This window comes from Pithys albifrons, chromosome 8 (genome assembly GCF_047495875.1).
Source record: "Pithys albifrons albifrons isolate INPA30051 chromosome 8, PitAlb_v1, whole genome shotgun sequence".
Lineage (NCBI taxonomy): Eukaryota > Metazoa > Chordata > Aves > Passeriformes > Thamnophilidae > Pithys > Pithys albifrons.
The window spans coordinates 26,820,300-26,952,009 of NC_092465.1; the positions used below are offsets into that span (position 1 = coordinate 26,820,300).

Genomic DNA, 131,710 nt, shown 5'->3' on the forward strand with positions numbered 1-131,710 from the left:
TTGGTTTTAATTGCATTTTATTTTAAATCAGGATTGAGAAAGGCTCTAAGGAAAAACTTGGGGGTTTCCTGCTTTACAGACACCTCCTGATGGTCAGTTCACAGGGAGAGAAGGATTCATTTAGAAAGGGGAAGCTGTGATTGAAAATAAATGAGGCTGTAGGATCAATGTTTAAAAGGAGCTGCAATTAAAGGGAAGAGAAGAGCGGAGCTGTAGAGTGCCAGGGAAAACCCCAGGTACGCACGCCCTCAGGTCAGCAGCAGGGAACTAGGCAGTGTTTGAGGCAGCAAAGACTTTCTGCTGGAGGGGAGGAGACATGGGGGAAATTTCACTGCATCACAGCTCTGACTAATGCTTGGGCTGCAAAATTCCTTCAACCAAATTTAATGCAGATGGTATGTTAAATATTATAGTACCATTAAATTACATATTGTCTCAGTTTCAGTGAGGTTTTCTGGCTGTTTCTGACATACAGACATGGAAAAATGCTGCAGTTCCCGATGCATTTGGTGAGCACTTACTTGTGGGTTTTAAATACCCACACAAGGACTGAACAGTGACCAGAGCCCTGAGCCCCTTGGCAGAAGCAGGATTTCCAGGCATAAAGAGTTGATGAGGTCCAGCCTTGCTTGGGGCACAGAGCAATGACCCCAGCAGCAGCAGCAGCTGTCCCTGGCACCAGGCAGAGGTAAGTTCAAGGTACATAGTATCACCTTGTGCTCAGTGCCTTCAAACCTGAGAGAGGATCTGTCTTAAATGTTCCCAAAAGAAGTATTTTTGACACTTGTGCATCTGAACTGGACTAGTAGGTGTCACCAGCTTTCCTATCATCCTGGCCTGAACACCTTCTGTGGTAGAAACTGCAGTAGCACTGCTCCATACTTTAGTTGTGCCTTTCCTTTCCTGACAGAGGCATGTTGGGGAGAGGAGATGTGAGATCTGACACTAAAACACAGGGCTGGATTTGTGGAGAGCTATTGAAAGGCAGCTGAGAGAAACCTCTGTAGAGCAGCAAGTAACTTTTTTTTCCCATCACCATTTTCTTTCGTAGGATTATCTTCTCTTCACTCAGTAGCAGATCAGAGCTATTACCAGTTCAAGGTTGTGTTTGCACTCTTCTGTTGACCTTAACCAGGGGAAACTGAACATAATGGGAGAAATATTGCCCCTGTGCTGTGCTGTGCTGTACTTTACGTGAGATGGGGCCATCTCTGATTAGGGCCTGGTAACCTCTTCCTTTTCCATGCATGTCTGAAGAGAGGAATGATTCATGCTGTGGGTTTATATTACGCTCTGATATCTCTGTTATGGTTTGCAAAGGCTATTTATACACACGAAAAATCACACTTTGCTAGCTTGATAGTAGTCTAACTATAAGTGAGTAGTAAATAATTGTTGCATAATTCCACATCAAAATACAATAAATGCAGCAGTAGACTCTATTGCCACTGGCTTTGCATTGACTTTGCAGGTTTTGGAGTACATTTGAGCCACAGAAGATGCAAAATCAGGTATCAAAACACACAGAAGGAAGAGAGATGCTACAGCCCTCAGGGTAATGGCTGAAATATCAGATCTGTCTGTCAGGCCAAATCTGTTGCTGTCAATGAACTTCCACTGGCCTCAGAGGAACTCGATGCATTTATGTCGTGTGAATTTGCTTAAACAGGTTGGCATCGTGATTTCATTGACGTGAGCTGGTGATGCTACCCATAACTGATAGACAGCAGAGTACAAAATAATTAGTCTCATCACCCTAAATGAATACCAGTGAAACGTTCTTACTTTCCCTCTCACCCACACAATGATATATCTCATTTCTGCCACATGCCAGTATTTCTTCACTAATTACCAACTTAAAAAAAATCAGAGATAATGTAGCTTTAATCCTTTTGTCTACTGTTTATTTGGAAGTTGGAATCTATAATCTGGGGACTGATTAACAACATAAAGAATTTGGTTTTGAATAGCTGTTTGGTGCTGGGTTTTAGGGCTCATTTTACTTCTACGCTTTGAAATTTCACCTCTCAAATAGGTGTGAGTTAGCCCTAGCTTGTCAGGTACCATTAAGCCTGTTGCGGTCTGTGAATTTAAGCGAGGAGGAATCGCAAGGTACCGGCGGCTCCAGCCCGGGCAGAGGCTCTTCACCTTCTCAGGTCAAAGGCGAACAAACGTCTTGAGCGCTGTTAGGGTGACTATGTGAACGCTGCTCTCGGTTTGTACTTTTAAAAAACATCTTGGAGAAAACATGTTTGCAGCGTGGAAACCAACTGTGGTGCAGTCCCGAAGCGGGTGTGCATTTGTCCGTTTTAGCAGCCTTTGCACCGCAACGCGGGTGCCAGGAGCGAGGTAGCGTGTGCTTCCCGCTCCCCGCTCTGGCAGACGGCTCTGGCCAAGGCTCGACGCTCCTGGGTCTCGGCCGGCAGCGGCGGAAGCCCGCGAGCAGGGACAATCCTTGTCCTGATGCTCCCCCATCCGACAATTTCTGGGTGTCTCCCTTCGCACAGCCGGCTCTTTCGCCGTTATTTCCATCGGGTTTGGTTCCTGCCTGCGCCGCGGGGCCGTCAGCGAGCGGGGAGAGGATGGCGGCACCGGCGGCACCAGCGGCACCGGCGGCACCCGCGGAACGGCAGCGCAGCCGGGACGAGCCCGGCACGGCGGGCCCGCTCCGCACACCGCGCGGCCCCCGCGCTGCCGCGGGCGGGTGGGGCGGGTGGGGCGGGGCCGTGCGGGGCGCGGGGCGGGGCGCGGGCGGGCGGAGGGGCGCGGGGGGCGGTGCCGGCGCTCGGCGCTGACAGCCACATGCCGCCCTGCCTGAAAAGGCTGCGAGGCGCCGGCGGGGAGGGAGAAGAGGCACAGACGGCGCCCCAGCCCGCAACGTCGCCGCCGCGCCCCGGGGGATGCCGAGGCGCCGGCCCCGCGGGTCGCCCTAGGGGAGAGGCGCTCCGCCGGCACCGCCCGCCCCGCAGCCCCGGCCCGGGCAGCGCCGCCGCCCCTCGCTGAGCCCCGCCGGAGTCGCTCGCGAGTGGGGCGCCCACGCGGGGCGCGGCGCGGCGCGCCCGGGGTAGGGAGGCGAAGCCCGGCCCCGCAACCTCGGGTCTTGTGTTGGGGTTTTTTATTTTTTTATAATTTGTTCCGAAGGATGGATACGTTTCTACTCGCGTGGGGATTTCTAGGGCTGTGCTTGCCTGGCACCGGAGGCACGGCAGAGACAGGTAAGGCGCCCGCCGGGGCGAGGGATGTCCCCAGCTGCGGGTGGGCGAGGGAACCCTCGCCGTCCGCCCAACTTTCGGGTGCCCGGGTGCGGTCCGGACGCACGCATAGAGGCTTTGCGTGGGAATAAATTTAGGGAATACATGAGGGATTGGCCGCACTACGCATCTTTCGCAGCAGGGTTTTTTGGGGGGATCTTGCGTGTGGAGGGGCGGGGGTGGCGCAGCCCCTGGCAAGGCACGCAGCGGTTGTAGCCGTAAGAGGCGAGGGAACGGAGCCGCACTGGAAAGTTGCGTGGTGTTTTTTTGAGGGGTTGCGGGGAATGGAGGGGAAGCGGTAGGGACCAGCGGCATCCCGGACACCCGCATCCGGATGCTCGCGGCCCCGTGCCCGGCCGCAGCCTCGGGAAACTTTAGGTGAGAAATCAAAATCATCTGGTAGGCAGCCGACCTCCGGAGCTGTGTAGGGCTGCGCTGGAAGCGGGCGAAGCTTAGCGGCCGTGGTGGCACCCTTCGGGCAACCCCCGGGAACGGCTGCCCGCGGTACGTGCAGGACCTGCACTTTGTAAACGCCGGCCTGTCCCGGGACGAGGCCGATTCGTGGCAGGTTTTGGGGCACGAGTGTATTTTTTCTGGTCTTCCCCAAAGAGCTAGGCTGGCCTGTCAGGAAGCGCTGGGATGAAGCCCAAGTCTTTGTATTGCTTCGGCGTGGGGACAGGAGAGGAGGGGGTTGAGGCTGGGCCTTGTGCTCCCCGGCCACTGGCTTTGGGTCTGGCTAAGGGGGGCAACAGGGTAGCGACCTGAAGTAGTCCCTGGAGGAAAACTATATGCCGTCCACTGCTCTCTCGGGGCTCCTTCTGCACTCAGCAGCCCAAGAGCTTCCTGGCAGGACAGTAGTGCCAAGCCAGCAGCTGCTGAGCTGTGGCTTTGCCTTCCCGTTAGTCGGGGCCTCGGGACATGGCTTAGGGCCCTAAACCGCAGTCTCACCCGGGCAGTGTTAGATGATGGCAGAGTGTGGTGTGCCTTCTCCTGCCTTTCTGCCTTCTGCCCCGAAGCTGCGTGGCCAGCAGCTCCCCCTTGAAAAGGGAAGTGGGAGAGTCTCTGCTGCCTGCGAAAATCCCTCTCTTCTGCAGCAGCAAAGCACAGACGTTCCCAACATACATTTGGTTGTCGGTTGGCATCACCTCGTTCCTGGTTATAAAGGAAAGAAAAAAAAAATTCCATCTTTTGTTCAAGTAGGAAAACGAATAGGCACGCGATGGGATGAAGAGAAGGGGCAGTGTCCTCGGCAGTGTCCTTACTGAGTGGAACAGTCTGGTGGTGCCTGTTGCAGAAGCAGTGTCTGGTCTATTGGAATGGGGTTTGTGCTGTGGCAGATCAGGCTGCAACCTGAAGCTGGTTCCTGAGGGTGCACTGGCCAGCCTGGCTGTGATCTCTTTGGCTACCGAGCTCGAGTGTGTGCCTGTGTCCATGCACGCACCTCCTTCTATCGTGGAGTGAGTCAGGCATCAGGACTTCTAACTGGAAGGGTTTTATGAGCCAACCATGTCTCTGAGGCCATTCAGTCGGTGTAAGAAGTGTTTATTTGAACGCGGGGTTTTCCCGGCTAAGCAGAGCATCACATGGTGTTGGAGCCAGCAAGGAAGTTGTCTCCCTGCGGCTGACACCAGCGGTTGTTTGGAGATGCTGTTCTGTGGCTGCAAACCCAGCCAAATGACTGTATTGCCAGCCCAGCTAGCAAAGGTACGGGGTAATGGGACACAAACCTCGATCAGGCTACACTCAGCTCCAGTAAATTAGCCAGCCTAGTAAGGAAAACATGCCAGAGGTGGATGGATTTATGTTTCAGTCTGGTGTATCTGAAAGCCTTCTCCCATTATGAAAGTCCCTCTTTAGGTTCCCTAAGGGAGGTTAGTAGAGAGGGGAGACGTTTTTAATAGACAATAATATGATAATCCACACGGAAAAAAACCTCATGCAATATTTCTACAGTAAGAGATAAACAGGGCAGCTGCCAATTTGTATGTAGCCAAGCAAACCCTGAGATAACCATGGAGGAGAGTGGGTGGGAGACCCGGGGAGATAAATCTGAAGGCTGGATGGCTGTGTGTTTTTCATTTTTCCCGTAAAAAGCAATGAAGTAAGAAAGTAGCAGATTTGAGTGACCCAAGTACTGAGCCGTTCAGATGATGTTTATGCAGCTTCGAGCAAAGCTCACTCTGAAGCCTTCCAAATAGTTTACTTAAAAGCTGGTATTTTTAGTAATGACTTAGGAGATGTAGCAAGGTGGGAAGAGGGACCAAAACAAATTGCTGCCAAGCAGGCGCACGGCCACACATACAAACATGCACACACACACCCCCACGCAAGCACTGAGTGTAGTGCCTTATGCCCGTGTGCTGTTTAACTCCGCTCTTACTGGGAACAAAAGCTTTTTTAGACTAGGAATCAGATAGTTGTTAGGAACATCACTGAAAACGACTGATACAAGCTCAGTGGGGGGCTCTGACCCAGGTTAGGCTGCTGCATTTTGTTTTCTTAATTTTACTGCTGCTGAAAATCGTGGTGTGTGGTGTCGGGAGTGTCAGGCATGCATACTGGTCCCGGGGGGCTCCAGACAAGTGATTCCCATCTCCTTGCCCGCCTCCTTCTTTGTATGTACTTTGTGTTTGGTACCTCGTGCGTGGCTTAGGTTAAAATGAGGAAGCAACCTGCATTGCTGGGCCGGAGAAGGCAGCGCTTCCCGTCCCAGCATCAAGCCGCTCCAGGCAGGCGGGTGGGTTGGTTTCCTAGCAGAAACCTCCCGAGCTGCCAGGCTCCAGGACATGGTGGCCTTGTACTGCAGATAGCCTGAGAGGAGAAAGCATCCTTCATGGGGTTTAGGAAGCTGTCAGGTTCAGATAAGGCTGGGATCCTATCCTGTGGGACCCCCAGTTGTATTAATAAGGAAAAATTAATTTTTAAGCACTGGGATTGCTGCCAAATTATATGACCTCTGACAGACCAGCTGTGCTAGGAAAATAAATCGCCTGCATCTGAGACCTGTGATCCTATCTGACACAGAAAAAAAGTTGTCATTTAGCCACAATGGTTGGGGCAGATTGCAGCAGTCTGAGAGCAAACTGGAAGCTGCTAAACTTGCTCTCTATTGTGTGGTGAAGTCACCATCACTGTGTCCCCATGGGGGTCTCAGGAATACAGTTGTCTAATCCGGGAAGTGTGGAGAGCTGATCTGCCTGCACACACCCAAGCTGGGACTGATGGTGTCAGCACGGAGGTGGGGGCAGAAGTGGGGTGTGAACATTTCCAGCTCTATCCTCACTTTGTAACAGCCCTTTGACACATTTCTAATTATAATACACACACAGACAAAGAGGTAGCTGGGCTATTTTCGAAATCCCTGTCTACACCCTGGTGGAAACCGCAATACTAGCAACAACATAAATCAGGGCTGTTGCTAACAGTGTTGCACATGGCTTAGCACTACAGTAGCATGGCTTTAATCACACTCAGAATCAAAGGGTCAGCCTGCTCCCTGCCTGAGCCAAATCGCAATCTCAGAAGGCCAGATCCTGAGCCAGGCTTGATGCCTGTGCAGTGAAAAGACACAAGCGTAGACACGGAGAGGTTTGTCAGCACGAGGTCTGCAGGCACAGGGCCAAACACTTGAAATCACAACTTGTATCTGTAACTCTTTCTATGTGCAGGTGTTGTCTGTGAAACGCATTGGGGGGCACAGCTAGGATAATTCTGGGGGGCCTGGGGCTCCAACCACAGCCCTGGTGGGGCTTCTTCCCAAACAGGTTGGGAATGGGGTACAAGTTGGCATGCAGAATGGCCTGAAGTATTACTTGCAGGGCTGGATGGCTCTAGGGACTTTGTCTGAATACTTTTCCCCCTTTCTTCATACTTGACAAGTCTAAGAGAATGGGCTCCAGAGATGAAGTGCTGGGCTCCAGGTCTTTGAAACCTGCCCTCATTTCTCCCCGTACATTTGAGACAAAGGCAGAACATCTGCCCAGCTGTTCTGGTGGGTCATCCCTAGCTGTGAAGTGCTGCCTGTGTGGGGCTCAAACATCTGCCTTTCTCTATGTCCCTCCTAGGGACATGGTGAAGCCAAAAGGACGCTATCCTTTTACTCTGCTTATGTTTTATTGAACGGCTCCTTTGGGCCCTGGTTTTAAGAGGATGCATGTGAGAAGAGGAGGCAGGAAAACCCGAGCCTCTTCTGCATGTGCACACACACACACACACACACACACACACACACACACACACAGTCTCCCTGGTTCCTCCTCTGCCTTCATGGACACACAGATCTCTCCCTTTCCTCTTACACATAGAGGCCCTCCAGTTACTTGCTGCCTGCCACATACACATCTCTGCATCCTTTCTTTCCCTGTGCTCTCTCTGACACACCCAGAGCCCCTCGGCAACTTTCTTCCTCACGCACACCCCCAAACTTGTTCCTGCTTTCCTCTCTTTCTGTTTGACTGCTGATTATGTGCTCAGCAGACAACAATGTGTTTAAGACACTAGCCAGAATGTGCAACAAGTTCGCTGCTAGCAGCGAGGCTCAGCAGTAGCTGAGTTTGAGCAGGCTGTCAAAGGCCGAAGCCTCTGCTGCTCAGCAGTGTGTGTGGAGGGAGCTGCTGTGGGCTCTCCACGGGTGGCTCTAGAGGTGCTGCTTCCCCTCCCATCCCATCCATGGGGCTGACTGCAGGCAGGGCACTGCATTTTGCTCTGGGGCTCCAACAGGGCCCCTGGGAGGGAGGGCCAAGGCAGGGGTGTTGTGAGATTCAGAGAGGCTCCTACAGAAGCTTTGGGAAGAGGCAGGAGTAAACTACCACTGCCTGGTGGGGAAAAGCAGGATTCGGTTTTAGAGCGGATGAGTGTCAGGACCCTGGCAGGTGACTCAAAAAGTGTGAGGAAGCTCGGAGGGTGTGGGGGTGATGAGAGATGAGATAAGTTTGTTTTCTTCTTGGAATTTTTGTAATAATAATACTAATTGGTATCTCAGGGACATTGAACAACTATCATTGAGCCTGAAGCTCTTTAGAGAGGAATCCTCAGTGAATTGTTTTTCTTGTCTTTTTGCCTCCATGGCCCTCAAACCAGTCTGTTATTGGCAGCATTCACAGAGGTGGCTCAGCAAATTGTTTCATCCTCATATTTTTTTCCTAACGTGTCCTGTAGGTAGGGTGGCACACTGCCGTGCAGGAAGCCTCCAGGCTTCCCTGAATCTGTTTCCCTGCCTGCAGTTTCCTCAGAAACTGGCTGACCTGTGGCTTGAAAGTCTCATGAAGCTGCCATCTCTTCCTGGGAGATGGCAGTGTGTTTCCATGAGAGTGCAAAGCCTTGGGAGCCTAACACAGAGGCAGGAAAGATTCCTCCAGGTTCAAAATACAGTTATCCACCTTCCTTGCATGTGCACGCACACACTTGCATGCTCTCTGGAATGATTACTAGAGTAGCCAGGAATTGTAATTCCAGACCCACCGATTACATTTGCAGGCAAGCTGGGAGAATTGTGCACACATGTATCTATATAAAGACTAACACTATTAAGCTGGTTGCCCTATTGGAATTGCATTTGCCTGTGATATGACAAATAATAAAGTTGGTGAAGGTGGCACCATGTGAAAACAGGATATAAAATCTCATCAAAGATACAAGAGAAAGGGTGGACAGGATGGACATTTAAAGGTCAATGTTGTTACTGGCTCAAGTGGTACAAAGCGATGTCAGCCCCTGAAAGGCTACCCAGAACTCTAGGGGTGGAAATCAGCTGAACTCCAGTAATTTCAAAGTGAATTACCTGGATTTGCATGCAGGATTTGGCCCTCTCATTTTCCACAGTGAAGCTTAAGTAGGTCTCTATTTCAGGTTTCCATTTAATTCTTTTGTGGATTAACACGGCAAAAAAAAAAAGTGCAGGTATCAGAAGTCTCCAAATCTCCTTCTCTCTCTTCCTTACTCCAACACTCCCTCTTATTTAAAAATAATTTAAAATAATCTCTTTTCACAAATGCTCACAGCTAAAATGTTCCATTTGCTGAGCTTTCTGGCGTTCCCCTCTTGCTGCTGTCCAGCGCTATAAAATGAATGTGCTGCATCCCTTCCCAGTTGCCTTAGGAAGCGGTCAAATGGCTACATTCCTCAACTGATGGATTGGCATGTTCCTTTCTTGCTTAAGCCCAGTCAGTGTTTTTATGAGCTTGTCTCCTGACAGGCTGGAGATGCTTTGAGTTGAACAAAATCCTAGTTCACATCACAAAAGCAGTCTTTCAATTCTGCTTTGCTGTGCCTCTACTTTTAAGTGAAAGTTTAGTTAAACTGGGAAATGTACTCAGTGAAATGTTCAGGGGACTTTCCCTGGTTGCGTGAAATCCCAAGGTGGTTGTGGGTAGTGCTCTGGAATGAAATGTGCATGTAAGTGCTTTGTGTTGTTTGGGTGTGTTTGTCCATTAATTTGTTCAGGAAGCCTTTGAAGCTTTATCACACAATCCAAAGCAAACACACTTCTGCTAAAATGATCTGTGCTACTGGGGATAAAATATCTAATCTTATTAGCTTCCTCTGCACTATGTCTCTCTCCTTGGCCAATGGCTAAGTTGTACCATTTATATCTGAGAGTTCATATTTGTGTTCCTGCCTCATGCAAAAGTTGTGCTGTGTGGTTTGGGATGAGAGTCCCTGCCACATGAACTGTGCCCAGCCAGGGTCAAAGCTCAGGGACTGAGGCAGGATAAACATTAACGGTAATGAATCCATGGCAGAAGAGGTCTGTTTGTCTCCTCCATACTGGGATTTGACAAAGTGCTTGGAGACATGTGGACCTTGAAAAACTCTGCTTCTTGAGGAGCTGTTTGAGTCTAACAGCCCTGGTTCCCTGCACTAGGGCTCCAGTGAAGTTCAGCAGCCCTGAGAGCAGTGGGTCGTGCATGCCAGGACCCGTATTTTGCTGTGGTCTCGGAGGGCTGGCAGGGCAAATCTCCTCTGCCCGGTGTTAAATCCTGGGGCATGGAGATCTTCTGCAGTCGTCAAATGTGAGTGTGGAGCTGAGCTGGGGGGCCTCATGTGAGGAAGAGAAGTGACAAGGCTAGGCGGTGCATCCACCTGCTGTGGAACTCCTAAAATCTCTCCTTTGCTCCTTTGCTGTCCTTGTAGGCCACTCTTTTCAAACAGTGCAGACAGCAATGTGGCTGCTTGCTTCTAAGGTATCCAGAACACCTTAAATTCTGTGTGCAGCCCAATTACATCCCACAAAGTAAACTGAACTCAGCAGATTAAAACACGTGTTAGTTTTGTGCTGGACACTGCAAGCTCTGAGAGGCTGTGGTATGTGTTTGTTGTGAAACGGACCTCTCTGGTGATGATTATTTTTGTTATAGGCAGAGTTGGCTTTAGTTTCTGTGTGGAAGGTCCAGCAATAACAGCGAGCCCTGCTCTCCTGGGGTGAGGGAAATCCAAAGGGGTTTAATCAGCAGGAAATTCAAGTAGGAGAATGACCTGCTCCTGGCCTAAGGTTTCAGCGTGCGCCTGATGAGCTGCAGAGCTGAAAAAACCCAAGTGTGGGTGAAGGTTCCTGGTCCCTGGCTGTTATTTTTTGCATCCCCTGGGTGCTGATTGCTTGTTTCGGCTTTTAGGAGACTGGAGGAGACTTAATCAGCCTGAACGTCTCCAGCAGTTTAGGGCAGAGAAGGAAGTGTCTGTCCATTGCAAAAGGTGAGGAACTCATCTGCTGATACTCTTCTCCATGGGAAACTTTGGAGTTGTCCCTGTACATTGCAGCATTTGCAGGAGTCCACCCCTTGTGTACTTCTCCAGGTCTTCCTTTCCTATCCCTATGACTTGGTTGTCATCGGATGTGTAGTTACCACATTGGGGTGGTCCTGCAAGGAGAGAGTTGCAGGGATAATGTAAGTTATGTGGTGAGTCTTGAGGAAAAAGAGCATCTGCAGATTTTCCGTCCTGAACATAGACTGCTGCAATACTGCTTGGGAGTGTTGACCTCCATAGCCTCAGCTGAGAAGCCCTGCTGCTCTCCTATGGCCTTGCGATTGGCATGGCACTCCGCTGGACCCTCCACCACATGGACTGGCAGGAGCCCCAGCAGTTTGCTTTCAGTGTCTGCATTTTGCTTACTGAGCAGTGGGATGTTCCATGCACCTGGCAGACTTGGCTTGTACTTCAGAATTTCATTTTAATTCTATTAAGTGAATTCTGGACTGGCAAAAGCTGCCAGAGCCCATTAGCAATGGAGCACGTCTTGCTTCCAGAGCGTAAAGCCGGAGCAGTAGCCATGCCACTCACCCTTTACTGGGTACAAAACAGGCTGTATTTTATAAAGAAAGACAGTGGTTTGGTATTACTGCTGAGGCAAGCTCTTTGCCTTTCAGTGGGCATGGTGATAGATTTTGTTGTGTTGTTGCAAGAATTCATCTGCTAGATATCAGTGAGTCAAAAGAGAAAAAGCCCACCAGAGCAGTTGCAGAGATACTAAAGTCATTTTGCATCTTCAGGGAACTCTGAGAAGCCCCAGCTTCTCTGGTATGCTATTGCCCACCACATGGACCAGGCAGCACTGTACTGAAGTAGCTCCCTTCATTTCTCGGGACCGTCTTGGAGAGGATGACTGAGAGGACAAAATCTGTTCTTCTGAGAGACACAGCTTTCTTGCTGGTAGGAGACTTTCCCTGCTGCAGAAGGATGGTGATGTTTTCCTGATGGTATCTGAACACCCGAGGCTGGTGCTCCTGTTCACTCTGTGGTTTCACTGCTTGTCCCATTTTGCTGAAAAGACCGCAGCTGCACAGAGCTGAACTCCAGCACTTCTCGCTCAGGTTGCCCTCACTGGCCCCAACAGCTTAATTTGGGCACCAAGCTAATCTGGAATTAGGATCAAGCCTAGGGTTTTCCTTAGCTTGGTCCCACTGAACTGCAATGGCCTTGCATGGCAAAGGAGAAGTTTCAAGGTCAGGGTAAATCTGTGTTTCCGCTCCTGAGTTCATTTTTTGGGGAAGACCTGGAGCAAGCTGGAGCCTGACACTTCTGTTGACCTGGCAGTTCCTCTCCAACTGGTTGAGTTGCAAGGGCTCACAGGGTATTCAGGTGTGCAGTGTGAGTAAGGGGCTAACAGCTTCTGAGTGGTGGGTGATGTTGGTGGTATCAGCCTTGCGGGTAGCACGTGTGTGAAAGCTGGAGAGACTGGAGGGGATGATGAGGTGTGGAAGGATTGACTGTATTTTCATTGTTTCGAGACTTTGCCCTTTCCAAGAAAAATAATCTGCAGCTTGAATATTTTTGTTTGCTGGAGGGGGTGGACATGTGTGCAAACGAGGTGTGAATTTTTATGAGAAGGTGTGAAAGTGCGCACGTGAGCGAAGTGTGAATTACACGTCTATTTGTACATTGATGTCAACAAGTCCATGAATCTCTTCTTTCCACGAGAATGTAGTTTTCTCTCCCTCCAAACCCACATAGACACGTGTGGGCAAATATGCCTTGCTGAGAGAAGAGATTTGTGCAAGAACGTAGGTTTGTAAATGTTTGTGTGTTGAGCAAGCTCTGCTGTGGAACAAACCAGATGTTTTTTGGTATTCTCAGCTCTTCGTGGCAGTGTTGCGATTTTTTTTCTTATTTTTCAGGATACTTGCAGGATTATTTTAAGAAAAAAGGGAAGACTGCAGAGCTGCCTTTGGGTGTGTGAGAAGAAAGTTATTTTGAAGAATGAATGTGTTAGAGGGCATGAAAAACATGGGGGAAACTGAGACAGTGCTTTTTCATGTCAAAGGAAGCCCTGCTGCCACATGAAGGGCCCTCCTGTTGCCCTTGTTTTTGCACAGGACACGTGCATTTTCTGCAGGCAGCAGGTTGTTTATTCAAAGGGTTTTTTTTCCAGGAAGCATTACAGCTGAGGGGTCCTGCCTCACTCCTTCTGCTTGCCTTGGCTCTGGCAAGAAGGCAGTTTGAAGGCAGGCTGGGATGTCCCTACTGAGAGCGGGTGGACTTGACAGCCTGCTAGGGAACACCCCTGGGGCCTGCCAGACCCCAGAGTGAGGTTGAGCCCATATGAGTCTGCACTGCTTTGCTTTTCCCAGGTTCTCCTGGGGCTTTGCAGTGAGTGCTGCTGTGAAGGGACAGAAACATCCCAGAGGACCAAGGCAGAGCACTGTGGAGACCCTCAGTTCACAAAGCTGATGGAGTGTGGGTTGTCTGGTTACTGTCCTACGCCAAGGGTGATGCTCCTCTGTGTCTTTACTCCCCTGAGGGTATGGGCAGTGCCTCAGACTCCATCTCAAGGTGTGCATGCGTGGGCCTTGGGAAGACCCACTTGCACCCTTCTACACATCCTGAGTCGTCCAGGACTGTGGGGAAGCTACGGGGAAAGCCTCACAGTAGGGACAACCCACAAGGGTTTGCATCCCATGTTGTAATCCATATCTTATGGTCAGGGAGGGAAAAGTCTTTCCACAACATGGGACCAGGTTCACCCTGTATGCCTGCCAGCCTGCCCTATGGAGGGGCTTAGGGTTGTGGTGGGGTTTGCCTGTCTTGCTGTGTTTGATGAGGCAATGGTGTCTCCTGTGATACACTGTTGCAACCTACAGAGCCATGGTGCTGGGACAGGGTAGTGGCAGGGGACAGGGGCCAACAGGACACATGCAATGGAGACCCCATGGAGAAAGGGACTTTGCTGGGATTTGTAGTGTGTTATCAACTGACACCATGATGCAGATTTTCCTCTCTGCAAGTAATGCAATAATAAATTTGATTTGCAGCATTCATGAGATTAAATGTTTTTTTGATTATGAAATCGTCCTCTAGGGCCTGTTCTAGCCCCAAGCTGAGAGAGCTTCCTCTGTTCACCACGCAGCTCTTGCCAGCCATTTGTGGGCTAGTCCCACAAAACCACCACTGCTGATTATCTGTTTGTTCCAGTGGCTGGGTTTCCTTGCAAGGTTTCAGGAGGCCAGTCTGCTGAGATGGGTGTGTTGGGGCAGGCGAGTTGAGGGGGCAGAGCACAGCAAGTGGAGAGGGGTGGTTGTGGGGCTGCAGGCTGGGGCCAGGAGGGATGGATGCTGTCCTTAGCTGTGCCATATAGTGTAGGTGGGCCTGGGTCAGCATGGCCCCTGATGTGCCTCAGTTTGCTTCCCTGGGAACAGCAAAGCTTTCTGATCTCCTGCAGTTGGATCAAATTTGTAGCGTCCTAATTCTGGTGTCTCCTGAGACAGCTGTGGGAGACTGCTACAGAGCAGCTTGCAAAGGAGGCAAAAGAAGGGATAAAATGAGGCAGCTCCAGATGATCTGATATCAATCTGCCTCGTACTTTATGGCTCTGTAATTGCCTTGGCAAGAGCATTCATTTCTCTTTTCTGGTCTGTGTGAAATGTGGTATGTAAGTGTGGCAGGAGGTGGAGGAGAAAGGAATATATGTGTTCTGTAGAATAATTGTTCTTGCCCAGAGATTAATATCAAATATTAGAGTACCAAAGGGATGTCAATGGTCTGTAGAATGGTCTTTATCAGACCACCCCTATCAGTGGCCTGGAGGGACCTGCTGTGCGCAGCTGATGCCCAGAACCTGTTTCAATGCCTTATCTTCTTCTGTGTCTCTGCAGCTCAGCCGTGTGGGGGTCGCCTGAACTCCAAGGATGCTGGATACATCACCTCCCCAGGGTACCCCAATGACTACCCCTCCCACCAGAACTGTGAGTGGGTCATCTATGCTCCTGAATCCAACCAGAAGATAATTCTCAACTTCAACCCTCACTTTGAAATTGAAAAACATGACTGCAAGTAAGAGTCTTCCTCTTCCTCTCTAGTACATAGTCACCTGCTCTTCCTGCTTTTGCCTAGTGCTATGGGTCTTGTGCTTCCTTGCACTTGAAATCAAGCATCTTCCTGAGCCCTCATCGCACTGCATTTCCGTGCCTTTCAGGAGCAAGAGTTGCCTCTGCTGACTGTGAGGTTGTAAGGTGCTGCTTCAGATACATAGGGTAACACTCTGCATTGAACTAGTGGTTCTTAATTTAGCCTGATACAGCCTGAAAGCAAGAGTCAACTGGCTTTCAACTTAAGCTTGACTTTGGTTAAAAGCCTGCTTGTTTTGTTGTGTCAAGGTGGCCTCACTGTCCTTTTAAACCATGCTGAGAGAGCAGAGCAATTGCCTGGTGTTTAACTAGGCAGAGCTATGGCAGAGAGAGCCCAGCTGGAGACTCAGGTTTGGGCCATGTGAGGCTGGAAGCTTGGGGGTATGAGCTGTTTGGGCTAGATCTGACTTCCCATAGTGCTTTTTCTGTTATGTTTGGCAAACTGGGAAGTTGGTTTTGTTTGCTTTTTCTCCTTTTTCTTCTAAGAAGTGATTCAGAAACTAGATGTCCAGGAAAAACAATTAACAACTAGTAAAGAATAATTAATGGCATCAAAGGGCACTGTAAAAGGCTGAGTTAATAACATGGTCTCAGCAGACGTATAAACTTGTGTGTTTAATCTGGAATCCACAGACAGCTACAGGGATGCCTGAGCATGAGAGAGCTTGGGATCTCCTAAAACAGGCCTGACACCACAGTCTTGCTAGGCACACCGGTCCTGTTGATTAAAAAGGGGTTATATATGGAGAGGAAAACTCTGTTTGGAAAAAAGGACAGAGGGACAGAGGAAGTATTTATGGGGCTGCAGAATCAGTCCTGTGGAGAACAAGAATTCAACAATGATGATGTATTGAAGGTTATGAAGTGCAGAGTTGAATCCTCAGCTACTAAAAAATTAGCATAGCTCCTTGAACTCTAATTAAGGTATGGTGTTTGATGTCATTGAGGATCTCGTCACCTCCTAGAGATAGAGCCTGGGCTACTATGGCTTTGAACTCCATGAACTCTCCCTGAAGTTACTGTGTATGCCAAACGTTAAGCACTTTGCAGGATCAGGCCTATGTATAAGGAAGGGAGAAGGTAGAGAAAGACTTAATGTGTGCATAGATAAACACAACAAGGCCTCACAGTGCATGTAGGAATGATGGTTGCTATCAGATTTTGTTATTGTTTGCACAGGGTGGACTGCATAGCCTTCTCATAGCTAATGCAATTGCCCCAAATTCACAGTAATAAAAACTTCATAGGTGCATATTTGCATTCTGCAGAGCATACCATATGTATTGGCCAGGACAATGTTGTGTGCTGGGCAGGGGTTGAGCTGGGCAGGAGGGGCTCTACCTTCTGCCTCTTCAAGGCCTTAGGCAGGCAAAGCCAGGTTAGTCAGACAGATGGAAACCCCCATGGGCACCTGGCTTTTCCTCTACCTGTAGGAAGCTGTCAGTTTTAGCTCTGAGCATTGTGAACAAGTTTTGCCCTGTTTTGCTGCCTGTGAGAGAGCAGTGTCTGGTCCCAAGCTGCAGGTGGTGTATGCTGGAGGACTGCCCGAGCACTGGAGATGTTGTCTCTTTGCTGCTTTCTACTTTACCGTGGCAATCTTCGGAGTGGCTGCTATGTGGTCTCATCCTTTTCCTTTCTATGTGTACATGTACAAGGAAGCTGTTAGTGAAACAGGATTCATCCACCATGCACTTGAGCTTCTGCTGGTCACAGCTGAGAGCCAAGCGGTCTTAGGGTGCCTCCTCCCTCAACCCAGCATTGCATAGGAGTGGATTTTAAAGAGCTTCATGGAGAGTGCTTGATAGGAAGCATAGCAAAACAGTGAAAACAGTGCACAATAAGCACTGCCTGAAAGAAATGGATAGGAGGGAGATTTTTAAGTGGCCTACAAGAAGGAGACAAATACTAACACTGTGTAATGCTTGAGCATTAAGCAGTACTAATAGGTGAACATCTAGTTATAAATCTCATCCGAGTGTCAGAGAGCTTTTTATGAAGAATCCAAGACCTCATTGCAGCTGCAGGTGGGAACCTTACCAGGAACCTTACCAGCTACCTGGCAGCTATTGGAGCAACAGTGGGGCCAGTGTGTGCTTCCAGCTGCCAGAGGTAAACACCATAACCCTTCCCTCTGTTGCTTCTTCTTTCAACATTTCATTTTACCTTATTAGGCTAAAGTTTCTCCCTCATAAAGCATAACATTTACATTCCTAAAACCCATTCAAAAGCCTACAAAAATATCTGCAGAAGTCTTTTTAGTTTTACAGTGTCCCTTCTGGCTTTCCTTGTGTCTGCTTTAGATTTCCCTTTGGGATGGGAGGCATTTCCTCCTGTGTTTTGTACAGTGCCAGGCACCCTAGGGACCTCTGTGGAAAGGTCAGTGATTTCCCTTTGGCCAGCAGCTGTCCGGAAGGGGCCTGTGTACCTGGTGCTATGCAGATGCCAGAGCATGAGCTGACTGCAGAGAGCAGCTTCAGCAGCCTGGAGGGTGGGAGCAGCAGCTAGAGGTGGGTGCCCGAGCTGGCTGCTGGGGGTGGCTGCTCTGTGTGGCTTGTTACTGTTATTTTCTGGAGGCACATCTGGGCTTTTATTTTTCAGCTGTGTCCAGATGCATTAAGAAGTAACTGCACTCCACCACCACCATCATGAAAGAAGTAATTTGGTGTAATTGAGGCCTCAGAACATCTCTCTGTGTACTTTATCTGTGCTCTGAGGAACCGTCTTGCTTTGGGAGCTCGCTAGAATTGGCCTCCTCCTGCTGTTGTGGCAGTTGTGTACCAGCAGGGATCCCTGTTGCAGGGAAGGTGGACATGCTGATAGCGAGTATGGGACCCAGGCCATTGTTTGTGCTGTCCTGCAGCTGTGAGGCTACAGCAGTAATGACAGAGCCAAAAGGGAAGTTTAATGCTCCGATAAAAGATCTGCCGAACTATTCGGAAATAATTGTACTAGCCTTGCTCGCTGTTTCTTCCTCTCTGTGCTGTGAGTGCAGCTGTTGCTTGGGCAGTACAGCCCCGTGTCATCAGTATGTGTTCCCTGACAGGAAAGTGGCATCCAGTGGAAAAGAGCACACTGCTGCTGTGGTGAAATGTTTCCACTTCCCATGTGTATGGTGGGCGCTAGGCAGCCTTGTGCATACCAGGGTATATTTGTGATCCCAGGAGTGACCTGGACCATTTACAATAGGTGTGCAACAGGGGTGGCTGGCCCCCACGTTATGCAGTCAGGCATCTGAACTGTCTGCTCTTTCTTAATTGCCATTTTGCGGTTCTGTCTGCGCAGCTTGGTTGGAAAATCCAAGTCAGAAACCTCAGCTATGAGTGAATCATTTCATTGCATTTATGACCAACCACCTTTTCCATTTGTGCCACCCTTCTACTGATGGTCTTCTCTTTTTGGCCACTGAAACCTCCCTCCTGACGCTGGTTACTGACTCTGCCACTCCCAGCCACACTCGGTTGGCTCTGCCAGAGTTTTACGCTGGGCCGTGCTGCTGTTGAGTGCCGGGACATTGCTGTTCACACGCAGCAGAGCCACGCTCCCTCCAGGCTGCAGTGGATGTGCTTGTGCTTCCTCTCCAAGCAGAAGACCTATTGGCTGAGTCATAACATCTGCTCCAGAGGAGCGCTGTTGTTTTAAAAAGCCTGACTGATAATCAGACCATGCCAGCGGATTTTTCTGTAGCCATTTCCAACACGTGCAGCAGCTGGGTTGCAGTCGGTGGGATCCCTGCCTGAGAAGGATGTGGGGGACCGCTGCCATGGCTCGCAGCCCCCTCTGGTGGCACATGCCAAATGCTGGCAAAGGTTTCTGGAGGCGGGGGCCAGGGACTCCCAAAACAGGCTGAGATGGCAAATTGGAAACAGTCCAGAACTGCAGTCAGGCTCTTCCTCTTGACTTTGGCTCCCACTGTCAAACCCTGAGGGTTTCCAGAAACAGGAACTGTGGCCACTGTAGTGAGGAAATTTATGCAGTTGTCACTGTGACCTTGTAAGTGCCACAATGGTGCCAAGAGAGTTGAACCAAGTTCAGAATGCTGGTGGTGTGCTGGATACAGGGCAGGCATGGCAGGAGATACCTCTGCTCCCAGCCTGAAGGGCAGGGGGAACCAAGATCTGGCATGGGGAAGCACTATGCTCCTAGTGCCCATCTCACAGAGCACTGCCTGCCAGGGGACACTGGCAGCAACATGCTGGTGTTCCCATGCTGCAGTACAGAGGGTGAGACGTGGCTCTGCTAGCCAGGGAAGGCCTCTTACAGCAGCATGGTCATCTCCTGAGCTTCCAGAAAGCTGGGTACTGCAACAAAACAGCTCTGCCTTCTTCCTAGAGAAGGCTCAAATTCCTTGCTCAGGTGATGGGGACAGTTGCATCCAGACCCAGTGCCCACAGACAGGCAAGCAGCTGGTTGCTGCAGCATTCAGTCTGCCTCTCTTGCCATCTCCTTCAAACAAGAGCGTAATATTGCAAGAAGTCATCCTTCCATCAGTGAAGGTTGAGAGTAGGCAAGGCAGCAATTATGGACAGCTAATTAGTAAATGCTTTGAAAAGTATGCATAATTAGCTCATTAGTAAACGTTTTAGAAACAATGCAGTTCATATTGAGATTGGGAAAATGCTTAAAAAAAGAGAAATATGTTTGGAGCACTACAGAATGCCAGGGCTTGGGGGTGTTCTTTGCTAGGATGTAAGGGGAAGTGACTGCATCTCCTGCAGCACTGGGGGAGTCAAGCTTTAACTTTGCAGAGAAAGGAAGTCAAAGATGAGATGCTAAGGAAGGCATTTGCTTGCTCATACATTTGTGGCATGGGTAGCCAGAAGCAACATTTCTAACGTACAGGAAATAATTCAGTCTGGGTAACATGACACTGCAGCTCAACTTGTCTTCAAATGAGCTTCTGCTGTTTTTTAACTCCACCCAGCATCCGCTGTATGGTTCATAATTCCCATCAAGCCCAAGTCATTTTCCAAAATGGAACATCAATGAATAGGTTAGCTGTGATGGCACTGGACCAGCTGCATGAGTTAACAGTTCAAAGTTGTTCACATCTCTCTTCTCTGGTGTGCATCTCTGCATGCTCTGTGTCTGTGCTTCTCTGTGCCCCAGAGCCTCTCCCTGAAGACAGACCAAGTCCAGGCTCTGCAGAAGGTGGTGGCCCCAAATGCACTCTCGTGGGGTCTCCTGTGTCCCGCCAGTTCACTAACATCCGGTGTGTAGGAGTCAGATCTTGTTTTGCACCTTGTTTCCTATTGGCATGATGACAAATTGAGGGCCAGCTGGTGACACTGGGAACAATAGCACTAGAGATAGAGACCTCTTCCCCTACTTCCTGCTCTCCGGGGGAGAGGAGGTGGTGGCGGCATATTCACTTCTTAGCCTCTCTACACAGCAAGGGAGGGAACAGGACCCCACAGCACCTGGAGAGGTAACAAGCACAGGACTGGTTGTGGTGATTCCTCACTAAGTGGGTTTAGAATCTGGCTAAAGTCTCAGAAACATGTCTTTTTTGAGTGAACACTGTAAGCCACACTCCAGCCCTAAGCCCCTCGCATCTTTACTGATCCCACTCAGCGCAGATACCATAGGGTAGCAGTAGGGCAATCCCACTGAAATGGCACGATAGCCACAGAGCCTGAGGCCCTTGACTATCTTTGCAACAGTGCTCCAGGCTGTAACAGGGGAGTGGCAGACTCACCAGCAAATACCAGGTTTGGGACTTGTGAGATTTGGGCTCTTCCCCTTCCCTGGTATTGATTTACTGTTCCTGCATTGGAGAATCACTTTAAATTCCCTGCATTACAAAGAAGACCTGGGCATCTGAAGGCATAAACCTCAGTCTAGGTAGCAACAGTGCAGTGCACACTACTCTCCAAAGGCTGCTGCAACATCACACAGGAGCAGGTTAGAGTGCTGCAATGAATGGTTTGCTCCCGGCCTTTTCTGGCGGGATGGGAATTCTACAATTAAATGTGAATGCAAAATAAAAAGAACAGACTGCAAAGAGCAGACTGAAAACCAGAAGAAATTTCTGTTTGCTTTTAGCCAGAGCTCAGCAGACAGCATGTTTGAAGGAACTGGCTGAGTTTAGTTTTTGGTCTGAAGCTAGTTCTCAGTTTTCTTTAACTCAAGCAGCTGCACGCCACCATTGAATGGCAAGGTAATAATATGTTGCAAACCACAGTCTGGTGATCCTGGAATTCCTTATAAGTTAATAGCAGTCATGGTCCACTAATCACAGCTAGGATGTTTTACGCAACTGTCTTTGATATATCAGTTCAAACACACCATAGAAAGCCTTCCTTATGCTGGCTTAGTGAGTAGATCATTAGAAAGATTGAAAAACCTATGAGGGTTCTGTTGGGGCTTTTTTTCTGCCACCTCTGAATCCCAAGGACTCCTTGAGATCTACGTACAGCATTGCTGAGCAATCACAGTAGAGTTGCACGGTGTGGTTTTAAAGTAACACTGGGTCAAGCACAGAGATAATATTGCTAATGAATTGCTAGAAGCAGAGCCTGAAACAGTGGGGTCTGACAGCAGAAATCCTAAGCCAAAGACTTTATCCCGTTACAAATGGCATGGAAACTGGCAGGGTAGCTGCTCCGTGTTTGTTCTGTAACTGCCCCAAATGTCACTTCTTGTAGCAGTACAGAAGATGCTGTGGTCAGTGTGAGGAAGAGCATGCCTCTCATTCCTGAGGTGGAATTGCCCTTTCCTGAGAAAGGCAGCACTCACCCACTGGTGGTGGGAGAGCCCCTGTGCTCAGCCCCAAGCCTGCTGAGACTGGACAGCATGCAGGGTGTTTGCATGGGAAGTGCTCAACACATTAGAAACCTCCAGGGAACCCTCAGAGCTAGGGTTGTTGATGGATGTCCAACAGGGAGTTGGGTCCTCCCCCCTCCACCCGCAGCATGAGAGTTTGAGGCATGTGCTCAGCTTCCTTCCTCTTTTGTGAGTGTTGATGTGAGGTTTCATTTACATTGTTATTTTGCAGTGAAAAGGGAAGGTGTAATGATTGTCATGTTGGTAATACTGATATTTGGCTGATAATCATAGGCAGGAACAAGGTCTGGGATCTCCATCAGGAGAGAGGACTGACTCACCATTGATGTATGTTCACTGCATCTTGTTGAAGTTTTTCAACCCATTTGTTTTCTTAGGTTTTCTTTTGTGAAAACCCTCTGATTCTGCTGCCGTTCAGGAGCAAAACATCTCTCTGTGTCTTTAAATATGGCAGATGGGGATTTCTTCAGATGTCCAACAACTCAATTGAAGGAGACCTCAGGAGACCTCTCCCCTTCCCTGTCCCCCTTCTCAGCCTGTCTTTTCATCTGCAATCTGGAGATGTAAGGGCTATAGTAATGGAGTGTCAGAGGAAGTAATTGATTCATCACACGCCGAGAGAGGAGTCTGTTGCCTTTGGTGTCAATGGAGCTGAACCACAGCTTGGAAGGGTGAGGGAGGCTTGTAAACACTCCATGGCTGAGCTGGCAGGACAAAGCAGACACACTGCCACGCTGAACGGGAGGGTGACACAAAGGGTTGCTTGAAAGAAAATCTTTCTGAACAAAGCAGTGGCAGGGCCCTTGTTTATGGGAGAAACAGGGTTGGGCCCATCCCCCTGTTCTCAGAGCACATTAAGGAGAAAAGGTACCAAACGCTTTGTGCAGCATCCCACTCCCTTGTCTGTCTCTCTTTTCCGTGTTGATGTGGCTGCCTCTCTGGAACCTGCTGTCCCAGGCAGGGCAGAGCTCACCTCAGGGGTACCAATCAGCCCATGCCAGTGGGTATTTCCTCCCACACCCCTAGATAGGTATTGCTGCTTCTGAGAAATGTGTGGGTGGTCACTGCTGGTGCAACCATGCAGCAAGGTGTGGCATGTGCATGGCACAGTGCTTGCCTTTGTCCAGGCATTGATTGTGCTCAGACTCTTAGCACTGCTCAGTTCAGATGGGCGTTGAGCTGCAAGTGCCCATATTTTGAGGGGAGAAGGGGATAGGAGGTACTGTGTTAGCTATACAGTATTCAAGGAGGGGTCAGCAGATTTGATGTGCTGTTTGCCCCGGAAACTGCTCTTACTGCAAGCTGGAACAGTCAAGTTCTGGAAATGCCTGAATAGTGGAGACTGAAGGTCAGTCTTGGCAGCAAAGCTTTGCTTACTTGTGCATCAGCTAAGGCAGAAGCCGGGCTATGAACAGGCTCTGTCTGAGAAAATGTGGGGTCAGAGAGCCACCCCTTGGTGGGTCAGTCCCAGGGTGACCATCTATCACTAACGAGGCATGTAGGCAGCCAGGAGAGTGAGGGTGGGCTGGTCAGGGCTCTGTTCTTACAACATCCTTTATACAACTGGTGCGTAATGAGGTGTTTATTTCAGTTTTGTGCTGAAAAAAGCCAGTGAAAATGAGCGATAGTGGAAAGCCCAGCTACAGAGCTCCTATCTGATCCCAGTTTTTACCATCTCTTTTGTTTGGTTCTTCAATGCATGTTGTATCTAAGGCCATGACTGACGCTACACCAGAGAGATGTGATGGGATATCACTTGCTCCTCTGGGAACACAGCTGGCACAACAGACCATGTGAGCGTTTCCTAATCCTCATTAGCATGCCAGACCTTCAGCCATCAGGGCCAGCCTGGCCTAAACTCATCTCTGTCCATTACCTGGGCTGTTGGGCACTAGTTCCCATTGCCAAGGGCACAAAGTGAGTATTTGCCCCTGCCCTCGCGAGCTCCAATGCTTTTTGGCAGTAAATTTTCCTTTTGCAGTTGTTACTATTAAATACAATTTTTAAATTTCTCTTAGTGATCAAGTATGTCTGAGTGATGACAGTAAGATCACATAGAAACCAAAGTCTTAATTTTTTTCACAGATGGATTGTAGCAGAAGGAGAAAAGTGCAGATTCATTTTCTCACGTGTCCTGCATTTTGGGGTATGAAAGGGTTGTGAGTTGCTTCAGTTCCATTTGAGCAGCAACAGAAGGCACAGTGCCATGCAAAGGAGGCTTATTCTTAACATGCTTTATATATTTTATTCCTGATTTCACCATGATTTTTCCCTCCAAAGAATACCAAAGACATCTTGCGACAAAAGGCCCCTGCAGCTAAAGATAGACGGGTGAGGAATTTATAGAGGTGGTTTTGGAGACAGAAATAAAATTAAACAGCCTTGTGTGACTCCTGAACAACAGCCTGCAGAAAACCCCCAAAGTGCACATTAGCACATCTCTTTCTCTTACATAACGAAAGGTTTTCCAGACGTGCCCCAGATGAGAGCACTTCTCTACCCCAAGGCACCTTCCGCAACGATCTGGCAACACATCTCCAAGAAGGCAGCCCAGGCATGAACGGCAAAGCCCGGGGGAGCCTTTGCTCTCCTGTCTCGGGGGAGGGCAGCAGCATGCTAGGAGCTGTAATTCCCTCCTGAATCAGAACTTGCCGCAGGAGCAGTTTACAGCTATGTTTTATTCCTCCCTTTGCAAGATGTGGTTTGGCTACCTTTTTCCCCTCCTGCTTAAGTTAGTAGTAACTGCTGAAAGACTCTTCCCATGAGCAGTGCTTGTAAGGGTGTGAAAACAACAACCCAAGGAGTATAGAGACTTTTTGTAGTTTCCATTTTTTTGTCTTCAGGGCATTTTTTAAGTTTTCCAATCTGATAGGGTTATTTCCTCTCCCTCTCTCTATTTTTCTTCTCCTTTTTCCTTCTACTTTTTTTTTTCTTCCTTTCTCTTTGACTGGATAACTGGATTTTTTCTTTTCCCAGAAATTCTGGTCAGATTGTTTGAGGAGATAAGAAAATAATCCAAAGCACAGCATAATTATTACAATCCCCCCCAATACTATGGTTACACAAGATATAACTGGATGCAACAAATTCACAACAAACTTCAGAGAAATCCTAAACAATTATGCCTGTGCCATTGCCCCCACCCCCCCCCCAGCCTGGCTCTCCCCCTGCTGCCATTGGATTCTTGTCATTTTAGTCACCAAAATCCAGTGAAATCCCTTAAGATTCAGAGAATTATAGCCTATTTCTTTGTGTTTCCCAGTGCCAGTTAATTCCATCAGGACAAAACAAGGGCAAGCTCTGTGAGCGTCTTTTGCCTCAGCATGGGCAAAAACGGCCCCAAAAGCTGCAGACTGAGACCCAATTCATCTCTCCAATGTTCAGCCACCCAAAGTCCAGGTCCAGTCACCGAGAGTGATTTAAAGTACCTCTGTTGTCAGTGCAGAAGAACGATTAATCCCATCTCAAGCTGGGTGTGAGAAGTCTGCTTCCACTGAGAGAGCAGAGAACGTTTAGTTGGCTAAAGCTAAATGTGATACAGGCTTTGTAGGTCTGTGCACAAATCTATGTCAGGATCTCTGTCTATGAGGACTGATTCTCTTCTCACTGGATAAATTAGGAGTGATTACCCTTAAAATGATGAGTTACACATGTGTAAAACCAGTTCAAGTCAAAGGAGAATCCAATTCATCTGCTGTATTTATAATTAATTACCCTGATTAAGGGCTGGCAGCTAAGATCAAACTTCATTGCTCTTGTTTCATCAGACAACTGTGGTGCTTGTTTCTGCTATCATGGCTGTAAGAAAGAATATAATTTAAAACTCAATAGCTTCTGGACCAATTTAACCTTTGAAGGGTATATCCTGCAGTTGCTCAAGATTGTGTAAACATCACAGAAAAGTTTTCTTGTCTTTTGCAATGTAACCACCCATGAAATAAGGATTTAGTTTGAAGAGCATGAAGATGGGTGGTGACACAGAAAAATCAACTAAGCCAGCTAACATGTAATGGACATTAATTCTAGCTGCCCCTTGATTGCAAAACAAGCAGAGATGCTGGTTCACCATTTTTAACTATCTCTATACTGCAATTATTATTTAATTTTTAAGAAACCACTTCTTAGAGGACGTTTAAAACCCCTTATGCTTTTTTATAACAATTTCTGAGAAATAAACCACCCACCATCTTTTCAAAGGGGAAACAATTACATTTACTAGCTGCCCTTGTGACTAACCGTAGGCCTTGCCCAGCTACCTGTAGAGTATTAACACCTGCCCATTTTCTCCACAACTGCAGTTTCTCTTCTTCTCCTTAGCAGATGCATTCAAGACAGTGACATGTGACTCAAGCAGATCAGGGGTCTTGAAGGGTCAAGTCAGCAATTCCCAAATTTGGGGTTGTTGGCATGCAGTCAGTACCTATTTGTCTCCCTGTCTATCTAGGCCAGACTTCTCCAATATAATATAATCTGTCCAATCAAGTCTGGCTTCTATTCCTGGTTGTGCTGCAAACTTCCTGTGTGACCTTGGGCCAGGCACTGCTCCTGTCTGCCTTCCTACCTCCCAGGGTCTCATGAGAATCCCACACTTCTGTTTGCCAGCTGCAGTCATGAGCCCCATGGAAACGCCTATAAATAATAGCTCCAAATTAAACATTGGGGAAATTCAGGTTAGAGCCTTGCGACTCTCTCCAGCCCTGGCGAGCACTGAAAACCAGACTTTGCTGAGTGCAGGTCCTCACCTACTTCAAATCAGAACTCTAGGAACCTAGAGACTAAGAAAGCTGCCAGCTAGGTCAGAGCTTGGGCTGGGGTGCCAGCCTTCCTCAGGCTTTGAAGCAAGGCTTGCACAAGTTTGTGTATCAGAAGGACTCGTGGTAGGACAGTGAGCATGTAAATAATTTGTTGCTTGTATTTCTCCCCATCCTAAGCTAATGTCCCCTATAATGCCCTTGAAGCACGTTTCAGTGGGGAAGGACTCAGCATCTCTTAGGACCTGGGGCTAAGGGGCAACAGGTTTGTTGATGATGTGTAGAAGCACTATGAGTCACAGAACTGCTTTGTGCTGGGTCGTGTCCCTCAGACGGGGAGCACCCAGGGAAATGGCACACACTTTCTGGTGCTGTTCCCCAGGTGGGTTGTAGTGCTTCTGGAGCACAGCAGTGCCTGGGTGGGCATCTAGGAGGTCCGTGCTGGCCTGGCCCCAGGGGATCATGAAGCAAAGCTCAATGCCTAGAGAGCAGATTAGCTATTTCACAACAGAAGGGGACTGAAAAGGTGAAGGTCTTCTCATAATCCCTAGGACTGAGGCTTGTTTGCCTTTGTCGCACCTCATTTGCAGAGCTAGCAGCAAAGTGACTTAGGGAAAATAGAAGGGAAAAACAGGGAAGCAGAGAGGTTGGCTGAGGGGCAAGCAAACAAGCATGAGTAATACAGGTATTAGAAGTGCTTTATAATTAGTTTATAAAAGCTCTGTTAACATCAGCAAAGCACTTTCTACTAAAAATCTGTAATAAAAATGCAGCAATATTTGTAAGCATTGTACATTTTCTGTTTAATTCTGTTAAACAGCTCCAAGAAGAGCATCTAAGCAATGTATTTCCCTTCTTTCTCAGCCCCCATTGTCTGGGCAGTTAAAAGCACTTCAGCTTTGCCTCCCTGTCTCAAAATTCCCTTGTGGAAAGCTCTTTGAGGTGGTTTCAAACCAACTCACTGGCCTTCCCACTCAAACAGCAGCTGAGAATATCCTTCTACTGGAGGAGCAGCCAACTGTGGTCACCTTTCCCTGCAAAAGAGGAGTTGGTTAATCCACTGACTACACTTGTGGGCTACAGAGGCTGCACCCTGCCCTCACATGTTTATTCTTGGCTCATAGGAGCAATGCCTAGGTGGGGAGAAGTGGCCATGAAATGCCATGAAATGTGCTTGGAGGTGGCAGCTTGCCCAGTGGAGGTAATGCCTGAAAGGTCAGGCCACAAGGATGTTGGTGCATGTTGACTGAAACAATGGATTTGGTTATGTGAGTGAAATGCAAATTGCTGGGCACTATATGAGACAGTCTGGATGCCATTGCAGCATAAATGTGTCCCACCCAGCTGTGGCCTAATCTGTAATTATCTGAAAATGAAATGGTTAGAGTAGAAAGCACCCCCAGGGCTGGGCTTTCTTCCTTTCAGTTTTTTTTTGTTTTTTTCACGTGGGAAGAATGAAGTCTGGAAATTATGTTTAAGCTTAATAGTTGCAAGGGTTTGGCCAAATTATATTGTAACATGTCCGGTGAACCAGCATGAGGAGAGTGGGGTTTATCAGTTTGTTTGGTTGAGGGCTAAGTCGTGGATATGTCTGAAGCACATAACTCCAAAAGAATCTGTGGTGGGGTTTAGCTGGCATTCTTGCTGAAGTTTGGAAGTTTAACAATTTTGACTGGATGTCTCCAGTGTTTCATTTTGAAAGCCTAAAGCTTATTTTCTGTGATAGAAAGGAAATAGGTGCTCCTGCTCATCTGGGCAGACACTATCTCCCAAGTGTAATACTTCCCCAATGCACACTTCGTTTATTGAGAAGAAAGAGTTTTGCCTTATCAGGAGCAGAGAACTTGGGCCAAGGTCTTTTAACTAGGGAAAAAACTCTTATGCATTTATATTCATTTTACATTTGGCAAAAATGATTGCCTGACCTTCTCTTAAGGGCTTGTTTTTCATTGTTTTTAACATTTGATTTATTAAGGATTAGCTGCAGTATGAGAAAGCTCAGTTAGATGCTTGAATGAAGCCAAAGAGGGTTTAGCTCAGAGAGGCAAATATTTCCTGATGATTTATTTAGTAGATTTATTCTTTCAATTTTCCATTTGCAGATTGCCCATGAGCAGATTGCAATATTCCCAAATCGTATGTATTATTGGAAGTCATTCACCCATTCAATAAGCAAATATTTCTTGGTCCAGAACTTGCTTCTTAAACTGCAATGTTCCTATAGCACTGGGTGTCTTGAATAGCCATGTGGACAATGCTAGGATGTTTGGTGTGCTGGCTGTGGCAGAAGCTGTGATCATTACAGTCAAGTAGTTGAAGCCATGTACTGTGTTGGCAAGTTACAACCCCACAAGGACACAGATGTGATTCCCTGGGATGCAGCTCATCTCTGCCTGTGCCATGCAAATGGCAGCTTTTACAATCCACTCCATTAACTGTATTTTGCCAACATTCATGTTTTTGCCAAATTATTTTTTTGCCACATATTCACAATTTCACTAGTAGCCAGTAGTCCTGTGGTGCAGATGTGTGCTTCGGATGTGGAAGGGCTGCAAGCATGCTGAAAGCAAGTAGTTAGTTAAAAAACAAAATGTCCCTGCTGTTTGCTCAGTCCTACTTTAAACAAACAGACAAACAAGGAGGAAAAAAATCTACTTAGAAGAGGCCCTAACACTGCCCTCTATGTTCCTCCTCCCTTGGGAGATGGTAGAATCAAGCTGAACGTGGTGGACATTAGTCGGGTCGCGCAGGGTGCTGCTCAATAGTGCCAGGGTAATAAGGGGTCACAAGATGATAGGAAGCTGGGCAAAGCTGAGGAGAGGGCAGAGGGAGCAGACCTGCATTTGTATCGCTGTGTGTCCACACACCAGCTAAGCCAAATACTCTTCCTGTTCAAGGGCCACTTCTCAAACTGCTTGGATTTCACCTTGGCCAAGCCAATTGAGTCTGTAATGTAGTTAAAGACTGAGTATTGCAGCTAGTTGAGAGCTCGGTCCAGCATAGACAGGATTTTATCTGCAGGAATTTTGCTTCTGGCTCTCAGCCTGATTTAGTCCGAGAAAGGAGTGAAACCAAAGCTGTCCAGGCCATCTTTCTTTGTGGAGGAGCACACTAAGTCCCTGTAAGTTTGTTTTGAGGTTGTTGCTTGCCGATATGTGCTTTGCAGAACAGGAATGAGTCACATGAGGATCATTCTGTATCCAGCAAGCTACTTCTCCTTTCAACTCTCTATTCACAAACAGAAGATCTTGTGACAAAGAAGAAAGGCAGATTCCTGGCATCCTGGAAATGGTTTTTTGCTCCCTGGCCCTATGAGAAGGGCTTTAGCATGTTGTTCCAACAGATTGATAAAAAGCAAATAAACAGTCAAAGAGAGATGGGCAGTTTCTGTAAATAGCAGCATGCTGGCCAGAGAGGAGGAAAGGAGCAGGAGAACGTGGGTGTTAGAAAGCAGCTGAAGAACAAGATGTACACGTAAAAGCTGTTTGTTTCTTCACAGCACACAAAGCCTGATACCACTACCTTGCCTTGTCATGGCTCAGAAAATATGAAGGAATCTGTTTCACCTTCCAGCCAGACTTAGCAACAAGCTTTTATCTCTTCACCAAGAGGCAATTCTTCTAATCCTACACATTCCTCCCCCAGACCAGTCAGATACCCAGGAACCATGCCAATGGGCAGGTGGAACATCTCCAAGTAGGGTTTAGCAGTAGTGAGTGTAGTTACCCAGCTCTTACACAGCACTTCTCATCCACAGAAAATCTTTGTTAGCTCTTAATGGAAGAGGATTAATATTATTATCCAAGTGCTGAGTGTACTGGCCATGCTTGTTAAAGGACCAATGTGGTGTCAGCGCACAGAATAGCTCCCTGTTCACATGGATTGAACATGAACAGTTTAACACTTGGTATGTGCTTGGCCAAATCCCACATGGATACTGACATAAAGTGAGCTGTGCTAAATAGCACAATGGCAGTTCAGGAGAGAGAACAGAGGAGGAGAGTAGCCCCAGGAGAGTTGTAGCTGAGCTTCTCTCATGCCAAAGGGAGGTAAATTGTATCCTAAATTTTGCGTGTTGGCTCTGAAGTTTAAGTTGATGTATGTGCAATAAATGATGTGATTTTTAACAGAGGAAGGGACCAGAAAAAAGAGAAAAAGTGTACTGGGGGGCTGTGTTGTGGTGTCAATGAAGAGTCCCAGGTGCCCATCTGGAAGATGTTCTGTGAAATATGCAGATATCAAGAAACAGTTTTGTTTGTTCCCGGCATCCTGAAGCATCTCCCTGACAGATGGTTTCACTGCCTTTTCACCTGCCTCCGCAGGTATGACTACATCGAGATTCGAGACGGGGACAGTGAAGCGGCAGACCTGCTGGGCAAGCACTGTGGGAACATAGCACCTCCTACCATCATCTCTTCTGGCCCCTCTCTCTATATCAAGTTCACCTCAGACTATGCACGGCAAGGTGCTGGCTTCTCTCTGCGCTATGAGATCTACAAGACAGGTAAGTGTCTGAGTCAGTGCCCCTCTCCCAAGCTGTTAGTCACCATTATCTTCACAAGGAGATGTCTTTAACCACCTTTTCAAAGTGATTTCTAGCATGTTTTCCAGAGATAAAGGACTTTTTTTTTTAATTTTAAGCAAACCTGTGCATCACATTTCCAAGAAGGTAAAGATGTTAGTGGCACATGACAGTGCATTTTTGGATCACAGTGTGGCAATAAAAGCAGAGCTCTTCCTTAAATGCTCTCTTGTATTCAAGGGCTAGAAACGTATATCTTTTCTCCCTGGCACGTGAGGAGCTTGTTAGGGCTAGGGGATTGTCCCTCTGTTAGAAGTGCATGGAGCTCCCCCTCCTGTGGAGTTGCAATTCAAGGCTGATCAATGTGTTTTCTCTCCCTGGAAGTGGGGTTTGTAACTGGGGAGCTCTGTTTTTTGAGTGACTGCTGTCAGCAGTGCTGTCAAGGTCTAAGGCAGTGCCTTTCCAGTCTGATGTAAGAGGAACTATTCATAATTCTGTTTAATACTAAACTATTACTGAGGAAAGGAAAAGCTGCTCAAAGGCATTTTAATAGTGCTTCTGTCTAAATATTTGTCAGATTTTTTGTGTCTGGCAAGAAGGAGGCTTGAGAATACAAAACCGTGTGCATGAGAGGGGAGTGCCTGTGTGCTGAGGGAACAGGAGTGTGTTTTGCATGACGATACGGGCGCCTGCCCTGTGTCTGCATTCCTTTGGTGGTGTGTTGGAAGAAAATACACATGCAGATTCCATGTCATTGCATCCACAAGAAAAAAAATGTCCGTGCTTGGTGAAGAATCAGAAAGGAGCACAACATGGTTACTTATCCAGCCTCTTCAAAGAAGACAGGAGCACAGGCAGAGGGCCCAGGGGTGCTAGCCCAGCTGTGCAGCAGGCAGTTGTGCACAGACAGCCCACAACCTGGCAGATGTGAATGTGGAGTCTTTGTTGCAAGAGAATGAGACTCTCTAAAGTCATTGTGAAATGGTCAGCAGGGAAGATATGTGAAGGTTCAGATGGATGAGAAAAGTGCTGTTGCTGGTGGTTGCCTGGACTGCATAACATTGGCCACTGAGCTGTTGTGCGGCCAGCTCTCAGCTGCTGTTAGTCCTGAAAGAGTTTGGTGTTTCACCTGGCTATTGGCGTTTCCTAAAGCCAGTTGCCAGCACAGAGAATGGCAAAGAATGCCTGTGTACAGGTGGGAAGACTGCTGACCCACCTCAGCCCCCCTTGCCTCTCACTCCTGTACATGCCCACAATGAGCCCAGCAGAATGCACTGAGTTGTGCCTGGCATGATTCGGGACACAGGACAGTGTGGGGTGGTCCAGCTAGCTGAGGTGGTCAGGCTATGCTGTGGGAAGGAATTGCAGACAGGAATCCTGTCTGTCTAGGTGGGAGCCAGCAAGGGACTAAATGCATGGGGAAAGAAGATGTTGTTGCTGGTGGGAAGGGAGAGGAAGCAAGGACTGATCTGGAAATGAGCAGGTATTGGATAGCGGCTTGAGCTGAGTTTTTGTGCCTCACTGCAGATCTCTGCAATATTGCCCTCAGGTCTGAAGTGATGTTGGGGCTTCTTTTGCCTCCCCCAAATCCCTGGAGACAGCCATCCTCTCCAGAAATAGCCATGCTTTCTTCCAGCCACAGCCTATGAAATCCAGCCTGGCAAGACGGGTTTTGGCGGAGGTGCGTGGATGAGCTTGTGAGCAGGGAGCACTCCCAGCCCATATCTGCCCAGCTTCTGTCCCTGCCAGGGCTCCCAGAGAGGGCAGTGGACAGTGCTGGCTGTGGGGCTACTGCATTACAAACAAACCCTGCCTTTTGTTGGTAGGCAGGCAGACACGGGCCAAGTTTCTGTCTGTGCTGTCAAGGAAACCAGCAAGGGTGTCACCAGCTTTAAAGGTCATCAGATTGTCATTGTCCACATCAGTAAAGGCAGCAGTCCCTGTGGATTCCTTCTTTCTTAAAAGGTGACCTAAAAAACCAGCTCTTTTCAATCAAGCATCTATTTCCACACCTTGTGCTAAATTTCCCTTATCACAGTGTGAGAGAGGAGCAATCTGCATACAAACAACCCATACCAGTCTTCGAATTCCCTGATGGGTATCAGTCAGTGGTCTGTGGGCTGACAAAAGAGCTGCCTGCCCTGACTGGTCCAGCCTCCCTGCTCCTCCCTTTGTGAGTCAGTTTGGCAGGGCTGGCCGGAGCTCTCCAGCTCTGGGCATCAAAGTCTCCTCTCAGGCTGGCCCTGCTGCCGAAGCCAGCATGAATCCTGTTGATTATCTGCAGCTTCCTTATAAAAAGCTGATCATTGTGTTTGCTGCTATCAGCCAAAATGTAGACAAAGATGCCAAATGCGATAAGAGCCCCACATGAGAAAACTGTTGTCTGTTGCGGTGACATAGGAACATCTCCTGTCTCTAGAGGACTGTCCCTGACTCTTGGTTTAGCCTTTGATTTTCTCCCTAGCTCGGAGCTTGAGTTATTTTCCATATTTATCTGTTTGTCTTTTAAGTTGTTTGGAACGAAGTACACCCTTATCCCTGTTCACGGGCATTATGCTGTGATTTGTGTTTGGCCTTATTTTTTGCTTCTGCATTTTACCCCACAGGTTCACACCAGAAAAGCTGGCTGCTTCATTAGGTAGTCAATTAAGAGCCTCTCCTGAGTAGCTCTCCAGCCAGGCACTGCATAATGCAGTGTGAGATCCTGCTATTACTGCGGGCTGCTGGCCTGACTCCTGTAGGTTAATGCTGAATTGAATAACAAGTCTCCCATTAGTCCCGGGAAAGCTTGTGCTGCCTGGAAGAGCTGGAGCAGAAAGGTTTGTAGAGGAGAAGGAGAGTGTCCCAGTAAAAGTGAAGCAGAAACCTTTGCAAATGTTAGTGCTGGGTTGCAGCAGTGGCCAGTAGCCTCTGTAGCATCCCCTTTTCCCTCTGATAGCTCCAGGCTGCCGATTTCTGTTGTCTATTGTCCACAGCTAAAGGGTTTGAAAGTCACGGTGGTATGAATACGGCACAAATTCCCCTTTCCCCAGCCACCCCGAGGCACCTTGGCTCTGTGAGAGGGGGCACTGAGCTGGCCTGGCTGCAGCCGAGGCCACTGTTGAGGTCAGCAATAAATAAGAGGCAACATTGTCTGCCCTCCTCACCATGCAAAAGTCTTCCTTAAGGATAGAAATAACTTGCATTTCTGGTGTGGATGGCTCATTCTGTAAAAAAGAGGGCTCTGTTCCCACTCTCAGCTGAGACACTCCCCACCCCTGCCACAGCCCCTGTTACCCCCACTCTTGCTGTGGCCACGTTGTGGGGATGTATGCAGGAGCTGGCCCCTGTCCCTTGCTTGGGTCTTGGGGCGGCAGGCTAACTGCACTTCCTGAGGGTTTTACAGCTAACAGTGGAGACATTGGCACCCTGCCCCAGCCCTTTCACTGGGTAAATATTTGTGCTTTCTGATTTTCTCAAGAGGAAACTGAGGCTCAGACATGGGTGTAGGAAGAGGGGAGTTTGCAGGAGACTTGCCCCTGGGGACAGCTTTTCCAGAAAGAATACATCCTGTTCTCCCTCTCTGCCTCATCCCAACATTCCTCTCCCCAAACAGGGGGTCGTCCGTCAGACCTGGAACAGCTGCAGGTGGCATCTGTGTCAGTGAGGACTACATGTGTCAGCTTCTTGCATGCTGGGTGGTATCTCCACAGACTCTGGAGCACCTGACACAGGTCTACCAGCAGCTCCCTGTTTGGGGGCCGGGTTACAGTGGAGAGTGCCAGCTGGGGAAACCAGGCCAGCTCAGTGTGACCTCCCTTGCCACCCCTAGCAGTGTGGAGGATGTGGCAGGGTGCTGGCCATGGCTTTGGATGGGGTCACTCTTCTTGTCCTGGTTTTGAGGTAATTGTCAGGAGGATCAGTGGTGGTGTACAGGCCATGTTTGCAAAGCTGTCTGAGTGATTTAGGACCATGCTGTCCACTACAGTGACCTCATGGACCTTGTGTCTCCATCTGTGGAAAGCTTTGAAAATCACCCTCTCACTTCTTTCAACAATTCATATAGTTCTCGAGCTACAGGACATTTGGAGAAGTGAATATACACCCCTGCTAAGCTCAAAATGGGGTTTCCAGAGTGTCAAGTTGTTGGCATTAAGCTGCATTTTGCTAAGGCTCTGGGTTTTTCCCTGCTACTACAGGCTCTGAGGACTGCTCCAGAAACTTCACTGCCTTCAACGGCACTATTGAGTCTCCAGGTTTCCCTGACAAGTATCCGCACAACCTGGACTGTGTCTTCACCATCATAGCCAAGCCAAAGACAGAAATCCTGCTCCACTTTCTGCTTTTCGACCTAGAGCATGACCCACTGCAGGCGGGAGAAGGAGACTGCAAGTACGACTGGCTGGACATCTGGGATGGCATCCCTAATGGTAAGCCATGAGGTGCTGTCCTCAGCCCTTCCTAGTGTTTCACAAAGATCCAAAACTGTGCGGTCTGTGTCTGAACACCCAAGCTGTCTGACCACGGTGGCTGCAGCATGCAACCTGCCATCAGGGCACTCTGTGGTCAGCCTAGGGACAGTGTGCTTGCAGAAAACTGCATTCATTAAACCCCCAACTACTGCTCTGTTGTAACCACTGATCTGAAAAGCCCCATGGGACACTCCAGCATACCAGTGGTCCTCCCTCAGGGAAGGGCAGTGGGTTCATGCAATGGTGAGAAAACCTCCCTACCCTGTACCACTGAGAAACAGAATTTTCTGGAGCATTTCTCAGCAACTGCAGAGCAGTGCCTCCTGCAGTGGGTATTTCTGCATGGTACAGGCCAAGGGATATAAAAAATAGCCCATTCCCAGAGGTGTCCTTTCATCCTGATCGCTCCTGCTAAGGCATCCCTGCTTGAGCGATGCCCATCTGCTGGTGACCCGTGAGGCCAGTGGACAGGCAGGTATTACCTTTGCTGCTCTTTCTTTTGCAGTTGGCCCTTTGATAGGCAGGTATTGTGGCACTAAAATGCCATCAGACATCCGCTCAACCACTGGCGTCCTCTCTCTCACCTTCCACACCGACCTGGCAGTGGCTAAGGATGGTTTCTCTGCTCAGTACTACTTGATCCATCAGGAAGAGCCAGAAAGTAAGTTGCAAATGTGTGTGTATGACTTTTGTCACCTGTTTTTCTTATCATTCATTTGGCACATGAAGGCAACAGTGTGTCCAGGGGCTGGTTCCCAACCAGCAATGCATTTCACTTAAGTGTGTGCACTGTTCCTGATAGAAGTGAGATTTCAGTAAGAGTCTCACTTTCTGACCCTTTTTTTGGCTTTTCACTTGCTTGTGGAGTCTTTTCAATATCTTTTGGGCTAGAATCCTTCATGTATGTGCTCAGTCCAAAGGCTTTAGAGGAAGACTTCAGCCCAGTGTGTGCAGCAGATTCATTAAAGCATGGGGGGAAATAACACTCTCCCTCTCTCCAGTTTTCCAAAGATTCTCAGCCCCAAACCACAAATTGGAGTTTCTTGGCTGTATAATTAAAAAATGCTTAAAACTCTAAGAATTTCAAGCCAAATTTTGTTTTATAACCCTTAATAATGGAGGTAAATTGATGTGGAGTGAGGAAGTAAGTTGTATGTTTGAGAATGAAGAGCATTTTGATTCTTCGTGATAACACTTGCAGGAAAGGAAACATTCCATTTGTTTTCCCATGGTATTTTTGCATCAGAGCTACTGTTCTCGACCTCTGTTCACAGTGAACCTGTGATACAACAGAAGAAGCCTTCAGGACACCCCTCAATCCCAGAGACAGAAAAAGAGTCCCTGACCTGCCACTGAAAGCCTGTGATAGAGAGCAGGGTAGAGTAGGGGTTGTGCAGAACTAGGGCAGTAGGGTTACAAGCTCTTGCTCTGTGATTGAGTAAGATATATTCTGCTGAGGCAGTGAGAGTTAGAGAGAAGCATGAGCTCTTCATGATTACCTATTGCCATACTCAGTTGATCTGTTCTTTAATCCCTTTTCTATTTAGTTCTTTAAAAGGATTTGGGAATAAGATGTTAAACACAAAGCTTGGGAAATCAAGCACAGGAGCTGTTAAAGGACCAAGCCTGTTTTCATTTATGATGGTGTAAACTGAAATTTTAATAATACCACTGGTGTTATTAACTTGGTCCATCCTTTCCACCCGAGGTTGACTTGGCAACATTAAGAACACAGGCAGTTCAGTGGAGCCCCAGTGGTTTACAGCAGCAGCATGCTTGGGCCCATGCAGTATTTTCAATCACTGTTTCCTTTGCTATTGTTTTTACAGGACAGCTGCCATAAAATATATGAGATGTGCCATAAAACTGAGCTAATTTTGACTTTTAAAGCCTTAGAAGTCAGGAGATCCAAATGAAAGCATACCAGAGTCTTTCATAGTCTTGTCTGGTTAATTCCTATAGGCCTGATACCACATCCAGCACATGGACACAGACACAGACACGTGCACGCACTCATCCATAGTCTCGCATGCATGCAAAACCTTTAGACCTGCCCATTCCAGTCCTCGATGTTGCTGCCAGCAGCACAGTAGTAAGCAGCCTCCTGTTGTGTCTGCCTGTACTCCTTACCTTGTCTGTGCTTAAGTTTCACCTACAGCCTTCAAGAAGATGGGAACTTTGTGACACGGGAACTTGGGATGGCTTGGTGGGGATGGAGGGAGGAAAGGGACAGAATTGTGTCAAAACTGAGCAAAGGAGATAGAGAAAGAGAGAAAGATCTAGGCTGCATTAATGTTCAGAGCGCCATGCAAACATAAAGCTGCCCTTTCTAATTTTTCAGTGCCATCTGTGAGCACTCACAACCTGCAAGATGGTGCAGTTATGTTCATCTTTCCAGACAGGCAGCTTTGCTAAGGGTTAGCTGTGGAGATTAGTTCAGGGCTGCCTTCCACTTGGAGGTGAAGTGCTGAGACTGTAAACTGATCTCTGTGTATGTGTGTCTGCTCTAGACTTCCAGTGCAATGTGCCTCTGGGGATGGAGTCTGGCAGGATCTCCAACATGCAGATCAGTGCCTCCTCCACCTACTCAGATGGGCGATGGACCCCTCAGCAGAGCCGGCTCAATAGTGATGACAATGGCTGGACCCCCAATGTAGACAGCAACAAAGAGTACCTCCAGGTAACACATGCTTTCCAGCCCCCTCACCTCTTCCCCCACCAAATGGAGTGTCACGCTCTTAAACTGACCCTTGACCATAAGGCTTGTTGAATTTTTTATTGCTTCTGTGGCTCATGGGGAGCACACAGCAGGGGAGCTGCAGTGCCTCCATGAAATATGAGGGGCTGGCTCTCCCATTAGCTTGCCTGCTGGAGGACTGACTCAATTTGCTGTCCCTCTCCCACCCCCTCCTTCCTGTTCCAAACCTTGATGGACTTTCCAGCAGACTGATAGAGACCTCCACCACTTACAAGGGCCACTGACTCCACCACTGGCTTGAGGACCAAAGTCTCCAGGGGGTGCATGGAAAAACAACTAGAATAATATTTATCTCATCAGTGATGCAGGAAGCATGGGCAGGCTAATGTCAGGTGGGGGCTGACAGAGCAAAGGCTTTCCCTGAGAGCTGGTTAGAGCCACAGTCTGTCCGCACAGTGCTTCTGACTGTGTCACATTGCTGGGAGACACTGCTTGCTAAAGGGCACTAAGAGCGGGAGGTGGTGAATGTCATTGCCTCTAGCAGACATCTCATTCTTCATTCATTGCAGGGCTACTAAGCCAGCTCTGCTGACCTTTCTCAACCCATGTTGTAAAAAAAGGAAACAAAACAACAAGGGAAAACCACGAACTGCAGCACTTGCTAATTGGATATCATGCTTTTATTTTACGTGGAAAAAGTCAATCTCTGTCCTGCTTTAATGGACATGAGCTGCTGTGCAGATCCTGTTGCTTGGTCTGAGGCAGTAAGAAGGCGTGGTGGTCCCATACGAACAGACTTCGAGATCCTTAGTTACTCACATGGTTCCTATCCTGCTGAAGACAGCCTAGGGGAAGTTGTGCCTGTCGAACTGTGCACCCATAGATAGAGTGAGACAGGCTGAATTGGCACCTTTTCATTTTTAAGAGGCAGAGGGAGGAACTAACTAGCCACCCTGAGCTTTCAGGTGGTCACAACTCTCTCTCTTGTCCCTTTCTCCTCTGGAAAGGTGGATCTCCAGTTCCTGACTGTACTCACAGCCATTGCCACACAGGGTGCCATCTCAAGAGAAACCCAGAAGGGCTACTATGTCCGTACCTACAAGCTGGAGGTCAGCACCAATGGGGAGGACTGGATGATGTACCGACATGGGAAAAACCACAAGGTAAAGGCCTTTTCGTCTCTTTTGCCTGCATCTTGGGGAATCTTGGAGCCAACAGGAGGGAAGAGAACTGAGAAATTTTACAGGTCTGTAGGGTTTAATCTTGAGGGTTTAATCTGTGAGGAACCCTTTTTCTGATGACAGCTAAAAGACTGATGATGCTCTGAGCAGAAATAGTGCTTTCTCCTCTGCACAGCAATGAGGAAACACTATTCCTTGGAAAACCTGGCTGCTGCTGCATCTTTCGTGGTGAGAGTATGTTCTTTGACTGCAAATGAAGGAGAAAATGCTTTCACAGCCTGTGTTTTGCCATACAAGATTCATTGAGCTTTTATGGTCGTACACCCGTCTGCATGCTGGGTTAACAATCACAAAACCACATGAAACTGTAGTTCAGGAGTTCCTGAGGCCTGGAATGAAAGGGCACAAATCCCAAGAGGTGATCGCACCATCCCAAAGAACAAAATGAACAATAAATAATGAGAGGCAATTCAGGCTGTCATAGCTGTGGGATCTGTGCTAGCAGGCATGGTCAGCAAGGGTGCACTGAGCCCTGGGAGCTGCGCACGCTCTTGCTGTTTCTGGGACATGTGCAGAGGAGGGAGCAAGGGGGAGGGAGGGTAAATATGGGTGTTCAGCCATTTCAAGCCTTGTGGGTGCTGGTATGTGGCCAGGAAAGATAAACTTGGTGTGGTCTGCATGGAAGCTTTGGTGTACAGGGAAGGGTTTTAAGGCAGCCATGGTGCCAGGTGGGTCCTTCTCTGTCAGTTGCCTTTGTCATGTGGTTGTCCCCTGGGCAAGGGCACTTCAAAGAAGTGTTTCCCTGTTCCTCTGTGGTTCCCACCAGCACTGCTGCCATGTTCAGGTCTTCCTTGTTGTTGTGCCGTAGTCTGTCTGTGTGAATTCTGTGCCTGGGGTCACACACACCTCCCCCCACATGCACTTCCCAGTAATTTCTGATTGCTCAGCACTTTTATTAAATTAGCTGTCCCTTCCATTTTCTGGCACAGATGCTGCTGGCATGCCTGCCTTGTCCAGGATTCATCCAGACATTTCCTTCCCTTCCGGGCTGTGTGATTTCCCCTTCTCCACAAGTGCATCTCAGGTTCAAATTCCCTCTGCTTCCCAGAATGAGTCCTTGCTGTGCAGAGGTCCTTATTGGGGTCTCATACCTCCAATATTTGGAGTATTTAAGCTCCTGACATGCCAGTGAGGTGGCGTTAGTCCTATCCTAGAGATAGCGAAAGGGAGGCACAGGGCAGCCCAGCACCACTGAGGAGGGTCAGCAGCCGGGTACCCCGAGATCTCGGGTGGGCTGGCTCCAGGGCAGCAGCTCATGGCAGAGCTCAAGTATAACCCTAACACAGTAGCCATGAAGTGGTGTGGAGGCTCTGCCAGGACCCCACTGGTTACGGCAGACCTTTCTGTGAACCAGGGCCATCTCTCCCCACCTGGGCACCTTGTGCTGATGGGTGAGTTTGAGGTCTCATTGGAACCTTTTCTGTAAGCTGAGACAGGCAGGAGATTGGCATCATGCTGGGCAGAGAGATGGGCTAAATACACAGCTCGGTGTTTCAAATAACAACTGGCAATAAGTATTTACCTTTTGGAGTCTAACTGGAGCAGAAATCTGGCCTGGAGGGTGCTTTTAGTTGCAGAGGAGCATAAATACCCAATCCTTGCAGTCTTGGGCATTGGACAGTGAATCCTCAGCCAGGGTGGAGCAGGACAGCATGGCTGATTTCAGTGCTGCTGAGCCAATTTTCATTGCTCCAGCAAGACTCTAAACCCTAGTTGCTGTCAATCCAAAGCAATCCCTTAGCCACATGAAATGCCACCATTTCAGGATTTGGCCCTTGAATCCTGGCAGCTTTTTTCTGCTCTGTTTTCTCTTTTCAGAAGAAAACGGGAAAAAATCAACCTCTTCTTTTTTACTCCTTTATTCCAGTCTCAATTCGTTCCTGTGTTCTGACCTCAATTTAACAGGCACCTCCCAAGGCTAGAGGATAAATAATTGCTTTTTTGGTGGCTCACCTACTCCTTGCATCTGGGTGGCTGCTTTCCCTCTGCACCGAACTGGCTGCCCGCCACTGAGCCACAGTGAGGCCAGGGCAAAGCCACTTGCTCACAGGCTTGGTGCCAGGGGTTCTGGCCCCACATTCCCTTCTTGCATTAATCCCCACGGTTCCTGCATTAAACAAGCTCCCAGATGTCTGTATTCAAGGTGCAGATTCCTCCCTGTGTCAGTGCAGCGCTCCACACAGTTCACGCTGCAACGATGGAGCGCACCATGTCAAATAGATTTGTCAAGTCTGCCGCAACTTGATTTGGTGCCATGAGGAGCAGGGAGGGAGGGGAAGGTGTGGACAGAGGGACTCTCTACTCCTCTATATACATTCAGATACATACATATATATATATATACACACATACATATATACACACACATATCAGCACATACACACATATATATGCACATGCACACATAGGCATATGGGGTGTATCAAACACTGCTCTGAATTTCTGCCAGCTCTGTGGGCCAAAAGCAAAGCTTGTCATGTGTAGGTGGGTCAGCTAACATTCACATCTTATCAGGAAGCTAAAGCAAGAGAAAACCAGCAAGTGCAGGAGGGGTGGTGAGGGGATGATGCTCTCTGAAGAGGATGGGGAGCTCTGACCTCCTCTCTTATGCCGCGCCCCGCCCCCCCCCCCCCCCCATCCCCTGCCCCTTCCCCTCCCTCTGGTTTTTCAGATGAGAGTTGGGCCAGGGGGTTTTCCTGCAAAATCTGATGGCTCACCTTTGAGTCCTCAGCCTCTGGCACACAACAGCAAGGGAAATGGGAAAGGCAGGATGGAGGAGAGGAAAACATGATTAATATATGCTTGCAGCAGACATGGCTGGCTGGGCTGTTTCCATGCCAAGTGCTGCTGTGTTCTGGGATGGGGAAGCAGTGGGAAGGCAGCTGGCAGGAGTGGAGCCCCACTCTCTTACCCAGCCCTTCCCATCACACCCCTTCGCTGCCAGGCTTTCCCCCTACCTGGCAGCCTGCTCCTCACAAAGCCCAGCCCAGCACACCTCAGACATCCCCCTGTCCAGGAGTTGATGCTCTGCCCTTCCCTCGGGGTGTGGGACCAAGGGGAGAGGCCAACCCAGTGACCTGGACAAAGATGCCGAGTTGTCTTCCTGTGTATCTTCTGAGAGAGGAGACAGAGATGGGACTGGCCACCAGCACACGTTGCATACTTGCCCCTTATTACTCACCAGCATGACCCCATGGGATAGGGCCAAACAAACCCTGCTGCGGAAAGACTGGTCTGGCTCTTGCCGTCCCTGTTGCATCCACTTCCATGTTACCCAGGACCAGTGGCCTCAGAGCTTATCTTACAGGCAGCAGTCCTGGTGTGCGTGCTGAGATCTTATCTAGTGGTTTGCAAATGTCTTTAGAAAACAGCTCTTCTTGACCCAAGGAAGGAAAAGAGCACCTGGCAGGATTTGACCTTTTGTTTTTGGCCATTTTCTTCACCTGGCAGGATTTGACCTTTTATTATTGTCCATTTTCTTTGGACACATTCAACTATGAGGATTTTATCAGAAAACAAAGTGCTCATCCCCTCTGATCTGCTTCCATCTTCGTAGGTCTCAGGTTCCAGCTCCTGTGTGGTCTGAGCTGCTCTGTCTCAGTAACTGTGGAGATCGGTTCACAGGCATCATCTAGTGTGGTGAGGGACTGGGGGGAGAGATGGATTTCAGGATTTGGGGTGGGTTGGGACCACTATGAGTTCTCTTGATGTCTCCATTGCTCTGTGTGTAAAATGGGAGGATGCAACTGAAACATTTACTTTCAAAACCTGTAGAAGTCAATGGATAAGAAATGGCAGCAAGATTCAGCTGTGCAGCTTTCATTTCCTACTCATTTTGACAACTTTGTGCTTGTTACCATCTAACCTTCCTGGGTGGTAGTTTGGGTGGTGGGTGCACAAAGCTTGAATTGCTGGAAAGAGCCAACTATCTCAGCTATACCTGGAGCTGGGGACATCACAGGTGTTTTGTGCCAGCAGGCAATATTGAGGATGACTCTTTGGAGACCCTTGTGCCTTCTCTTAGGAGTGTTTCTCTGTCTTTTCAGTTCTTAATTGGATCTGCTGTATTCATTCACTTGGGAAGGGAGAGGTAATCTTTCAGTCCTGTGGTGTTTTTATCTGGAAAATTCAGGAAAAGCTTGCATGATCAACCAGAAGGCCAGAAGTGCTCTGCACAGAGACATCATGGTGCAGAGGATTTATCCACAAGCATCCAGGTCCCAGCCTACTGCTGCTGCTTTTGCAGGCAGGACAAAGACATCAGGCTTTGGGAAAGGCAGCCTTGCGCATTCACCCTTGGTGCAGTACCAGGGGAGAATTACAGCCCTGGCTTTCCTAGCAAGGCCGAAGCTTTGTGTTTCTGCTATCTTCTTTGCAGGCTAACACAGTGCCACTCCTCCTGTCCCTGATGACTCCCAAATCTGAGTGGAGCCTCTCAAAGACATGGAGTTGGCAAGCCCAGCCCAGCACACTGTGCCTTGCCCAGACACTGTGCTTTGTTGAGTGTTGCCAAGTATCATTTTTCTTTTAACTCCTTGTTCCTGGATTTAATAAATCCAGAACTATCCACTCTCCACTTGAGCCAGAATTCTCCTACCATCAAACATGCTCCATTTTATGCCTTCCCTATCTGACAAGGAAAATAATCTCCCCTACTTTTCTCCTTCATGCTTCTCTGTCTAAATCCTGAAGCCCTAATCCTGTTAGCATGCTCTGTTCCAGGACTCTGTCTCCACAGGAGTAACATAATCCTGCAGTAAATCTAGTGGGTCCAAAGAGACCCATACGTACAGAGGAAGGCAGGGCTGCTGCCATCCTTGTCCTTCTCCTCTGCCTCCCTCAGCCTTCTTTAACTTCCCAAGAAACTGCAGTGGCCAAGCAGCATAATAAACAGAGCAGGAGAGAGGTTACCTCTTACCTCCTCCCTCACTCACTGCCTCTCCAACTTCATGGCACTTTTTGTCTCCCTGTCCTTCACTCCCTTCACTCCAAACTGCCAATGGCATAATTCCCATGTCCACTGGAATTCTTGCAGCTTCAAAAAGCCCTCCATCACCCTATGGCAGTTCCAACATATCAAAAATACAGCTTTTAAGTGTTGGTGTGAATCCTGTATGTGTATGTACACAGAAAACTTTTACAGTCCTCCTCTAGCCTAGACATCATCTTCCGCCACTTGCTTTCTGCAGCAAATTAATTAAGTAGGTCAGCTCTCATTGATTATCAGTTTGATTTCACATGTAGACCTGCTGTCTGGACTAAAATGGAAGTAAACATATAGTGTATTGGAAGGAGATGGGCAGCTTTCTGATGCAGCAGTGGAAATGAGTTCCCTTGACTGTTTCTTGGAAGGTGCTTTTAATTTGTTAATGGTTTTCCAATCTATCTTCTGGCTCAGTCACCCTTTAGTGTGTGTTCATGTGCATATGCATGTGTGCTCTCTGGTGAGTGTGTATCTATTTATCTATCTATCTCCCTAGATCTCAGCCAGGTATTTTTTTTCTGCTGGTGTAAATTACTGTGACTTCTTATACTTTGATGGTGATATGTTGATTTACACCGTTTGAAGACTTGGCTCAAAATATGTGCTGAGTGGGATGGGAAGCAGATAGGATGGAAGGAATAGCAATGTTCTATTTTGGTAAGAGGGAAGAAATCTTTTCTTTCTTGGCACTCCCAGTTTCACACATTTTCCTGCTAGTTCTTCCTATGCTGTGAGTGCTAATTTGAGTCAGGATGTAGAGCCTGTTCAAGTCAATGGGACTCTCTCCACAGTTTGCTGGGCCTCTGGGATTGGCATTTTTAGTGCAGAGAAACCACATGCTTAGTGTCAGACCCTGGTCAGCAGCAGCAGGACCTGCAGACTCGCAATGCATTTCCACTTGGGAAGGAGGCTGAAAGATAAGGCACATGGGAGAACCCCAGGTCTCTTACAGCAGTAAGCACTTGCCCTCTGAAAATGTCCACTTTCTGTTATGCTGAAGGAGATGTGAAGCGATGACTTGCTATGAGAGTTGGGGCTTTTCAGAAGGAAGGTTCGGTAGAGCAGATCCCACCAGTGCAGCTGATACAGAGCTGGAAGTCAGGTGCCGATTCTGCCCTCACAAACTGGCAATCTGGAATGTCATGGCCTGGATTCAGAGTTCAAAGGTTGTTGCGTGTGATCTAGCCTGAGTAAATTATTGATTTCTGAATCTAAAGCAGTTAGATTTCCTTGGTTACTCTCCTTGGAAGCAGGTGGTTTGGGACTAAGGTTGTCTAAGAGGTGCTTTCAGCAATGCATGTGGTAGTCGTAAAAGTTTTTGGGTTCAGTCCTGCTTGTGCTTTCTGTCAAGCTCAACTGTGCAGAAGTCAGCAACAAATTATGCTGGTGTAAATTTGGTTTCTGGCCCCTGATGCTTGTATGTGCAAAGTGAACTAAAAAAGAACAAAACGTGAAATATGTTAAATCAAAAAGAGCAACAAACCTTGTCAGTGTCTGTTAAACATACTGGTCCATATGCAACCATTGGCTCATGGAGTCTTCACACTGCTGATTGTAGGAAGTTAATAAAGGTTGCCAGGGGAAGAGTCCACTGGACTTTCTGCCCTTGGGCATCTGCTGGGGCCACCATCAGGAGCCACCCTCTGGGACAGAAGGACCTTTGGGCTGACCTGACATGCTGGTCCTTGTGCTAAAATAGTTGCACCAGCTCAGATAGATATTTCCTGTCCTCCGGTGTTAGGTTCAGAGGTAAGGTGTTGTGTGTCAGCTTCTGTGTTGGCATAAAGCTGGAGGCTTTGCTGTGGTGTGTAAATATATACTTTCAGACTCTGTATATGTGTGTTCCCACAGGTTTACAAGACACACACACACAGACACACACACACACGCATGCCTCGAAAGTGATTCACAGTAACCACTCTTCTTATAGCCCTCCTGCTGGAAAAAAAAAGAGTAGTTGGTGTCTGCTGAGAAAGGAAAAGGATGGGAAGTGGGGTCAGACAGGATAAAACAGGATATTAAAAGCATATAAACCATGCTGTGTTGCTAAACGGTAGCAGCATGGTACATATTCTCTAGATTAGCATTTCTGCTCAAGTTCACATCAAGCCCAAATCCCAATTACCAGCCGGATTTGCAACCAAGTCCCTCTGTGGGGTGGCTGTTCCTTGGCTTGAAGGAGTGCTGTTGTCCTGGGCTGGGCAGTGATGCACAGGGGCAGCCCAGAGCTTACTGTGGTGGTGCAAACAGCTGCTGTCCCTCCCTGTAAACACCCTCTGCATGTCCTGGCGTGCTGAATCCTGGGAGAAGAGCAGTAACATGTGCCATCTACAAGCCTAAAGCCAGAGGAGGCTTATAAAATACCTTAACTGCTATTCAAGGCAAGAGGTCAGGATAGTGCCTCACCCCCTTTTCTGTCCTGGATAATAGGGATCTGCAGTTGAATTGTTTGATTCTTGCCTCCAACAGGAGATTGGTGCCAAAGATTACACTCTCCTGCTTTTTTCTGAGATAAACTTAGTGGGAGCTCCTGTGTTTAGCACACACATATGTGTGGTGGGAGCCTGCAGAAGAACTGAGCCAATATCTCAGTGTGGATGTGGCTCCTGGCTGAGACTGGTGGATATTCTAGCCCTGTCCTGAAGAGCCTGTGTGCTTGGAGGGAAAGCAGGCAATGCCTGCAGCCTTGGTCTGTGAGCTCCAGAGCTTTATGCTGGGACAGAGAAAGGGTTGAAAATTACCCTCAGGTTCAGTATGTCCTCTTTCTCTCCCTTTTCTTCCTGCTATGGCTTTGCAGCCTGAAACAGAAACACAAGTATTCAGTCCTTGTCCGGCCTATTAAAAAAATAGGCAGAAGGGGCGGATCTAACATCCATCTGGTAGTTATTGATTATGGCCATCTGGTAAAGCAGCAGCCTTTTCATACCGTGTGGGATCATAAACTCTCCCGAAAAGCTGTCTCCATGTGGCAGACTGTCTCTACGTGGCAGGTTGCATGTGCACAGGACAGGCAGAGGTGAGGGTCTGGATGAGGCAGCAGCTTGTCACCCCAGGCAGAGGAGGCATCCTCCCTGCTCACACCACTGCTTGCACATGATGTTTGGTGGTGCAGCTCAGTGTAAGGATGCATCAGGATGTCAGTCAGCCTCTTTACTGGTGGAGGGGAGGCAAGATCTCACTCAGCGTTTGGGGACATCTCATCATTTGTGTTGAAGCAGTCCTAGGTTTAGGAGCAAGCTCAAGGCAGCTGAGGACTTACAGTCTGAGGGGCCTCAGGGTGCAGTAAGAGGCAGTGGGGCAGCAAGCTCCTGGGTCTCCTGCCTGATAGGTTAGTCCATCCATCATGCTGTCCTGCCAGTGGATGATCTCCCTTCCAGCCCCTATAGGTACTTGCGCTGGTTGGAGTCATCCCTGACTGGAAAGGCTCTCCTTGGTTTTCGCTACTGTGATTGTTTTGACTGCTGAGCTGGTGAAGATGTAATGGTATTTGTGCCTCCTGTCCTTTACAGACATTTCAGGCCAATGAGGATGCCACAGAGGTGGTTCTCAACAAGATCTACAGCCCGGTGCTCACACGCTTTGTGCGCATCCGTCCCCAGACCTGGCACAATGGCATCGCCCTGAGGCTGGAGCTGTATGGCTGCCGCATCACTGGTGAGGGTCTCCTCCCCTACTTGGCCTCAGCCTTCCTCTCTGTCCCTCCAACAGCCCGTCCTGGGGTGCTGTCCATTGCTGCTTGGGGTGGGAATGGTGACACTATGAGCATCATGGAGGCACCCATAGCAAGGGATGCGCTTGGAGGGACAGGTATCCGGGTCCCAGATGGAAAGGGGAATATGCCCAGTGTTGGTGTTGGTTTAGTGTCCAGAGCTTAAAGTTGTGAGGAGAACCGTAAGCACACCCCTTCAGCTTCCCTGACTGTTCATGCCCTTTCCTTCCCCACAGATTCACCCTGCTCCAACTTGCTGGGAATGCTTTCTGGCCTCATTCCTGACTCGCAGATCTCTGCCTCTTCCATCAGAGGCTACGACTGGTCTCCCAGCATGGCCCGCCTGGTGAGCAGCCGCTCGGGCTGGTTTCCCCGTGTCCCTCAAGCCCAGCCTGGGGAGGAGTGGCTGCAGGTGGACCTTGGTGTCCCAAAGAGTATCAGAGGCGTCATTATTCAGGGGGCTCGTGGAGGGGACAGTGTGACCACAACTGAGTCCCGCTCCTTTGTGAAGAAGTTTAAGGTGGCCTACAGCATGAACGGAAAGGACTGGGACTTCATCCAGGACCCCAAAACAATGCAAGCCAAGGTAGGCACTGCCTGGAGCAGCTGCAAAATGGGTTATGTTTCTGACTAGCTTCAGTCTGCCTGATGGGATATTGGGAAATTGGCTGTCCTCCCACAGAGACCTTGGGAGTTTGGGTTGTCACCATGAAATCCCAGGCTGTGTCCCCAGGTACTGCTCCCCATCTGTACTAGAGACTGTAGGTTCCACCTTGCCCCAGGAATGGCAATTTCTCTTCATTTCCTATTGTGGACCAGGCCTGGGGATCTGGACATCACCTTCTGGTTCTCCCAGCTCCTGCAGGTCAGAGATCACAAGATGATATGTTCAATTATGTTTGACACAAACTAATTATGTATTTTAAGAGGAAAGTGTGGCTGTCATGATTTGCACCTCAGAAAGAGGAAGATGAATCACAACTTCTCTTTGGGAAATTTGCTATATCTGAAGCCCTTTGCCACACTGGTGTGACCCTGGAGTTCCCCATATTTTTCCCAGATTGTTGGAGTTCCCCATAATCTTTCTGTTTAGTGGTATGGGAGTGGCAGGGGGCTTGAGCAATAAATGAATTCTCTGCTACTGCCTGTTTTTGTTTTATGCAAAGTCAATTGCTTAAAATTTGGGTAACTTTTAGTTTTTCCTGATCCTACAAATGAGAGCTGATGCTATCTATAGCACTCTGTTTATTCCCCACAGACTTTAGTTCGTGCATGTGAGCTGAAAACCAGCAGTACTTGGACTGTGAGGAAAACCAAGCATTTGCACTATCCTAGAACATGCAGTAGCTTCTTTATTTACCAAAGGACAAATCTGATCTCATTTATGTGCGACGTTAGTGGATATTCCCCAGACTTCCCTTGCATGGCTTGGATCAGAATCTGCTCCCTGGATTCTGAGCAGAGGCCAGGAGAGATTGTGCAAGTTTCTTAGAAATAGCGTATCTGGTCCTTTTGAAACTGAGAAGGAACAGCCCAATTTCTGCTCAGCTGGCCTCAATGGCCTGGATTCGGACAGCCAAATTATTTCAAACTCTGACTACATCCTGCTAGACCCAAATATCAAGTCTAGTTGAGAGCATGTCAGCTGCACATATCTCTTGCCTTTTCTCTCTCTGCAGCTTTTTGAAGGCAACATCCACTATGATATCCCTGAAGTCCGGAGGTTTGACCCTGTTCCTGCCCAGTACATCCGAGTGCATCCAGAGAGGTGGTCCCCAGCGGGAATAGGAATGCGTTTGGAGGTGCTGGGCTGTGACTGGACAGGTAGGAACCCCTACACCTCTGCCCACTGGCTGCATTGGGGCCATGTCAGACACTAAACCAGCAAGGTGTAAACTGAAGGTTATTTCTCTTTCTGCTGTCCTACCTCACTGCCATACCATGGCAGAGACAAGCCATGAAGGCAAGACCTGCAGGATGGCTTGCCCCCATCTTTTTATTTCCACTTTAAAAAGAACTGGCCTTGAAACAGGATGTAGCAGCAATATTTGGACCCCAACCCAAGCTTTCACACAGAGCCCCTTGGAGAATTTGTCCCCAACTCTCTTCACACTCCTTTCAGATCTTTTATCTGGATGTTGTGCAGCCTTTCCCAGTCTCTATGTTGAAGAACATTTGGGCTTTCTAGTCCAAATAAGTAAGACAAAAGGTAAGAAGAGAAGAAGTGCAGAAGAGGGGTACAGTGACTAGTACAGGTATCTTGAGCTGCCACAACAAGGCTTTGCTGTAAAAACAGCAGTTCTTTTGTCACTGAACCCAGTCTGGAAACCCTTCTGCAGACGAGGCTGGGAACTTAACTCTGACATCCCTACAAACATCCCTAAGACCAGGGAACTTTGTTCACTTTCACCCACCTGTATTTCACACATGGTATGTCTTGCAGCCACCATTGTTTTTAATACAGACATGAAAACTGTCTCACACACTCACTGGGATCAGTAGAGATTGTGCCTCAGAAGCTCAGTAGTGATTGATTGCTCCATAGTTCCATGCCTAAAAGCAAAAAATGCACCCAATGGATCATTTGGTCTGATGCTAACTTTTAATGCCAGGGGCTAGTTCTCCCCTTTTTTTAATCTATTTTATTTTTTAATAATCTGCTTAAATCTGAATCTGGTGTCCAGATGTCAGTGATAAAGAGGTATGATTTCCATTTTATAAACACATCTGTAGAAGGCATTTTCTTGTAAGAATTCTCATCCTAGGAAGCTTAAAAGACACAAGAGGTTTTTTTACCCTTTGTAGGGTCCTTAGTACCTTTTCCTCCTTGACGTGCTGTGAGTTGCATTGCAAACAACAGCAAATCACATAACACATGTACACCCTATTAATATTAATTTGTCACTTTTGAAATCAGTGGTAAATATCCCCCTAGACTGGGAATCCATTGTGAATTATCTAAACTTTAAATTAAGATTGTATCCTAATTTAAATCTTACAACGTCTTGGGATGTTGTGGGAGAAGTAGGTGCCATGATTTTCATGTAAGCAATGGGAGCTGACGCTCTGTGAAGAAGGGGTTGGGCAGCTCCCACATTGCTTCCTGGAGTCTCCAGCTGCCAGATCTCTGCCAGCCATTGCTGGCTGGTGCATCACAGTGCTGCATTGCTGCCATCAAGGGAGGCAGTCACACAAGACCTCCAGCCAGGTGCATGTCAGTCCTTCCACTGCACTCCTCCACTTTAGAGAATAAGAGAGCTTTGTCGTCCTCAGCTTCTTGTGCTGTTTTTGGTCCAGATTTTCTTTTACATCTGTGTCCATGCTCAGTTTCAATATCAGTAGCAACAGCTCGTTTTTTCCAGGCAGGGTGCTTTATGGTCATTTCCCAGTTTGGGTAATAATTTGCACATTGTAATGTTTAGAACTCAACTGCCAAATCATAAATATCCATAGCTTTATTAATCTACAGGCATTCAGCTTTGTAATCAGAGTAGGGCTTGTAATCTTGTGGATTCACCATGTTATAAAAAGCATTTATATCCCTGGTGCAACCTGGGGAGCAAAGATAGCCCATGGCATTATCTGCATGCTTAATCCAGGCTGACTACATGCAGCAGTCCTTGACAGCACCAAGATACAGCCCTCCTTTGCTAGGAAGACCCAGGCATGCTACAGAACTGGCTGCAAAAACTCAGGCAATTGCAGTTGCTTCGGAACAAGATTAAGAGATGGATTAAAACAAGCTGATTAAAAATATTTTCACGTAAGGGTCTAAGACCATGTGCAGCCCTGCCCAGCTGTTTCTAGTTCTTATCAGCAATAAACATCTTAATTACTGAGTTAAACAGGTAACAGCCACAACTGGGCTCACAAACCAGTTGGCTAGTAACTCAAAAATTGGGAAGCAAGCAGTCGGCAATTGGCTTCTTTCAAAGACCTGCCAAAATTTTTCCTCTGAAGAGTGGCGAATGATGAATGTTCACTTGCAGCTGGGTTTCTCTCCTTTGAAGTTCCAAACATCTGGTTTCAATTGCTCAGTGACTTTGCATTTTGATTAGCAGTTACCAGCAGTCACACAGACACTTACAGGGCCAGGGAGGGAAAGTGAAAGCGAGCAAGCGAGACCTCTCTTTTTCACTTTCCATTTCACACATGACGCTGTCCTGCCTGCTATTTTCATTATCTCTTGTAACCATCGTGTTGCAGCTCTGCCATGGTAACTGATTTTTCAAGATATATTTCTGTGGCTTGTCCAGGGCAATGCAACACTGTTGATTTACATCCGCTCAGCATCTGTGTCCCATATGGGACTTGGCTTTCAAGGTCCTTCCACATTGTCACATTTCAGCCATAAATCTCGATATACAGGAACAACAACCTAAAAAAATGTACCAGCTCTAAATAACTTGCAGCTTTTGATATGTTGCCTTCACCTGCTGCTTTTTTTTTTCTTTTCTCTTTTTATGACATTTTTCTGTGCCTGGCTGCTAGCAATTTGCTTCTTGGTTGCATTTGGAGTTTTATTGGGTTGTAACAAATTTGAACTTACAAATTAAAAGACTTTGAGGTTATTTCGTATTTTATCCTGAACAAAAGACAGCCACTGGAAAAAAAAAAAAAAGAAAAAAGGAAAAAAAAAGCCCTGAGAGTTTATGTACAAGCTGTTTAATAACAGGAAAATAAAAGGGCAGAAAGGAGCCTATGGAAAATATTCAATGTATTTAGCTATTTCCTCCTGCTTCTGGCTTTATTAAATGATATCCTGAAGGGTGCCGACAAAGAAACATAATCACACATAACTGAGCAAAGCTGCCTCTTTTTAAAAGTGGAAAGAATCAAGCCTGCTGTACTCCACTTAATGCACCCATAAAAGGAGAGTTTGCTGGAACGTAATGTCATTTACTGTTGATCTTAATATCCTTCCCTTTCTTGCTTAAATTTCCCCTGACACCTGCTTGGAGGTTATTTCACATGGGCCACGTTGGAGAAAGGGAAATTGGACAGAGACCCTTTGAAAGCATAGTCAGGAGCCTGGAGTGTGAAACCAGATGCTTTCTGCAGTGAGCTGGAGCACACTGGGGGATCCTCTGGGTCCGTTTGTGGTTACATCATTGTGGGTTTGAGTGACTTGTTTAATAAATTGGCACAATTGGTGGGAATGTTGTGTGTGTTTTTTTAACGTGTCATATGCCTTTATGAAAGAAAAAGATGTTCTGCCTGTGATCTCGCTTATTCAGTAATGACAGCTAAGTGGATTGCCAACACCATTGTAGATTGTAGATTAAAAAACCAAGAGAAAAAGTAGTGTATATGTCTAGAGGAGAGCTTTGTCCAAGAGGAACTCTAAATCTGTAGAACTCCCATATGGAAACAGACAGTTCACTTGAAGTTCAAACCATGCTGACATTTGTAACATGTGGAAATTTCATGACATTCTTGCTCTATCTCTTCCTGCCATTTTAAGAACATGAGAAAGACTTTTTTTCCTTGTTTTGTACTACCTGGACTTCTTGTACTGTCTGTTGCAAACATCATCTCTATTTCATTTTTTTTCAGATGTAAAACCCACTGCAGAGACACTGGTGCCCACTTTGAAAAGCGAAGAGACCACCACCCCATACCCAACTGATGAAGAAGCAATTGAGTGTGGTGATAGCTGTGGAGATGAGGAGGGTATGTATCAGAGCAGCACATCTATATCTCTGTAAGTGATGGGTTAAGAGCTAAGCAAATACTCTTATCTTCCAATTAGCTCTTTTACATGGGGCTGATTCCTGGAAAGCTTCGAGTAATATTATTAGGGATAGACCAGAATAAAAAAAAATTCCAAACCAACCCATAAACAAAACCTGCCAAAATCTGATAAGTTATATCAAGGACGGATGGAAGAGCAGGAGATAGCAACTAATTTGGTCCCTACGGTACAAGACATGAAGAGCTGCTCTCCCAGCCCTTACATGACCTGAAGAAACTCACTTAGTGCCCTGTTTAGAGCCATCTCCATTCCAGATCCCCTTGGCTGGATGTTATAATTCAGAAGGTGATTCAGACTGCCTGGTATGCAAGGCTCCTTTTGCAGAAGTCTCAACTGTGGGAGTAAATCACAACACATTTTGAAGACTGATGTCATGAACACTTTCCGGCTTAAGGATCATTTTCCCTAATATTCGTGGCTTAAAATTTAGGAGGAAGGTCTGGGCTCCTTGTGAAGTCAGCAGAGAAAGGAACCCTAACTCCAGGCAGAATTTCACCTACATAGTCTTAGGAGATGTATAGGAAATACTTTGGTGTCTGTGGCACTTGCCTGCATCTTTTGACTATGGAAGAGGCCTGTGCTTGTTAAGAGCCAGTGCTGGGAGAGGTTAATTTCTGCCTCAGATCCCTACCTGTAAAAGCAGACATCGTATTCTTCTGATCCTTGCAAGGAGGACATGAGTATCTAAAGCTTGTGAAATATCCAAATGAAGAGAAGAGGGCTTGGCAGAGCTGTGCAAGGTTAGTTGGACAGTGCAGTGTACAGGAGATGCATTCTCCTGGGCTCAACAGCAGAGCCTGGACCTCAGCACTGAAGCATTTACACAAAGACTTCAACAAGACTCTCATGAGCTATTATTTGAGATAGCTCCTAGGACTTCTGTCACTTCAGCTTTCAGTCCCAGATAAAAAATAAATGGATTTTAAAATAAATAAATTTTAAAAAGAGCATTAATTGGCTTTTTCACACCTCCCATAGGGATTATGCTGTAGTTTAGTTCTGGAAATGCAAGTTGTAGAAGTAGCTCAAAGGGCCCAATACTCATTCCTTTGCTTCAGTGATAAGCCTGTGCAATCCTGCAACCATTGAAGCACTTGGGAAACTGCTGAGAGGAAATTCAGGCCAGTAATAGTCTCTGCAACAACACAATTCCTGGGTGCAGTCCAGGGCAAGAGAGCAAGCAGAGTACGCTGTGGAGCGTGGAACCAGCCTCCCTGTCAGCTTCCCTCAGATTTAACAACCATTTTCATTCTCATACTCCATAAAACAATGAGTGTGTTTTCTCTGGACAATCAGATTTATGACAGCCAAACAGAAACAATGCTGCTCTCCAGGGTATAAAATTAGATTGGAATAAAAGGATCCATGATCTGCATTGTTTTATTTTGGAATGTGAACATGTAAAAAAAAAGCCCTCTGCCCCTCACAGCAAAGTTCCCTTGATGCCTATCACTTGAGTCACTAACCTCCTTCTGGCTATTGCTGACTTTGTGGACACTGTGATTTAAAACTTCCTCTTTGCTTAGGAAAAACCTGGCCTATAATTAGGCTCAGACGTGCATGTCCCTGAGTGCTTGGGATGGATTCAGACCATTTCTGCAGCCTCTATGCCTTATGACTGTTTCTCTCAACCAAAGGAGCCAGCAGCTGCCTCACTGTCACATGCAGCCCCTGGCATGTGCCCACCTGCCCACAGCCCTGTCTCTTCAGGAGAGCTCTCCAGACCTTTCAAAACTGTTGTCTCAAGAAAATTAGTTCTGCTCCTGTTTCATGGATGAAAAGTTAAATGACTTGCCCAAAAACCATGTGGTGAGTCCATAGCAGGGCCGAAAATAGAGGCTGTCTCCTTTCAATCAGAATCCAAAAGCTTGAGCTCATGGTGGCCCCACATTTTCCCTGGTGGCATTTCTATGAGAAGGTGGGAAGCGGTGAGTGACAGCTCTCCACGTTGACAGACAGTTCCCGTCTGGTGCAAGTGGCTGGAGCTGTCACTCAGGAGCTGGGTTTCTGGAGCACTTGAGATTCTCCTTTTGGAGCCAGAGCAGGAACTGCTGAGCACGGGACACTCAGGGAACACTCTTCCCTGACATTTAAAAAGGCATTTAATATTGACCACTCTAGGGGATGAAGAGAAAGTGCTTAGATTAGAGTCTGGAGGTATTTTGTACTTGCTTTTGTATTTGTTTAGTTTGGTGGATTAGCCACAGGATGTGGTGTGAACATTTTGATGATGCAGAACTTACACCTGATCCTTGAAGCTGAGGTAATGTGAGCTAGATTAAAAGTATCGGTATGAGTGAGATTTCATGCTTTCTTCAATATTGATGGCTTGCCAGCTATTTTAGTTTTGGATTGTTTTTTGAGAGCAACCCTTCATGGGTAGGTAATTTTTTTAATCCAACTTTATTTTGGTTCTCTTTATAAGATTTCCAGCTCCCTGCAAACTTCAACTGCAACTTTGATCTTCCTGAAGACCTCTGTGGGTGGTCACATGACTTGGCAACCGGTTATACGTGGTCTTTTCAGCCTACAAGCACCTGGATTGGCAACTCTGAATCAAGCCCTGAGACTGTGCCTGGTAAGATGCTTAATACCAAAGCAGAGAAGAGGGAGCTGATGGGCCTTTCTCCCTGTGAACAGTATGAATGATTATTACACAGCTATCATGAGTTGTGAAGGCTGTGCAGAGCTGAACATTTTCTTTTATGGAAGCTTTCAGATGCTTTGCTGTATGGTTCATGACTTATTTATAAGACTGTGACCACTGGCACTGAATTATCCTAACTGTCCTCTTGAGATAGCCTTGAATCAGACAGTGAGCTTTGACTCCCCTGTGACTGTAAAGGTTAGCCCAGGCTTGGTTTCACATCCTGACCCAAATGTCCTCTGTAGGATCCAATGCTTTTTCCCCAGAATGCATTTCTTCCTCCCACATGTTACTCAGATTGCCTATAGTCTTCAGCTATTCTGCACTCTGTGCTTGCATAGGCTGGATTTCAGTCTCCTCCAAGTGAAGGATTAGCTAAGCCCTAAGAATGCTGAAAATGCCAGCTTCTTGCTGTTTGGCTTTTGCTATTTTTCTCTTCCATGCTTTGGAAGCAGAACATTTGCATGAGTATGGCAGAGCCTAATTTATGGGGGACCCCACTGAGATGTGCTGGCATGGGTTGGAAGAGAGCCTGCCTCTGGCAGTGTGGTTGATAGATCAAGTTCTTCAGCTTCAGTCTTGGAACTCACCCCGGGACTACTGCACTTTCCTTACCCCTCATTGACGTTGTGGCACGGTTGGCATGAAGAACACTTGCCAGTTTCCTTATAACAGTAGACTGTGTCATCGTCACCATCACACCACTTCACTATCCGTCATTGCCTGTGAAACTCCAGGCTCCCACAGGGGAGCTGGCTAATCTTACCTGCCTTTGTCTCTGCCCTGATGCCTGGTGATTCCAGTGTCTGCATGTCATGCACCCTGGGAACCGGGCATGTTGTGGGCTCCTCTTCACCCTCCCCTTTCTAAGGTTGAGTCTCGAGATGCAAACATTGAGGCGAACCTGTTAGCCACCTGGCAGAGTCGCTGGCCAGATTGGCAGTGCTGCCAGCCAGTTGGAAAGCCATGCAGCCAACACCTGGTAGGCAGTGCTAAAGAGGAAAATATGTATTCCAGAAACATATGGGAAGAGGAGAATCTGCTACATCTCCACACACAAATCACCCCCACACAAATGCACACATCATTTCTCTCTTCAACTCCTGAGGTGCTCAACTTTTTTCTTAGAGACACGGTAATGCTGTAAGTGCAGCCCATATGGACATCTGACAAATTCTTTGGCGTGACATAGGGACACAGTGTGTGCTATGGAGAAAAATATTTTCATATTTCAAGTGTTTATCTCTTCAGCATTTGAGTGCTTTAGAAGATTAATATCTGGAGCTCAGTGGAGCCTCAGGCAACAGGAGAGAACACTTACAGCCAGACCCAGACTTAATAACCCTCCCCATCTCATTCGCTGTAATAATGTTTAATTAATATAAGTCTCCTGCAAGTAGGATAAAAATTACTTATTTTTATAACTCAGACTCAATTTTTCATTTCATTTCCTCTCCCCCGAGTCTCCCTACAATTAGTTGGCCATAGTTTCTTAGGAGACTCTGTTGTAGCCCATGAGAGGCTGGTGCTGCCTCAGACAGCTCAGCATGAAGTTCTGCTTTTTACTCTTCTTTTACTCTTTTTCTCAGTTATGAATTGCAAAGTCTCATTGCTGGGGCTGGGGAATGTTGTCCTGCTGTGTTCAATGATCTGTTTTTGTAAGAGTGTGGAGAGCTCTTCCTTAGGGTGCTGTGCAGAGTGAGGCACCAAAGCACCCAACAGGGTGCATGCAGGTGCTCAGGCACTGCCTAGCAGGTCACAGGCTGTACAGGCAGAGGGAGAGGAGGAGGTAGTGTCTCTAGGGGGCTGAAGTGACTTGCCTATAGCAGTGGACGAAGTCATCAGCAGGCACCAGGCACAAGCTGAGGGATCATTGTGTGTGCTGCCATGGGATCTGCCTCTTAGCTGGATTGGGCAAGGGTGTGCCCTCCTGGCATCTGAGCTACTGCCTTGTCCACACAGCACAGGGCTGCAGAGGGGTCAGAATACAAAGGCATCACTTCCATGCCTTGCTTTGGTCCTGCTCTTAGAAATTAGGAAGACATGACACAAAAGGAAGCAACTATTTGCTTTTTTCCTCCCTGTGCAGCTTTTAAAAGCAACTTAAGAAAGATGAAAAAGGCAATGCCAGCTCCTCAGCAGGGACAGAATCAAAGCATTGTTTGGTTCATATTTCCCCATTCTTCCCCTGCCTTTTCCTCATGCTCCCTCCAGCACTTTGTTTCTACTTAGAAAATTCATGCTCAGACTCCAGGGAGCAAGGAATGAAAAGCCGTTGTTCAGGGTGGTCTTCACTTGTGAATTCCCCACCCTGGGGTGAGCACTCGGGTGAAGAAGAGCAGCTGTGCTTGGTTAGAAGCAGGGCAAAAGCTTAAAGGGAACTCAAAGCTGCTGGAGCCAAACTTATTCTCATTTAAAGGTGCTGGCCCAGTCTGGAGGCCCAGCTGCTCTACAGTAGCAAGGAAGTGTGCTGTGCCTTTAAGAGCCATGTGGAATGTGTTTCTACTTCTTTTGAAAATGGCAAAACAAAAATTAAAATTAAAAAGGAAAAAATAATAATGAAAGGAGGAGTCCTGGCTCAGTCTGCGTAAAGAGAGGGGGAAGGAAATGACCATGGTGAAATACCCTCTGTGAGGCACTTGATTAGAAAAGTCTGCTGAGATACAGGCCTGAATTCCTCAGATATCTCCCAATTTCATTTTATGCGCTGCATGCAATTCCTCCTTGTCTTTGGCACAGAGAAGTCAGGACTGACAAGACACCCACTGCTCTCATTCCACTATTTTTATTTCCAAGATACTCTTTCAGGCAGCTCTGCATTTCTTTTTTTAGCCCTGTGTTCCTTGGGCTCTTCACACCATGGATTAACTCCAACGTCCTCTCCTGCAAGCTCCCATTACACGTCTGGGGACCTCATTGGTGAAAGTGGACTCAAAGTGCCCAGCTCAGCAGAAGCCCAGCATGGTTCCAACTGCTACCTGCACTTTGCAAGCCTAGAAAATACCACTGGTTCCCTTTTCCATGCCCTCACAAGAGATTGCCAGGATTTTTCCCCCCATGGACTTTCAGATGCTTCCTATGTGTAGAAAGATTGCCCTTAGCTGCACCTAGCAAGCCTCAAGGAGCAACAAGTTCAGGTTTCAATGAGATTTCATCCCCCTCCTGCTGCATGCAGTGGCAGCATGCCATTGGTGTCAAGATAAAGGTCTTAAGACCTGAAAATAAATCTGAGTTGATAACTTGGGCACCTCAACTCTTCACCGTCTTTGAGTTTCACTGGAGTCTTGATCCTGAAGGGTGTAATGAATCCTGGGTCATATCCTTAGCTGGTAGGTGTGATCACATTGCTCTCAGTGATGTTACGCTAATAAGCCAGCACTGAAAAGCTGGAATGGGTGCGTTTTGCCCATTTTTTCCCTTCCCTTTTCTTGCAGTGCTTAAGTAAATACCTTGTGGTCCTAGAAGAGCACTGTGGGGCTCCCAATTTCACCATGTACTACTTCCCATTCAGGTGAGCCTGGAGTTAGGGGCAGAGCCCTGGCAGTGTTGTGAACCCTGTGTTGTTTGAATGTTGGCAGCTGTACATGCACACAGGAAAGGGAGCGCTTTTAACCTTGCAGCTCTCCTGACCACACAGTTCTTGGGCTGGGCTGCAAAACCCACTGAGAGCTTCTCTTGTGGGCCATGGCCTTGCTGGCTTTGAGGGTCAGGAATGCTGCTCATTTGGGTTGCAGGCGCTGCAGGGGAAGGTTTATTTGTTTCAAAGTGTTTTCAGCAAAGGAGTGTTTGTAGTGCTCTGAAGTTTCGTAAGAGCTTATTTTTTAAGAGAAACAAATGTTGAGCTGTTTTTTAAGCTGATGGTGACCCCTTACCATTCCTGTGTTTTTCCCATGGGATCTTTAAAAGGGAAATTTTCCTATTTTTCTTGTAATCCATGAGAACTGCTGCCTGTAGGTCTTGATTCTACTGTGTCCAAAGCAGCAGAAAGGTTTTTATGGTGTTAACAGAGCAGGGCTGGACTGAACTGGGTCTACAGTTACTCTCATGGGAGTCTCAGGGCTTGTGCCTTGGGGACACATTTTGACCTCAAGGGTCAATCATGTCTCCTTTGAAGTAGGAGGGAGGTTTTCATGTGGGGTGGTGTGAAAGTTAAGCACTTCTGTGCAAGGAGTGACCAGCTGCACACTGTGGGAAGGAGACCACATATGCAGCTCTGTCTCTCCTCACTCCCCTCATGTGTGGTGCAGATTGCCTCTCAGCAAAGCTGTGCATGTCTCTCCTGACTCTTGTTTGCACAGTGAGGACAGCAAAAGCTAAAAAGTGCCCTGGCTGCCCACAGCATGGTAGAGCTGGGACACCTCACCACCCAGATCACAGGAGATTTGTTGAGTGTCAGATGGGCTGTGGGAGTTCCCTGGCTGTGGGCTGGGGCTGGTCTGTGGCTGTCCTTGTGCCCGTACTGTCTTTCATGAGAGAAAGAGTTGTGGCCATGGTCTGTCCCTGCATTTCCACCAAAGCTCCCACTCACTTGGGCTGGGCTGGAGGCAGAGGAGAAGAAACCATTCCTCACGCATTTCTTCACTGCTTGCCTGAGTCTTTAGTCACTTTTTGGATTCAAACACCAGTGACACACACTGTCTAAAAAGCCAGGCTGGAATGCTCTCTGGAAAGCAAGACACCATCTCTCAAACTTTAGTGTTTGCACCGCTCCATTGCTTCGCAGCAGTGATGACTTAGCAGCCTGAGCCACAGAGCCTGGTTTGGGAAAGTGAGTGCACGCACAAGCAAGCAGCAGTGTGCAGACTGTGGTGGAAGTAGTTGATGCCCTCAGTTGTGCACACACAAGCACAGGGCGCAGGTGGGAGTGCACACACCCTTTCATGTAGGGGCACGCAGGGTGCCTGCCAGGCTGCCCTGCTGGAGGACGCAGCACAGTGGCAGGCAGCTCACTTAGCATAAATGTCAGGCTCTAATTGGCATTTGATTTGTCAGGGACACTGTGCCCTCCCTGCACTCCCTGGGGGAGGTAGTGAGACTCACAGTTGTACTGTGTTGTTGAGGATGTGAGGTTTAAGTGAGAGGGTGTAATGGCTGGTCCATTAGAAAGGCTCCAGAGAGCAGGTGAAAAGCTTGATTCTGGGCAAGTGTGGGGCTTTATGCCTTTTGATGGACTGATTTAGGGACTGAAATGGCAAGGACTTGGCAGCTAATTAACACATAATCAAAGTTGAGAGGATTTTCCAGCAGACACAGTGATCTAGTTAATATAAATATCAGTTTTATGGAGGATTGACTTTGCTTCATAAATGAAAGCCTGTCATTGAGGAGAGGCCTGTCACTGAAATTACAGCAGCAGCCTTTTGAGGTGAATTTGCGTGATTTGCCAAAAAATTAAAAACATAATAGCTATCCAATTTCAATCTGCATATTCATGCAGCTACCATTCCCTTGCTACCAGACCAGTCTGCAGCCATGAGGGGATCTTGAGCTGATCTGCTTCCCAGGAATGGCAAAAGTTGATGCAGCCTCCAGCTCGCATGCCCCAGAAGAATGGCAGGATCAGGCCCCACTGGGATGTCCCCTTGGCCGTGACATGGCATGGTCAGGGTGGTATCTGGGACTGTGCAGGCAGCAAACACTGCCTGAAGCGGTGTTGTCACCTGTGGGATTTGACAGACAAGAGGTGGCTGTGGTTGGACTGCGGTGCTGCCACTAAAGCACACCATGAAATATGCTCTGCAATGAAGAAGAGTGCAGTGACCTTTGGAGAGACATAAGTGAAGGCAATTCAGCATGGTTCCTCCATAGGAGCAGCAGCTGTAATTCAGCAATATCCAGTGAGGGAGAAATGCAGAGGTAATCTGAAATCTCAGTAGTTGCTTGTGTACTTGCTGCCCAACATGTTTTGCTGGAACACCTCCAGATGTGCTGCTGAGATCCATAAGGGAAGGTGCTTTTCTTGGGAGACAGGTTGAAACATGCAGGACCCAAGCATAGGCAGGCTGACCTTGCAGAGAAGGCAGCTGCTGTAGGTTGTGCTTGCAGCCTGACCCAGACTGTGAGGCTGCATCCCCTACTGCCCTTGATGTCCTTTCAGATGGCTTCCTAGCAGGAGAGGACAGGTGTGCCAAGAGGAAACCACATTGGCCAGATGGTTGGTTTGCAAACCCCAGCTGGTGATTTATCCGGGACTCGCTGCCATACACACACGAGGGGCTCTGCCATCATCTGGCTGGGGTAGTTCTATGTTCACACTACTGGCTCCCCTACATCCAGATGATCCCATAAATCTTCCGTGAGTTTTATGCTATAGCATCAGTTGCAAAACAATGGTAAAATGCCTGAGTGGGTTTGTCCTGCCTTTTCTGGGCTGGTGCTTTGAACTACCAGTGCCAGTTCTGTGGGGAATGTAGCTGTCATGTTAGCTGGAATAGAGACTGCAAAGCAAAGTTCTGGGAAAGAGATTAAAATGCATTTCTGATCCTGGAAGAATTGATCAGCTCATCATTGCAAAGCTCCCTTCAAGTGTTTTAACAGAGAAAATCAGCCTTTCAGGCGCTTTCTGTGCCAAAGGCTTCCATCTACTGTATCAAACAAAGTGACTGCTGGAACCACCAGACTCCCACATGCTGTTCCAACAATTAGCTCCACAGTGCCCTTATTCAGTCAGTCTCAGCAAATTCATGGGGCTTTTCCAAAGGTCCAACTAGCCATTAGAGTGATCCAGCCATTTCATCTTCAGATGACATAGAAAGTCATGCCTGCTTGCACTCAGCTTTCCACTCTAGAAACTGGCACCAGGAGTGAGAACGTGTGGTGCCCAAACCCACTGCTACTTGCAGAGGAGCAGCTGGATTCATCCCCTAAAGACTGAGCCTCCTTGCAGCTCTTGGGACTGCCAGTAGGTCCTGGAGATCTCTGTGGGCCCCTTCAAGAGTTGGGAAGGGACCACAGGAGATGGAGGGTTCCTGGGGCTCTAAAAGATCCTGTGTGGCCAAGGGAAGCATTGGTTTTGGCTGCAGTTTAGGAGTTTCTTTGATTTCACAGTCTGATAGGAATGAGAACAAACAGAAGGTTGATGTCAGCCCTGGCAAGAGGGACGTGACTCAGAGGCAGACAGGCTCTTTTGCTGAAGTGGCAGAGGCAGCGACACTGGGTCCCACCAGCTCCCATGATGCAGATTGTGGGAGGTGTCCAGCTGCACAATTAGCACAGTCCCCTGTGGTCAGCTGTGGGCTTTGGGTGGATCCAAGGAAGGCTGGCATCCCTGCGCTCAATCAGGCAGTGGCATCAAAAGTTGTCCCTGAACTTTGGGGATCTGAATCATTCTTGAGCCTGACTGGTGTTTTTTTTAAAGATTTGCCTGTGAGACAACTTCAGCTGTGAGCTAAGTGTATGACTGCAGTCTGATTTGCTCCATTGTTTGTTGTTGCTGTTTTTTCTTGTTGTTGCTTTTATACTTGAAGAGGCTTGTAGTGAATTACAAAAAGAGGATTTTAATTCAGGAGACCCTGATGACTTATTATGCCTTATTGCTCCATAGGCATGGAATACAGCTTGTTCTTTTTTTTTCCTTCCTCCACTTGTTTATCTCCTACATCTCCTTCTCCACTACTACCACTCTCAGGTAAATCAAAAGAACACTCCTCCATTAGAGAACGGCATGGTACTTTTTCAAGTGATTCACTCAAGCAGGAGTGGGCAAACACATTTTCATCTTTTTTTCTGCTACTGTTTGTTGGCATAAAGTGCCAAGTGGCCCAGGTACATTTCACAGGTGCTGGAAAATATTGCTGAAAAATCTTGCTCTTTTTTTGTGGCCAATCAGGAGCAGATTTGTCTTTCACACAGCAAAATCAGTAAAAGTTCATAGGAGTGGATATGCTATTGAAATATTTTGATCATACATCCCAGGAGTTGAGTGATGTCAAGTATTCCCGTTGTCTTGTCCTAAATTTATTTTAGAAAGCTGTGTAGCTCACAGTGGTTGGTTTCAGTTCTCTGGCAGTGACAAACTTGCAGCAGAGCCAGGGCCATTGATAGATATCCCTTGGGCTGGGATGTCACCTGATTGCTGAGCAGTAGCAGGGTCAGCTGCCATTTTCTGTGTGAGACCTGCCTTTCAATGGATTCCAAGTTCAGGTCTTTGTGGTTTAAGTTTTGAAGATGTTTTGAGTGCACCTTGCAAACATCATGAGTGCAGACGCTGCTCTTCTTGCCATTTCTGTGGGCACTGAAGCCGCAGAGGGAGTAGGGCAAGCAGGAGCCAAGCTGCTGCTCAGAGCTTTGCCAGTCAAGCACAGCAGGCTAAGATGTAGGGAAAGAAAGCAACAGACCCTTCATTATAGCCCTGGGGCAGAGATAACCCTCCTGGGCTGCAGGAGAGCTGGCACATTCTGGCATGAATCACCAGTGGCACTTGCCCACTGTCTAGGAGGAGCAAGTATGTGCATGCCTCTGTTAAGCAAAATGCAAAACCAGCAATATCTGTAATTGGCCTGTCTGTGTCACCTTGCACTGCAGTCAGAGCAAACGAAGGGAGTCTGTCCTGACATTGGTCATGATGGAGGGACAGGTAAGGATCACTTCAGCTTGACTTGGCTTTCAATCTCAGCTGAGGGACTTCAGATATCCAAGCTGCAAATGGGAAACTCCTTGAGGAGGCTTCTTATCAGAGAGGGCTGGAAAAAACTGATGCCAGATGAAGTCAGCTGTGCCTAGGGATTTGTATCCATGGGCTTTTGCTGCTGTTGGTATTCAGATCAAATATCTCCAGTTCCAGTCTCAGCCTTGAACTTCTCCTGGGATATCAAACATATCAAATCTCCTCCCTGAGGATTGACAAAAAGTGTGACACAATTTAAATGTAGTATTAAAGCAAGTGAATCCTCTGCTGTATGTATTTCAGCTACCTTCAAGTTTACAACTACCCAGTTGTCTCTTATGCATGCTTCACTCATTGGGGCCACGTCCTTCCACGGTGCTGTGATTTAGAGGCTGTTTTGCTGCATTACAAAAAAACTGAGAGAGCCAGGGTTTCATTTTGTTGTGTGGATCCTCAAAACACTAAAAGTTTTCAGCACTGGCATTTAGAAAAACCCACCTCAGGCTTGTTCACTGAGCAAGCTCCCAGTAGAATAAATACACTTACCCCCTGCCAATGCAATTATCGTGGCATCACTTCTTCTGATAATAACTTGCTCCTGCTCTTTAACTTCTCCTAATTATGTCAGTCTTTGTCTTACTGCTTTCTGGTTTTGCTGTTGGTCTCCTATCAGAGGGTGGTGGCTGGTGAGGGAAGTGTGTTACTCAATGCCTTGCCTGGGCTGCACAGGGTGCAACAGTGGCACAGCTGGATGAGCATACAGAGGGTGCCAGTGTGAGACCCTGCGTCTGCAGGCATGGTGCTGCACTGCCATCCAGCACTGCCAAAGCCACCTGGAGGGGGTGACACACTTGTTGCCAGTGGCTGTAGAAAATAATACAATGGTGTTTTCCTCTCTTAACAGATGTCAAGAATTACCTGCAGCTGCAAAGCAATGAAAGGCGGGAAGGACAGCGAGCCCGACTCATCAGCCCCACAATCTATCTGCCCCAGAGTGCTGTCTGCATGGTTTTCCAGTACCAGGCATGGGGCAGCAATGGGGTGATGCTGCGGGTCTGGCGGGAAGCCAGCCAGGAGCACAAGGCGCTGTGGGTCATCACGGAGGACCAAGGGGAGGAGTGGAGGGAAGGTCGCATCATCTTGCCAAGCTATGACATGGAATACCGGGTAAGATGCTCAGGAAAGGTGTGCTGGACCAGGTAGAAATCTCCAACATCTTGATTTCAGTGTTTCAAAGCCAGGGCCCATTCATCATTAGGGAATGTGGCTGTTTTCATTGTGTTTCTCAAGTTACCATAGAAACTAAACGACACTGTTTGTTATTCCGAGAGTGCCTGTCTTCTGCACAGACTTGGGCCTTTGTTCAGCCTGTTGCCTTTTATATTCCTCAGATCTCCCACTTTGCAAATACTCTCCTTTTTTTTCATTTTGTTTTGTGCATTTCCTCCCCCTCCAACTGAAGGTCATCAGATAGTCTGACCAGAGGCAGGCGTTCATCTCCAGGGAGCAAACCTTGCAGCCAGGAGAAGTGAAAGGCTGGGAGAGAGCACAGCCAGCTCTTACGAGTGGCAGCAAACAGCCATTCTCCAGCCTCAGCCACAAGTGCTGACATAGGAGAAGGACGAGGGAATGCAGGCTCATTTGTAAATCTGCTTCTGGGATACCTTAGACCAGATCAGAATGCTGGGTGGAGCACTGTGGGATCAAGGCCCTGTCCCACTGTCAGGAAATCAGTGGAAGAGAAGAGATGAGCTCAAGGGAGGAAGGGAGCTGTGCTGCTCAGCACAGCCTCCTGAGCCCCTCTGGCACAGCTGTACCAGCACCCCGTGGAGAGACTGCTGCTTCCTGGAGTGTCTTTGGCATGGTTACCCCTTCTGGGCAGCATGCCGTGTGCCAGGGAGCCAAGGCTACTGTTGTCACTTGCTAATGAGCATAAGCACAGGATCCAGCACCCTCCAACAGAAGGAAACATGTACTTGCAGGCTTGAGGCAGCACTTTAATGACCACCCTGGTGGATAGCCTTGCTCTAGCCAGTGCCCAGCCCTGTCCCAGGGAGCTGCAGCTCTCAGGTGACTGACCCCTCCAAACTGCTGATTCCCATGTGAGTTGATGGCATGAGCTTGGGACCCACAGCTCAGACACTCCATCCCTTGCACAGTCAGTTGCCCAGCCATTCAGGGAGGTGTCCTTGGCAGGCAGACATGGATTCCAGGCACCCCAGGTGAAAAGGAGCACCTGGGGAGAGGGGGTTTGTGAAATACATATCCCTAGAAAATTGTTTGGACCCTTAGAATCATAGCATCACTAAAGTTGGAAAAGACCACCAAAATCATCAAGTCTAACCATAACCCAGCACCACCATGTTCAGCACTAAACCATATCCACAAGTGCCACATCCACATGCTTCCAGGGATGGTGATTCCACCACTTCCGTGAGCAGCCCATTCTGACACCTTGAGAGTAGGCAGACATAAAGCAAAAGCTTTGCACTGGAGCTGTGTGGCTAGTTTGCATGTATGGGTTTGACTTTTTAATAAAATACCAGTAAACACAATATGCCTACAGATAAGAATGCTGGGCACCGGCTGACTCCTTTGTGTTGAATGTGAATATACCAGCATTAGCTGAATAACTGCATCATTATGTAAATATTGGAAGTGTCTCCACTCAGCAGTTGTCAGAGCTAACGACTCCACTTATTTTTGTAAATATATTTTGCCTGTGATTAAGTAGGAATAAATTGACCCTTCCTCTCTAACATTTCAATACTTATATACTGTTGATGGGAGCAGCACTTTACAGTTAATGTAGCTGTGCATTTTGTGTCCTTCCCTTCCTTTTTGTGATCATAACCCAGCTGATGCCATGGGCTGAAGCTGCTGCTGGTGTAATTCAGTGTTACGCCACTTGCACCATTTGTGTAAGGGCAAGGGGGATTCACTGCGTCGTTATTTCTTAGGAGAAGCATTTAATTGAACAAAATTAAGCCAAGTGCTGCCAGGCCAGGTAAAGATCTCTTTGCTGTACCCATCACTTCATAGGAGCTTTCCCTGGGGAAGGGGTGGCAGAGGCAGGGCAAAGAAGCAGGACTAGTCTCAGGTGATCCACAAGTGTTTAGGGCAAGCCAGGAACAGATTTCCTGCCCTTTCCCTTGGGAGCAGCAACCACTCCAATTCCCAGCTCAGCATTGCCATTTCTGTCCCAATTTCTCACAGATTGTGTTTGAGGGATTTATACGCGATGGCCGCTCAGGAGAGCTCGCCCTCGATGACATCCGGCTCGGCACTGACATCCCGCTGGAGAACTGCATGGGTATGTGCTGCATCTGGCCACGGGGGAGGGATGGGCATGGGACACCTGGGGCTGGGAAGCCTTCATTTGCAGGCTGTCAGTGGGCACTTCTCCTCTGCCTGAGTTACCAGGAGTTTCTGGATCTCAGCTGGGACTTTCCTTGCCCTTTAAAGAAATGAGTGGGACTCAATCTCTGGGGACTGAGGGCTCTGCCTTCCTTGGTATGAGAGGAAGGAAGCACATGTCTCTGCCATGCAAAGCTAAAAGAGCAGCACTGAGGGTTACTGAGGACTATTCTCTGTGGTAAGGGCATACACAAAATTTAAAAGCAAAGTGCTGGACAAAAGAAACAAGCTGTCAGTCAGCATTACACGCTTAGAGGGGCCAATGAGTTCAAAAGGAGTCTTCTCCAACAAGAAAGAAATAGCAGAGGGGTTTCACAGTAATGTTAACAAAATAACAAAAGAAGTTTTTGTCCTAGAATTCACCGTTCCTCAAACAGGGCCAAAAGCCAGGTGGAATAATTCAATGTAAAAGACAGAGAGGACTTGGAAAAAAAAAAAGAGGGAGCAAAAAAAGTGTATTCCAGCAGTTTGCTGGTGGAGCTGTTGCCTTGCCCTTTTTCTGTAGCTGGCATGTCCATGCAGGCACTCTGATGGCTCTGGTTCCCATCTAGGATGGATGTGGATGTAGAGGTATCCCAGTCGAGCCTCGGACCAGCAATATTCAATGTGTGGGATCTGTGCTGAGAGCCACACATAGTCAGGAGGTGCTGCTCTTCTGCACAACCTGGGGCAAGCATATTTTACTGCTGAACACCTGCCAAGTGGCTGACCCATCCTGAAGCCAATGGAAAAAGTCAGTGGAGCAGAGCCCCTCTCCCTTCTGTCCTTTGAAAGGCCCCATTCAGTGAAGCTGCTTTCCTTTCCCCCACCAAGGACATATCCCTGTGCCTTCTTACTCAAGCAGGACAAACACTCTCTTCAGAGCAGTGTTTCTCAGGGGAGGAAGCACCAGACAAATTGAGCCTGAGAAGGGCTGGCCACATCACATGCCACTCTATGTAGGCAAGCAACTGTGAAGATGGGCAGGAACCAGCACTGATAATAGAACAGAGGAGTAGGACTGCCCCAGAAAAGCTCTTTAGTGCTGTCAGTCCCAGTTTCTTTGATGCTTTGAACTCTGCTGGTCTCCCATCTGCCAAAGGAGCTAATACTTCATATGTCGAATTCCCTGTATTTAAGGCTTGACAGTGGTGTTTTAATCCCTTGCCTTCTATGGCATTAAAGAGAAGCAAGACCAATGATTAACACTGATAGCATTTCCTATCTAACTTCCTTTGAGCTCAGCAATTCACCTACATCCAGTGTTACTGTATCTTGAGCCTCATGAACCTAAAGCTTACTATTTAAAAAACAAAAACATTAATAAATTAAAAAGTTCCAAGCATTGACAGACCTAAAAATAGCAACAAAGTGCTACACAAATTATTTTTCCCAATCTAGGAAGTTGAATGTGCATCTTATAACCCATAAGGAACATTTGTTTCAGATCATTTCCAGCAAAGGGCTCCCACTGCAAACTTTAACATAGCTTAGGAGTCATTTCCGATTTCACCAAAATAATAATGAAATGGTAGAGATACAGTGCTGCTCTCTCTGTCAGAGCCATGAGAATAGCTGACTCCAGCACAGGCTACTGTTTTTTCATGCATAATCCTTGGAAGTAATCTGATTCCTTTTTATCATGAAAGAACACTAATAAGTCACAATAATTTTTTCCTTTCACAAATATGTCATTCGCGTTTTGAACCCAAATGATGATTTCATAGCACTTGGTAGAGCCAGAGTCTGCTTCTGTGACTCACAGGCATAATGCAGAAGTAATCTAAAAATAATCAGAAGTCTATTACTTCTGTGAGAAAGTAATCAGTAGTAAGTACCGATTATTGCTTTTCAGATCCAGTAATTTGTAATAGATTACTTCTTCAAAGTATCTTGAAAGAAGAAAAAAAATCACTCGCCTTTGTTTCATGTCACTGTGAGATGGAGAGGGGCATGACATCACTGTCCAGAAGTAACAGTTCCTGTGTGAATAACAGTGCCAGAGTTGAGCCAGAAAATAAACCATTTTTTGAAATTTAGGGGGTTTCAGGGTTCCATCCCTGGGCCAGGTGAGGCTTCATCATTGGATGATTCAGGCCAGCCAGGCTGAACCCAAATGACCCTCAACCTCAGACATATTTTTCTCTGAAGTCTGTGTCTGAGTCAAAGCTTGTTGCACCTGGCTGGTCCCCAGCTGAGCCAGGTTTCTCCCCATCCTGGTGAGGTTGTCTGGCACTCTGTGCTGTTCCCCAGCGAGGGGCTTCTGGGGAGCATGGCTGCACACTGGCTCCCCTTGACCACTCCAAATCAACAGAGACATGAACAAGGAGCCTTGTGTGTAATATTCCCCTCTCTAATACTAGTTTTTTTTTCCTCTGCAGAACCCCTCACAGCTTTCCCAGGTGAGAACTCCTACTTTCCAGGTAAAACTGCACCTCTCTTGGTGGTTTTGTTCTGCTGGCATGGGCTTTTCCATTGTAGGAAAAGCAGTGTGTGTGCTTGTACAAACAGCAAATGATCTGAGCACTGAAATGGCAAGTGTGTACTAAACCTCCACCTCCACTGCAGCAGGAGTTGGTACCCTCTGACTCCTGCTAGATGACCGGGGAAGTACCCCTGTCTTGGGACTGAATAGCATTAGGAACCTGCCATCACAAGAGGCACTCAGCCTCCTGAAGAGCAGCTAAGCCCAAAACGGGAAGGCTGAAGAGTAGGTTTCAACTGATTGAAAGGGAAAAAAAGAGCAGCCAATTAAAAATGAAATCTGGTGGTGGTACCTCACATTTTTGTGAGGGGAGGTGGTTCTCTGGTTCATAAATGGTCTGGCAGTGGTGGAGTTTGACAGGCTGGTGGAGGAAGGAGGGGCTGGTTGGCTTGGAAGGGGAAAGGAGTTGGAAGGTAGAAGTGGGAGAGCAAGCTGCCATGAGGACCTCTGAAGGTGACAGTCAATAAAAGGAAAACAAGGTGAAATGGTGCATTTAATAGCTTAATACTAGCCTGGAGGATAGAAGCCAGCATTTCTCTGATCAAAACTGCAGAGTAAGAGAAAAGGTGAGAAACACAGAAAAACTGTCTCTCCCTTTGAGCAGTCAGTGGGGATGCTGTTTGTCTTGCTCTGTGGTGGGAAAAGCTATCTACTTTTGCAGAGATCAGTTTAGTCTGAGGGGGATTCCCTGTGTTTTGATTTTGGATTTTGTTTTCCTGCCTGCCTCTTTAGGAGTGTGTCTGAGGGTTGTGTTGTGATGAAGAGCAAACTTGGGGCTCCCCTTAACTTTACAGTTGTTTTGTCAATTCCATCAACATGCCCTTTGCTTTCACTTGAACATGATGTCTGTACTTTTTCCATCCCTACTATGCTGACGAATGTAAGATGTGGCTGAACTCTACCTTAGAAGCAGCTGCATTTCTATGTGGGCAAAGCTGTCTCTTGTGGTTATGTGTACTGGGAGCTGTGGCAGTAGAGGAAAAGTAGACTAAGAAACTGAAGTAGCATGCGTGACTCCATCCCTGCAGGCTGTGCAGTGTCACCAGCATGAGGCACAAGTGCAGGGTGTAACACCTTATTTTACAGTCATACCCCTACTGTAACAACTAGGAATTTAGGTTTGTCTGTTTATAGGCTGCTTATTTATCTGATATTCAGGCTTGTGATGTTACTGAAAAGCTGCTGCAGTGTTCTGAGCTGATAGTTAAAGCCTCACATCCCTTCCTTACTTACACTATTACTCTATATTCTCCTAGGCCTGGTCTGGTACCTAGTCTGTGATCGCCATCCTTATCTTTCAGGCCTTGTTACATGTATGTTATCTTCAGTTTGAACCTCCCTCTGAGTCCTCACACCAAGTGTATTCTAAAGTCCCGCTACCTCATGTTGCTTCTTTCCCCTTCACTCCCTGCCCTGCTGCCTGTGTGCCTCCATTTCCCCATTGTATTCCCCAAAGGGAACACTGGCTGGGCAGCAACAGTGAAGTCCCTGAGTACCACTGGCAGATGCTGTTACCAGAACACTTCCCTTTCACACTGGAACTTGCCAGCTTGTTCCAGTGACTTCTGCCGACTCCTGGCTCCCTCGAGGACATCCTAGCATTGGTCATAACAGGGGAGCAATTGCAGCAATAGGTTGAGAAGGTTTCCTTGGATGACAGGCAGGAATAGATGGCACAAAGGGATGGAGTGACCTGGGAAGGAGCAAAATGCAGAGCTAAAAATGAAGAAGTGAAGACTGGAAGCAATTACATAGTAATAATTAAAATGAGGAAAGGATAGAGATGCCCAACAGAAGGAGAGGGTAAAATGAGGGGAAGAAATCCCTGGCTGGAGTAAAAAAGGGAGTTGGGGAGGAAAGACTATGCAGAAATTACTGAGATGTTCTATAGCCCCCACTCCTGCAAATACATGAGGAGCTGAAAAAGTCACATGCCATTAAAAATAATAGCAAATCCTTCCTCTCCTGTTTTGAGAGCAAACTGAAAATATGCATCTTAGAGGCTCCAGGATCACAAGGCAAATAATAAGACGAGAACTGTGTAGGTGGAGTATGTTTCAGCTACTGGGTAAAGTAAAGTGTGCTTAAACTGTGCTGCATTTGAGAGTTGATGCATTTCACCCTTAAAGAAAGGGTATAACAAGTGTCTGGAAGCAAGTATTTAGATAAGTACCAGGCTAAAAAATAAGAGACATATTCCAAAGAATGTGGAGACAAACCATGAGAAGAATTTGCCTTTGGGTCTGGTGGATTCTCTCACACCAAGTATCCTGAAATCAAGATAGAGATATCTTCCTGGAGAAATGACAGGTGTCATTTAAGGGGTTGAGACTGACACTGGTTTTGTGGCATTCAGATTAGATGAGTGTAATACTTCCTTTCATATGTGTCATCTATGAAAAGTCCAGCTGTGTTGCTTGTCCACAGCAGTTAATGTGAGTGATTTCAGAAAGGAATATGAGCTATGACACGGCAGTGGCAGAGCAAGGCAGGCAGCCCTCTAGGAGGCTCTCTGAAAAGGATTTTCTCCTTTTCTTCCCCAGCTGACTTCAGCTTTTCCTTGTTTGGGGTTTTGATTCTTGCTGCAGAGCTCCAAAACTGGTCTCTGTAGAGTCTTCTGTATTGGAAAGAGGATGGGGCTGTACCTGGCCAGGTGGGAGGTTTGAGCACCAGCAGTACACCCACATGAAATATCCACCCTGTAGGGACTAAATTGGGTTTCCATTGACTGGTGTCCCAAGCTGTGCCATAAACACAGCAGCCACAAACTTCGCAGCAACAGCAGGAGTCAGTTCTTTACTAAGACGAGGACACTAGTGAATAAATGAGGAAGGGCAAGTGTGTGTGTGTGTGGTGGAAGCCAGAGGAAAGTGCAGAAATTATTAAGAAGATGGATTTATTTTTTTCCATCTCCCTGAGCAATGAACTTTTCCACTGATATAACAGAAAACTTCCAGAGAGCAGCAGAGCCAGTAAAAACAGAGCAGATAACATCAGTGCTGTGTGCTGAGTGGATGGGCAGCTATATTTAGTGTCTGGCAGTGTAAGGAAGAACAATCATTAATGTTGGGAATTGGCTTTGTTAGCACTTAGAGACAACTGACTGTGATTTCTTAATGACTTCAGTTGCTAAATGAACTCTCCAGACTTCTGCTATCTCCTCAGCAGGACCATGCAGTGCGGAAACAGGGGCTGAGGAAGGGCTTTGCACCATCCCACTCACACTTGGAGCCCTGGCTGCTGCATGGGGACATCTGAAGGGGGTCAGGGCCAAGCAGAGATTGTCCTGAAGCTGCAGCCACCTTGAGATCCCCCAGGGATCCTTCCCACAAGCAGGATCATGTGGGCCACATCATGCTGCTTCCCTCCATCCCCAGACAGGCAAAGGTGCATGGGGAAGAGGTAAGGGCTGCATGCTGGGCACCATGGCATGTGGTCCTCTATGACCAGACCCACCCTTTGTACTCCAAGCCTTCCAGTGGAGAATGCACAGCCATCAGGAGGAAACTTTCATCCTTGTCTCTTGAGACTCACGAGCTGTTGTCATCTCTGGCTCCTACCTTCTTTCCCGACCCCGGTTCCCACTGGTGGGGCCTGGTGCATATCGCTGGTGTGAGAGGCTGTTCACCCATAAATCTCTCACTGGAGTAAGGCACTATGTAAGCAGAGACTGTCACCAAGTGTAAACACAAGTGGCCTCTACAGAGCAAGCAGCCCCACAATCTTCCCGGAGGTCAGCCCTGCACCCCAGTGCTGTCAGGCACAGGCGAGGTGTTGCTGATCCATTAGGGATGGTGGTAGGTCACACTGGGGTCTGTGGTGGCTTGGCCAGCTGGATCTGTGGTGAGAGAGTGGTGGATAGAGCTCAACGTAGCGTTGAACATGCTCAGCCTCATAGGGAGCCAACAGCAGCCCCCATGGGGTGTCCCGCACTGCCACTCCCTGTTTAGATGGGTGAGGGGCAGCAGCTGCTTGGGGAGGCACAGAGATGTGCTTCTTTTATTCCCCCACACAAGAGTGGCCAGTGGAGGTAGAGAAGGAGGTCAGAGAGGGCTGCCTGCTCCCTACCTTTGACATCCCAACACACAAGCCAGCCTGTATGCCCCTTCTGCAGGTGCTGTTGTGGGACAGAAGGGTCAGGGCCAGCCCCATTCCTAATGGCGAGGGGCAGCTGGGGTGAGATGGGTCGAGGGTGGCATATCTCATAGTTAGACTTCTCCTGAGACATCCGAATTTCTTGCCTTCAATGACAAATATGTGGGTGGTTCCCAGCCTCCTGCTCTGTAAAAACAGGATTTGTCTTGTTTGTGTGGGGGTTTTTCCTAGGTTTTGAGGGGGATTTTTGTTGCAGCTATGCATTTGGGTGAAGTGTTCAGTCTTATTTTTACTCCCTGTGCCCAAGTTTGAGGGAATGGAGAGGGGAGGAAAGCCTTGTGAGTGGCAGAACCGTTATTTTGTCCTAGCTCCTCTGCCACAGAAAAGCCACTGCCATCTCAAATTTCCAACCAGTGGCTCTACTGTTAGGGCAGTGTTCAGAGGGGAGAGCAGAAGCTGTGCTGCAAGATGCCCTTGCTGCTAGCAAAGATGAGTGCATCCTGCACTGTTTCATATTTTCCCCTTGGCATCCTCCAAGTCTGCTCAGGAAACGCAGCTGGGGTTTGGTTAGCACAGAGCTCAGTGATAAACTGACACCAAACCCAGGAGCCCCCAGAGTTCTGCTTCCCAGCACCTAGCCAGGGGGCTGCCCCCCAGAAGCAGACCAGTGGCAAGAGGAGAGGACGAGAGAGTAGGGGGTCAGTGTGTCCAGTGGCAGAGTGAACCCTTTGGAGAGTTTCCCTGGGGACTCCAGCCCCCTTGAAGTAGCCAGTAAATAAATGTGGTGCAAAAACACATCTCTCCCTAGTTATTTACAGCTCACTCCCATGAGTGTTGTTGGGGAGGTGAGAGCAGTGTGTGCAGGAGCAGCAATGCAGAGCCAGAGCCGGTCAGACCCCGGTGCTCGGTGCTGCCGGAGCCGCGTGTGTGCACATGCTCTGTGGACGGGTGGTGAGGCCCTCCACGTCTGATCAACAGATGTGTGCCGAACTGTCCTGGGATGACCTGGAAGGGGGAGCAGCGCCTTGCAGCCATGCCCTGTAACATGCTACAGCTGCAAGAGTAGGAAGGGTTGACCATTGCTGGGCTCAGCACGGGCACTGCCTGCGCTTGGGTTCCAGCCCTCCCTGGACATGTTGCTTTATCAGCATGAATTCATAATCCTGGCTTGCTTCAGCTGCAGAGAGCATGAGTTTAAGAGTGTTGGGTTGAATTTCACAGTCCATGCCATGTAAATAATTATAACTATCCCTTCTCTCTTTAAAAAATAATAAGGAAATCTGTAGGTCTGTGAATGGGGCACCTACTGAGACTAGATCTGTGTGCAGAGCACTTTCAGGCAGAGCTCTTCTTCTCTTTTCAGTAAGACTGACAAATGCTTCTCCCTGTAATCTTTTTCCCAGTCTCCTATGGTAATTTCCTTGGCTATCTAAGATTACACTTTTCTTCTAATTAGGAACATGATGCGTTTTGTCACCACTTGACAACATCTGCCATGTGGAGACAAAACCAGGTGGCTGATCTGGAGATGGCCAAAAAAAAAGAAGGGAAAAAAAACATTTGTTGATGCCAGAAATAACAGTAATAATAGTGTGCATATGGAATTCGTATTGCGATCCAGGCAGCCTGATTAATTAAAAGGGAAGAGGAAGGCCCTTGAATGTGTGGGCTCAGCAAATGCCAGGCTATGCCCTCCCCTACGAGCACGCCCCATATCCAGAGGTGGCTGTGGGACCTCATGTTGCTCCATGCTGTACTCTTGAAAGCATGTGTGTTTCTTTTTGTGCATCTGCATGCCTCCCACCTAGCAACCCTGTTCTGTGTCTCCTCCCCAGGGGCAACCCTCCTGCCAGGGACCGAGCCCACAGTGGACACGGTGTCAGTGCAGCCCATCCCAGCCTACTGGTATTACGTTATTGCCGCCGGAGGTGCTGTTGTGGTGCTGGTCTCCGTCGCGCTGGCCCTTGTGCTCCACTACCACCGGTTCCGCTATGCGGCCAAGAAGAGCGATCACTCCATCACCTACAAAACCTCCCACTATGCCAACGGGGCCCCTGTGGCCGTGGAGCCCACCCTAACCATAAAACTAGAGCAAGACCCCAGCTCGCGCTGCTGAGAGCCGAACAGGAACGAGAGAGCAAACAAAACACAAAACAGACAGACAGACAGAAACTAAGACTTCAAATACGTTGCCTCAGTTTTGCACTTTTTCCTTACCTAGCATACGTGTGAACTCTTAGACATCTCTGTCCCTTCTCTGTCCCCCAGCCCTCCCTGAATCTTTTACAAACTCTAAACTAATGCTGCATCTTGGATCGCCAGAAGAGACACACCGCCCCTTCACTTCAGAAGTGAATACTCCCTTTTGATTATTTTTCAAGGAGTCTTGGGGTGTCGGATGGGGGGGTTTGTTTGTTTGTTTGTTTTGTTGTGTTTATTTGGGGAATATTTTTTTGTTGGTTGGCTTCTTTGGTTTGTTTTTTACTCCTCCCAGTAGGCAACCTGCAAGGGAACTTGATGATGAGCCTGGAAGCTTGTGTGTGAGGCTCGTGTGCATGTGTGCTAAATCTGTGTGTGTGAGTGTGTATGGGAGTGAATACATATGACTGACTGAATGTATATTTAGAAACAGCCCCTTTTTTAATTTGCTTGTTGTTGCTCCTACTTGCACAGGGAATGCTTTTTTGTTGTTGTTTATTCCCCCCTCCACCCCTTCCCACCTCCTTTCTGGAAGGTCTGGGATATGTTTATGGTGAATACCCTGATTTGTTTACTTGGGGAAGAGAGCAATGCTTTTTTGTTGCCTTATCTAGCTTTGGCTGGGTTTCTTGTTTGATAGTGTTAATGTCTTGGGTGCAAATAGAGAAGAAGAAGCTGGGCTGGACAGTAGGAATGTCCACCTCAGATGGCTAGAAGAATCCAGAGAGGTCCATAGACATTCAAAAAGTAAGATCTCTCCATCTTATTCTTTCTGCAGCCAACATGATAACACAGCCATTGTTTGGAAGAGGGAGGGGAAACCATCCTCTTCCCCCACCCACAAGTGAATCTATTTAAAGTTGCCTTATATCAGAGAAGCTCATAATGAATGTTTTGTTTGTATCTGTTAAAGCCAGCCTTAGGGTAACACGTAGACTTCAGCAGGTCTCAGTGGATGCTAAATACTGTAGTTTCTTGATAATTGAAAGTTTATTTATTTAATAAGTATCCTCATTCTGGGTGCTGATGGTTTTGCTTTTACACGGGGAAGGGGGAGAGGGCTCCTCCATGTCTTTCTGCTAGAAATGTTCAAGGGACATAGTTCCCCTTTCTGGGTTTGGGGTTTTTTTCATCTGCCCAATTCATAGCTGCTGAATCATAAAAATTGCCAGTTGACTTTCTAGAATGTCAGTTTTGCGTTTGCTAATGTTCTGCTTCTTAAAACACCAGTAACATCTAGCAAGCAAAGCCCAGCCAGTGCACCTGGAGGGCCCAGCTATTGCTGCTGCTTAACCGGGGAGGCGAGGAGGAGCCTCCACATGCCTCCAACTGTTGAATGGCCCAGCATATTGTAGTGGAAATGCCTTATATAAATTTTACTGAATGATGACATGCAAAAGTGGTTTGAATCGTTAACCCTAATCTGTTTGCAGGCAAAAAAAGTATCTCCAGTGAGCAAGGTTCTCCATCTTGTTTGTGTTCATTTGTAATCAGTGATCAGATTCCCTCCTCCCTCCTAAACTTGCTAGTGCCCACCCCTCCTTTGCCCATGAATATTGCATAAAATGAATCAAGATGAGCAGCTCTGTTAACTTCCCTGCAGTCTTGAGCTTTCTTTCGGTCTGGGAAAAAAGTAGAAATATGAGCGGTGCTGTGTGTAAGTGGTATTGGCCCCTATGCCAGCAGAGCCCTGTCCCCAAGGGATCTCTGTTGCTGGGGGTGTCACTCTCCCCACCTCCTTGCCTTAATTCATGCAGCCAGTTTCAGCTCCCCATGCTGTTTCCACAACGGATTTCAATGGGAACCCCTCAGCTGCAGCAGCAAGTGTCTAAAACATGCAGGGAGTACGGAAAAACCCAGGGTGATGTGCATACCAGGAGTGGTGGGTGCTCGGGGCAGGCTTGCACCTGGGCCTGGCTCCCACAAGGTTTTCAAGAGCAGCAGGGACATGCCTGTCCCAGCAGGGCCAGAAGGGACCTGGGAAGCTCCTGTCACTTTGAAGGCAGTACCATTTAAGGGTCCCTGGAGAGGGGCTTCCAAGGCCAAATTCTTTCACCGTGAGCTTCCTCATCACACAGCACTGGTGTTGGGGTGCATATGGTTTGGGATGTGAAATCCCATCCCCCTAAGCCAGCTGCAAAGTAAAACAGATGTGAAATACTGGCATGCACTTGCTGCTTTATCAGGTCAGCCCAAGCCATGTCTGCAGATGATATTGTCACATTTCCAAAATCAGTTCAGTCTCCCTAGTTGAGATGATCTCCTCACTTTGATCAAGTTCACCCCCATGGACTTAGCAAGTGTGCACTGGTGTGTCAGAGAGGAGAATGTGGCATCCTGTCCTTCAAACCAAAATCACCAAAGACAGACAGAAGGTCACTTCAAGATTTTTACTCCCAGTTCTCCCCTGGTCCTCAAGCCCTGACATCCCCAGCATTGCCCAGTTGCCTGTGTGTGAAAAATATCTTGTGGAAATTTGAAATTCTTTGAAGATGTATTGTGTGGAATGTAATAAAATGATGATATTTTTATACAAATATCTGGGGTTTTTCTTTCTTTGCTAACAAGAACACTGTTGGTTGAAGCAAAGTGGAGTTTCAAAACTCCATGTTTTCTTTTGGAGCATCAGGGGTATTTTTTCTAGCACAGTGAAGCTCCTGTCCTGTGCAGACCCAGCTTCCAGCAGCACAGCTGCTGTGTGCGCCCTGCCTTGCTGCACTCAGGATCAAGCCATTAATAGCAGCTTTTAGATCCATTACACTTGTACCAGTCCTTAGTGGGAGTTCTGGGCAGCTGGACTGACACTTGGGATTGTTTAGGGATTTCACTAACGTTGCCTAAGTGCTAAATTGATCAACGTGATTATGCAGAATTTCTCCAGCAGGGCCCCTGGAGACAGGACATCTGACTTTCCAGGGTCCCAGGGGCTGGCTTGGCTGCCTGCTCAGCTGAGCTGCACGTACTGTCCCTGAGCACAACAAAAAATGGGTAAGCCATTACCAAAATTAATAATGAAAACAGCAATGCGTTCCTCTTCTGTGCAGTCCTTGCCTCTGCATGTCAGACTGCAAGAGAGCATCCACAGAAGTGTCTTGGGTGCCACAGCACTGAGAGTTTGGAGAGGTGTACGTCCCCTGCCCTCCCTTCACCTGAGTCCTCCCAGCTTGTTACAGGGACCTCTGCTGCAGCAGTTCTACTTTTCATCTTCTCTAGGTGCACCTTTCACCCCTTCAGCAGAGTCAGCAGCATCACATTTCACGTGAAGTATATTTTGCTGCCAGTTTGAGAAGTTTTTACTTCCCTCCTTCATTTATTTTCCTTCTATCATACTCTTTACCCTGGCGTCAGCTCAGCTTTGTAATGCAACTTCCTGACTTTACTAGGAATGCAGGCCATCAAAAAAAATAGTTTAAATGTGATCCCTCACATTGGCTGTTCAAACACAAGCCAAGCTGAGGACCCATGCTGCTTTTCTGGGAGAGGGCTTTTTTTCTTGCTCTAATTGTGCAGCAAAGCCCATACACTTGTAATTTGCATTTTATACACGTCATCGACTGTTCAAGCAAAATTCAAAACAAATATGCACATGTGAAAAACAGGGAGGGGGAGACTGGCTGATGGTTTCCCAACGAGGAAGAAAAAAATTCTGTTAAGTAAACAGATGAAAAGGAGGAATTGTTCAGGGTCTAATTATTCTGTACATGCGCCACAGACAGATTGACCAACGAGCTGGGTGCTGCTCAGGCTGAAGCACATCCTAGGGAAGAAAGCAGCTAAAATTAGCATGCTTTGTTTAAGGAAATAAATGCAATTTAGTGTGATTCTGATGCAAACTTCTGTCAGTAACTTCTGGCATTTAAGCATCTACTTAAAAAAATGGGGATAAACATTTTGGGATAGCAGTAGGGGCTCCATATTTCAGGGTGCAGCATTAGGGGTGGAAGTGTGTCATGGGGAAGCTCTGGCTATGGCTCCCTGGTGATATGTGGAGTGATGGTGTCAATCTTTTTATCTTTACAGTTGCTGCAGTGTTGTAGGGAAAGTGATGCTATGCAATTGGCAGAAGGGGGTCCATGGGCATTCTGTCTAAGTGATGGGGCAAAGCTGTTGCCTATCGGGGATGTGGGAGAGGGAGCACTGGAAGGACGCTGTGGGAAGGGAAGGCTTGTGCTGTGCCGTGGCAATGTCAGTGTGCCCGAGATGGCTGATGACTCAGGAGCAGGCTGTAAAGCGTAGTGCTCGTTCACCAGCGAAGACTGGCTGCACAGTTGGGTCAAACTCCTGCCAGGGCATGCACCTGCAGGATGACACTTGGCACAGGGACAACAGAGCTGCTTCCCTCTGGGCTGTGGGGGCAAGGTTGGCTTTTCCTGGCAGGGCTCAAATGCCTTTGCTGGTGAGTGCAAGGGAACAAGGTAGAAACCAGACTGTGCACAGGCTTTGTTTGGATTTTTGCCCTTCTATAAACCCTGTGAAAACTTACTGACTTTATCGAGGTGGGCCCCTGCTTACCCTGTGTCAGGGCAGCAGAATGAGGCGTGCAGACAGCAGGCAGGGCCCCGAGGCTAGCTTGGACAGCCGCTTGGCTTTCCGCCACAGCTCCTCCATCAGTGGCTTTGGCGGCTCTTCGCAGACTGCAGGCGTGACTGCCAGTTTGAGGAATCGTGTCGTTAGCCACTGCGCTGTGAAAACAAACAGCAACAACGGGAGGGTGATAAACATGTCGGGATGCCACAGAGCTGCCAGCTTCTCCCCCAGCTCCGAGCCCTGGCACAATGGCAGTGGGCTGGCAGTGCTGCCCTTGCACCAAGGAGCTACTCGGTTTGGGACTGGTGAGCTCTAGCACAGGGAGCCAAACCTGGGTGTCGGCTCCTTACCCGGTTGTCCAGTGCTCAGAGAGAGGGAGAGGAAAACCATGCAGTGTAATGCCACTGTCATGCTGCATGCATGCATGCCAGCATCACTGTTTCCCTGATCTTGTGGGTGCTGAGGAGAGCTGCAAAAGCAGGGTATGCTGGAGAAGGGATCAGGCTGCAACAGGGGATGTGTCTGCTGCAGATTGTTTGGCAGGGTCCTTGTTTTGGGCAGCCACCTTGGCACCCTGCCATGTGTGCAGCAGGGCAGGGTGCCACACGTCGGAGGGCAGCACCAGCGCTGAAAATAGCTACCTGCTCATGTCCTCCTCCACACCAAGCACACAGCCTGGCTTCATGCCTCCAAGTGCTTTTGGTGAGGGGCCTTCACCTGCCCAGCCACACTTCCCCATCTTGTCTGTACATGGGAAGCCTGAGGAGTGCAAGAGGCTTCTCGGTGCTCCCAAGATGGTTCCATGGTGTGCACCATTGGCCACTGCTGGGGCAGCCCCAAAGCAACCTGAGGATGAGGTCCAAGAGTTCCTGCACTGCAGAGGGTGGCCAGGCCAGGGAGTGGCTGCTTGTTTGCTTTCTTTAATGCTCAACTGTAGCCAAAGCACTGTTTTAATTTGAAATTTGGCAGGGATTTAGTCCTTCTGTAAGCTAAAGTAGTTCTGTGTTTCTGGAGGAGTGGGGAAGACAGAAGTGAGGTGGATTTTCAGCTGGAAATAGAGCAATGAGGGATTCAGAGGGAGTGTTTCTGCCTGGTGCCTGTACTGCTCCTTTGAGAAGTGCTTCCCCATTCACTGAGGGTGGGAGGTGTCACCCCCAGCCCCCGGGGCTCCCAGCCAGAGGAGCAACGTTGCACTGCTGCCAAGCAGAGCGGTGTCAAGGCGAGGCCACCACGGCTGCTCTGCTGTGTCAAAACAAAATGATGTGTGTTGGAGTCACGCTATTGCTGCGGAGAGGGAAGGACTGGGAATGAGCAAAGAGAGAAAAACAGGGATGAGAGTGGAGATGAAGCTCTGCCTCTCTCTGCCAAGGCTGGGAAGTGGCAGTTTCTGACCCCATTTCCGTGGATTTGGCTGCATTTAATGTTTTGGGCCTTTGTGGGCACAATTTAGCAGCAGAGGAGTTGTGCACCTCCTACACTCCCCTTCCTGGGCCAGATAGCAACTGGCCAAGAGGGATGTTTTAGCAGCAGGAGGGAGGGGTGAGCATGTAGATGGCTGCCCTCTGTCCTTTCTACAGGGGGAAATAACCATGTGCTGCTCACTTCCCCAGAAAGAGCAATTTGTTGTTCCTCCCTCCTAAATCTTCTATTCTTTCATACCAGCAGCCACAGCCACAGATGTTACTAGGGAGTGAAAGATGGTAGGTAACAATGCTCACAAGCCACTGTCACTCAGTACATCCCCTTCAGCCCCAGAGTCCATGGACCCCTGCAGAAAGTGAGGAGCAGGAGCACAGGGGATGGGGAGAGTATATGCTGGGTTCTGTCCAGGCCAGGCTAGCTGTGGGCAGGCAACAAAAAGAGCTGGAGATTGCTACAAGTTTGATGTATTGTTTGGGAAAGACAGCTCTTGCTGAGTTGCTCATTTTCTTTATCCAGAAGGAGTCCAAGAAGCGCCGTGGCCACCACTCGCAAATGCCTGTGTGTAGGAAGATGCAGGGTGATAGCGCTCTGCCCCACTGTGGAGGGACCTGGCAGGAGGCAGCACTCACTGCCTGGACGTAAACCAGGCAAAGTCAGTTTAGAAAGAAATAGCTTTTTTTTTCTTGGCAGTTTTCGTTTGCCTCGGAAGAACGTGTCCCAGTTCCAGCAATCAGGACTGGGTGTTCTCTCCAAAGCAATAGCTCTTGGCTTGGTGCAGAGGTCTCTGCCTGAGGCAGTGGGCGCTGCTGCTAAACCCATGCAGGAAGGTTGGCATCCAGCACATGTGGTGGTGGGAAGTACATGCCAGTCTGGATGACATGCTGAGTTCAGCTTTGAAGAGTTGAGGTGCAGATTTGGAGAACTTTCCTGCAGGAAGCACATATATGTCTACAGTGGGACACTAGAGAACTTTGTCTGCCCTTGTGCCTGTCTTGTGCACTTTGGCCCAATCCCTCCCACCCCGCTACTATTTTAAAGAAAATGTACACTGAAGCTTTTTACTCTCTGGAAATACTCATTGTCACCTGCCCTCCTTCCTGCTCCATGTGAGTTCATGCAAACATGGTACTTAAGTCAGTCCTTGGCTTTGATTAGAATTTTATCTTTCTTTTTTCCAGGTCCCATAAATTAGCCTTTTAGCTGGCAGTGCTCTCAGATCCAACAGATAACAGTCTTTCTTGACATCCGGCTGTTTCCAGCATCATTGCTAACATCATCTTTTGGGCATGACTGGCTAGGTGCTCACAGCCATCATCCAGCACACAAGCTTTTAAAAGTGCCTTTGTCTCAGGAGAAAACTTTCCTCCCCCATGTTTAAATACAGTTTCCCCTAACTTTCTTGCCTCCCTTTCTCAGTGTATTCTTTTCTCCTTTAAAATGCAAAGTGAATTATGCCTGGAAGCTGCCCTTTAAAAAAGGTGGCTCTCCACAACACAGAGCAATCCATGTTTCTCCCATTCTGCCCAGCAGCTTGCAGGGCTTTGCTGGGGACCCCTTTCCAAGGGGGTCACTTTCTGTGGCCTGCTTCACTCGTGAGGGTATTATTGAGACTTGTTCCAGAGAAAGCTAATTGATGACAAACAGCAGGGTAAATTCTGTGACAGGCTGATGATTCCAAATCATCTCCACTAGAAACTGAACTGAGACCACCAGCTTCAATTCCCACAGACACCCACACAGCCCCAGCTGATTCAGTCAATGACTCAAGAAACCCCCCAGGATGGAAAAAGAAACATCAAATTTTATTTTTCCAAAGCTAGTGTAGAGCCCTGCATGATAACATACAGTCAAATAGCAATGAAATGGCATGTGGGCTACAGAAGAATGAGGGCCTGAGGAGGAAGGAGAATGGGCAAGGTCAAGGATATCATTTAAGCAAGACTTAAAAGTCATATTAGCATGGGGAATTGAGCAAATTGCTAGAAGAGCAAATAGATTCTGGGATGGGCTTTTTGTATAAATATTCTCTCTTTTCAAATTTTCCCAGCTCTCCTTCTTTCAGGCTGGAAGAAATGATGTTCTTTTGAAAGTGCCGATTAACCAATACTTTTTTTTGCCTGACTTTTCCCTCAAGGTTACCCTGGGAAATAGCAAAAGGACCAAATTGATAGCTTGTTCTCACCCAAAATTTAAAACAGCTACAATGTGGAAAGAAAAATGACTTCCAACAGTCTTTCCCCACACATGGGCAGACTATGGCCTGATTTTGACCTCCGCTCATCTTTGAGCAACACACAGTTTCTGTAGGGTTGTGTGGGTGACACGGATAGCAAATCTCACTGCTTGTCTTCCAGTGGACGACTAGCAATGCAGACATCTCCACGTGTGAACTGCTTTGCAAGTTATTTTTCCACATGTTTGGTTCAAAATGTTTGCAAGAGGCCCTCAGGCAGTTCTCCCAGCCCTAAGATGTTGCCATCTGGGCCTGTCAGTTCAAAAAATGTTGAGGAATCATGTGAACTTGCTGCTAAAGTGAAGATTTACAGAAGACCGTGTGCATCTATGTTTCTTTGACAAGCTACCAACAGCCTTGAGTCTGCTTAACTACCTGTCTCACTAAATGCAGAACTCATCATCAGGAGGGTTGTGTGTATTCCTGTTGCCAGGTTCACTTAAAAATTCAAAGAAATCCCTTAATCCTTTGAGTGCTCTTACAGTTCTGTCCAAGGAATGGATATTTGGGAAGGTACCATTAGTATCAGCACAGAGGATCGCTGCAGTCAGGTGTAAGGTGGTGTTGGGGCAGTATGGCATTCATCAGAGCACCCCCCTCTGGAAGTGAACTTTGAAATGTTGCTGGCAGGGATTGCCTAATGTGGTTGCCTGGAATAGCGAAAAAATGGATTTTGAAAGTTCAGGAGGCCTTTTCAAGTCCTAAATATCCATGCAAATATGCAGAAATATTCTCTTACAAGGTTTTGAATAATTTCTTTGCACTTTTTTTTTTTAGTCACAAGTTACATTCTTTGGTTTTGGTTGTTTGTAACCTCTTTAGACTCTTCTTGCCATTTTTGCACAAGATGCAAAGGAGTCTTGGTTTTCAACCACAACTATTTCAAGGGTGTGACTTCTCTTGCTTTCTAGTAGTCCCTAAGTTTCTGCGTTCCTGATCATTTCAAGACACCTTCTCGGCTGAGGACCCCAGTTACAGTCAGCTTTGAAAAATCTTGGCAAATTGAAATAAAAAGACACTTTCTTTTGGAAAAGTGAAAAAGAGCCATGGTAACTGTACATAGGGATAATTCTAGGAAGACATCACAGGAAAATAGCTTGCTTCTACTCAGATTACAGTAGATTACATTTGGTTACTAGTCCTTGGTCTGTACTGAACAATAAAAAGAAATGTCATCACTAAAAGGAATTTGGATCAGAGAAATATTAACATAAATGCCTAGATATGGACATCCATTTGCCTCTCTCCCAGTTTCAAACAGCTTTTGCATTAAAACATATAATGATGATACATAAATTCCTCAGATTACTGTGACTTTATCTGAAACCCAAAGAGGAGCAGGATCATTGAAGCTCTGTATCCAGTAAAATGTATGGGAAAAGATGAAACATCGAGTGTGTGCTAAATGGATCCAGCATTAGTGGCAAGTAATGAGAGGCACTAAGATCCTATTCAAAGTTGTAAGGGTAATACCCATGAGCATGTTAATAGTGAATTATGGCCATTATGCAGGCACCAGTGACAATATTTTAGTGCTATTCAGGTTGTCTGGTTTCTTTGCTTTTCACTCACTCTCTTCTTAAAAGCTGGTCATTTGGTGGTCATGAAATGTGATGTAGTGGGAACATCCTGTTCTCTCAAAGGTACAAGAGTCCTCGTTGACTTTGGCCAAAGGAAGAAGAGAGAGAGCCTTGTAGTAGTATGACTTTACTCTGACTGGTCTCACAATCCAGTGACCAGTGGCAATAATGCCCCCAAAAAGGTCTCTTATAACAAACAGTGCTTCCCATTTTGTTGTTCTAGTGAACTTACCAAGAATGGAGGATGACTTTCCAAGCTCTGAGCAAGACTTTGAAGACAACGATGATCCAGGTTAGTACCTAAATGCCACATGGGCAGTTTAGCTGGGGCAGCTTGTGTTTCAGTATCAGATGCTACGATTACTCACAACCCTCAGCTTTAGTGGATATTAGGAGCTGGAATACACTTGAGAACATACACTGAAGTGGTGGCTTAGTGTCCAGACAAAGATATTAGTTTTCTTTTCCTGTTTCCCTCTTTCAACAGCCAGCAACCTTGCAAAGTCAATATATTGTATTTGTGTTAGGACAAGTGAAACTGATCTTTCAAGCATTAATTGCTGCTTGCATGGCATTTTGACTTCTAAATGAAGAAAATTAAATCTGAGAGCTGTGACAGATTGTTTCCATAGTTTTGAACCCAGTGGCACTGGAAGGACTGGAGAGTTTCAGTGGGTGAAAATTCCTAGCATGCTACGTAAATAGTGTAAAAGTGAATTAGAGTGCCTGACTTTTTTGGTAGTTCAGTGCTTCATAGTATTTCTAGATGTGGGTTAGTCAATCCTGCTGAAATATTCCCATTTATATACTTACACCCTTTTAAAACCATCACAACTCCAAGTAAGAAATGTATAAAGGTGAGGGGGAATAAAAAGTGATCCCTGGATAATAAGTGCCCGTTCCACTGCAGATTACTTTGGATCGGATAGGAACGACACACTGTTCTCTACTAACTCTCCAGGAATGCCAAAGCTGGACAAAGAAAAAAGCTGGCTGTACACCCTGGATCCCATCCTGGTGACCATTATAGCAATGAGCTCCCTCGGTGTCCTCCTCGGGGCCATCTGTGCTGGTCTGCTCCTCTACTGCACATGCTCCTATGCTGGGCTGTCCTCACGGAGCTCCACCACGCTAGAGAACTACAACTTTGAACTGTACGACGGCATCAAGCACAAGGTCAAGATGAACCACCAGAAGTGCTGCTCGGAGGCCTGATGGGTGCCTTGGGATCACCCTTGGCATTGTGCCCCATGAGGTGGGCTGGCAGGGGGTATTTTTTTTGCTGTTTTCTATGGGACTGAATGCCATAGCAGGGAATAAGGGGAGCAGGAGGAGTGAGGGGAGTTGTTGCTCCTGCCACCAGGTCCTGCTGGCAGGTTATGCTCTGCCAGGGCCAAGTGGGTTTTCCTGCAAACCAGACTGTGCCAGGTGAGGGGGTACTGAGCCCCTCCATCTGTGGGTTCATCTTCATTTTCTGCTGATGCGAGTGGCTGGGATGTGGTGAGGGAGACTGGTTTACCTTTTGGATGTGAGGAACTAAATGTTGATTGTTATTTCCCACCTCCTTTCTCTGGTGAGTTGCTGAGAAGGCTGAGGGATTTCTCTAGAAATAACATAGACACACACATGAAGACCCCATCCATTTTATACTCCATCCAGATACTGTTGTAGGGATTTGTGCACTTCACACTGAGAACAGGAAGCTGCAGTTTGCAGCCTGAAAATGGAAGGATGTTGTTACCTTCAACTTTCTCCTCGGTAGTGAGGGAAAGATGGGATACTCGCTTTAGTGTTAATGGTAACAACAGCGCTTTCTGAAATCATTAAGAAATAAAATAGAAAGGAAACCCTATGTGTAGAAGCACCTCTTTAAGAGAAGCTGAAGAGCCTTAAAGTGATTTGTGAATAAGAGCCATTTATTAAATCCAGATCTTTGATTGCAACAACTGAGGCCTTCATCAGGAAGGCCTTTCTCTGAATCTCCCACCCCTCTTGAGCCTGCCATTTTTCTTTTTTGCTATAATGAGAAAATTGGAGCAAACAAAAGATAGAGTCTGTCAGGTGCCCAGCACTTAGGCAATGGCTTTGGAAAGGCGGCTTCACTTGGGGTTTGACTTGAAGTACAATGCCAAGGCCTCTCCAAAGGGCCAGGGAGGGAAGATGAATGAGGAAGGAGGCTGGAGCTGTGCCCACAGCCCCAGGGAGCCCAGCCGTGGTGCCCACTGGCTCCCCCCTTACTTTCACGGTGCTCCCCTTCTCCCTGGAGCTGGAGGGTGGGAACTGGTGCCACCAGCACCACTGGACCAAACAGCTGCCACCATATTCCCTTTGGAGCAAAGTTGTGCTGCTCCTGATCAGTAGCAAAACCCCCAAGTTTTATTTATGAGCTGTGCTTTTTTTTTTTACTTTGAACAAGTGCCTTAGAAGAAGTATTTTTCCTCCATCTAATGATCAGTGCTGTATCAAAAAGCAAGTGAGGCCTTCATCCTTTGCCACAAAATGCCCTTCTTCACCAGTCTCTGCCAGGTACAGCCCAGCAGAAGAAGTCTGGTCCTTCTACTTTCAAGTGGTCTGGCTACATTGTCTGGCAGGTGATAACCTCTCCACTTACCACTGTGCTGTGGAGAGGAGTGTTAGTGAAACAGCTGAATGGAGAAAAAGAATTCAAATGCTGGGCCCCAAAACAATGTCTTCATGTCATTTCCAGTTCAGTACATACATAAATGAGAAACCTTTCCAGCATGTTGGGTTTCCTTTTCCAGGCGCCCCTTGGAAATTCCTGACATGTCTTGATTTTTACATTTTACCTGGCAAATAGTTGGGGTTGGGGTTGGAATTTTTTCTTCACTAACTGCAGAGTGACAAAGGTGTGATGGGCTGTGAAGCTCAGTTTGCCCAGCCTTGCAAACACATCATACAGGAGGCCAGGTGTTTGGGGAGAGGAGCAACATCTGGAGAGGAGATGAGCATGGACACATGAGCAGTGCTACAGCTGCTCCTCAGTACTGTGGGAATAGGAACATTTATCTGGTGTTTCTTGAAGAGCTCCCTCATACAATAAGTTTTTAGGGAAAAGACTTGTCCACTGAGAGGAAGGCGCACGTGTTCTGGGAGCAGACACCAGCAGCTGCGTCATCAGAACATCCATGGTTCATACACACACGCAGAGACACGCACACACAAAGGCCTTCGGTTTTTTAATTCACACTGTGCACCCGACAGAAACAGCAGTAAAGGTATCTCTGATTCTCCCTTTGAATCACCTTATTTCTTTTGGCATTCTTCGCAGACAAATTCCACAGGGGTGTTATTTTACTATACAAAAGAAACAGAGGCAGTGAGAGGAAATGTACCAGACCATTTCAAAGCTGGATTGCTGCTGCTCATGATTTTATCTCCTTCGCATCACAGGAGAGGGGAAGGATGAATGGAAAAGGACCGTACACTAGAAAAACCAACTTAGGCAAACAATAGGTGAAAATATATAATTAAAAAGGTGATGTTATGGTGTCTAGTAGGCGTACAGAGAGAAGAGTTCATATATACATATATTCAGAAATAGTGTGTTTGCACACGCACGTGAATTCTCTGTATGTATCGTGTATGTGACTTATTCTGTGGGACTGACTCGTGTTAATGTATCTCTTGATCTGGGGCAGGAGAGTACTGCTGACCTTGGCACTAACGTGGCAGGGGCCCAGCAAAGCGCCCACTCTGCGTGTCCCGCCTGCCCCTTGCAGATGGGCAGAGCCCACGTGTGCGCTTGCTGGGTGGGAGAAGGCCGATAATGCTGCACAGCCAATACCTCACTTACCTCTGCCGGGTGCTTTACTGTTCTACAGAAAACTGTGTTTGATTGTAACTTCAACAGGGAGGGGGGGGAAGTCATCAGTGCATTCAATTCATTGCATCCTCCTCTGCAAATACATTTGGTTTGCTGATCACAATTCCCTCTGTGAAATTCAGAAAAGAAAAAACAAATTGGTGTTAATGCCTATACTTAAATGGGCTGTTGCCTCCACACCCTTCCTATGGCGAGGACATGTTGGTAATGGGCTGTAGTGCTGGGTGACTTCGTTTTGTGGGAGGGTGCCGGAGGTGAGCATGGGAATTAAATCATTAAGAAATTATATGCAGAAATGGAACTTCTCCAAGGTTTGCAGTTCAAGGTATTTGATCGTTCACTGGCTGAGCCAGGACTTATGGACTTAAAGAGCTTTTACTGTGATTCTTCGGTGTAAAAAACAAACAAAACAAAACAAAAAAACCTGTGTTTATATGATTTGTATAAAAACCTTTTAAAATTACTATTTAATAAACATTATGGTAGAGAATTATGTTTCAGTGGCTTTTTCATTCATGAAAGAGCAGCAACAAGGAAACGAAACCAAGAGGGCTGCAGATGGCAGAAACCCTCAGGAAACAAGGCACCATTAGAGGCACACAGGGCCATGCCCACTGCTCTCCTTTGCCACACAATGCTCATCCCTTTAGATCAATTCAGGCTGCCTGTTACACCAAAGTGACACGGGGCTTTCACTCAACTTCTCAGAACTGGGGGCAGCTGGAAGCTGCTCTTGCCCAAGAGCAGCACCCAGGGGCAAGCCCAGAAATGGACACAGGTCTCTTCCTGTCACTCTGTGCCACTGCCCAGTCCTGCCAGCAATCCCAGAGGGAAATGTGGTTTTAGGCTAAGAAAAACATAATTTAGAACTAAAGTGCACACTGTGGGGGCCAGCCTGTCCCAGTTCATCCACCTCACCAGGATGCAAGTGCTTGTGTCCCAGCACATACCTGTCCTGTTTCCATAGACCTGCAAAAGTGAGCAGTGACTGCAATGGCATCGGTTTCTGCAGTTCAGCTTCAGCCCCATCCTTGGGCATGACAAGACATGGGGATTCCTGGCAAACCCTAGTGCCAAGCCTGGCTCCACACATATGCCTTCTCCACCCTCTGTCTGCTCTGTCCCACCACCCTGATGGTGGCCTAGGCCTGAAGGAACCTTGTGTCTTGCACAAGGGGTCCCAGGACCCTGCCAACTCTCCCTGCAGCTGGCAGCCAGGAGCCGGTGCATGGCTGCAGAAGGAAGCAGTGGGGCTGAACCTACAGCTTGGAAACTCTTGTTTATTTATGGGTAGCCTGACAAATGAAAGCCAATCAATCAAGCCCTGAGCACCTTGAGAGCAAATGAAATTTTGCTGCTGTCTCCAACACGGTGGCCCCCTCCCAAAGAGCCTGTGTTAAAGAGGGTCTTTAAGTGATGAAGAGCGGCTGGCAGCTTAGATGAAGATGACAGTGTAGCTGCAACCTTGACAGCTCTCCCCTCACCCAGGAATAAAGAACTGATGTGCAGATTGATACCTGGGGGAGAGGCTGTCAGAGAGCAGGACGGAGACGGCAGATAAGCGACTCAATCAGTGTCAGACCTGTCCTGCCGTAACACCGCCTGTAAATCACTGCGGTTTAAGAGCAGCCCCCGCTAACGCGAGGAGCAGAGAGCAGGTAATAGGAAAATGGGCGGCAAAGCAGATGTGTGCTCCAGCTGAGGTTAAAAGCTTGCGAGTTGGGCTGCAGCTGCCGCCTGAGCACCAAGGGGAGACAGGCACACACTTCAAGAAATTGAAATCTTCAGGGCTTTTTTTTTTTCAGCACGAGCTGAGGTTGCACTTGGGTGGGGCTGCTCTGTAGCCAGCAGGATGAGGTGGGACCTGGGGTGCCTTAGTGCATTTGCCACGCACACACAACTACCCACCGCCAGCAGAGGCCGGACTGGAGGGCCTACGGGCGTGTTTCATGTGGCACAAGAATAATCAGGGGCTGAGCAGGCTAATGAAATCGATTTCACTGTTCTCAGGCTGATGCAAGATGGGGATCCAGCCACTCCAGCACATCCTCAGGAGCTGATTGCAATCGTGTACGCACCCTTGCTGTTTCACTTGCCCCTTCTTCTTTGAAATATTCCTTTGCTTCCAAGTTTAATGGGAAATCAAATAATGACTTGCTTTCTGGACAGCTGGGGGCTTGGCAGTGAGGGGAGTCATGGGGCTGAGCTAATGAGTGGATTCGTAATTAATTAATTGCGGGCAGGTGCAAGTGGAGCCTCCTGTTGCCTCACTCTCTTCTGTCACTCTCTGAAAAGCTCCTCTGTCTCCTGGAGCCTGGCACTATCACCAACCATCCAACATGATTCAGTGAAACCTGGTGCCAGCTTATCCATGGAGAGTGACTTTGGCAGGCAGGGAGGCTGGTGCTCCCACCTCCTCTCTGCAGGGACCACGGAGAGCCTGCCCACTGCAAGATGTTGCCTTTACATCTCCCTTCAGGCTCCCTAAGCTCAGACCACGACGACAGGCACCCATAAAGGCACCCTCTCTCCATCAAGCAGCTCCCCATGGCCACTCCTCACAGATGCTGGATTGTTCTGTTTACTGTAACTGCATCAAAATAGTTCACACCTTCCCACTTTACAACCCAAATGAGTCAAACCCACCAGGCCATGAGAGCTGTTGGTGAGTCCCCAAGCCCTGACTCCTGGTGAGCTGAGCACTGGGGCCTGGCTGGAGCCAGAGCCACCACTTCTGTGTCGTTGCTGTGTCCTTTCAGCCTTACTTTGGCTGCTCAGCACAGCCCTGTGGTGTAAATACAGAGGGTGACACTGAGTTTTGGTCTGTACACATCTGTAGAAGAATTTGCATTGAATTCACTAAGTCCCTATTGTCACGCACACTGATCAGGTAGGATTAGGCTTTCCTATCAACTCCTGTTACATGCAGTGACCCATTTGAGGCAACAAACCCACCATGTCTAAAGCAATTTAATAGGAAAATAACTAATCCTGAATGTGTTGAGAGGGAATGATTCCTCTCCAGGCTCCTGTATCATAAGTCAGTTGCACCGCTAATATCTGAAATGGAAAACACTGAATTAAACACTTAGCAGCTCTACCCCTGCCTTGTCCTGGGTGCCAAAAATCAAGGGAAGAAATATAGCCCTGCTTCTTTGTGCTGCTGTGGTGGGTGGAGGGCTGTGGGATGAACCAGCACAGGCTGGTAGCTCAGGACTGTTTGTTGCAAAAGATTTTGCTAACACATCCTTGGTTAAATGTTTATAAACCTGGAGGAAATAGCTGTCCCAGATGTTGCTGATAATTTCCTATCGGATCCCTCCTAGTGGGGCGCAGGGCTGCTTAGTCACCCTTAGGATCAGCTGCCAATCTCATGCCTAATAACACAGTTGACTTCTTTACCAAACACTCAAAATTTCTAGCACTACTTTTGCCCCCCGCGTCTCTCGCGTTTATACAGAGTAACTCTGCCCTGGCTTCCAGCCCAGCTCGCTTTGCAGCCCTCCAAGCACACTCCCAAGCACAGTGGCCTTCAGCAGAGGCATGGGGCACCTCACCAGTGGGCTGTGTTGAGCAACAGAGGCAGTCCTGGGCTGTGCAGCCCCTTGGGAAGCATTCCTCACCAGCAAAGGCAGTGAGCTCTGCCAGCAGCCTTCAGGGACAGCTATTGCCAAATGCATTTCAACCTCATATTTTAAGAAGACATTCAGTGTGCTTACCAAGGCTGGGGAGCCCTTTACACCACAGCAATAATCCAGCGCTCGGCCATGAAATCCTCAGCACAGTGTCACATCCATCCCTTTCAGTGGAGAAGTTTTATTAACTTAGGGCGTGAAAAGTTTTGGAGAGCGAAAGTCCCTCTCCCTCAGAGAGAAATAAGGATGATTTAAGCAGTCTGGGTGTATTTGAGATGGAGAGCGAGTCCCCCAGCTGACACATCAGAGGGAAAAACTGTAAGCCGAGGCTGCATTTATTAAAGAAGGAAGCTGGGGCTGTGCAAAGCCAACCTTTCTAAGCACTCCACGAGAGCATTTTAATAAAAAGCACAACAAGCCCACAACAAATCATGTCTTGAAAGCAAAAAAAAAAAAAAAAGTCAATTCCTGTCAAGTTTTGAAGAATCGTTTGAGCTTAAGGAAAAGAGAATTCCTGCTCCTCTCCCCTCCCCTGCCCTTGGCTCCCATGCACGGAGCAAAGCCACCCCAAACACCGCCTGTGACACACTGCAAATCAAGCTGGGCGAGTGCGGGGCGGGGGGAGGCAGCTGCTGGCCCTCCACGGGAAGGCCCACAGCAGGATTGAAGCTTAGAGAAAATAGAATTTATAGTCAGAGCATTAAAATATTAAAAGGCCTTAAAGAACAACCATGAATCTGATTTTAGGGGGCTGGGGGGAAGTGGAGGAAAGCAAGTCTGTCATCAGGCAGAGAGAAAAGGCTGCTGGACTTGACAACTCACATAAATCTGGCAGAAGAGAAAAAATAAAGCCCAATCAAGCCCCTCAAAAAAAGAAAAGTAAAAAAAAAGTGATGAAAAGATTTTAGGGCATGAAATGTGAAAAGAAGAGGGAAAGCTAAGGAAGATAAGCAGTTGAAAGCAGAAGAGTGTTTTTAAAAATAGCAGCAGAAGTGCAGATGAAGGTAGAGAAGAAGTATTTAAAATGGATGCAAGTGTCCTGGTGGCACAAGTATTTTTGACAATCTTGCCCAGGACAGTTTGATTTTTTTGCACAGCAAGAATTTATTTGTGGTCTTCAACAGCTCAAACCTTGCATGGGCAGAAGGAAGAGCAGCCCCCACCATGGAGAACACCAGCTTTAAGCCATCTGGCAAAAAGAAGTGGGCACAAGAAGCCCCATAAAGCCCCAGTGTCCCCAGGCATGATGGAGCAAAACTCCTCCCTTTTCAGAGAAAGACCAGCACTCTCCAGACAAATCCACACACGCTGCTCTTCACAAGCAGCAAACCCCATCCCTGAACTGGAGATTGTTTCCCCTGACCCCAGAGCTTCCCTGAGACCCATGGCCACTGCATGTGGCCAGGCTGCAGACCCTCCGTCGTGCAAGAAGTCAGTGGGGTGAGCCTGCCCAGCCCCACACCTTTCACTGCACATCAGCAGCGACCCCTCCACTGGGGTCCTCTCGGTGGCAACTGTGCCCTCCTGCTGAGTGGGACAACTGGGGATCGGACACTCAGAGCTTCAGGGGATGCTGCCACATTGTGTGAGGAGAGACCACAAATCCAGCCAGGAGCCAGAGCCAGGACCCGACATAAGTTGGGAAACAGCATGCAGTGAGGACTGGATTTATGAAATGCTGTCTGTAAGCCAGCCCTCCCTCCGTAACACTAAACAAAAAACAACATTCAGTTACTTTTTGGAGGAAAACATGAAGCATCTGGTTCCCTTCGCTGGTGTACATAGCAAGAGAAAAGTTGGCAGTACATTTGCTTACCATAAAAGAGAGAGCAATGCAAAAAAAAGCCACATTAGAGTAACATTGCCCGAAACAGAGTTAAATGTCTGCCTTGTTTTGAACGTACTTGTGGTGGAAATGTGAGCAAAGGTCAGTCCAAATTAATGAGAATTGCAAATGAATTGGCTGGGCCAGGACTGGCACCTTGCCACCATGTCCTGCCCAGCAATTCTTATTTATCCATTTATTTATTTTCCTGGATGAGAAGATATCATGTAAACATAGAAACCCAGGTGACACACACCATTTCAGCCAGGGAGATGTGGCTCATGTGCACCCATCCCCATTCTCACCACATCCCTCTCCTGCACCCACACAGGGGGTGATGGGAGCCTGGTCCTCTGTTGGGAGGGCTTTCCCACGGTAGTGGTAACTCTGCCTAAACACCTCCTGCCCTCTGCCAAAAGTACCATGCTGTGACCACCCCATCCCTCACAGCCTGAACAGGGATGAGGATGGGGACAGGTAGGGGAGCCATACCACTTTCTGCTACTGCAGGCTGTCCCATCACTGCTGCCCATTGCTGCCACTGCAAGAAAATCCCAGTGTTTGGAAGGTGTCCCTGCCAACATGCGGCAGGCTCATTGTGTCAAGGAGGGTGACAGATGTGCCTCCTCAGTTTTATGAAGCAAAGGGTGTTTCCCACGGCTCTTTCTGACACAGAGGCAGTGATTATCTGCTGAAGCAGCTAAAAACTTGGGTTTGTTTTGGTTTAGGGGAAAGAAAGAGGAAGAAAAGACCAGTCCCAGCTCTGGCTTTCCTCCTGAAAATGGAAAGCAATCTCAGTAACTCTTGCTTTTCTGAATTTCAAATATACAAACACGACCGTGCCATACAAGCATCTCCTTCAAGCTTAAGCAGCAACACACTCCAAAGGGTGGGAGGAAAAAAGGGGAAGCTGCCAAGGGCAAAGGTGAGAGCACAATTAACCCCCATGGAGCTGTGTGCCTTGGGGATTCAGGCAGGACTATGATGCAAAGCACATTAGCCCATCTCCCTGGGACAAGGAACCCCAGCCTTGCCACTGCCAGCTCTGTGGAGGTCAGATGCAGATACAGGTACCATCAAGGAGCATTCTAATGGGTTTAGTGGCGTTACAGAGCAAGTCACAGACTCCCACTTGGACACTGTTTCAAAAATAATATTTTTTTTTCCAAAGGAAGAAGTTAGACTTTGAGATCAGAAACAATGTTAGCCTTAGTTTAAGAGGAAGAGGTGGGTAAGAGCTGGCCCCTTTAAGACAGTTTCATATCTCAGCTGCAGCCCAGTCATGCTGTTGGCATTGCTCCAGCCAAGGCCACAGGCAGGGTGGGGCTCTGGGCACACACAGGATTAATTAGCCCCACTGACCGCCTTTAAACAGTCAGGGCCATGCTGCCAATGCCATATCCAAAGCTCATTAAACCAGAGCACTGCCACACTCAGGAACAAGCAGTGTACTGCTTTGGGTGTCATGATAAAACCATTCCAACAGCGATCTGCAGTCCCTGCTGAGCAGCAATGCCAGAATGCAGCATGTGAGGAGGGGGCCATAATGAGACCTGCAGCTGAGCAACTCTAAACCAGGATCTATTTCAAGGGCTGAGGAGGAGGCTGGTTTGAATGGCAGAGGGTTTGGCAGGTGATTTGGGAGGATGCAAAGGGATACTTGTACCAGAGCATCCTGTAGTTCTGGATATCCACAGTGTCATGAACAGGACATTGCTCAGTGACTTAAAAAATGAACACCCCTGGCTGAGGTTATCGGCCTCAGGATAATGACAAGGTTGTGAACGCAGCAATGTTGCTGGAATTGAAGAGATTCAGCATTCTGTCTGGGGAATAAATGATGATGCTTACCCCAGATACTGGAGATGAAGGGGACATAATGCTGATGCTTCGGGAGCTACAGCACAACTACAGTGACTCATCACAGCTGCCCAGGTGACTTGGCAGGCTAGGGAAATATTTGCACAACTTTTAACAAGCCCTGTTGTCCATGTTCCTTCTGATGCCCAAGGGATGCCCCAGTGAATTAGGATGGCAGTGGAATGGTGCTGGGTTCCGCTGACCAGGGAAGGGCACAGACATTTCCTCTGGGAATACAGGGATATTCATGTCCTAAAAGCCTCTGGTCTGGAGACCGAACCTGCATCATAACACTGTCCCTGACAAAAACAAACCACTTCTTATTCAAACAAGGAGGCTAATTATAAAACATGGTCAGTTGATGTGTCCATCTAGCCTAAGCAGGATACACTTTGGCTCAGTCTGCAAACCTGTGCTGGTACCAGGCTCAGCATCCTGCACCTCTTCCTTAAGCATGGGTAATGACTGGATTTGATCCACTGCAGGACAAGAGCTGGGAGACCTGCTCCCTCTGGCTGCCCCTCTGCCCTGCAGTCCCCATGGGGAGGGCTTCGGGGGCACAGCCCAAGACACCCACCTGCATCCACATAAGGAAGTTGCAACCTGCATGTGAGTATCCCTGTATGGAGAAGAAGGCTCCCAGCACCTGCTGCATCATTCATGGTGACTGGGGGTGAGGCTGGAGCTGATTTCTGCTGGAGTTGCTGCCTAATGTGTCAGAAATGTTAGCCAGGGTCTTAGAAGTAAAGTTTTGTTTGCACTTCTGGAGGAAGAAATTACACCCAGAAATGACATCTTAAAAAAAATAAAATAAAAAATAAGAGAAGCATGGAGATAAATACAATCCATTAGCAAATTAAATAGAATCAAGGCTGGAATTTTTTTTTAGTGGCATTGGTTCTTGCAAGAACCTCATGCTCCAGCCTCACAGGGCACAAGCAAGGCAGGATGCTGCCTTTATTCTGCTCCTTTGGTGCTCTGCTTTACAGTGGGGATTAATTTAGGAAAAAAAAGGATTATTTAAAAAAAACCTCACCCTTCTCTCTCCTCTGCCACCCTCCCCATGCAGTGATGGGGGATAATGAACTGCTGGGACTGTCATCCAAAGAGCGCTTAATGACAGTATTCACTCTGTCTGTGTAGCATTGCCTGTTCTCAGAGCTCTCGTTATGAATAGTTTTCAAGCTGTTTTGACTATTTTCTGTTACAAAGAGGAACTCACTCTTAGCTGCCTGTTTTCATCACTGAAGCCAGCCAATGTAATCCACATGGAGCTGTGACACCATGGCCAATGGCTAACATCCCCCATTCTCTTGCCTCCACCTTTATGGCAGTGGAGAAGGGCCAGGCGCTCCCTCCCTGTCCCTTGCCTCCTGCTCACTTGCTCCTTTTTTGGGCTTATGCTCCGATTTTGCAAGTTATACTTCCCTAAACTAACTGCTACAGTGTCCCAAGTTGCATCCCCTTGTGGAGCTGCACCCCTTGGTGTTCATGGCACTGCTGAGCCTGTGCCTCTGACTGTCCACTTTTGGGGGCTGTGAGCCCCTTTTGCAGGCTTGGCAAGGGGAAGGAGACCCAGCCTGAGCTTCATCTGTGCCGCAGAGACACCATGAAGATGCGCTAAAGCAATCTGTTCTCCCAGCTTTTCCCAGACCCTTTGCCGTGAGACACAATATTTTGGAGGGGCAGCTGAAATCTTGCTGGTGTTAATTTAGTTTCGGTCTGCTCGCTGTTAACTTTGGGCTTGCTGCGCTTTTTGTGGCTCCTTTTCCATAAAGAAAGCTTATTCCTCTTAAAACAGGGCGAGAAGCAGCTTGGCACCACAGACACTTAAAAGATGTTTGAACATTTGCAAGAGGAAGCAAACACATTTTTTAAATATTATGAAAATCACCTTGAACAGCAGCTTCTCAGCAAGAGCCCTTCACAGGCTCCATCCTTTGCTGAAGGAGCCCATCACTCAACCTGGGAACATCTAAGGCTCAGTAGACCACCACCCCCCCCCCGCTTTGGTGCTACATCTCCGAATCCTGCTCCAGGCATGCCGTCCCACAGGGCTGAGACAGTGACTTGGGGCACTGAGTAGGAGATGAGCTCTGCCAAATCACAGCATTATTAAAAATTATGAGGGACACCCCACAGCAGCTCCTCTCTGCAGCCATACTCACCAGCCAGCCCTCAGGAGTGATTCATAAAAATAAAAGGGAAAATAATTCACAACGTTGTCAGGTGAGCAGTGTTTCCTGAGCCACTCCTCTGTGTCACTGAGGTTTTCTGCCATCGTTTCACTGTACCCTACTTACATGAAGTTGGGCTATGACTTCTCTTTGTCTTTCCCCAAATGGGGTTTTCCTATTGAAACCTTGATTTTCTGGTCAACGTAAAACTTGAGGGGTGATTTTATTTTTAATGAATTGTGAGAAAAATCAGGGATAGCTAAGCACAAAAACTGAATCTGTCTGCTAATGTCCACAGAGATAATCTGTGTTTTTAATAAAAATACATTTGCTGGCTAAAAGCCTTTTCTTTCTAATATTTTGACTCTCCCTGCACATGTGTCAGTCTTCACTTGTCTTCTTGTTGTCCCTTCTAACACAGTACCACACTCCTTGTGTTTCCCCACTGATTTTTCTTGGTAGAGCTGTATCCCTGTCAGCTGGCTGGCCACAGGCACACAAATCACAGACACCAGGCATGGGAGCACTGACGTCCAGCAGAGACCATTAGATTATCTCACCCAACCTTCCCTGATGCAGGGCTGAGACTGGCATCCAATTACTCCTGTACAAGCCCAGTAACTCCCGCATGGCTCAAGCGCATGGGGCAGAAATGCATCCTGTCTGGGTCTAAATAAATCAAAGGCAAGGGAATGCGCCACTATCCTGGGTAGTTTAATCTTTATTAACACTCACTCTTTAAAGAGTCTGTTTGATTGATGATTTGAATTTGTCTGGCTTCAGCTTCCAGGCACGGGCTCATGCAATGCCTTTCTCCTCCAGATTAAACAGTCTTTTAATACCTGCCTTTCTCTCCCCATGAAGGTACCTCACACAGCACAATCAAGTCACCTCTTGATCTTCTTTTAATAAGCTAAACAGGCTGAGCTCCTCTGGTTTTGCACCATAAGACATTCCCCCAGCCCTTCTGAAGGATCAAGTCTCTCATACCACCTGATCCCACGCAGGGGGGGATGCGTGGTGACGCAGCCCCGTGCAGCTGATGAAATTAAGAAACTCGCAGGAGATGGCAGGTTTTCTCTGCTGCCTGCTCCCCCAGCCTGCCTATGTGTTTGGGGAGGCTGCAAAGGGGTGTCAGGTAAGGTTTCACACCTCTCCGGGGACCTCTCCACTCCAAGTTCCCCAGTCACTGAGCAATGGGGAGGCAGTATCACAGCTACCCCCATGTGTATGTATGAGATGCCAGACAAGCAACAAAATTTAAGGCCCTTTCCTAGTGCAGGGAATTTGGGTGTTCTCAAAGAGCCACCATCTGCTTTACACCACCCTGCTACACCAAGCCATCCCCATCAGCTTTAGCAATCCCTAAAATTCTTAACTCCTTGTGATTTAAGTGACATCAGTGCCATCACTCACCCCATCCCTAGAGGGTCCCAGAGGGCAGGCAGCAGCCTCCCATGGAACCCGCCCAGGGCACCCATGGCATTTACTGACCAAAACAAGGAACTGGACAAGGCCTTTCCTCACTGAACATTTACCTGGAGGAACAATAAAACAGCATTGACCAAAAAATGAAAGCCCATGCACATGTGACGCTGCACACACATTAGTGGCAAGAGTCATACTTTTGATCCATTTTTTAATATGACTCCTTCTGTACTGGAGTCCAAATGACCCAGCCAATGCAAGCATGGACAGGATATTTTGGGTGATGCAGTTTTACAGCCAGCCAGCCCACAAGCTGGATTTTAGCCACAGGCTTCAGCAATACCATTTCACACAACATTATAACATTTTAGCTGGGAGAGTAGGCAGGGCCCCTTGCACTCTCCACCGGGTATTTGTCCTGCCTGAGAATCAATTACAGCAGAGACACTGTGTGCATTAGGATTGCTGCTTGGCACGTATTTCAGCCCTGATATATGTTGCTCTGCTTCACAACAAACGACTTAGATAAACCTCCAGGAGGTCGTGTCTGTCAGCAAGGTTTTTATTACGTGAGTCATGCCCATTCTCACAACGGTATGGCTACCTGGCAGAAAATTGTAAGCTGTTTCCCTTGGAGGGGGTGAGCCCTAAATGAGTTTCCCGGTGTCACTTTGGGAACACACTTGGATATTAAAGGGACCAGAGAGTATCATTACTGCCAGGTGATAAAAACAACCACTATTTGGGAAGACTGATGGCCTTTGTAAAAGCTCCCAACAGAAGCTTCATTCTGCACAGTGGATAATAACAGCCGTCTTGGGCTGAAATCCCAAAGCAGCTGCATTTTCCAAGGCTACAAAAGTGACTTCAAGATTCCTGGCGCCACGTTGCTCAAGCATCACTTTTTGGCAGTCACAAAGCCCAAGAGCGGTTAATATTCTTCAATGATCACAGCTTAAAGATGTCATCTGCTCTTCCCCTGCTTGCAGCTCTGCCTTCTGGATTGCCTCCCTCTCTGAGAAAGGGTGAGGCGTTAGCGAGAGCAGAGGTTACCTGGGGGAGGAAAGCCAGCAAGCACCTCTTCCCCCTTGCAACAGGGAGCAGAAGATTTAAACCTAGATCTCTGCCACTAAAGTAGCCGCCAGCTTGCATTATGACATCATGAAGACATCATTGCATCACACTGCAGACATGACCTTTCATGATAGCTTGTGCTCTGGGAGCAGGCTGCACCTTCCAGCATCTTCTCTAGCCCATTTTCACCAACTGCAGTGCCCTGGCTGGCAATCACAGTTCCCTGAACATTGGTTCTGGGGCAAGGCACAGGCTTTGACATCCTCATTTTCCTGCAGCTCTCTTGGCCACACTGAGCAGGTGCTTGTTCCACCTGAGAAACAGCCACCCTGCTCAGGAGCTACTGGGATCTTTCCAGGGTTTTGCCAGTCCCTCGACCAGGGCTCCACAACAAGCACAGAGCTGCCACCAGCTCACCTGGAAGCTAGTCAGATCCTCACTGATTTACTGACCAGCAGAACAAATTGTTATTTTCTGTGCCCATTTCCTTCACTCCTTCCCATTCCAAGCATGGGGATGTGGTGAGACTGTGGTGTGCCATCGCCTCACCCATGGGGCTGTCCACTGTGGCAGACTCAGCAGCCTGGACCAGGGTCTAAGCTACAGGGCTGCTTCATACCAGTGTTGCTGCCACAGGGCAGAGGCTGAAATGAGGGCACATCCACCAGAGAGCAAATAAAAAAGCAACAGCACATTTCAGCTCTGCCACTGTTTGTGCCTTCCCCTTGCCAGCACAGGGGTTTCGGGTGTGCAAGCACAGGGGAGCTGGCCAGCCTCTTGCACACCCAGTGCTGGTGCTGAGGGCAGTGCACAGCAGCCACAGGCTGGCTCCTGCACTAGACCTACCCCACAGAGGGACTGGCTTGGGCTTGCTTTCACAACAAAGTACCCTGTTGCTAGTATCACTTGCATTCAGCCCTGACACCAATTCATTCATCTCAAGTACTTTTTCCTACGTGGGTTTTCTTGGCTGTTTTCTCTAGATGAAGACTGCTGGTTCCCTTTGTAACCTTTCAAGAGTCCTCTCTGTATGAAGTTCTCTTCACATCATCTCCAACAGATGCAGGTAATAAAGTCGCAGCAGATTTATGAGTCTGAGAATCTCATTATATCTATCTACCCATCAGGAAAAGGAGCTGTCTTTAAAAGAGGCAGGGGATGGATTTTGCTGCTATCTATTGTTTGAAAAGATGAAAAAAGAAATCCTCTTCAATCTCTCCCAGCCTCAATTGCATAAAAACATCCTCTGAACTCAGCAAGCGCCATGCCAGCCTATGCCAGCATCAAGACATGGTGCCACGGCTCTTTGGAGAGTCGAGTACCCAGCTCCATGCCTGTGGATCTCAGCCAAGCACCTCAGTTGGCACCAACTTCAGACCCAGTCTCCGTGCTCCTGTGGATGACAATCAGTCCAGGTGGACTGTGCTCTTGGAGACCTATTAGAGACAAGTTAGAACAGCTTGTGAAGCACAATGGCAGCTCACTGCTGCTGTCTGCCTGTGGAGGTGATCCTTACCCAGCAGCAGGGTGAACAGTGAGCTCCCCACATGGTGCCCATGCCCTTGAGAGTCCCCAGGGCTGTGATACCTTGCCCATAAAGCATAGGTGTTGGCTATGGAGCCTGAACAGGACTATCATCCTACCTCCATCCATCCCAGCACAGACCCCACAACACAGCCCACCCACTCTGGCAGTGGCTTGCCAAGAAGGACAAAGGCTGCAAGCAAACAATTAGGCAGCAGAAAGAGAGCCAGGGGGACAAGAGTTTTCAGAAGCAGTGAGGTGTCAGGAAAGAGGTGACAATCCCCTAACCCACCCCACACAGCCCTGCTGAGCCCTCACAGCAAGCACTTGCTTACAGGCTCTATGGGAGCCATGCAGCCAGCTCCTTGCCTGTTCCCATGCTCTCTACTGCTGCTTTCCCAGCAGCCAGGCCGGCTGTCCTCCAGGGAGCTCCCATCTGCCTGTGCCTGGGGGGACAGGGGACCTTGGGGGTGGGGTTTGTACCAGGAAGGGCTGACACTGGTGACACTCAGAGGCAGAAGCTTCTGAGTGGCATCAGAGAGAGTTAAGCAAGCACATTAGTGGGATCCAGTGTGGGGGATTATGGTAACTGGTCATATGTTTGCCATGTTCTTTGACCACATCAGTCAGGGTTTTGTAATGGCTGAAGTCCCGCTTGGGAAATACATTTTCCAGGCTTGGTTCCAGGCAAAAGGCAGCTCTGCATCCCCATTGTGAGCACAATTTTGCAGCTTGTTTGCAAATGGCCAGAGACCTGTCAAGAATCCCTCCCAGACCAGCTCATTCCCAAATCACTCAGCAACCCCTGATGTGCTCAGCCTTGAAGCCCGAGAAGCCTTTGGGCTCATCCCACAGGAGAAGGACTGAAATCTGTGCTGAGTTACATTCAGGGCAGGTCGGAGACTGGGACAGGGAGGGGGGCACCAGGATGCGACAGACAGCTGGCATGAAATCATGGCTTCTGCAAGGTCAACAGGACTTTGGTCACCCGCTTACAGGCTCAATTTCAGCTTCAAAATACTGGTTTCTGGGGCCTTCAGTCACTCCCTGCTCTGCTTCATGGATATGGAGCCTCTTTCTCTGCAAACATAACAAATCAGTTTTGATCTTTCCCATCAGCCTCTTTTGCAAACACACATCCCGTGCAACATCTCTACTCATACATCAAAACACTTGGCAAAACAAAGCAGAAACCTGTTCTTCCTGTCAACTAAAAAATTAATTAGGACAGAACCCTGATTCTGAACAAATAAGCAAAAACTCCACCTCTCTCCAGCTCTTTAAGCAAAAACCTCCACGCAAGGATTAACTGGCAGTGAGCAGTCACAGCCATTGCATTTGAAAGGTGACTGTTCTGTAGCTGAAATGTCAGAGTTTACTTTGCAAGCACTTTCTGGTTTTATACAAAAGAACAGGGGAAAAGCCCACCCTCAGCCATTGCAAATCATCACTGTTGAATGAAGCAAAACATCACATCCCATCTGAAAATGTTAGTTCATGATTTTGTCTCATGCTGATCTAATTTGTGAGCCATGGTGAGGCGCAGACTGTGTTTGTAGAGTTTAATAAGTCACTGAATGTGTAGCACTAAATCCCGGCCTTGATGGGATGGAACTCCCCCTCTGCAGCACCCCTGGGCTCAGTTTGCAGGACCCTGTGCAACCTTGCTTTAACACCACCCAGAACCTTCAGCTCAGTGTACCCACCTGGCATTAGGTCTGGGTGCATGTACAGAAGCGGAGGGGCTGGCCTTCACAGGGACTTCAACCCTTCAAAGCTCTTGTCAACAACAGCAGCTGAGAGAAGAACTTCCACAAGCTGTGGTGGAGGAGGACAGCTTTGGAGGGGAGCAGTTGGTGGTGCCTGGCTGAATGGCAGCTGACAGCAGAGGGGTTGGTGCCCTGCGGGAATGAGTGGGCTATAAAAACCCAAGTGCATCACAGCCCACCATGCCAGCAAAGGGCCCAATGCCAGAGCATGGGGCTTCACAATGTCCCCTTGGTCTCAGCGAGATGGGGCAACAGTGACATTGATGAAGCATCTCACCAGCTCCAAGCTGGAAGGAGACAGGGAGCTGTGGCCCCACTGTATGCTGGCAGTGGCCACTATGAGCATGCCAGCTTCTGCCTCTTCCCATAGCACAGCATAAAATACAGCTGATAGAGGAGTTTTGGTGCAATCTACAGACAGATTTCAGTGCAAGTGTCAGCAAAAACTTCTTCTGCTTTAAAAAAAAAGCTAATCAAGAGTAGAGACAAAGTCTGATTTACAAGAGAGGGGTGGAAACCAATTCACAGAGAAAAGAGACAACAGTTTTGGCCAACACACCATGGTCTCCATTAAATAAAACAACCTGTCATTTGCATTCACTTGGCAAATGACTAGATCTGAACTTGGCTGCACACTTGATGATCCACCATTACTTTCCAGGGAGGAGGTTGAAATATTCTTATTCCTATTCATTAGGCCAAAGTAATTCTCTTAATGCCACAGAACCAGCCATGGACAAGATGCTGCTCATAATGTCATTGGCAGTGTTGCTAAATGAAATCCCTCTGCAAGCAACCAGGGGAATCAATACTCACAGCAATTTGTCCTTCCAAGTTTTCCTCCCACGCCATCTTATTTGTGGTGTCAGTCTGTGCCAGCTCCATCCACCTCAGCTGTGCATGGGGCATGGAGGGTCTTGGGGCTGGGTAGGTGCTCTGGTGAGCTGCTCTGCCTCTGCTACTCTCCTCCACTTGGGAGCCACCTCCCAGCCCCGTGGGCAGCACCTGTGTATGGCCCAGCATGTTGCTGTGGGGCAGGCAGGCTTTGTTGCAGGACTGATCAGGAGCCAAAAGAGAGGTATGAAGTGCTCTTCCCTGGCTCCATGGAGTATGAAGGACTGATTTTATAACACGCATCAGAAAAAATCGTGGCTTTTTCCAGTAATTGAAAATACAGCAAATCCTTCATTAAATTATTAGCCAGAAATCCAGCTTCTGTTAGACGATGCTGCCACACCACGGCAAACATGTCAGGCCATCAGCAAGCACAGGGCCCAGGGACAGCCCAGCCCTCACACATTAACTGGAGTAAATCTTCATTGCTTCCTGAGCCCTTGCTTCGGAACACATTAAACATCAATATTGCAGGACTCAATGTCACCCAATATTCTATGAAATCATTAGTGGAAGGTTAATCATTACAAAAAGAGGAGGTCTCAGCTGACAATTCACTCATTTCCTATGCAAAAGCACTATCATTACCACAACAGCATGAAGATTTGGGCTTGTGGCACTGCTCACTACCTGAATGCATCACTGTGACTGGTAGGTGAAGGGAGAAGGGTCCCTGTCTGTCCACAGCAAGAAGGGACATGCCCAAGGGCCAGACAAGTTTGCCATCTTTCCCTGCCACCATGGGAGCCAGCTTGGTGGCAGGACCTCCCCCCAGGATTAGGTCTGAAATGGGATCCCAGTTGCAGCTGCCATCACCCCACAGTGCAGCTAGACAGAAGCCCAGCCCAGGGAGGTCTGCACAGCAGGGGGTGCCTTTTAGTGTTCTGTCCTGTCATAAAAAATACATATTACCGAGTTCAAATCCTTGTGTTTCTTTTCTGCTGGCATAATAACTTTGAAATGTATTATTGCTGAGGCTCTCACCTCTCTCAGCCAGCAGCTCTCTGGAGAAAAGCACTAGCAGAAGAAAAGAACTTTTACAGCTTCTTCAGAAAAGAATTCAGCAATCCATTGGACCTAATCAACTTTTCCTAGAGATGAAGGGACAGAGATTCAGCTGCAGTAAACCAGTGGAACCTCATTGGTATGTCACAGAGAATGCTTCAAATGTACTCTGTACCTTAGCCAGTCTCTTCCATGGAAGCAAAAATTTGTGTTGCTGACTCCTCTGCCAGCTGTGCTAGGAAAAGGTGGAGGACTAATATTGCAGCCTAGAAAGAACTAATAGAAAAAGGGAAGCATTTAAGTAAAACTACTCACTAACCCTATAGATCTTCTTACTAGGTCAGCCTGCCAATGCATCAGCACAGCTGGATTGTGTGCGTGAAGAGAACCCACAGGTGATTTAGGATAACAGCCTAAATCAGGTGGGTTTTAGGCTGCTCTTTTCACTGAGCTGCAGAACACAGTGCCAGAAATCTCAGTGAGAGCCACATTAGTGGCTGGTCTTTCCAACTGACAGGAGCTGTGCCATCTCCTGGAGAAGACTTCCATTTCAAAAAGCACCCGATGGCCTCAGCACTAATTTTCCCTGCTCTCATGGATAAAGGCAGCCGCAGATGTGGTTACAATTTTGATTATTTTTTTTAATCATTTGAGAACTCATCTTGCCAGAGAACAGTTGGAAATGGTAGTCCTAAGCAGAGGCAGCTCAGCTGGCAGACTTTGAAATAAGGCTATTGCATTAAGTGTTTAAACTGGAAAAAATTAATGGTTTGGCAATGAGGCAGTAGATCAAAAACTGATGCTGTCCTGGGGTTTTGCAAGTAGGCAAGGACCAAGGACATGACATGGGGCTGAGCTGGCCCATCATGCTGCTCAGCTCTGCAGGATGAGGGCTGAGCTAGGCAGGGTGTCCCTGCCACAGGCAGCTCTGACTCCAGCCAGCAGCACCTCACGTCCCTTTGCCTTACTGCATTCTGGTTCCCTGCACCTCTCTCACCCAGCAGTATGTTCAGACATGGAATGGAAGAGCATCCTGGTCAGTGGGTCAGGGATCTTCATCCACATTGCAAAAACTGGATCCCAAGGCTGTTGTTTCTGAGGGATGTGCTGGGTGCAGCAGCAGGTAGCTATGGGCACCCAAGAAACCAAGGGGTGTGAAGCAGTGGTTTGGGGCAAACCACAGGGGACTACTTCTTCCCTTCCTTCAATTCCCAGTGGAGAAATAGAAAGGCGAGTGTAATCAATTTGGCATGTATCTTTTTACTATGAGTACATACAAAAGACTTACAACAGATCTCCTCCCCCACCTTTGGCAGCCAGCCTACACGTTGGCAAGCAAAAAATGTTTTCTTAAAGATTCACTGCAATACCCTGAGTCATGCTGGAAGTTTGAATCCACCACGAAGCCTGCTGAAGTCAGGGACCTAGCACAGGGATGCTGCCTTCCTAGGTAATGCTGGTAGCAACATTCACTAAGCGGGATCCTCCACAGCACCAGCACTAAGGGGGCTCACAAACACTTCACCTGAGTGTTCCAAAGTGTGGGAGATACGAGAGTCCAGTCCTGGCCACAGGACCAAGATGACAAGGGCACCGCTCCACCAAAGCTGTGCTCTGGCTGACTTGGCTTTACTTGGAACTCCAACTAAACCTCACCTTTCTATGCAGGGCCTCTGGGGGCAAGTGAGGTTGCTGATGTGGCTGCGTCGGGGCACTGGGCTGTGGGGAGACAGTGTAAGCCTGGTATGTGACAGAGGAGTGAAGGCAGTGGAGCTAAACTGATTTACATCAGCTGAGGAACTACGGCACGGTTGGGCAACAGAGCATAGCGATTCAAAGGAGGAATAGCAAATTGAAAGCCCAGCATTAACACAGTGCTCAGCTGAGCAACTCAAGGACTCCAAGGAGAAAAAATTCAAACGCAGCAGCCTTAAATCAGGTAGATTTGGAAACTGAGAGCTTTAGGTTCATGACCCCATCAGGCAAATTTGGACTTGCTCAACAGAAACCCAAACATTTGGGGGGGCGGGGGGGGGGACAAGAGAGGACTTCTTCTTCCAAATCATAGTTTTCTGTAAAAGCAGGTATCGGTCCCCACTATTGCAGTGACAGTCATTTTTCAGAGTAGCCAGAGCTCAGCAGACATAAAGTCCTATGGCCGCTGCAGATGACAGATACTGTAGTAGTCCTCAGCAAACAGCAGAGCCTGAACCACAAAACACGTTTTCATTAGATTGTGCAGCAACAAGTTTTCAGCCATCCCTGGAAAAAAAACTAGCATGAGAAAATGCTGCATCACTGAAATCCATTTTAGGGAAAAGGGGGCTCACAGAGGCTCATTGCAGTCTGCAATGGCACAGAGGTCTCGCTGTTCATTGGGACCACGTTTTGGGGTGAGGCAGACACAAACTGCATCATGTCATGGTCATCTGCAAACTACTAGGTTGACCTAGCAGATCTGTAGCAGCTGTTAGCTATTTCAGGGAGATGTATAGATCTGAAGGCTAAAGGATCAGATAAAATCATTTAATATGAACTGCAAGACACAGGCCACAGAAACACAAGTCTGTAATTTCTATCTGACCCCAGGCTTGTCTTTTAGAGAGATCTTCAGTCGGGATTTGAAGATACCAAATTGTAGAAATTTTACCATCCCCAAGTACATTAGTAAATAATTTTAACAGGGGAGTCACCCCATTTTACCTGTCTTCATCTTTCAGGCATTGTGTATTGTTACAACTTTGTCTTCAAAATTAAACAGCCCTCTGGTCCCAGAAGTCTCCTTCCTAAATAAGTACTTAGAGATGATGAACCAAGTCACCTCTTAACCTTTCCTTTGTTATGCCAAATTAGTTTCAGCTTCCTTCATGGTCCCTCCAGGGCAAGTTTTCCAGTCTCTGAACCTTCTTCTCTCCCAGGGCAGCCCCTGGCAGGCCTTCAGGCCACTCTGCCCCACCAAAGCAGCTGCCTTGATTGAGCAGGAAACCAAGACTGATTAATCAAATCACTCTGGAAGGTAAGGAAACAAGCTGTTGGTCACACCCATGGTGTCCAGAGGTTTCCAGAAAACTTCCTTGTCCCAGACTGGACATGCTGATACCCAGACATCATCTCTCCACGACTGCCCTGCCAATGGCGCCCTGCCTGCTGCCATCACCCCTGGCTTTCCCAGCAGCAAGGGCACCAGAGGATGCTGTGCACAACCAAATCTGCAAAGCAATTAATTAACCGTGATAATTAACCTCTTCATTTACTTTTATGCCTTCCCAACAAAACTATGGGGTGCTTTTGTTTACTTGCTGTGCAACAACTGCTTGATGGATTTATATGAAGTAAATTAATAAATAGGCAGTACCCATGGCAAGAAATAATTGGAGGACTTAATGTCACTGATTAAATTACTCATTCACAAAGCAAGCATTCTAGCAAAGCTCTTCTCTTGTCTCCTGCATCCGCACATCAGGAGCTCAGTGCCTGCCAGGCCATCTCTGCCTTCACCATCGCATCTCTCTGTAAAGCCAATCTCTGCCGCAGCGCTTGAGAGGCACGTGGCGGTGTCTGACAGCGAGGATGACATTTGTCACGCTGTCCTTCCCCAGCACATCATCCCCCTTGCTGTCCCAACACCCGTCTTCTGCCCACTGCTCCGTGGCTGTCCCCCAGCCCCGCACTGCCATTGCCAGGTCCTCAGCGCAGACTGCCTGGGTTCCGCTGGAGAGTGCGGGTCGCAGCCTCGATGCCCGTCGGCGCCGTCCCGCCCGCGCTGGCCGTGCGGGGCTGCGGGACCGGAGCTGTCCTCGGGGCTGTCCCCGGGGCTGTGACCGGGGCTGCGGAACCGGCGCTGTCCCCGGCGCGGTCCCCACGCGGCACAGCGGGCGGAGCGCGGAGCCCTCGGTGCCTGAGCCCCGAGCTCCACCTAGCGAGGCACCGCAGCTCCGGGCGCTGCCAGCCCTCGTCCAGACCTCCCGCTGCCTCTCGGCTGCCCACTGCGCCCGTGTCTGTGCAGAGAGGATCACAGCCAGGTAGAGGGTTGGGGCTTTAATCTCTAAGACGAGACCCTAATGATGGGCAAGAGAGCCCATGTTGCCAAAAAGGGGCTGGGGGAACTCTGCTGGGAAGGTTTGTTTGAGGTGGCAAGCGGCTGTTCCTGCACACCCGGCCCCAGAAGGAATGGCCTCTAAAGGACCATCCACAACCACCACCTTACCCTTGGGCAGACGCACACAATGCACAGTGCAATCCACAGGACCTTGGAGGGCAGAGCTGGCATGGGGGCTTGTGTGGGAAAGTATGAGGAGACCAATCCAAGTGGCTCCTGTCCTTTGGTCAGAGCAAGCAAGCCCCAGGATCAGAGTTTAGCCAAGAAACGCAGTGGGATCTTCCCCCCTTTCCAAACCCCAGTGCTTTAGTGACATAAAGCCAGCACTGATACCAACTGAAGGCTTTCTAAGTCACCCTTTGGCTCTATTTTCTCCCTCAAAGATTACTAAAACACTGGTGGAAAAGTTCAGAGGTTGCTTTCATGAGTTCATAAGTTATTTATAATCTCTTGGCTGTGCAAGTATAGTTCCCTAGACTTCTTTAGATTTTATTTTCTCCGTAAACTTGGAGAAGGGACATAAACAGACTCAAGGCCCAGGTGACATTTTCAGACACTGCTCTGTGCCAGAAAGCATAAGGTTTGAGGTTTGCACCCCATTCCCTATGGAGAATCAACACATCCCCCCCCACCAAAGAGGGAAGGTTAGCTCCTTACTTCTGGCATTACTCTTTGCCCAAAGACCACCGTATTTGGTGTTCCTATTTGGTGTTCCAGAGTGCACACTTAGCGGGGGGGGGGGGCGAGGACCTGCTGCCCAAACCTATGTCCAGGTGGTATTCCTAATGTCCATATTCTAGATGGGAGGGAGGTAAGTCAGCACTCCTTCTGGCTGAGTCTCCTTCCCCCACCAACTACTAGTGCTTCAAGTAAACAAGGTCCCAACACAGAACATCATGAGATTTGCCTTAAAAAGTTGAAGAAAGCAGCAAAAGTTGGGTTTACTTACCCTCTTTATTTGAGTTAATGGGGCAAGAGTTTAGTTTTTCCCCTGCAGCACTGACAGCAGCCACCTTTCTCCTTAAGGTAGAGCAGAGTTTCTCACTGAGGCTTTAGGGAAAGTTCAGCTGCTGGAAGGACTGGTAGCAGAGAGGCTCTGCTTTCTGCAGGACAGAGAAGAGCTGCAACTAGCCTCTGTGTTTCTCCACTTTTGTGCTGACATTTTTATTCTGCGTTGCTCCTTATCAGCTCAGGGCCAGCCTGGCCCACAGGCAGCTGATGACATTTCCAGTCATCGGCATTTTTCCAGTTGAGCTGAGATTAAGCCAGTGTCTTCGCAGAAGGACTTGTACATTAAAGGATTGAAAGAGTGCTAACAGCCTCAACAACGAGCCAGGCTTTCCCATGGTCTCACAGTGCTCCTGCCATCGTGTTTGGTGTGTTTCAGAGCTGATGCTACATGCCACACCTGCACCCAGAACGGTCCAGGGAGGGCTGACAGCTAGCAGGGTGCTGCACTGGCACACAGACCTCAGGCACTGCAGAGATTTTGGCTGGCTGCTTCCCCCTGGTGAATAAATGAGTCCAGACATCACCCATCTTGTCTGTGCACTTTTGTGCCAGGAAAGACAGAATAAATTGTAAATCAGGCTCTGCAAAAGTGTCACCAGCGATGGTCCTGCCTGTGCCCTGGCTGTGCACCTGTTGCAGCAGAGTTGGCTCTGACCTTGTTTTATGGAGGCTGCATCATGAATCGCTCCACCTAAACACCTCTCCTAGCCCAACCCCTGCCAGCTAAGTTATTGCAATGTCTTGCCTTGCTTTTAAGGGAGTCTGACCCCAGTTACCCTTGTCTATGTGGTCTGGGGTGTGCATTAAATGTACATTGACCATCTCTGTGAGTAGCACTGGGCACCTGATTCCCAAATTGCATTTGACACTCCAGGGCAGAAGTCCACGCAGAGGATGCCAAATGGTCTTAGTCAGCTGTTCAGCACCTGAAAACATCACTACTTTAAAGTCTTTCAGTTTTGATTTTCCCTGGATGTATCAAGAACTCAGCTCAAACACACACAGCCTGCAGCCCTGTGAGACACCAACACTGGAGTAAGTAAAAGCGTATGGAGAAATGCATTTCTCCATGTACTGAAGCTTGATTTTACATGGTCTGGAAATTGCAGTATGGAGGAAAGAGCAAGACAGTTAAGAAATGAGTCTGTCTCATGGATGTGCACACACACACCTGGCTCAGTTCATGCCAAGGAATCCCCTGTGCTCCCCTCACTGGCACACTGGCAGGGGAGTCTATGGCTTGATCAGATATATATCCACAGATTCACAGCTATCAAACTAGGTGACAGCATTTGGAAAGGCAGAAAAAATGGCCTGTGTGTCTTGGCAGGTGTCTGTAATAACCAATAACAGTAATTACAATAATAACAAAAATTACAATAATCATAAGAAACAGTAATAAAGAACCTTGCGTGCTGCCAGCTGGACTGAATTGCCTGTGCAGAGCAGCCCATGAGCTATCCCCACTCTGAAAGCAAAGATGCCACATTATTAAATGGTTCCTTATCTGGAAAGAGACGATGGGTGTGGGGTGCTTCCCCTGGTCTCCTTACCCTCAACAAAATCTTCCACTATCAGCGAACAAATCACTTGCATTCACTAGAAATCAAAGACCTGGAAAGTTATTATTGCCCTGACACTCTTCCCAAGAGGAGGCTAATGCTGAGCTCTTTATCCCTTATCTGTTTCTACTTTCCTGACACACTGATTTTTTTGCATTTGCAGGTAATTCAGCTTTACCTGATCACAGCTCACTCACCTGTCTAGTGACTTCACATCATCCCTCTGCCCTGTGGAGTGGCTGCCTCCACAGCAGCTTGCTCTGCCTGTCCCTTCTGCATGCTCAACCTGGTGTTTTTTCAGCAATTCTGCTTTGGAAACACATTTCCTTCTTATCCAGCACAAGGGCCAAGCTGTGAGTGCCAGCCTTGCACAGCACTACCTGCAGCCAGAGCATGGAGGAGATGGCAGCCTCTGCCCTTTCTGAGAGGTGAGGAAACCGGGGCAGGAGGGCAGCTGGCTTCTCCTGACCAAGCACAGTGCTACTCTGCTCAGGAAACATTGCCAGTCTCAGATGTGTGAGGAACTGCAGGCAGTTCTTCAGCTGTACCACTATGGGCTGGAGGACAGAGGAGCTCGAGGGTCAAGCAGCTGTTCCAGCAACTGAATATTAGAATTAAAATTAGGATTTGCCATGTGTTGTGCTCCTTGTGTCTCTGGAGCTTCTGGTTCCTGTCTGGGCAGCAGAGAGCCCAGGAGACAGGTCAGTGCTGTGAGCCTCCAACTTGCCACCCACCCACAAAGCAACCTGGCAGATGAGGTGCATAAAACATCATTTTGGATTCTAAGAACAACATTTGTGTTTCCCCAGGAAGGCCCCATGGGCTCTCACCCCAGCAGCCCCACAGGCAAGAGCTCACTCAGGCTGCACCAAGCTGCTGCCTTGGCCAACTGTGCAACCCCCTCTCCAGCCCTCTGCTGAAGCTCCCCTATGCCCACTCCTTGAGGAAGCAGCTGTTGTTGCTGCCTGTCTCTGAAAGGCACAAGGGGCCAGGGAGCAAACTCCACCCATATTCCCCAGTATGATGTCCCACCGGATGGGCTGTGAGGGTGTTGGAGCTGCCTGAGCTCCTGCCAGCCTGAGAGAATTACGGGAGAGCTCTGCCTGCTGACCCGAGCCCCAGGACATGACAGAAAGCCGTGCACACTGACAGAGAGCACAGCAATGACCTTCCTGTGTGCTATCGGGATGCGGGTTTGGAGCTGTTATGTTTTCTGTATACAGTGAGATCAAAATATGAGCTTTCAAAATGACTTGAGATTAGCTGGAGGGAAAAACAGAGAGGGAGTGCAGCACCTCCCTGCTCGATTTAACTGCTTGCACACCACACACACACACACACACACTGTCCTTCTGCAAAGCCCAGGCAATCTAGTCCTGGTGGGCTCCAGAAAACTGCACCCTTGGCTGAGGGTATGTGGGTTCTCTTCATTAGTGGCCAATGCTGTGCTGGGATCAGTGAGGGCCAGGCAGCTCCCCTGGACCTAAGTCTTACCTTCTGGCTCTAGTACAGCACCTCAGCTGGGGTAGGGTATTCCAGTGCAAGGTTCAGGGTGAATCTTGTGTCCTCAGCAATAATCAGGTGTGCCAAGAGATGTCCTCAAAGCCACTGGAGGACAGGGGAAGAGCAGGAGCTGCTATTTTGGCAGAGACCATAGGCATCCCGTGTACAATGCTGGACATGCTTAGGAGCGATCTCCACTGCACTATGCAGAGCCACACCAGTGTGCCTCCCTGTCTGCCAACCAAGCAGCTCGACAGAGCAAATTCCAGTTGTTTACATACTTAAGATATGCAGATGCATGAGGCACAGGCCTCAGACACCAAAATACCTCATTGTACTTGCAAATGAAGCAGCTCAGTATTTAAGTGCACAGAATTTGCAGGTGCCATTAATTTCCCCCACAGTTTGGTGTCTGGTGTTAAATGGAGGCAAGAGAGTTGTCAACAGGAGAGCACACCTGCATTTTTAAGGCTGCCTTAAAACCAGTGACAAAACAGCTACAAAATGCAGAACCAAACTAAGACAAGCTGGTGAAACCTGCAGAAGAGCCACCACAGCAGGACAGGGCAGCTGTTGTCACTTGTAGAGCCAGGTAGGCACAGTTGTCACGTCCCTAAAAGAACCATGAGACCCACTTACCTGACAGCCTGTTAATGCTGCTGCTGCTGCTGGCCAGTCTGTTCTCTCTGTTGAAGGAGAGCCCAGGTGATGAATACCCAACAAGAGCTTTTTCATCACAAAAGAGGAAAAAACTAATCAGCAAGTGATACACTCATCTAGTAAAGCTTCTTTCCCATCAGACTGTCATGGGTAACTGCCAAAAACTGTTCAGAGTGGAAGATGAGACAAGGAAAAGCTTAGAGAGGTTCATTACACCTGAAGATGAGAGACATGTTCAGAGCAGAAGTTAGGAAGGGAGTAACATCAACATGAGTCTGCAGGTCTCCAGCAAATAAATGCACCTTACCCAGTGTCATCAGCAAGGGGCTGATTAAGGAAGGGGAAACTTTACCATAAAACGTGTAATTCTTGCTGGGGTATAGTGAAAGGGAAGAGCCAGGAGCCTTTTACTTCCCAAGGGAGGCTGGGGTGAGCCATATGCTGTCATTTACCTAGAGCTAGCTGATGGAAACTGAAAACAAGGAGGATCACTCTGACTGAAAGTGGGATTTCTGAATCAAACAGATGACTGAGTGACTGGGTCAGGACAGCCCGTAGGAGGGGTGGGACAGACGGCAGTCCTGACTCTTGTGCAGGTGAAGTGAAGCAGTTTGGAAAAAAAATGGGCTTACTAAGGCCTAGGATTCAAATGTAAGATTCTCATTAAGTATAAAGTCTCTCATGTTGGTATAGTGTTTTCTGCTTATGAACTGGTCTAGATTTCCATCTGTGCTGCCTCCTCCTTCGCATGGCTTGGCAACACCTCACAGTCACATGCTTTCTCCTCAAGATATTCCTGAGAGGTAGGAAGGTGCAATTAGCAGTTTACAGCATCAAGAAGCATGTGCAGGAGCACAGGACATTTCTGGTTTAGTCATGAGATGAACAGGTGCCTCGGTTTGGGGCCACCCTTCTTCTGGAGCTGAGCCTCCTAAGACAACCTCAGAGGACACCACAAAGCACTGGGAAAGAGTTGCTGAACAAATCAGCATAGCGAGGGCTGTGCTCTCTCCAAAATAATCTGTGGGTTTTCCTCTGAATAGGTTAAGTGACTCAGACTAGAAAGTGCTGAGGAGTGCTCCCTGTGGCTTACCTTTGCTAGTGCTTCCTTTCTAGATAAGGCATGAGCACAAGGTGCGGAGCTATGGAGATTGCCCTGAGCCTGCAAAGCCATGTATTACCTTGTCAGAAAGGGGACAGTAAACCAGGTTTGTTTTAAAACTTCAGGATCGGTGTGAAATTGTGTGCTGATACCCAGTTTCCAGTGGCAGACATAAGAAAAGTCTCAAATAAAAGGTCTTCTCTAGGAAGGACAAGGTAGATGGCAGAGAAGTCTCAAGGAAAAAAGGTGTGTGCAGAGATGTTGGAGCTTCACTTGATGAGTCTGGAGCTGTTGAAATCCAGGTTATCAGGATAATTGAAAAAAAATCAATTTCCTAAAGAGTAATGAGCTAAAGTGAAGGAAACGTATTTCCTCAGCTCTGGAAACAGGATATACTGAATTATTACATGGTGGAAGTGCCTAGTAAGACATTTTGACATACGTCACTCAGGCACTGGAGAGTTGCAGCCTCTTTAGGAAATTAAGTAATTAGAGTGAATAGGAATAAAGAAAGGTGCCTGTTTGGAACAGATGAAAGGAGTCCAGATGTGTACCTGCCAGATATCTGCTGGGAGCATCATACTGCAGAGCAGAGGCAGTCAAGGAGGTTCCTGGAGTGTATAGAGTACAATTTCTTTCATCAACTGGTAAGTGAGCCTACCAGGGGTAAGGCCCCGCTAGACCTACTGTTTACAAACAGAGAGGGGTGGTAGATGATGTAGTGGTTGGAGGCCGCCTGGGGCATAGTGACCATGAAATAATAGAATTTTCAGTCCTCAGGGATGTAAGGAGAGCCACCATTAAAACCTCTACTTTGGACTTCCAGAGAGCAGATTTTGGCCTATTCAAAAAACTGATTCAGAGCACACCCTGGGAAATAACCCTTAAAGGCAAGGGGGTCCAGGAGGGATGGACATGTTTTAAGAAGGAAATTTTGAGTGCACAGCAACAGGCTGTCCCAGTGTGCTGAAAGGCCAGCCGGAGGGGAAGAAGGCCAGCTTGGTTAAATAGGGAGATTCTGAAAGAAATCAGGGATAAAAAGAAAGTTTACAGACTGTGGAAAAAAGGGCTGGCTACTTACGAAGAATTTACAGATAGAGCTAGGTAAAGCAGGAAAAAAATTAGGGAAAGAAAAGTGGAATTTGAAGTAAATTTGTCTATTTCAGTTAGGGATAACAAAAAGTCCTTTTATAAATCCAAGAGGAAGTGAAAAGTAAAAAAGTGTCTCCCCTTGAAAAAAGTAATGAAGATATTCCACTTCCCCTTGCTCTCCCTTATCTCTCTTGGGGAGCATTGGTTCTACACATGTGAGCCTCTGCACAGACTATACCACATATTGCATGATGTGATTTCTGGGTTTGAAAGGAACAATTGGAACTGAGGGCCCTTGTCAGCATCCCCAGCCCTACAGCTCCTGCACTGTCACTGTCATTGCCACCAGGTGCTCCCTGGCAGCACCATCATGGCCACTCCAGAATAAAGGCAGCACAGGACAGGAACTGCTTTGTGTTGATTATTAAAAACTCAGGCAATACTTATATTACAAAAACCTCTTACAAAGGTCTGCTGCTCCTTGCAGAGTTTGGGCAATGAAATGAAATCAGGAAGGCAAAACCAAAGATGATGGACCAAGTCAGTCAAGTTCCCCTCTGTGGTGAAGCACCTTTGCCCAGCCCTTGGCCATCTGCCTGGGTTCCCACTGCTTGGTCCTTCCCAGGGCCTGACACCATGTGCAGCAGTTCCCACACACTTGCTGGGGACCACACTTGTGACTGAGGTCCCTTCAAACAGCTCTGTCAGCCTGGCACAGGTGCTGGTCTGGAGGACACAGCTCCATTTGCATGCAGTTCAGACATGGAGAGACTAAGAAGGAGCAAACCAGCAAGGTTCCTTCAGCCTGAATCTCATGCAAGGGAATACTACAGTCCTGCCTTAGCTGTACCTGAATCTGACAACGGTGCTCTTCCACCATTGCACATTGGTGTGAGCACAAGCAGGCTGCTTCCACCTGGAGAGCAACTCAGCTGGCACCCACCCACCTGGGCCCTGCCCTGCAGCTGGGGCAGACAGACCTTCGCAGATAATAGTGTTAAAATCAGCTTATGTTCTTTGAGACCCTGGGTCTCTGCTGCCCACCACATGCTGCAGGCATCCACCCCAGCAAGGCAGTGAGGGCAACTGCAAAGGAGAGCAGGGCAACTCTCAGACCACTGCCCTCCTCTTCCCATTCCTTTGTTCTGAACTTCCACGCTGGGAATGGCATTTCTGTCCTGCACAGATCATGACTACAGGATTATTAGAAGTATGCCATGCACTCAGGCCATTAGCAAGGCACAATCCCCCAGTAAATAATTAGCAAATTGCCTGTCTGAAAACAGAAGAAGAAAACTTAATTCTTGATTGCTAACAGTCTGGCATCTTTATCATGAAAATTATAGCCAAAAACCATTTCCACAATGCAGGCCTTGCACAGTAATACTTTCCTTTGCTAGGTCATTTTCCCAGAGTAAACAAAAACCTCAGAGAATACTTATCTAGGTATAAAACCTGGCAAGAAAAATAAACACAATGATGTTCAAAACAAAAATAAAATAGCATGTGTTGGTTTTACAGCATTGGGAAAGCCCTAAAACTTCATACTCTAAGTGCAAGTGGTTGAAGCCATCTGCTGTCATCCATGTATCCCTTCTATCAAACACCACCTTCCACTGCAACTCAAGCCCCAAACAACTGGTGGAAAAAGAGAAGGCAGAAGGAAAACAAGGCTGAATTGTGAAATATATGAAAGATTTGGTTGTAGGCATTAGAGGTGACCAAGTTAAAAAGATGAGCTTCTTTTATAGTTTTGACATATTTAAGATTTTTGCACCACAGGCTGCATTTCAATTACATAACAATGGATAGGACATGATGTTTAAAACCCCTCAGCTTTCCAGACAGAAAGTCTCACACCACAATGGTCTGCCATAAAAGTCAGGGTGAGCAATGTGGGCTGGGGGGCTGATAAGGCAGCAAGAGGATTAAAAATATTGTTTGTCATGGCTGTATGGACTGCAGACTGGAGCTTTGGACAAGAGATGAAAGCAGACCAGAGAGAGCTGTGAGCACAAGTTTGGATCCAGCTGGGATAGGTTGGAGTGTGAGATAAAATCTGCAGGGTGTCCACCACAGTCAGTCAGTCACGGGGCACCACATAAGACAAAGAGGCAGATGTGAAGGTGATGGTGAAGCCATCACAAAGATGGTGAGATGCATGGGACAATGGACAGCCTGTGAGATGGACTTCCAATCTGGTGCCTGCTGAAAGGAGAGTATTTTTTGTGTGACCCACAGATTCTGAACAGGTTGAGTCACACTGAGTCACTTTCTCTTTTCTATTCATATCCTCTATCATTTTCTATACAGTTTAGGTTACATTTAGAGCCACTAGCAGATCCATTGTTTGTCTTTTACAGACTCAGCTTAGACCAGCCTGATGTGGATTATGGCATTGTTTAGGAGCACCAGTCATAAAATCCATGAAGACATAGGAAGAGACAGATAGAAAGCTTGTGGATAAATATCCCATGTTACTGGGGGGAAATTAAGGAAAAGAGTGCCTGCAAGTATTCAATTAATTGAGGGAGAGCTAAGCTGCCACTCAGCAGCCCTGTTCTCTGTCACCTGGCAAAGGCAGATGGCATCAGTGCTGCCTGTGGGCAAAGTCTGCCCAAAGCCAGGGACATGCTCAAAGAAACACAGCACGATCTCTGTGAAACAGTTTGCTCCCCATAGCACAGGGCTGTGTGAAAGTAGCCGACATCACAGCAAATCAGGAACCCACATGGGCAGGACTGGTAGCTTTTAAAGCATTGCTAGTGGGAAACGGTGTCTGATAAAGGCATTATATCTTTGGCATGTCATCGCAGAAAACTTGCTACAAGCAGCCAGCTTTGCAGGGCAAGCAAAATATCACAGAAGTTTTACTAAATTTTTCTGAGATTGTTTGTCAAGATCCTCATCTCCATCATCTTTGAAAGGGCCGACTGAGACCTTGACTGATTTTAATTTCATAATCAGGGATATTAGAAATAGCTCTGCCAAGCAAGGTCTTGTACCTGAGCAGGACTGGTAGAGTTAAAAGCCACGTGAAGAGGATAAGGTTTGACAAAGAACAATTCTGAGTTCTAGGAATCTAATTTTGCTTACCAGAATCTCTTCAGCAACATTTTTAGCTGCAGTCTGAGGGAAAAGAAAATGGGAGGACAACATAAAAACATTGTATAGAATGGGCAAAATACTGGGGGGAGGGGAGAAAGAGGATAAAAAAACAACCCAAAAGTTATATTAAACAGTAGGACCCAAGGGAGAACAGGAAAAAATGAGATTAATAACAGAGGAAACTGTCTGGCTCCACTGACCAAATGCTGGTTAACAGAAAAATTAAATTCTGCAGGATTAAACAAGGCATTAAACTGGTTGGGAAAAAAACACAAACAAACCAAACCCAACAAAAACCCATAATCATGTGCTCTCAGATATAAGTGGGTTTACTAAGTTGAGCACTCAGATGAACTAAAAAAGCTCTTTACTAAAGCAGCCATAGCAAATGGATGCAAATTGGTGAGAGTCAAATTATAGAAGACTACACATTTAAGGAAGTCTTCTCTGCTGATACTAATACTTGTCTCTTGATTCAGGCAGCAAGTTTAAATGTCTGCATCAACAGGCAACAGGAACAAGCAGAGAAGAACCCCATGTCTTGGATTTCACCCATCTATATCCTTCAAGGCACTCAAAGAAACACCCCTTAAACCTCTCTTCCCAGCCCAGTTGGGTTCATCCCATCTTTCACTAGTAAATGGAAAATAGCCAACAAAGGCATTATTTTGAAGACCTGCATAAAACTGGTTGAAAGAGCCTTAACGTCTCTGGACTCAGGCAGCTCTCCTAGCACTGAAAGGGATCAGCACCACCATGGAGAGACACAGGGAAGCTGTAACCAGGTACCACATGTACCATATGGAAATGGCAACCACAGTCACTTTGGGAAATATCTGTGAACAGTTCCAGGATCTGGTTCTGTACAAATTCCACTGGCACAAACGTGGACCAGCTCTGCCAGTGTGGCAGTATTGTAACTGAGAGTCACAGCTTGAAATCAAACCTTCCCAGAGTACTGGCCCAGATCTGACATTAACCAGCCTCTCTATTCTTGCTGATGCTTTGGCACAAGCTGGGTGAGGCAGAAGTTTGGGTCCAATGCAGTCCTTCATGAGTGCAGCTACTCTCAGCATATGCAAAGCAAGAAAGTCACAGCTTGAAGGGAAATGCTCCAACACAATTAAAACCCTAGGAAAAATGGGATTGTTTTTCACCTATGATGTTCTTATCATGAGCTGTATGCTGCTATACCGTAGATGCCCTGATGAAGGACTAGATAGGCAGGGGAGGGTGCCACATCAAATGCCAGCTGTGCTCTACACAAACCTTACTACCCGCCCTGGGGTCGCAGCACAGGCTCACAGCTCTGGTCTGCAGCTGGGAAGACCCTCTCCTCCATAGCCCTTCCTCTTCCGCTGCAAAGAGCCGTCACCACATCCAACATGGTTTGCAATGGAGAAGCTAGAAGTGTTTGAAGTCCATGGCACCCTTCCAGGAAACATGGGATTGCAGGACTGCAAAAAAGGGAGCTGTGAGAAAGTACTGGTCAATGTGACAGCGTTTATGGCTGTCTCAGCAGCCCAACCAGCACCAGCTGCCTGGCAGGCACCACAGTAGGGCCCCACAAATCAGATTTGCAGGAGTGGCCTGGGTCCGGCAGATTACAAGGGTTTTTTTCCACCAAGAGTTGCACAGTATGAAAATAAGCACTTTAAATTTTAAACAGGCATGAACCTGGAGCTGGTGCACAAGCTGAGCAGAAACAATCAGAGCCAGACTAAGTTTATGTTGCAGGACTCTCCTCCACACTGGTAGTTATGTCAGCCATCACAAATTAGGTGTGAGGGGTGAGCAAGACACGAGTCTCTTGGTCCTAAGGACATCTGTCAAGGATGCAGATGTAGAACTTCTGTACTGCTGTTCCCCTACAGAAGCACAAGAAGGCACCTGAATATCAACACTCTTTTGCCTTCAGGGACATTTTTAGCATAACACTTCAAATTTTTTGCTAGAATTCAGTTGTACCACGACCCTTCACTGGCACCTTCCACAACTTATAAATTAGCAATAGCAATAAAAGAAAGCAGCCATTTCTGGGCTGAACTTCATGCCAGCAAACATGATAATCACCTCTTAGCCCCTTAAAACAAGCATCCTCTATCTCCAGTTCAGATCTGACAGCTGCAGAGTACCAGCCCTGTGCTTGGAGTGTAGGCTCCAGAGGGGTGTGGAAGCTGGTCTCCATTATTTCCTGCAGATGGGACAATTGCTGTGACTATGTAGGGAAAGCGAGAGGTTGTCTTCATCCCTGTAGGAAGCCAGCTCCCAAATTTAATAAAGGTTTCTCCTTCCACTTGCTTCACCAAATAGGAGAGCAACACTTGCTCTTGTCACCTGCTTTTCAAGGACAAACGAAATGAGCCTTCCTGAGAAAATAATTGCCAGCTATTGAAAGGCTACTGATGGAGTTTGCGAGGGCTGTTAAAATACAAAGAAAAATGTACCACATTCTTCCTGAATTGATACTTCAAACAAAACCTATTTGTGTTTTGAAACGTGGCACCAGAACAATGACCAGTTGTTTTTGTAAAGTTTCAGACTGAGAGCCGTGCGATCATTTTCTAAGAGCAGCATTTTTTTGTTGTTCATGGAATTACTGGGAAAAAAACCTCAGGTGAACCAGTCGGTCTCTGCCTTAGTCAGCAGAGGAGTCTCAGCCCATCTCTTGCCAATTCTACACTGGTGAATGCCCAGCTTGGGATCAGACCCGACACCTCTGCTTCTGCCAGGGAGTCATTCCCAGGGAAGAGCCCCCATTTTCCTAACTTCCACCTTCTCAGTCCTCATATGACCTCAGATCTTACAGAAAACACAAACTTACTTTTGCTGTTTTGTTAAAAGCAGATTTTAAACAACTGTTTTCTCCATCAGAATCAATTTCTGCTCTTACCATTTTGAGTGCTACTTGACATGGAGCACTTTGAAGGATCAGCTTTGTAATATCCACATGCACAGCCAGAATTGCATCCATAACAGCCCAGAACTGCCTCACACTATTACCCCTAGAGTGTCCAAATGCCTCAGGCTCATAACCTTGAAAATTCCCTAGGAAGGACAAACTTGAAGCAGATTTTCTCTAGCAATATTGCACTGAACTTAACACTGTTGTGCTCTCCTTTTGTTTACTTTAAGTATCTAATCTTTTCTGTCATCATTCTGTCTTGACAAATGTCTGGAAGTAACACTTTCAGTGTAGTCCCATCTCCCAGGAATGCAAGGTTATTAAAGCACATCTTTAATTTTCATTAATCTTTGCCATGACACCTTTGCAGCATGTGTTAGCATGGAAGACTACATCATTCACTAACACCATTTACCCCTCGGCCTGAATTACAACCAGGCACTGTGCAATACTACCCTAATTACGCTGTCCAGAATAGCTGGGCCACTGTTCATTAAAAGACAAGTCAAATTACTGAATCTCTCTCTCATCAGTCTCTGCTGGTTGTTATTCCGATGACCAGGTCAGCATGGAGACTGTTTATGACAAACAGAACCTGAAGATGATCTCACCAAGGACACAACTGCGCCCTTCCAAAGTCACAGCCTCAGCCATGTAGGAGATGGAGATCAGCAAACACCAGTGAATGTACATCCCCTCCTGTCAGAAAGCAGAGGTGATGATTTCACAAAACAAATGGTGAGAAGGAGATGCAGCAATCATCTACTTACTGCGAAATGTCCAAGCCGTAGTTCTGTCTGAAGAGAGGACATCCTTCAAGCTACTGTGGAAAAGCCACTTTTGGAAGTCAAACCTGGCACTGGAAGGTTAGTGCCAGCCAAGACAGTCTTGTTCACACCAGCCACAGCAAGGTGGAACAAATGGCAGCTTTTCCCCAGCAAGCAGCTGTGTCCCAGCAACGCAGTGGTGATTCCCAGTGACTGACCAATCCAGCTCACACCCATGTCCTGGCCTGGCAGTCCTGCCTGAGAACTGACCAGAGCCCCACAGCACTTCAGCAACCATCCTTTTACATCCACACACTAAACCTCAAAAAAATGCCAAACTCCAACTTACCAGTTTCATTGATGAAGCAGGTATATATTTTTTAAATCTCAGAAAATGTAACAACATACATGACAAAACTCTATTCTATGTGCCTTAAATTATACTTCTTCAAACCAGAAAACAAGATGATCTGGTCTCCAGACCCATGATCCAGAGCTATAAAGCACTATAATTAGAATGAGGACAGAGACTCGAGACCCCGGGTTGATTGCAAAACTAATTAGCTAATGTCATTAGAAAGTAACAGAGAACAAGCAAGACCAGAATCAGACTCTACAGCAATCTAAGCAAAGGACAGTTTAATAACTGTACTTAGGATATGTTTTAAAGGAAAAAAGAAATCACTTTATGGATTAGATTTCATCCTGGGCAACATCCATACATCTTGGACTTAGCAAAATGGCTTGGAGAAGAGGGCTTCATCATAGTAAACACAGCTACTTCACAGCAAGATTTATTAATACATCCAAAAGAAAGAAAGAAAATCATTTTGTCACACTATATACAGATAATACATACAGTGTTTTATACACATATTACATCAGTTTTTACACAAGAAAAATATACATAAAAATGTAAACTTTTGTATACAAAAACCCTTAAACAAATTAAACAAGGACCAAATAACAAAAGGAGACCAATCTATCATCATTTAATTGATTTTTTTTAAATGGTAATACAGTACATTCATTGAGAAGTATGAGGAACATGTGAGCCAACCTTTCCTATTTAAAGGGAAAGTACAAACACAAGCTTTCCTACCCGCCCCTGGAATGCTGTCCATGAGCCTCCAGCACTACAAGCAGTAGTGCGAGTTGCCATCGCTGCCAGGGACCCCGAAGGAAAGGACCCTTCTTCTTGGGCATCTCCACACACCACACTCCAAAGCGACACGTCCGCAGCAGCCACCTGGCCTGGGCTTTTGTGCGTATTAGCCAGTCTTCCAGCTAATACCATGGGATGGGCTGCGGCAATGCAAGTTTGTATGTTCCCTTTAAGCAGTCATTAAGTGGATTAGCTTTGCTGGATTAAGTTGCTTTATTTTTCCCAATGTACGGTATGCTGAACACGTGTCAGGGATGAGAAGGAAAAAGGAAGGGGTGTAAGAGACTGCTAATCCTTGCTACCATGCAGTTACTTCAAAATCAGGTACATTTGCAAGCTACAATTCACTGGTTCAAAATACACTGCCTCACCTTCGCTTTCCCACTGCAACTTGTTTACATTTTAAACTCTAGTGACCGAACAACTGTATGAGGCTCTTTGTTACAAGGCTGTTTCTGATATCAAAGCATGATCAAGCTACCTTTAAAATGACACCAAACACAAACTTCTTGGAGACAGCCTTAAAAAGAGTGAGCATTCCCTCTAAGCACTTCAGATTGTCCACGTGCCACCTTCTTTTATTAAATCTAGGATAAATATATTTACCCTTAACTGCAAAAAGGATATTGTATGAGCTTCTGACATCTGTTTTGCTCCACTTGCAGATAAACACTTTTGGGAATTGGAGGAAAAAAAACCCAAGAAACAAACCCACAATAATAAACTCAAATTATAAAACCTCAGACATAAAATAAGAAGGGAATTATTTAACATGTTGGTGAAAAAAACAGTTGCGGAAACTTGTTGGAAACAAACAGACGATAGATTCCAATGAAGGCTCCTCACATTAAATAAGTTAGATTGGTTACAGACATCTTCAATAAAAACATCCATCCTCCACAAAGTATGTTAAAATGTAACACAATAGTGATGCACTGGTATTTCTCCTAAAAAGGACAGAAGGACATGAAATCTCCTTAGTGATAGCAGGACTATTGAATGTAGGAGGTGAACAATGATTTACAAAAGTAATGAGGGAAAAACCATGAATCATTAATTATAATTGGACAAAGGGGGATGGGGCAGAATGTGACTACAGTATGCCTCAGAAACACCTGAAGGAAATAAATACTTAGCAACTTGTGTTTCCATTTCTTTCTTATGTCCATCTAAACGACAGTGGCAGTAAGGGTTTGTCTGCTTGCTTTTGTTTTTTTGTTTTCTCTTTTTCTTCTTTTTCTTTTTTTAAAATAAAAACCCTTCTATTAAAAATTCAAAAGACAATTACAAATGGCTTTAGATAATTAAAAGTCTCCTTTTAAAATAAAACTTTGATAACACGTTTCTCCATTTCTTCTATATAATGCAGCTTCAGTGAAAATAAGTCATAAGGGACAGCAATTTGCAAAAAAGTGTGGAAAAAATTGCCAACCAAGGTTCATAACATATACAAATGTATATGCGGGACATCTACACTCTATATACATATTTAATATACGTATGCATGAGTATATATCAGGAGATAACCAACAGGTACACTCTCCACATACATAAACTGAAATAGCGTAATACACGTGTGCGTATAAATATGTATTATACACACCCAGTACACAGACATACCCATACACACGCCCAAACATATGTATTATAGAAATTGTTGTGTATGATTGCATGAAAGCTCAGATGGAACAGTACACCAGCTACCTTTTTCTAACAGAAATGCAAGGAAGACAAAATTCCATGGCTGAATTGTGGCCAAGAAAAAATCACAGCCATCCTGAAAACATGGAATCCAGTACGGCTCAATGGCAGAACTGGAGCAGCATTCTCCATTGAAACTGAAGCCTAAGTTACACAGCACTTAAATGTGACTGAGCAGGTTGCTGACAGCTCTTTCTGCTAAAAGGATACAGAAGCTCCATTCAGCCAGAAAACAGAAAATAAAACACTTAAAACCACAATTTAGTTGCATAAGCAAGACCACCCAATACACAGTTAGATGCAAAGTGCTAGCATGTTAATGGTCAGCTCTGCACTCCATTTTAAAATCTGTTTTATGGTAAAGTGTAACAAACTGTGTTTCTCTTGATATGTTTGATGACAACCCCACTGCTCAGAACAGATCACTGGGCTGCTTTCTGCTTACCGCCTGTGTTATAGGAAACACAAACCCAACTCCCTTTTTCTGAAAATTGGAATATAATTTCTGGTGGGTGAAGTTTTCTCATTTTCACCATTTAAATATGATGCTGGGCTAACCGTTTAATATGCTAGGGAGCTTTGCATCAGGTTCAATGAAAGTTTGTATTCATCTGCAAATCATTCGCAGTTGTACTGAAGCACAACTGAATAGCCGGGAAATTTTGCATAAGTTCAAGCAGGTGCTCAGGGCCCAATTCAGCTGCCACTACAGTCACCAAGAGAATTTCCCTAATGCATAAGCAGAGCTGGATTGGGCCATTAAAGCTGATTGCTGCTAGCAAGAAAAACTGTGGAGATGCAGGGACAAGGAGGAGCTGGAATGGAGGCAATGGAGCAGAGAAGCAGAAGAGGTTGGCATTGCAAGAGGCCTCAACAAGCCTTAATATAAAACGAAGGCAGAGAAGTACAAGGAAACTTCACTGTGAGGGCTCAGGTAACACAAACCAATGGTGACCAAGATCAGATCAGTCACTGAGTCATCCAGGTCCCTCAGAAGAATTCAAAACAACTTGTCTGGCACAAGTGCTTACCTGTTACACATGTTAGGTGGATACTCCCTCTCTTTAGCTCACACACTGACTCATGTTACAACTAATGTACGTGTGTGTGATACAACCTATATTCCATCTATACATCTGTGTGCACGTATATATAGATTTAGACTGATTGCATTCATATGTATTTATTGTACATCATGAGGGCAAATCCATTTTCAGCAAAGTGCTACCATTGTCTCATATACAGGATAGATCTCTCTGTACAGGTATACACAAAAGTGGGTCTATTCTTCCCCATAAAGGTATAAAGATTTATGCTCCTAATTTGCATTACCACTAAACAAGCAGACGGAAAGGCCTCTGACAACTTCCACCTCCCTGCCCTTTTGCCTGTATGCAAAAAAAAGGAAAGGGGGAGGGATGTCTAGGAGGTATCAACATAATGATAGGAAATAGGGATATCAAAAAAAAATTGAAAAAATTCTAATTGCTGTGCAATACTGGAAGCTCTGTTTTTCTAAACAGGTTTTTAAAGTCACCAGGATCATCATTATAAGCGATACTGTATCAATAAATAAAAATTAGGTTACTTTCTTCAGCCTAAACAGAACAGTATTAAGAGTAAGCCAATCTGTATGAATGTTTCTGATTCCTCACAATTTCCAGTGAGAACTCCTATAAAGAAATCTTCCTTTGCCAATTATGAAAAAACAGGTAACTGGCCACAATCAAATTCAGAATTTCACAGCACAAGTGAAACTCCTTGGATTTAATGCATATTTTTTTCTGCAATCCCACAACAGCAATTCTGGGGCAAAATAGATATACATAAAGATCCTCATGAAAGAAAAAAATGTATTTTGAAGACAAGACCCTCTTATGGAATGGAGACCACTCCACAAACGGCGCTCCTTACAATCTAATTGGAAAACACAAGTACACTGATTGACATTTTCTGAGTCAGACCACAGGAGATCCAGGTATTAATTTGCCAAGATACAGCAATTCTCATGCCTCCATCCCACCAAATGCAAACCTCCCATTCAGTTTCTCCAGAAGAACTCATTTCTCCCATCACTCCTCCTCCCCTATTCGTTTTATTTAAAGGCTGTCTTTGGGAGCTTGGTATTTTCATGGCATTTTAAACAGGGCTCAATGCAACTCATTTGAAAAACAGTAAAATTGACATGATATCAGAGTTAGCCTTATAACAGAAGATTATATAGTAGAGAGTTTCAGTCATTTATACAACAGTGAGGACATAACAACCCCCTACTAAATAATCACATTTCTACAATACATTCCATCACCTCTCGACTACTTTTCTCTTTACAAAACTATGACCTACATACAATATACACATTCGTATCGCACATACATCCCCCCCAATGCATATTTTTTGTGTGTATATATAATACATACATGCACACAAGCAGTCTAATTCTATTTATAAGTCACAGTGGGAATTCCTTTGTGAGGAAAGGAGGGGGAAAATTCCTGAATAAGACACTGGAGATTCCTAATGTTCCAACTTTTCAAATTCCAACTCACAGAGCTAACTGGAAATAAATACATTAAAAAAAGAAAAGATCTTACAAACTTGGTTCACAACTTCCAGCTACAGTAGTTGGATTTTTTTTAAATTTGATCTATTTACCCTGTAACTAAATATCTAATCATAGGTACAAACCACAGATAAATTATTGCAGAATGTAACACTCAAAATTTAAAAAGAGTTATAGGAACAGTAATATAAGGGTTAAAAAGAGTTCTATACTTGTTGATACAGGATACCATTTTATTTTATTTATATATATATCTATATATAGAT

The 131,710-nt window shown here is 47.3% G+C and overlaps 1 protein-coding gene across 6 annotated transcripts; it reads left to right on the forward strand.

The window, feature by feature from the left end:
* The first annotated feature begins 2,780 nt into the window (after positions 1-2,780).
* Positions 2,781-91,499, forward strand: NRP2 (neuropilin 2). Of its 6 annotated transcripts, none has more exons than XM_071562902.1 (17): positions 2,781-3,215; positions 14,837-15,014; positions 30,945-31,126; positions 35,323-35,553; positions 36,101-36,256; positions 38,106-38,275; positions 39,301-39,456; positions 48,028-48,172; positions 48,464-48,813; positions 49,907-50,051; positions 53,784-53,900; positions 56,408-56,560; positions 66,139-66,401; positions 68,451-68,547; positions 71,012-71,053; positions 87,395-87,463; positions 88,082-91,499. In XM_071562902.1, exons 1-17 carry the CDS (start codon positions 3,143-3,145, stop codon positions 88,384-88,386), a joined length of 2,832 nt encoding a protein of 943 aa, XP_071419003.1. In that variant the 5' UTR covers positions 2,781-3,142; the 3' UTR covers positions 88,387-91,499. The 6 variants fall into 6 exon arrangements, with proteins under 6 accessions (XP_071419003.1, XP_071419006.1, XP_071419004.1 ...); XM_071562905.1 differs by having other exon boundaries at positions 88,133-91,499; XM_071562903.1 differs by having other exon boundaries at positions 71,012-71,032.
* Positions 91,500-131,710: the final 40,211 nt, after the last annotated feature.

What these genes read in the sequence shown, in the direction of transcription:
- NRP2 (XM_071562902.1), top strand. Translation starts at nt 3,143, where the DNA reads ATGGATACGTTTCTACTCGCGTGGGGATTTCTAGGGCTGTGCTTGCCT. An exon ending in GCTGGGCTGTGACTGGACAG is followed by an intron (nt 50,052 to 53,783) that starts GTAGGAACCCCT and finishes ATTTTTTTTCAG; the next exon opens with ATGTAAAACCCACTGCAGAG. An exon ending in TGAAGACAACGATGATCCAG is followed by an intron (nt 87,464 to 88,081) that starts GTTAGTACCTAA and finishes GTTCCACTGCAG; the next exon opens with ATTACTTTGGATCGGATAGG.